General features: G+C 34.8%; 1 pseudogene; it reads left to right on the top strand.

Moving 5' to 3' along the window:
- The first annotated feature begins 134,449 nt into the window (after window positions 1-134,449).
- LOC116589349 lies at window positions 134,450-137,069 on the top strand (annotated as a pseudogene).
- The last annotated feature ends 7,110 nt before the right edge of the window (window positions 137,070-144,179 follow it).

The following is a 144,179-nucleotide window of genomic DNA, read 5'->3' as shown; positions in this document are numbered from 1 at the left end:
TTGAGCTGCTTCCATATCTTGGCTATTGTAAATAATGTTGCTATAAACACAGAGGATCATGTATCCCATTGATTTCGCTTATGATTTTAGTTTTTATATTCTTTGGGTAAACAACCAGTAGTGTGATTACTGGATCATATTGTAGTTCTTTTTTTAACTTCTTGGGAAATCTATTTTCCAGAGTGGAGGCACCAGTTTGCATTCCCACCAACAGTACAGGAGGGTTTCTCTTTCTCACATCATTGCCAACACCTGTTTTTCCTAGTGTTATTGATTTTAGCCATTCTGACAGGTGTGAGGAGATATCTCATTGTAGTTTGATTGGCACTTCCCTGATGATGAGTGATATTGAACATCTTTTCATGTGCTTGTTAGCCATCAGTATGTCTTCTTTGGAAAAAGGTCTATTTATGTCTTCTGCCCATTTTTAAATTAGATTGTTTTTTGGGTGTTGAGTTGTGTAATTTCTCTATATATTTTGGATACTAATAACCCTTTATGAGAAATGCCATTTGCAAGTATGTTCTCCTATACCATAGATTGTCTTTTAGTTTTATTGTTTTTTTTTTTTCTTTCCCTGTACAGAAGCTTTGAATTTTGATAAAGTCCCCCAAATTTCTTTTTTTCTTTTTTTTTCCCCTTGCTTCAGGAGACATATCTAGTAAGAAGCCGCTACATCTATGCCAAAGAAGTTACTATTTGTATTCTCCTCTATGGTTTTAATGGTTTCTTATTTAGATCTTTAAACCATTTTGAGTTTATTTTTGTGTATGTTGTAAGAAAGTGGTCCAGTTTTATTCTTTTTCATGTTGCTATACAGGTTTCCCATTACCATTTGTTGAAGAGGCTGTCTTTTTCCCATTTGATATTCTTTTCTGCTTTGTTGAAGATAATTGACCATATAGCTGTGGGTTCATTTCTGGGTTTTCTGTTCTGTTCTATTGATCTATGTGTCTGTTTTTGTGCCAGTACCATACTGTCTTGATCACTATAGTTTTGTAATATAACTTGAAGTCCAGAATTGTGAATGCCTCTAGCTTCGCTTTTTTTTTTTTCAAAGTTGCTTTGGCTATCCAGGATCTTTGTGGTTCCATAAACATTTTAGGATTATTTGTTTTGGCTCTGTGAAAAATGGTGTTAACATGTTAATAATGATTGTATTAAATGTGTAGATTGCTTTGAGTAATATAGACATTTTAACAATATTTGTTTTTCCAATCCATGAGCATGGAATATCTTTCCATCTTTCCATTTCTTTTTGTCATCTTCAATTTCTTTCATCAGCATTTTGTAGTTTCAGAGTACAGATTGTTCACTACTTTGGTTACATTTATTCCAAGGTATCTTATTATCTTTGGTCTAATTGTAGATGGAATTGATTCCTTAATTTCTCTTTCTGCTGCTTCATTACTGTTGTATAGAAACACAATAGGTTTCTGTATGTTGATTTTATATCCTGTAACTTTACTGAATTTATGTAACAGTTCCAGCAGGTTTTTGGTGGAACATTTCAGGTTTTCTATACACAGAATCATGTCATCTGCAAATACTGAAAGTTTTCTTCTTCCTTGCTGCTTTGGATGCCTTTTATTTCTCTTTGTTGTCTGATCGCTGTGGCTAAGATGTCCAGAACAATGTTAAATAACAATGATGAGAGTGGATATTCCTGTCTTGTTCTTGACCATAGATGAAAATTTCTCAGTTTTCCCCAGTGAGGATATTAGCTATAGGTTTTACATAGGTGACCCTCATTACGTTGAGGTATGTTCTTTCTAAATCTACTTTGTTGAGGGTTTTTATCATGAATGAGTGTTGTACATTGTCAAATGCTTTTTCTGCACCTATTGAAATGATCATATAGTTCTTATCCTTCTTTTACTAAAGTGATATATCATATTTATTGATTTGTGAATACTGAAACAGACTTGCAACACAGGGATAAATCCCACTTGGTCACAGTGAATGATTTTTTTTGAAGTTTTCCTTCCTTTTCTATTTTTTGAAATAGTTTGAGAAGAGAGGAAACACCCAAGTAAATAATATGACAAATGAAAGAGGAAAAATAATAACCAACACCACAGAAATACAGACAATTGTAAGAGAATATCAGGAAAAACCATTTGCCAACAAATTGGACAAACTGAAAGAAATGAATTAATTCCTACAAACATATAAACTACCAAAACTGAAACAAGAAGAAATAGAAAACTTGAACAGACTGATAACCAGCAAAGAAATTGAATCAGTAATCAAAAAGCTCCCCAAAAATAAAAGTCGAGGGACAAATGGCTTCACAGGTAAATTCTACCAGGTACTTAAAAGGAGTTAATATCAGGTGTCGCCCTCGGCCTGCAAGGACGACAATGAGCCTGGTATGGTGTTAATGCTTCATTTCCGTTTATTTAATCAACTTCCTTAGCTTATATACAGCAGGGTGACCAATAAGGGGTCAAGCAATGGGGAGAGCCAATGAGAGTCCTGTTACTATGCTGATTAAATTTGATACAGCCAATAACTATGTCCTCCTTTAGGCGGGCTTCACCAGAAAGTTCATTGTATACTTGCAGTGTACTTTGCTAGCAGTGAGCCAAGCACCTTCTTGTAATGGTGGGGACTTTCCAGGCCGGAGGCAGTCCCCGACATCTCCCCCTTTTTTGTTTTATGGCAGAGATCGTGCCTGTCTTAGGTCGTCAGTAGCAGAAAACATCCTTACCCGTCATCAGACACAAGATATCGATGATCTCTGTCCTGTCTTAGGTTGGTATGTTTCTCTACTGATCTTACCCGTCTTTGACTACCGATCTAGCATGCTTAGCCATATCTGGGGAGATGTCCCAGCCTCTATTGACATAGGGGCTTGTGCTATAGCTCGGCTCTGCTCTCGCTGCTGTGTTCTCCACTGGTGAACGTTTCTGAATAGAAGCAGAATGCCAATAAGGGGGAGGACAAGATGACCAACTGTACCAGCCCATTGTTTGGTGAACTGGAACATATTGCTGAATGTTTGAAATAGCTCTGGAAGGGAAGCTGGTTGCACACGCATACTATTTACTCAAGTTATCTCAGCCAGAAGGATTCATGTGAAATTTTGAAAATTGTCAGACCAAGTACCCTGCAAATACTAAGAGAGCTGTTGGGAGGAATTGCTGGCCTTATTAAATTGAGAGAATTTTACAGGGGTAACACAAAGCGCAGAAAAAGGAACAATAGAACCAACACTCAGTACATCAGCTAGTGAAGAATGGCGGGAAGATAAAGGAAGAATTAGCTAAAGGTAAAGGATAGGGCCAAGCCTTCAGAATAGCCCATAATTCACGTGTCGCCGTCGGGGGAATTAGGAATATCAGAGTCCCCCACGACAGTAGGAGGATCACGGCTTCCTCTGTCCTCATCGTCATTCTCAGGGGCCTTCCGGACCAATCTCTCTGGAATCCAAATCGGCACTTCTTTGTCCTGTGGGAAAACACAAACGGAGCCTCTGCTCCAGATTAATACAGGATCCGGGCCTTTCCATTGTCCTGTAAGGATATCCTTCCAAAGAACTAAGGGCTTGGGGGAAGAATCCATACGGGCTGAATGTCTTTCAGCTGCTGCTTGACCATTTTTATCGAGCGTCAAAAAATTTAAAATAAATAGAATTGTATTTAGTTTGTCTTTAGGGGACCGGAACGTGTCCCCTCTCCCCCCTTTTTGTTTTAAAAGAGTTTGTTTGATGGTTAAGTGGGCACGTTCCACGATGGTCTGTCCTTGAGGATTGTAGGGAATACCATGATTTAGGGTAATGTTTAGTTGAGTAAGGAAACCGTGAAATACTTGTGAGGTGTATGCAGGTCCATTGTCTGTTTTTATTTGTCGAGGTTTACCCCAAGCGGCAAAGGCTTGAAGGCAGTGGGAAATAACATCTTTGGATTTTTCCCCAGCATGGATAGAGGCGAATATGACACCAGAACATGTGTCCACGGAAACATGCACATATTTTAGTTTGCCAAATTCAGGGATGTGAGTAACATCCATTTGCCATATATGGTTGGGTAACAGGCCTCGTGGGTTAACTCCTAAGGAGGGGGATGGCAAGAGGGTAACACAGTTTTTACAAGAGACTACAATGTCCCTGGCTTGAGCTTTTGTTATGTTGAATTTAAGTCTGAGAGTAAGAGCATTAACATGAAATAGCTTGTGAAATTGTTTTGCTTGTTGAATATTTTCCATTAAAGTGAAGATAAATTGCTCTTTGGTTAACATATCTGCAGTGCGATTGCCTTCCGTCAAGGGGCCGGGGAGAGCTGTCATTTACCTGATTTTTTCTTAATGACAAAGATAGGAGTATTCCATGGTGAAGTGGAAGGCTTTATATGTCCTGCAACAAGTTGTTCATACACTAATGTGTGGGCTGCTTCGTATTTTTCTTTGGGCAGGGGCCACTGAGAAACCCACACAGGCTTGTCATTGTGCCATTGAATTTTCAAAGGCTCAGTGGCCCCTATGAAAAACCCAACCCCGGTCCACCAATCCCAGGGGTATAATTACTTAGGGGTACTGAATTTGTAATACCCTGATTTTTCCTCCCTAATCCTCCAATACCTGAATATCCAGCTTTAGTCATGAGGTTTCGAGCTTTCTCACTGTAAAAGGCTTCAGTAGTCAATTTTAGGTCCATTTGAGTAAGAATGTCTCTTCCCCAGAGAGATATAGGGATCTTAAGTACATATGGCTGAACCAGGCCACTATGACCTTCATCATCCTTCCATGGTAATGTAGCAGCACTACACATAGGACTTTGGGCAACCCCTAGGCCTCTAAGGGTTTGATCAGCCCTTTGTAGGGGCCAATCTTTTGGCCAATCAACTTCATTAATGATACTACGATCAGCCCCAGTATCCAGAAGGCCCATAAATTTTTTATTTCTGATCCACAGAGAATAAAGAGGTCTAGCCTCCATTCCAAGTGTTAGACATGCGAGGGGCGGGCCAGTGGAGCTAAAACCCCTCTGTCCACGGGATTTTTCTGTGTTGGGGAATAGTTTATGACAGCTTGGTAACACTATAATTTGTGCTATTTTATCACCTGGACTGATAACTGTAATGCCACGAGGGGAAGACACTAATATTTTGACTATTCCTGTATAATCAGCATCAATTACTCCGGGGTGTACTATTAATCCAGCAAGGGCTGTGGAGCTATGCCCTAATAATAGGCCTACAGTGTTCACAGGCAGTGGGCTCTTAAAATCCGATTCCACCACCTGGGTTCCCATCTCGGGGGTTAGTACAAGTCTGGTGGTGGTGTGGATGTCCAATCCGGCGCTTCCTTTTGTAGCCCGCCTTGGCTCGTTGGCGGGTAATGCGTGCGGGCTACCTGTTGAAGCACCCCATACATTTGAGGGCCCTGGGGTGATGGGCCCCATTTCCCATTTTTTGAATTCCTTGGGGGTAGTGGATTACCTTGAATATCTTTTACTGAGCGACATTCATTCGCCCAGTGTGTACCCTTGCCACACCTAGGACATATGCCAGGTTGCTTTACTGTTGGGGGACCCTTGCTGTCAGGACATTCTCGCTTAAAGTGCCCCTGAGCTCCACATTTGTAGCATTCCCCAGAATTTCCTTTAGCGCCCTTACGTTGGGATAGCTGAATGCCCTGAAGGCCTTGAGTAATGGCTGAAGCAAGTACTTGTCCTTGAATAACACTGTCATTAATATCCCTGCATACCTTAATGTATGTGCTTAAATCTTTAGCCTTCCATGGCCTAAGGGCCTCTTTACACCATTTATTGGCTTGCTCATAGGCCAGTTGTTTAATTAGAGGCATGGCTGTGTCAACATCCCCAAATACTCTCCCAGCTGTTTGCATCAATCTTGCAACAAAATCAGCATATGCTTCATTTGGTCCTTGTATCACCTTAGATAGTTGACCCTGCAAGTCCCCACTGCCCTGGAGGGTTTTCCATGCTTTGGTAGCGGCAGCCGCAATCTGCATGTATACGGCAGGGTTGTATTGCAGTTGGTCATGTTTACCAGTGTATGGCCCCATGCCCATAAGGATATCCAGATTCCATTGTGGATTGCCTGCCGCGGCATTACGCCGTGCAACATCCTGGGAATGCTCTTGCCATGCTGTCTTCCAGACCAAATATTGCCCTCCAGAGAGGGCTGCCCTTGCTAAATTCCCCCAGTCTTCGGGGATTAAATTCATGCCTGCTATGGACTCCACTAGAGAAATAGTAAATGCTGCCTGAGGGCCATACTGCATGACCGCTTCCTTTAATTGTTTAACTAATTTAAATTCCAAGGGCTGGTGATACCGTTGATGATTTTGGTCCTCTAGAATTGGGAAAATCGAGCTGCTATTGGCCCCCCTCCATGCGGTCTTCCAATCCTCATTAGCAGAGGGATGACATTTACATGTTATCTCCCCCGCCAGGGGATTGTAAGGAGGCGGAGCACTAGGGGTCACTGCTGAACAGGGAGGGTCTGGTTTTAATTTGAACTTCCACTCTAGCTCCTCCCCCGACATTTCTTCTTCCCCTTCACTAGAACTACTCCTTTCCGAAGCACGAGATGAGCGTTCTTCTTTAACTTCCTCGAGTGCCTCAGCGCCCTCCTGAATAACTGAATCACATTTCGGCTTATATCCTCCCAGGCACCCTCTGACTAGAGTCCATATAGCTAACGTTCCCAGCGGCAATGGTTTATTTTTATCCCTCTTCTTAAAATCCTCACCTAACTGGTCCCATTGGGGGATATTTAGCAAGCCCTCGTCCAGAAACCAAGGCGCCACTGTCTCAACTGTATTCAAGAATGTCCTAGCAGTTTTCGTTTTTAATGGCGTGCCATTGGCCTTTAGAAGGTCCTTTAGGGAACCCTCTAACCTCGACTTTGACAGTCCAGATCCCATAATTAGAATCCCAACCTAATGGCTGTTCCGTGTATACTCGCTGCTTAATCCTGGCTCTAAGGCCGCCCCGCTTCTTATTGCGGACTTATTAAATCCCGGCTCTAAGGCCGCCCCGCTTCTTATTGTGGTCTTGTACAAGATTCCCACCACTTTGATCGTGGTCCCTTCCCCGCTTACCTGTGGACTTCTCCCTTGCAAGGTTTTTCTGTTTTTCTTAATATTTCCCGGGTCTCAGCACCATTTGTCGCCCTCGGCCTGCAAGGACGACAACGAGCCTGGTATGGTGTTAATGCTTCATTTCCGTTTATTTAATCAACTTCCTTAGCTTATATACAGCAGGGTGACCAATAAGGGGTCAAGCAATGGGGAGAGCCAATGAGAGTCCTGTTACTATGCTGATTAAATTTGATACAGCCAATAACTATGTCCTCCTTTAGGCGGGCTTCACCAGAAAGTTCATTGTATACTTGCAGTGTACTTTGCTAGCAGTGAGCCAAGCACCTTCTTGTAATGGCGGGGACTTTCCAGGCCAGAGGCAGTCCCCGACAATCAGGTGCCTGCATGACTCAGTCGGTTAAGCATCTGCCTTCAGCTCAGGTCATGATCCTGGGGCCCTGGGACAGAATCCCACATTAGGTTCCCTGCTTAGCAGGAAGTTTGCATTCCCCTCTGCCCCTCTCCTCTGCTTGTGCTTTCTCTCTCTCTCTCTCTCAAAAATAAATGAATAAAATCATTTTTAAAATAAATAAAAAATAAAAAAGACTTACTATATTTTCTTCTCACACTATTCCAAAAAATAGAAAAGGAGGTAAAACTTCCAAATTCATTTTTTAAGGCCAGCATTATCCTGATACCAGAACCGATAAAGACTCCACTAAAAATATCCCTCATGAACATGAATGTAAAAATTCTCAATAAAATACTAATAAACTGAATCCAATGATACATTAAAATAATCTTGAGATCCTGGAAGTGATCAACCTTTAGACCAATTATTTTCAAGGGATAATTTCTTCACTATCTTTCTAATTAGGGATCAAAGAAAAGGTCTTATATTTGTGTGTTTTAGTGATATTTAGCATAAGCCACATACATCATCTGAACATTCAATAAATATTTAACTGAGTATAACTTTACTTATTGTTACTGAAAGTACTATTACTGAATGTTTATATGTGGTTCAAAGTTCTGTCCTCATGCATAATATTAGAAAAGTTTACTTCATTTATAAGTACTTGATCACTGTTCTAATTATTTACTTAGGATAGTTTTTAAAAGGATAATTGAATTATTTTAATATTCTCGACATGTAGTATTAAGTTGTTTTCTACAAACTTGCATTATTTTGTAAGTAGATGCTCTACCCTAAATAACATATATGAACTGCAATACCAAAAAACTATTTTGAAGAAGTAATATTCATAAATATCTCAATTTAGTAAGAAACACAAATCTACAGATTTAAATAATATAACTGAACCTCAAGCACAATAGACTCAAGGAAATCCATACCTAGACACATCATAATCAAACTCGTGAGAAATTTCCAAGAGGTAATCTTGAAAGCAGCCCAAGAAAAATAATGGTACAATGATTGGAATGATAATAGATTTCACATCAGAAACTGTGGAAGATAGAACTAAGTGACACAATTATTTTAAAGTGTTTAAAGACATAAATTGACAGTATAGAAATAAATAGACATGTCAGAACAAGAAAACAAAACAAAACAACCATGACTTTCTACTAGAATCTAACAATGAGTGTATTAATATAGATAGCTTACAAGAAACTTCTCAAATGACTATCTAAGCTTTTCTCTGATGCCACAATCATATATATTATTTTAAAAAAAGAACATTCTCTTATACTGTACACAAAGATAAACTCAAAATGGATAAAAGACCTCAAAGTGAGACAGGAATCCATCAGAATCCTAGAGGAGAACATAGGCAGTAATCTCTTCGATATCAGCCACAGCAACTGCTTTTAAGATATGTCTCCAAAGGCAAAGGAAACAAAAGCGAAAATAAACTTTTGGGACTTCATCAAAATCAAAAGCTTCTGCACAGCAAAGGAAACAGTCAAAAAAACAAAGAGGCAACCCACGGAATGGAAGAAGATATTTGCAAATGACAGTACAGACAAGAGGTTGATATCCAGGATCTATAATGAACTCCTCAAACTCAACACACACAAAACAGACAATCATATCAAAAAATGGGCAGAAGATATGAACAGACACTTCTCCAATGAAGACATATAAATGGCTATCAGACACATGAAAAAATGTTCATCATCACTAGCCATCAGGGAGATTCACATTAAAACCACATTGAGATATCACCTTACACCAGTTAGAATGGCCAAAATTAGCAAGACAGGAAACAACATGTGTTGGAGGGGATGTGGAGAAAGGGGAATTCTCTTCCACTGTTGGTGGGAATGCAAGTTGGTGCAGCATCTTTGGAGAACAGTGTGGAGATTCCTCAAGAAATTAAAAATAGAACTTCCCTATGACCCTGGAATTGCACTCCTGGGTACTTACCCCAAAGATACAGATGTTGTGAAAAGAAGGGCCATCTGTACCCCAAAGTTTATAGCAGCAATGGCCATGGTCACCAAACTGTGGAAAGAATCAAGATGCCCTTCAACGGATGAACGGATAAGGAAGATGTGGTCCATATACACTATGGAGTATTATGCCTCCATCAGAAAGGATTAATACCCAACTTTTGTAGCAACATGGACGGGACTGGAAGAGATTATGCTGAGTGAAATAAGTCAAGCAGAGAGAGTCAATTATTAAATGGTTTCACTTATTTGTGGAGCATAACAAATAGCATGGAGGACATGGGGAGTTAGAGAGGAGAAGGGAGTTGAGGGAAATTGGAAGGGGAGGTGAACCATGAGAGACTATGGACTCTGAAAAACAATCTGAGGGGTTTGAAGTGGCAGAGGGATGGGAGGTCGGGGTACCAGATGGTGGGTATTATAGAGGGCACGGATTGCATGGAGCACTGGGTGTGGCGAAAAAATAGTGAATACTGTTATACTGAAAATAAATAAAAAATAAATTTAAAAAAAGGAACACTAGAGACAAATAGCCCTCATAATCACAGATGCAAAATCTTTAACAATATATTACCAAATCAAATCCAACAGTATATAAAAAGAATAGTATATCAGGATCAGCTCTGATTCATGTAGGAGTGCAATTTAGGTTCAATCATTGAAAATCAATGCTTGGGGTGCCTGGGTTGCTCAGTGGGCTAAGCCTCTGCCGTCGGCTCAGGTCATGATCTCATGGTCCCAGGATTGGGCCCCGCATCGAGCCCTCTCCTCAGTGGGGAGCATGCTTCCCCCCACCTATCTGCCTTCCTTTCTGCCTACTTCTGATTTCTCTCTGTCAAATAAAATAAATAAAATCTTAAAAAAAAAAAGTAAAATCAATGTTTGTCATTCACCAATTAACCAATACAATTTTTTTAAATTATGTAGTCTTCTCAATAGACACTGAAAAATCACTTGAAAATATTCGACCTCATTCCTGATTTTTAAAATTCATAATAAATTAAGAAATAAGGGAACATCTTCGGGGCACCTGGGTGGCTCGTGGGTTAAGCCGCTGCCTTCGGTTCAGGTCTTGATCTCAGGGTCCTGGGATCGAGTCCTGCATTGGGCTCTGCTCAGCGAGGAGCCTGCTTCCTCCTTTCTCTCTGCCTGCCTCTGCCTACTTGTGATCTCTGTCTGTCAAATAAATAAATAAAATCTTTAAAAAAAAAAAAAAGAAAGAAGGGAACTTCTTCAATGTGATAGAAATTGTATTTTTCCTGATTGTCATGGTGGTGACTTGTTTCATTTTTTTCCACCTTGTTTCATTTTTCCCTCCCTTCCCCCTGTAACCCCCTGCCCTGCCTCTCAAGAGATCATATAAAAATTGTCTTTCTCGGGGCTCCTGGGTGGCTCAGTGGGTTAGAGCCCCTGCCTTTGGCTCTGGTCATGATCCTAGGGTCCTGGGATTGAGCCCCACATCTGGCTCTCTGCTCAGCAGGGAGCCTGCTTCCTCCTCTCTCTCTCTACCTGCCTCTCTGCCTACTTGTGATCTCTATCTGTCAAATAAGTAAATAAAATCTTTAAAAAAAAAATTGTCTTTCTCGGGGCACCGGGGTGGCTCAGTGGGTTAAGGCCTCTGCCTTTGGCTCTGATCATAATCTCAGGGTCCTGGAATTGAGCCCTTCATTGGGCTCTCTGCTCAGTGGGGAGCCTGCTTCCTCCTCTCTCTCTTCCTGCCTCTCTGCCTACTTGTGATCTCTATCTGTCAAATAAGTAAATAAAATCTTAAAAAAAATTGTCTTTCTCGGGGCACCTGGGTGGCTCAGTGGGTTAAGGCCTCTGCCTTTGGCTCTGGTCATGATCTCAGGGTCCTGGAATTGAGCCCTTCATTGGGCTCTCTGCTCAGTGGGGAGCCTGCTTCCTCCTCTCTCTCTCTCTTCCTGCCTCTCTGCCTACTTGTGATCTGTCAAATGAATAAATAAAGAAATCTTAAAAAAATTGTTTTTCTCAATTGACTTATTTCACTTAGCATAATACCCTCTAGTTCCATCCACATCTTTGCAAATGGCAAGATTTTGGGGGTTTTGATGGCTGCATAGTATTCCATTGTATACATATACCACATCTTCTTTATCCATTCATCTGTTGATGGACATCAAGGCTCTTCCCATGGTTTGGCTGTTGTAATCTCCTGCTATAAACATTCGGGTGTACATGCCCCTTTGGACAAGTACATTTGTATTCTTAGGGTAAATACCCAGTAGTGCAATTGCTGGGACATAGGGTAGCTCTATTTTCAACTTTTTGAGATAGTGACAAAATAGCAGAGGAGTGGGAGACCTAAATTTCATTGGGTCTGATGACTACATTTGTTTTTCAAAATTCTAGAACTGTATCACTGTGGGGGGGTGAAATTTACTGAATATAAATTATAACTCCGTTAAAAATTAAGGCAATAAAAATAAAGATGTAGACCAATTTATCAAGACATACACACATAAAAGTTTATGTTTTAATCTTAAAGTTTTAAACAAAACGTTCTTATAATTAATATTGAATATTTCAAAAGTGCTATTTGAACTTAAATTTAAAGTAATTAGAAAATTTGTATTCATCTTGCTGAGGAAATTGTTTTGTTATGTTACTGACCTTTTGGTAATATCAGATCTCATCCATATGTCCAAATTGACACAAATCCTGGCCTGCATGCTTACAGTATTTCAGTTATTTGTAAAATTGACAAGTGCCAGGGATTTTGAAAGAGAAAAATTCTGAGATAGCTAGAATAGTTGCCTTAAGGCACAATGTAGTATGAAGAATAAGACAGTTCATGTATTTTTGGTGTATGGCATGCTAGTCAAATATTCCATCTTTAGTCATTCCTCCAAGAACAATACTACTCCAAGTACTGATAGTCTGAAGTTTAGAACTGAGCTCATTAGAAGTGCATTTACTGATGCACTTATTGATTTGACCCCTACCAGTCTGGCAGTTAAAGAGAACAAATTGTCTTCAAGACAGACAGACTAAAATGCAATAGCAGATCCATCTTATGGAGATGATGAATTCATTGTACAAGCAGAGCAATATCTCTAAAGTGCCATTATTTGTTTTGGAACATAAGGTTTTGTGCTTCATAATGTATTAGATACTTAAAAACAGGATTTTAAAATATATTAGCTTTCCCCCTTTTCCCCTTTTAATCTTTTCTTTTCTTTTTTTAATTAAGACTTTATGTTTTTAAAGAAGTTTTATAGCAAAACTGCGGGAAGGTATAGGGATTTCTCATATACCTCCTGCTCTCACAAATGCATAGCCTCCCTTATCATTAACATCACCCTCCAGAATGATATATTTGTTACAACTGATGAATCTACAGTAACAAGCACATTAATCTCCAAAGTCCATAGATAACTTAAAGTTTCACTCCTAATGGTCTACATTTTGTGGATTTGAACCAATGTAGAATGAGATGTATCCAGCACGTAGTATTATACAGAATAGTTTCAGTGATTTAAAAGTCATATATGCTCTGCCTATGCATTCTTCCTCACCCCAACACTCGGCAAACACTGACTCTTTTGCTGTCTTAATAGTTTTGCCTTTTGCAGAATGTTATATAGTTGGAATCATGCAATATAGCCTTTACTGGATTGGCTTTTTTCACTTAACCATTTACATTTAAGTCCTCTTTGTCTTTTCTTGGCTGGGTAGCTCCTTTCTTTTCGGTGCTGAATAATATTCCATAGTTAGGATGTATCACAGTATATTTGTTTGTTTTCATATTTTAAAGAGCATGAGTGAGGTAATGGGGAGGAGCGGAGGGAGAGGAAATGAGAGAATCCCAGGAAGGTTCAACATTCAGCATGGAGCAGGACTCAGGGCTCCATCTCAAGACCCTGAGGTCATGACCTGAGTTGAAATCCAGAGTCTGACACTTAACCGACTGAGCCATCCAGGTGTCCCCCACAGTTTATTTATCTATTCAATTACCAAAGGACACCTTGGTTTCTTTCTAGTTTTGAAAATAATGAATAAGTTTGCTATAAACATCTCTGTACAGGTTTTTGCTTGAATGTAAGATTTCAACTCCTTTGAGCAAACACTAAGGAACATGACTGATGGACCTTAGGTAAGAGTATGTTTAGACTGCCAGACTGCCAGACTGCCTTCCATAGTGGCTGTACACATCAGGTATTCCCATCAGCAGTGAATGAGAATTCCTATTGCTCTACATCCTTGTCAGCATTTGTTATTGTCAGTGTTCCAGATTTTGGCCATTTTAATAGGTGTGTAGTGGCATCTCATTGTTTTAATTTGCATTTCTCTGATGACATATGATGTAGAGCACCTTTTTATAAACTTATTTGCCATCTGTATATCTTCTATGTTGAAGTGTCTGTTAAAGTCATTAGCCCACTTTTCAATTAGGTTGTTTGTTTTCATATTGTTGAGTTTTAAATATTCTTTATATATTTTTGATAAACACTCATTATCAGGCATATCTTTTGCAAATATTCTCCCCCAGTCTGTGTCTTGTCTTCTCATTCCTTGACATTGTCCTTTTTTATAGGTAGTGAAATTAGAGGAGACTTTATTGTTTATAGTATTATTCCATTAATCTATTTTATATCATGCTAATTATAAAAAATTGCACCATTTTTCAAGTATGTGAACATTAATGTTCATCACATATACATTTCATTGTACCCTGAATTCAGAATTAGTAAACTAGAAAAGAGAGCTAGTTTAAGCTGAAGCTTAAACATCCTATTATATGGAGGAAAAAAAGCTAAGGAAGAGAATTATCATTTATGAATGCTGGTTTTCTGTGGGCTAGATATTGTTCTTGTTCATGAAATACATCATCTTATTTCATCTCCATCACTCCGTGAGAATGTATTAGTCCCCCCCCCCCTTTTTTTAAACAGTAACTTTAGATTTACAACAGAATTTAGGGGGAGGTACCGAGATTTCCCAAATATGCTCTGCCCCCTACACATGCAACACCTCACACTTTATCAACATCACGCTCCAGAATAGTATATTTCTTATTAAGAATGAGCCTACATTGACACATCATAATCGACAAAAGTCCATTGTTCACTTTAGGGTTCACTCTTGGTGTTGTATACTCTGTGTTTGGACAAATGTATAATGATGCCTATCCATCATTAGAGTATCATATACAATATTTCGCTGTCCTAAAAAGACATTTCTTTTGCAGAGCAGAAGATATGAACTTTAATGAAATCCAACTTATCAATTATTTTTTTCCATGGATTGTGCCTTTGATGTTGTATCTAAAAAGTCATCACCCTACCCAAGGTCTTCTATGTTTTTTCCTTATGTTATCTTCCAGGAGTTTTATCATTTTGCATCTTGTTTTTAGGTCTTTGCTCCATTTTTGAGTTATGCTTTAGCCTTCTGAGGTCTTTCTTGGTTTATCATACTCTTTATTATTTAATTCTTGGCCTCCTTTCTCTATATTCCTCCCATTCTTTCCCCTGTGATTTTCTTGAACTACTCTTGGCTATATACAATGCACCATTTTCCTTGGGACATTTAATATGATGACTATTAGTCAGAAATCTGACTGGGACAGATGAGGCATTTTGAAGAGAGTTTTGACAAATAGAATTTATAGCAATGGAAGCAACAAAAGTGTAAAGATGGGATCCAGCAACAGTGGGGAATGATCGCCACCTTCAGGCTTGAAAGGGCAAGGGATGGGACACTCACTGCAACCCAGTGACAGCTTTTTATTTTTGAGAATGAGGCCTAGACAGAGCTGCAGCTTAGGGAGAATTCAGCAACTGTCAGACTGCAGACTGAATGGTAAGAAACAGAGGGAAAAAACACGCACCCTCTCTTTCCTGAAAGAAACCATTATTAACTGAGTTCAAATGAAAACCATGGAAGTTCAAACATCTTGTACACAGAGAAAGGCAGAGAAGGATGGAGAGTAGATCTAGAGGTATAAACAGAATATCTATACAGTACACAAACTGTACCCCCTTAGTATCTGCTCTAGCTTTTGTTTGGTTAAAGAAAAATGATCTCTTAGTTTGGGAAACACAAGGCCATAGTAGTCATGTTTTCACTGACTTTGCACAGTGTTCCAATGACAGTGTCATCAGGCATGAGAATACTAAGTGGAAATCCAGTCAGTATTCTAATCCTAGACATCATTCCTCCCGGCCCCAATTTTGTGCCATGACTGGTAGATAGGATCACTTACTCATTCTTTGGTTCAGTGATGTGAGGATGTGAAAGATTGCAAGGTGGCACTGTCAATTTTCAATTCATTAGAATCAACTCTGCTCTGCTAGAAGCATTTATCTCTTAGGAACACTAGGATTATAAAAAAAAAATTACATTTATTATTATCATTAATTATGTTTGTGAGAGGGTCATTCCTACTTCTATCTTTTGGTCTCTGGATCTAGGTAACCTGGACATGTGGGGAAAGGCATCTATATTGACCTTTGTTTTAAGACATAAAATGTATCCTATAGCACAACACTCCAGGATTGTAAGATGTGTTTTCCTAGCGTAATCTGTAATTGAGTCTTTACCACTCTGCCTTATTGTTCTGTCAAGCTGCATGCTTTAAAGAGAACACGGTAAGACAATTTAATACGTTGACTTTGAGCCTATATATGTACTTTCTTCACATAAAATATGTCCTTTAGTCAGTAACAGTATTGTGTAGTGAAGACTCAGGCATTCTATAGATCCACAAATGGTGATGTCAGCATATGCTCTGAGGCAGAAAAAGCAAATTTATGTCCTTATTATGTATTTCATTGATTGCAACCTCTGCCTCCTCCAAGATGAAGACCATTTTGTAAAATCAGCCTGCCAACATCCACTCTCACCAAAAGATGTGTTGATCCCCTTGCCCCAATGAAGAGTGTCATACAGGCTCAGTGTTGATGCCTTATATGGACACAGTTTGTCATTACACTCTGAGCCCATTCTGGATGATCAGCCTCATTACCTCTTTCCTAAGCTACCTTGTCAGCAATCTCATTTTGTTTTATTAAACATCTGGATCAGTGTAAAATATTGTCTCAACGATTTCTCCTACTTAAAGGACACAACAAGTCACAAGACAAGATGAAGCATACTCTAATCTTTTTCTTTCCTTCTCTTCCTCCATCCTTATGGTCTTATGCATGTGTCCTCTCTGGTTCCTAGAGGAATTTGACTTTAGGGAAGTGATAAAATATCTCTTTTTTGTATCTAACACTGTTCTCATATGAATAGCAAAATTATCTTCTCACTTTAGTTTACAGGATGAAGATATGGTTGACTCATTGTAAGAAAATGTTAGTCACATTTTCAGAAGTTATTTTATCTAGATTCTGCTGACATTAATTGTAATGTTTCTTTGTCATGCAGCTACATCTGCTATATTTGATCTATCATAGCAGTGGATGAAGTGTAGCAAAATTTGTATGTGTATAGCTGATTAAAATTTGCTATAAAGTTTCAGGCAATATGAGATGTACACATTGATTTATGAATTTATCTGCACATGGAAAATGTGACATTTGCTGTGTAAATCCCTAAGGGACAGGAATCAGAATTTCTCTGGGATGAACATAATGCATAACTGTTGCCTGAGGAAAGTTGCTAAGAAAAAACTTTACCAAATTACAGTCACAGAGATGATAAAGTTCTGCTTTCCTTTTCAGCCAATTATCATCTTTCAGTGATGAATTTAGAAATTATTTGAAATGAACTTTACCTGTTACATAAAATAATCAGTAATACTGGATGAGGATTAGGAATATAATTTTAATATTCAGTTCTTTACATTTGCTTATCTTTAAAGTAAATTGATGACCATTATATAAATTTTTACTAAGGAAGTTAAATCGTCATGTTAGATTTTCTTTGCTATTAAATACATAGTTATATTAATGGAAGGTCAAAACTTTCATTAAACATTTGAAATCCGGCATTTAATTTTGTCAGCAGGTAAAGAAGATGTACTTCCTCCTTTCATTTATAGGTATAGATTAGGCATCTTGAAATTTAAACAGCTTGGAATGTAAAGTTTGGGCAAGATTACCTAATTTTTTACGAGGTTTCACCTCTGGTTAACAGCAATAAAATGTTAATTTAGTCTTTGCTGGGAATATTAACACTATAACTCAGAACAGTTTAATATGCTAATTCTGAAATTAAAATGGCTTTGATTGATGCATCAATCAATATAAAAACTATTAATTGTCTAAAATGACGAAGCTGATCAAAGCTGCCAGAGTGGTATGACAGTGCTCGGCCAGGGTTATATGCTAAGTGATTCAGGGAACTATTAACGAAACCTCTATTTTATAACATCTGAAAGCATGAACATTATGTGCTGTTTCCCATGCTATACGGGCTGTACACATTTTTAAACTAGAAAATGAATATTATGAAATTTACCTTTCTACATTACAATTTTGCAGGTGATAAGCAACAAAGCCTGATGAAAAACATAAACTGTTTTCTTCTGTGTTTGCTGGTTAAGATCATACAAACTGTTTTCAAAATAGGCTGTTAATAATAAAACACGATGATAACAGGAAAATATTTTCTCCTGCTTCTAGTTAGCTGCTTCTAGTTAGGCTAAGAAGGATTTATTCAATTTATTTTTTATTGACATCAAATTGTGTTATAAAATAGACAGCCATGGGAAGAATCCAATAGCCATCATGTGTTTTTTTCTTCTGTACTTTTTCCTGTCTCACTCTCACATTTATTGCACTTTTCCCTACTCAATGCCATACCTTTGGAATTGTGCCATAATTCATATTCATGGTCATTTCTTTGTCACTCAGAATATTCTTCAACCCTAGCCTATTTCCTGAAACATTACAATCCTTGATGGTTGCTATCCTTATTTACTTTAAACTCTACTGATATGTCTTAACTCTATATTTTAAAAATTTTCACTTTGGATACTTTGTATGAGGCAAAATGTTTATACACAATTTAGTGTTTTTGGTATATTCTTTATCACAACTGTGTGTTGTGTTTACAAGTTTATTTTAAAGAATTATTTCCACTTCATCCAGTCCATTGAATTCTACGATGTTGTACTTAATCTTCACAGTACTCTTGGTGAGGGTATTCTAGTCACTTAAATCTTAAAAGTCACACACACACACACAAAATCACATTATTCAGTCTGTTTGGCAATTGGATTCACTGTCAGAGACAGTTAGGATCTCATTTCTCTTGTCAACATCCTTACTAATAAAGAATTTATCTGAAGACTATGTGTGCTCAGATGATGAGGGGGCCTAAAAGATGAATGGGATAGCTAACAAACAAGAGTTAAACAAATTAATGTATTACAAACTGGACTTAAAGATTTGTGTGTACATACTTCTTTTCTGGTGCTGGGGCTTATAATATTAATAAAATGGTACTTTTGATTTACTTTGGATATTTTTCTGAATAGCTCACGAAATTTTAAATTTATGCTTTTAATTATCTGACTTTTTTATTAGTTTCCACCCTCTCAGAACACAACCTAAATTCCACTCTTCTCATATCTTCTACAGAATCATAAATTCTATGGACTATTTTTATATTCTAAACATATTTATTTTCTATATAGTTTGTTTTATCCATGATAATCTTTTTTAATTTTAAATATCATGACTGAAGACTAGAAGAATAAGACTATATGACCATACTTTTTTTTTTTTTTTTGCTTTATTATTTTCAGTTTTTCTACAGAATACCCTAAACTCTGGTGAAGATTATCTTCTTCCCATTGCACAAATAGCTGTGATTTCCCAATCTTTATGAAGATATTATATCCAAAATTTTAGCTTTGATAGCTATACCACAATGTAACATTTGCTACATTCCTATCTCTTAATCTTCAGTAGGAAAGCTGACAGTAAAAGATGTGTCTCAATGCAACAGCAACATTTGCATCAAAATGGTCTAGACAGTTTCTGATATTGCAGAGGATGCACAAAGAAATTCTCTCTGAATACTGACTGTTCTCTGAATATTGACCAGACTTTTAATTTTAATCGGCCATTAAAAACATCTACCATATATTGTGGAAACAACCCTGCTAAAGTCTTAGATACGTTGGGGTGCCCAGGTGGCTCAGTGGGTTAAAGCCTCTGCCTTCGGCTCATGTCATGATCCCAGGGTCCTGGGATCGAGCCCCGCATTAGGCTCTCTGCTCAGCAGGGAGTCTGCTTCCCTTCCTCTCTCTCTGTCTGCCTCTCTGCCTACTTGTGATCTCTGTCTGTCAAATAAATAAAATCTTTTAAAAAAAGTCTTAGATACGTATATTTGGAACAGAGAATATACTGAACACAAGGTAGTATCTTTCACATCATTGCATGAGTAGTGCCAGCCTGGATATGCCTTACAGATATTTCTTAACAATTTGAGGTCAGCTAGTTCTTTATATTTGTTGAAATATACCGCAAGCAGTTGCCTATGGTTGTGAAAAATCACTTAGCACTGAATGCCAATCTCATGAGCATATTTAATGTACATGATAACCTTGAGTTAAATAGCTGCACATCTATGTATCACTTCATTTGTTCCATTATTGGTAAGAAACATATGGGCTGAGAAGTAGCCAAGGAGTTGCATTATATTTAGTGTACATACTTTTCAAAACCCTCTATGAAGCAATTTCAAACTAAGTCTCAGTGTCATGCAATTTAAGGATATGAAAATATCAAAGACCATCTGAATGTATCTAGACATTCTATGGTAAGTTATAGTCTACTTAGTTTAAAGCTCAAGATTCAAGAACTTTGATAGACTTTACATATGTCTTTTAAGATTTAAAAACTACAATGGAATAAAAATTTAAAACAGACAAAAATTAAGATTTAAATCACAAGCCAGAAGTCAGAATATCATTTTCTTGTCTCTCAGAGTAATATTATGTGTTATAAGGGAGAACTGAAAAAAATAGAGTCATCTATGATTATGCCCTTTCCACTGTTATTCATCTGAAGTTATTATAGTGTGGTAAAATATATTCTGGATTCTATCAATGTGTTTATCTATTGCTTTAATAATGTATAACCAATATATAAAGAACTGTACATATTTAATGTGTACAATTTGATGAGTTTGAACAAATATACCCATGATACCATTACCACAATCAATGTAATAGACATATACATCACTACCCAATTATATAAAATCACATCTTCCTTGCTTACTCATATGAAGATGACGCTTAGATCATCTCCATATCTTGTCTATTGTGAAAAATAACCATCCTAACAAATGTAAGTTGTTATCTCATTATAGTTTTCATTTGCATTCTCTCATAATTAGTGATATATCTTTTCAATACTTGTTGGTCATTTCTACATCTTCTTAGGAAAAATGTCCTTTGTCCAGTTTCAAATGGCTTTTTCTCCACATTGTTGCATGGGTTTCTTACATGTACTGGCTGTTAACCTCTTATCAGAGATCTGATTTACAAGTATTTTCTCCCATTTTGTAGGTTGCCTTTTCATACTGTTGATCATTTCCTTTCATGTATAGAAGCTTTTTAGTCTGATGTTGTCCTACATCTCCATTTTTGTTTTTGTTGCCTGCGCTTTTGCCATATCCAAAAAACCATCAATAAGACCAATCTCGAGAAACTTTTCCCCTATATTTTCTTCTAGAACTTTTACAATTTCCGATCTTAAGTTTGTCTCTAATCCATTTTGGATGTAAAGTGGGGGTTCAAGTTCTTTTTTCTTTCTTTATTTTCTTTATTTATTTACTTATTTTAGTGTATGTGGATATCATTTTCTCAGTACCATTTATAAAGTTTGTCTTTTCTCATTGTGTGTTCTTGGCGCACTTGTCAAGGATCAGTTGACTGTACGTGCATGGGTGTTCTGGATTTAAACCAGCCTACCTGTTGATGTGTGTGGGTAAATTCAATTTCTGCCCTAACTTTTGACACAATGAAGCCTTAAGTACTAAAAGAAATCAGACAAAAGGAGGTGGTTCAGGGACCTACAAACAGATTCATGCCCTAAGGCAATGAAGGCAGTGAGAAGGTAAACCCAGCTGCAGTGCTAGAGGGAAATCAGGTGCCAACAGAATACAGTGTCTGAATGTTGTCAGGGTGGAAACTGGCAGCAGGTATTGATAAATCTGTTAATTGTTGAGAGTGGAATATTGATAAGCAACAAGCTGACAGATTCCTGCAATGTAAAATCATGAGGGATGAAACACTAGACTATCAAAGCAGAAGAACATGCTTTTTAAAGGTAGTCTTAGTAGATAGCAAGGTCTCATTCTGGGTTGGAATTCAGAGGAAATATTTCATGTATTTTGGGGAGACTAGAAAACCAGAGACCACGTTCAAGGATTTTGTGCCTTTTGTCCAAGACAGATTGGAGAGGCCAAAATTCATACACAGGGAAATACAGCAAACTAGGAATGCAAAGCTACAGCTGGATTAATTACCTGACAAGATGGCTTTACGCTCATGACAGAGATATATTCCTTATGTTGATCAAGTCTAATTTCCCCTAGAAATTGAGACAGTGCTCTGTGAAGAGACGGTAGAAAAAAACTGGAAAAATTTTATAAAGGCCTCAAAATTTCCTCAAGTGCAAAATGTATATGATAATACCACCCCCAAAGAGTTCTGCGAACTTTGAAATGTTAATATGATCCAGGGGTGTGATTCCTCATTCACAGTCACAGTCACAGTCTTCTGATGAAGACTGCTGAATGATCATCAAAGTTGATTTCCCCTTCTTTTTGAGATTATAACCACACTGAGTTTCTTTTACCCTCTCTGGAATTATTATGATGACAGTGGATCTCATGGAGAAGTGATATGTGCCATTTGAGGGCTATACGTACAAGAAAGAGGTATTACTTCTCCAAGATCTCTTTCCTTTTTGTTCGGTGTATATGGATGGTGTCTGACTCTAAAGGATGATGTATCAACAGAGCCTACATCCCTGACTCAGCACATGCAAGGGAGCTTCCCACGGACTTTTTCATCCAAGCTAGACTGTGTGTATGTGAGCAAGAAATAAACTTCTATTTCGTTTGATGCAGGACACATTTGGATTTGCTTGTTGAAGTGTTTTCAGTGCAACTACTTAGATTGAGCCCTGGATTTCTCATACTCAAACTTTAAAAAATTTTTCTATAATTGCCTTTCTATTCTATTTTTCTTAAATGCTATTATCTGCTATCAATACCACACCAGTTTTCTTGTTACTAAATTACAGCCCTTTATTACTCAACTTCATAAAAACTTTAACCAGATGCCACTGTTGTTATATTTTACACACATATACATATTTATATATTATATATACACACAAATATATAGTTTATATATAATATAAAGTAATATATATATTATATTTGTTATTTTGTTTTAAAGATAAAAAAAAACACCTTTAACTTCTCAAGTCATATATTCACTGATTATAAATTTTTGATTCATGGAAGATATAGAAAGATACAAATATCTCAAGGAAGATAGATGTTAACATTAATAAGGGTATTAGAATTGCATTTTCAAATATAACTGGAATTTACTCTGTGTGGTTGGCACTTCCCTAATAATAATTTAATACATAGTAGGCCTCTCCTCCTATCATTAAACCAGAAAGATACATGAATAAAAATAGCTCTTTTAAATCAATTCTTCTTTGGGATCCTGATTGATAGTATTAATGGCATTTATTTAAAATATTGATTGAGTTTTTTGTGGTGTGTTTTAAAATTTGCCTTCCCTACATATTAAAAATCCCTTAAAATCAGTGTTCTGTAAGAAACATTAAGGTTCAATAATGATTTCAGAAGCAGGGTGCTAATTAGTACTGACAAATATTTTACATCATAGACATCTCTTTCAGCTTCTCTGTATGACATTGGGAAATCTTCCATTTAGAAAACAGTTCAGCTTGGACAAAACGTTGTAACCTGAGGATAAGTAATAAGGAACATATATTTTAGCACTCAAAACAATAAATATCTTACAGTATTGAGTAGAGACAAGAGTTGTCAGGTTCCTGCTCCACCTCTAATTAAATATCCATTTAAAGTGATATCTGAGACAGTTGTCCAACACCACCACAATGATCAATCTCTCTAGATCTCTATAATCTCTGCCTCTCTCCAGTATATATCATGAAACCTGTGTAATGTGACTATATCTTTCCACTCCAAGGAAATATGATTTCACAGAAATATATGTCCACAAATGTTCATGACAAGGAATACAAAAAATGGCCACATAAGATCAATTTTTATTTTTATGTAATTGCTCCTGAGGATATTGCAAAACATCCTTTACAGAGAAATCAGTGCCACATATTATCTTAATATTTGGAGAAAATAAGCATTTCCCCATTAATTATTGGCAAACTCATATTTCTAGTTTTCCTTGGCATCAATATCTTCAGGATTATTATTTCAAGATTACAAAAACATGACACATATCTAGAATTTTGATTCACTCTTTTCCTTTGTATTGCTATTATTATTTTAAATATTCTATTGGGATTTTTTCACTTCATGTTATTTTGTTTCTGTTTATTTTACATATGGTAAATTTTACAGCATAAAGTTTCAAATGATAGGTGTGATAGTAATTATTAATTTGTTAATATTTTACAAAATATTAACTAAAGATTATAATATGAATGAATGAATGAGTATACTGACACATAATATTTATCTCTCTATGTAGATATAATTGAAAACAATTATACATAATCATTTCAGCAAAAGAAGATTATAATATAGCCTTATTTTATTAAAATAATTGTATTAAGCTATTATTCACATATTATCACAAAATAATTTTAAATATTTTAAATTCATTTCTACTGATTTAATTACATTACATCATGTAAATGAAATAATTTTTATTGCAATTTCCAGACTATCAAATATTTAGCCTTTTTCAATTTTGTGTTATATGAAATGTAGCAATGGAACCCTCGTTCTTTTTTGGTGGTAGACTTTTTTCTTTAGATATAGTATTAGAAGTGAAATTACTGGGCAAAATCTTTCAAACCCTTTTGAAGTTCTTGAAACATAATGGCAAATTATTTATATTAAAAAATCAATTTTTATTCCAAATAATATTTGGGAATTGGTGTCTTACCACAATTTCAACAACTTGATTATTATACTTAAAAAATATCTAATTTGATAGTTTAAGAATATTTTACTGATCTGTTCAAAATACTATTAATTACTACTAACATTGTGAATGTTTTCAAGTGTTATTAGCAATCTTATACCTATTTCTGTGAATCCTTATTGCATTTTTTATCATTTTCATTTGAGTGTTGTTCTTATATTTCTGTATTTACAAACATATTTATGTATTAGGAAAATTTTTTATATTTATTATTAATATTTTCCAGGTCTTTTATTTGTCTCCAAATATTTATATTACTTTCAGAGCAACTATGTTTGCACATTTAAATATATTAATTTCATTTACATTATTTTCTGCTCCAGGTTCTTGTGTCTTCAAGGCCTTCCTGGATACCTTAGTTTACAATGACCTCTAACCATTTGATTAAACTCATTATAAATATTATACTTCATTTTTAACTACTTTTAAAAAACTCTGTGTTTTATGTGTATTATTTACCTATTTTATTAAATGTATTTGTACCTTGATCTCTAAATATGTAATTTTCTTTAGAATTAGGTTATTCATCACTATTCTGTTTTATTACTATATTTTAGCCCTTCCACAGTGACTAGCACATGACCTTGCATGTGAAATTATTTGGTAAGTGTTCTGACTTGAGCATCTTTTTCATTATTTCATATATAGTAGGTAAAAATAGACATTTATACACAAACTTTCTTTTAAAAACTCTAGGTTATTTTAATATAATTCTATTTAACATTTCTAGTTCAATGTCTTTTTTCTGTATGAATATATCAACAATTGCATTTTATTTTTAATCAGAGATATGCTTTTAAGAATGCTTTAATATTACCTTTAAATTTATGTTACAATTACCTGGACAGTTATTGGAACACTAAAGAATAGTAACCTTTGCCAAAACAGAAAAGATCTTAAGCTTTATCCCAAGTAAGATGAAATAAGTATCAATAATATAACTAGAGCTTAAAATATAAATATCTTAGGGTATTGATGAATCCATTCAATTTAGAAAGCTGTGTTGCTTTATACTGAATAAAAATCTGAAACCTTCATGATTCAGTAACTACCCTTGAGGGTAGCAGCATATGCAGTCTATGCTTACTGTGCAATAGTATTACTGTTTTTTGTTGGTTTTATTTGTTTGTTTTCTTTTTTTGAGATTTCTCTCTCTCTCCAGTACATTTTTTGACTGAGATATTGCTTTCCATGGAAGGAAAAATACTTACTGCTAAAGAAAATGTAGCTCTTCACAACTTACCAAGTAAAGAAATAAGCTATTAAAATTAAATAACATATTTGAAAGAAAAATTAAGAGACTGTCAACAGAAGTATATTCCTTTTATAAAGCTACTTCAGTCCTGAAAAATATTATTAGATAAGACCTTAATGACTATGACTGGTGTTCCTGATTAAATTTGAGTGAACCCACTTAATCTTAATGTTTAATGATCCTTTACTTGTTCCTTTCATTCTTAATTCTCCTTAATATTCATTCTTCATTCTTAATTCTTTTTTTTTAATTAATTTTTTATTTTTTATAAACATATATTTTTATCCCCAGGGGTACAGGTCTGTGAATCACCAGGTTTACACACTTCACAGCACTCACCAAAGCACATACCCTCCCCAATGTCCATAATCCCACCCCTTTCTCCCAAACCCCCTCCCCCCAGCAACCCTCAGTTTGTTTTGTAAGATTAAGAGTCACTTATGGTTTGTCTCCCTCCCAATCCCATCTTGTTTCATTTATTCTTCTCCTACCCACTTAAGCCCCCATGTTGCATCACCACTTCCTCATATCAGGGAGATCATATGATAGTTGTCTTTCTCTGCTTGACTTATTTCGCTAAGCATGATACGCTCTAGTTCCATCCATGTTGTCGCAAATGGCAAGATTTCATTTCTTTTGATGGCTGCATAGTATTCCATTGTGTATATATACCACATCTTCTTGATCCATTCATCTGTTGATGGACATCTAGGTTCTTTCCATAGTTTGGCTATAGTGGACATTGCTGCTATAAACATTCGGGTGCATGTGCCCCTTTGGATCACTACGTTTGTATCCTTAGGGTAAATACCCAATAGTGCAATTGCTGGGTCATAGGGCAGTTCTATTTTCAACATTTTGAGGAACCTCCATGCTGTTTTCCAGAGTGGCTGCACCAGCTTGCATTCCCACCAACAGTGTAGGAGGGTTCCCCTTTCTCTGCATCCTCACCAGCATCTGTCATTTCCTGACCTGATGATTTTAGCCATTATGACTGGTGTGAGGTGATATCTCATTGTGGTTTTGATTTGTATTTCCCTGATGCCGAGTGATATGGAGCACTTTTTCATGTGTCTGTTGGCCATCTGGATGTCTTCGTTGCAGAAATGTCTGTTCATGTCCTCTGTCCATTTCTTGATTGGATTATTTGTTCTTTGGGTGTTGAGTTTGCTAAGTTCTTTATAGATTCTGGACACTAGTCCTTTATCTGATATGTTGTTTGCAAATATCTTCTCCCATTCTGTCAGTTGTCTTTTGATTTTGTTAACTGTTTCCTTTGCTGTGCAAAAGCTTTTGATCTTGATGAAATCCCAATAGTTCATTTTTGCCCTTGCTTCCCTTGCCTTTGGCGTTGTTCCTAGGAAGATGTTGCTGCGGCAGAGGTCAAAGAGGTTGTTGCCTGTGTTCTCCTCAAGGATTTTTATGGATTCCTTTCGCACATTGAGGTACTTCATCCATTTTGAGTCTATTTTTGTGTGTGGTGTAAGGAAATGGTCCAATTTCATTTTTCTGCATGTGGCTGTCCAATTTTCCCAGCACCATTTATTGAAGAGGCTGTCTTTTTGCCATTGGATATTCTTTCCTGCTTTGTCGAAGATTAGTTGACCATAGAGTTGAGGGTCTATTTCTGGGCTCTCTATTCTGTTCCATTGATTTATGTGTCTGTTTTTGTGCCAGTACCATGCTGTCTTGATGACGACAGCTTTGTAATAGAGCTTGAAGTCCGGAATTGTGATGCCACCAACGTTGGCTTTCTTTTTCAATATCCCTTTGGCTATTCGAGGTCTTTTCTGGTTCCATATAAATTTTAGCATTATTTGTTCCATTTCTTTGAAAAAGATGGATGGTACTTTGATAGGAATTGCATTAAATGTGTAGATTGCTTTAGGTAACATAGACATTTTCACAATATTTATTCTTCCAATCCAGGAGCATGGAACATTTTTCCATTTCTTTGTGTCTTCCTCAATTTCTTTCATGAGTACTTTATAGTTTTCTGAGTATAGATTCTGTGTCTCTTTGGTTAGGTTTATTCCTAGGTATCTTATGGTTTTGGGTGCAATTGTAAATGGGATTGACTCCTTAATTTCTCTTTCTTCTGTCTTGCTGTTGGTGTAGAGAAATGCAACTGATTTCTGTGCATTGATTTTATATCCTGACACTTTACTGAATTCCTGTATAAGTTCTAGCAGTTTTGGAGTGGAGTCTTTTGGGTTTTCCACATATAGTATCATATCATCTGCGAAGAGTGATAATTTGACTTCTTCTTTGCCTATTTGGATGCCTTTAATTTCCTTTTGTTGTCTGATTGCTGAGGCTAGGACCTCTAGTACTATGTTGAATAGCAGTGGTGATAATGGACATCCCTGCCGTGTTCCTGACCTTAGCGGAAAAGCTTTCAGTTTTTCTCCATTGAGAATGATATTTGCGGTGGGTTTTTCATAGATGGCTTTGATGATATTGAGGTATGTGCCCTCTATCCCTACACTTTGAAGAGTTTTGATCAGGAAGGGATGCTGTACTTTGTCAAATGCTTTTTCAGCATCTATTGAGAGTATCATATGGTTCTTGTTCTTTTATTGATGTGTTGTATCACATTGACTGACTTGCGAATGTTGAACCAACCTTGCAGCCCTGGAATAAATCCCACTTGGTCGTGGTGAATAATCTTTTTAATGTACTGTTGAATCCTATTTGCTAGTATTTTGTTGAGTATTTTCGCATCTGTGTTCATCAAGGATATCGGTCTATAGCTCTCTTTTTTGGTGGGATCCTTGTCTGGTTTTGGGATCAAGGTGATGCTGGCCTCATAAAATGAGTTTGGAAGTTTTCCTTCCATTTCTATTTTTTGGAACAGTTTCAGGAGAATAGGAATTAGTTCTTCTTTAAATGTTTGGTAGAATTCCCCCGGGAAGCCATCTGGCCCTGGCCTTTTGTTTGTTTGGAGATTTTTAATGACTGTTTCAATCTCCTTACTGGTTATGGGTCTGTTCAGGCTTTCTATTTCTTCCTGGTTCAGTTGTGGTAGTTTATATGTTTCTAGGAATGCATCCATTTCTTCCAGATTGTCAAATTTATTGGTGTAGAGTTGCTCATAGTATGTTCTTATAATAGTTTTTATTTCTTTGGTGTTAGTTGTGATCTCTCCTCTTTCATTCATGATTTTATTTATTTGGGTCCTTTCTCTTTTCTTTTTGATAAGTCGGGCCAGGGGTTTATCAATTTTATTAATTCTTTCAAAGAACCAGCTCCTAGTTTCGTTGATTTGTTCTATTGTTTTTTTGGTTTCTATTTCATTGATTTCTGCTCTGATCTTTATGATTTCTCTTCTCCTGCTGGGCTTAGGGTTTCTTTCTTGTTCTTTCTCCAGCTCCTTTAGGTGTAGGGTTAGGTTGTGTACCTGAGACCTTTCTTGTTTCTTGAGAAAGGCTTGTACCGCTATATATTTTCCTCTCAGGACTGCCTTTGTTGTGTCCCACAGATTTTGAACCGTTGTATTTTCATTATCATTTGTTTCCATGATTTTTTTCAATTCTTCTTTAATTTCCCAGTTGACCCATTCATTCTTTAGAAGGATGGTGTTTAGTCTCCATGTATTTGGGTTCTTTCCAAACTTCCTTTTGTGGTTGAGTTCTGGCTTTAGAGCATTGTGGTCTGAAAATATGCAGGGAATGATCCCAATCTTTTGATACCGGTTGAGTCCTGATTTAGGACCGAGGATGTGATCTATTCTGGAGAATGTTCCATGTGCACTAGAGAAGAATGTGTATTCTGTTGCTTTGGGATGAAATGTTCTGAATATATCTGTGATGTCCATCTGGTCCAGTGTGTCGTTTAAGGCCTTTATTTCCTTGCTGATCTTTTGCTTGGATGATCTGTCCATTTCAGTGAGGGGAGTGTTAAAGTCCCCTACTATTATTGTATTATTTTTGATGTATTTCTTTGATTTTGTTATTAATTGGTTTATATAGTTGGCTGCTCCCACGTTGGGGGCATAGATATTTAAAATTGTTAAATCTTCTTGTTGGACAGACCCTTTGAGTATGATATAGTGTCCTTCCTCATCTCTTATTATATTCTTTGGCTTAAAATCTAATTGATCTGATATAAGGATTGCCACTCCTGCTTTCTTCTGATGTCCATTAGCATGGTAAATTCTTTTCCACCCCCTCACTTTAAATCTGGAGGTGTCTTCGGGCTTAAAATGAGTTTCTTGGAGGCAACATATAGATGGGTTTTGTTTTTTTATCCATTCTGATACCCTGTGTCTTTTGACAGGGGCATTTAGCCCATTAACATTCAGGGTAACTATTGAGAGATATGAATTTAGTGCCATTGTATTGCCTGTAAGGTGACTGTTACTGTATATGGTCTCTGTTCCTTTCTGATCTACCACTTGTAGGCCTCTCTTTGCTTAGAGGACCCCTTTCAAGATTTCCTGTAGAGCTGGTTTGGTGTTTGCAAATTCTTTCAGTTTTTGTTTGTCCTGGAAGCTTTTAATCTCTCCTTCTATTTTCAGTGATAGCCTAGCTGGATATAGTATTCTTGGCTGCATGTTTTTCTCGTTTAGTGCTCTGAAAATATCATGCCAGCTCTTTCTGGCCTGCCAGGTCTCTGTGGATAAGTCAGCTGCCAATCTAATATTTTTACCATTGTATGTTACAGACTTCTTTTCCCGGGCTGCTTTCAGAATTTTCTCTTTGTCACTGAGACTTGTAAATTTTACTATTAGGTGATGGGGTGTGGGCCTATTCTTATTGATTTTGAGGGGTGTTCTCTGAACCTCCTGAATTCTGATGCTCGTTCCCTTTGCCATATTGGGGAAATTCTCCCCAATTATTCTCTCCAGTATACCTTCTGCTCCCCTCTCTCTTTCTTCTTCTTCTGGAATCCCAATTATTCTAATGTTGTTTCGTCTTATGGTGTCACTTATCTCTCGAATTCTCCCCTCGTGGTCCAGTAGCTGTTTGTCCCTCTTTTGTTCAGCTTCTTTATTCTCTGTCATTTGGTCTTCTATATCACTAATTCTTTCTTCTGCCTCATTTATCCTAGCAGTGAGAGCCTCCATTTTTGATTGCACCTCATTAATAGCTTTTTTGATTTCAACTTGGTTAGATTTTAGTTCTTTTATTTCTCCAGAAAGGGCTTTTATATCTCTCGAGAGGGTTTCTCTAATATCTTCCATGCCTTTTTCAAGCCTGGCTAGAACCTTGAGAATTGTCATTCTGAACTCTAGATCTGACATATTACCAATGTCTGTATTGATTAGGTCCCTAGCCTTCGGTACTGCCTCTTGTTCTTTTTTTGTGTTGAATTTTTCCATCTTGTCATTTTGTCCAGATAAGAGTATATGAAGGGGCAAGTAAAGTACTAAAAGGGTGGCAACAACCCCTGGAAAAAATGCTTTAACCAAATTAGAAGAGATCCAAAATCGTGAGGGGGGAGAAAGGGGATAAAAAGAGGTTCAAAAAGGAAGAAAGAAAAAAAAAGAAAAAAGAAAAGAAAAGAATTTAAAAAAAAGAAAACACCTAAGAAAAATGTAAAAAAGAAAAAATATATATATTAGATAAACTAGTAAAAAATCGTTAAAAAAGAAAAAGGTAACAGTTTTAAAAAAAAAATTTTTACCCGAAGGCGAGGGAAAAAAAAAAAATGAAAAAGAAAAAAAATTAAATTAACTGCAAGACTAAAAAAAAATCACAGGGAAAAAGCCATGAGTTCCGTGCTTGGCTTTCTCCTCTTCTGGAATTCTGCTGCTCTCCTTGGTATTGAAACCGCACTCCTTGGTAGGTGAACTTGGTCTCGGCTGGATTTCTTGTTGATCTTCTGGGGGAGGGGCCTGTTGTAGTGATTCTCAAGTGTCTTTGCCCCAGGCAGAATTACACCGCCTTTACCCGGGGCCGGGGTGAGTAATCCGCTCGGGTTTGCTTTCAGGAGCTTTTGTTCCCTGAGCGCTTTCCGTAGAGTTCCAGAGGATGGGAATACAAATGGCGGCCTCCTTTTCTCCGGCCCGGAGTGCGCCCTCAGAGAACAGCGCCAGTTACTCCCGTCTGCCTGACCTCCGGCCGCGCTCCGAGCTCACCGAGCCTGCGACCGGTTCAAGGTAACGCCAAGCTGTGAGCTTACTGTCGGCTCTGTCTCTGTAGCCGGCTTTCCCGTACCAATACCCGCAAGGTCTGCGACACTCAGACACCCCCGATCCTTCTGTGACCCTGCGGGACCTGAGGCCACGCTGAACCCGCTTGGGCTTCGCCCCGGTTTGCCTCTGGAGCAATGTCCCTCAGCGGAACAGACTTTTAAAAGTCCTGATTTTGTGCACGGTTGCTCCGCCGCTTGCCGGGAGCCGGCCCCTCCCCCCGGGGTCTATCTTCCCGTCGCTTTGGATTCACTTCTCCGCCGGTCCTACCTTTCAGAAAGTGGTTGTTTTTCTGTTTCCAGAATTGCTGTTCTTCTTCTCTTCAATCTGCCGATGGATTTTCAGGTGTTTGCAATCTTTAGATAAGCTATCTAGCTGATCTCCGGCTAGCTGAAGCAGTCTCAGCCTGCTACTTCTCCGCCATCTTGACTCCTCCTCCTTCATTCTTAATTCTTAATTCTCCTTAGTATTTGAGATTTACTCTAGGATATAAATCATGTTTTCAATTACCAAAAGTAAACCACTCTACTGCTATGAGATTGAGAAGACAGTCTTCCAAAGTTGTTGTTATTGTTTTCCTGCAGCACTTGGGTAAGAATTATTTTTAACATTGGAACATACAGTTAATGGGACTGGAAAATTCTGAATATGCTACGCAGATCAATTGGAGATCCAGGGATAAATTGATAGTGTGGTCTTGAAGGCAGTGTGGAAGCAGAAGTCTTACTCTCTTGGGGGACTTCAGTCTCTTCTTTTAAAGGTCTCAACTGATTAGATGAGGCACATGCACATTATTGAAAGTAATCTGCTTTATTCAAAGTATACCTATTTGAATGTTAACCACATTTTTAAAAATAGCTTTGCTGCAACATCTAGATTGGTGTTTGATTAACTGGGTACTGTAGCCCAGCCAAGATGACACATAAAATTAACCATTACAATGACTGTTCTTATTTTAAGCCAATTTGGTTTGGACTTCTAATGCTTTCAAAAGCATGTTAACAAGAGAAACTGAAGGAAAAAGCAAGAATAAAAATGGATGAGCAAATATGAAACAAAAAAAAATGAGCTTACTAGTGATATGCACTCTGTCACAATATCCCCTGTATTATGTTCCTGTGAATTTCATAAGACTGTAGCTTTCTTCTTCAACTTAATGTGCAACTGTAGAAATTCCATATACCCAAACACTAGAACAACAAAACTCTTTGTCTCATATTTATAAGTGTAGGTCTATGAATTTAAGAAAGGAACTGGTTCAACTCATCCTGAGTTTTAGCTCTCATATTAAAACATCTAACAAATTTTATATGACCAAGGTAGAAGATAGACATAGGCAAGAATGATCATGTGGGGATTTTAATCCACTAGATCCTTGTTCTGTACACTTCTTTTTTCAGATTTAATTTTTGAAATATTAAATACTACTGATTCAGTTTCTGGGAAATTCCCTACATCAGACCTTGATGCTACAAGATGAATAAAATCTATTGTATAATGAAATATCTAAACCATGGTTCCTTTTGAAACTATGACCTCAGGATAATGCAGGAGAATAAGGTTTTATCTTTCAAGTATGAATATTCATTATTACCAACAGTATCTTTTCTATACATACAGTCATATTTTTCTTAGAAAGCTGAATTTTGTAGATAATATGTATGATTCAAGAAATAGTTTCTGAATATATTAACATGAATATTTGTCTCTGATTTTCTGATTACTAAATTGATTTCTTTTTATTTATTCCTGCTATAAATGTCTCCCTTTTCCAACAAAAACTCATAGAACATATGTTAAGGTCACTTAAAATGGCATGACATTTTTTCTTCAAATTCCATAAAGCTATAAATCTAAGGATCTAAATGGAATGTTAATGTTAAAAGAATATCATATACAGTCTAATTTCAAGTATTTCTCTTATGTGTCCTTGTTCTAGAACATAGCTATTTCTGGACAAAAACAAAGAACATTTCTGCAAACAAGCAGCAAGAGTTTGGATTTCCTGTGAGGATTCCCTATTCTATTTATGAAAACCTATGAATTATACTTCTAAATTATATTGTTAAAAGAATATTATTAGAAGTTACTTCATCCTACATTTGCCCTGTGTTCAAAAAATAGTCACAAATTAAACTCCTTATTTGAATGGCAACTCAAGTGTTCTTTCATCAACCAGAATCTTCTGAAGGCAGAGGGATAAAGGCTTCCTATGATGCATTATACACATAAAAGACCTTATGCAAGTTTGACATAACAGGTCAAAGTAAAAATATGCCATTTTCTTTCTATAGGTAGATTTTACATTAAGGCAACTTTATTGTTCCTGGAAAAAATATTTTATTTTTTTAAGAATTTTTATTTATTTATTTGAGAGAGAGAGAGAGAGAGAGCACAAGCAGGCAGAGTAGCAGGCAGAAGGAGAAGGAGAAGCAGGCTTCCCCTTGAGCAAGAAGCCAGATGTGGGGTTTGATCCCAGGATCAAGACCTGAGCCAAAGCCACTTGCCTAACCAACTGAACCACCCAGGTGCCCCGTTCCTGGAAATATTTTAATTAAGAAATCTTAATAACCTTCTTAACTCCTTTTGAAAGTAATATGATATTGGTATAGCAGAGAAAATCATAGCCCAATTATCATCACTTAACATTTCTTGAGCTAAATGTTTCACAGAGAAGGAAGGTTCTTGTTTGTAAGGGAGGTCCTTACCCAATATGCAAATTCTATGCTGTAAATTTCCCGCAAGTGCTGACTACTTGGTCTTTTAATGTATAGCTACTCACCATCTATCACAATTATTCTTAGTTATATAATATAACCAATCCTCTTTTTGCAGCTGAAGTAACTTGAAGTTAAATAACTTGTTCTGGATGAAACATCAATTTGACAAAGGTCTAAAATTAGATTTGGCGTGCCTAAGGTTTCATTAGGTTGTACTTTATTTTCAAAGGCTTTCTTATATTTACTCAAGTGTGAAACACGCTATAAAATTTCAGACTTTCAATTCAGTCTAAGCCAGACACTCATATCCTTGGCCTTTGGGCTTCTATTAATATTGAGATAAAACAGTTTGTAATGTCACTGATTACAAAACATCAGTTTCCACTTTGAATTTTTAGGTAGTATGATTCCTTCGTTATATGAGGGAATAAACAACTGCATTCAGCACACGTGCTTGAGTCAAGTCAGTTGCATAACTGGCAGGCTGAAAAAGAGATTCTAAGTTCACGTGTATGTCCTGTGTGCATTAAAAATCTGGCACCAGCACTACGGAGAGTAAACGAAAAACCATGACCTGAGACCAACTTTACCCTTATATAAAATCAGATGGGAAGTATATCTCAGAGGCTAGTAGACTCTCCCCATGAAACTAGAATAGCTGCTCAATGGGAGGGAACTGGAAAACAGAGATGGACCAAACAGATTTATTCCACTATCCCTTTACTCTCAGCAGCAATCTCCATTCTGTGCTACAGAAACATCTTAAAAACTTAACAGCAACAACCATGGCATCTATTACCATATTCATTATTATTACTTTTGTATCTTTTAAATATCTTATAATCAGACCTTGAGAGAAATCAACATACATTAAAATTTTAATAGAAATGTCCTGAGAAATAAAATTGGTTGCCCACATGTATGGACACAGAGCCAAAGACCAGAGTAAAATAATTTAAGCCTCTCTTCATCTCCATTCTTTGTCACTTAAAATTTACTAAGATAATTAAAACCAACAGTAGGTAGTAAAATTCCAGAACTGGCAATGAACAAAGGTAAACCGCTGATATGGAGAACAAATCAGAAACATTTATCCAGGATTTCAGAGGAACAAGACTATGGATTTGAAAGTATGAAACAGAAGATAATAACTTAGATGCATTTAAAACTGAACTGAGAAAGGGGAGCATAATTATCCATAGAATGAATTAAAGGAAACCTACAGCTCTATACATGTTGACACAATTTGAAATTAAAATTCTACAGAAATTACCCTACAAGAATTCATGCTGAAAAAAATATTCAAGATAACCAACTTTCAGATTTTTTAATCTATAGAATAAATATCAGAAGAAAATGATGCAACTTGTACATAGAGGATAAGTTTATGACACAAAGAATTTATTTCCACATAAATTTCCACTTATAAAAGCAGGAGAAAGATGTCCTCATATATTTTAGTGGTCAGAAACTAGAAAGAAGAAGTGCCTTTCACAACAATATTAATCAAAGTTGTTCCTCAGATAACAATAAGATAAATCAAAATAGAAATCCAAGGGGAAAATTTTTACTATCCAGGAACTGCGAGTGAGAACTAAAATTTGTTAAATAAAAATTATGTAAATAACTGTAATATAGGACTAGAAATTTTTGTAAGAAGAGATACTTATTTTATTTTATTTTTTTAAAGATTTTATTTATTTATTTGACAGAGCGAGATCATAAGTAGGCAGAGAGGCAGGTAGAGAGAGAAGAGGAGGAAGCAGGCTCCCTGCTGAGCAGAGAGCCCTATGTGGGACTCAATCCCAGGACCCTGAAATCATGACCTGAGCCGAAGGCAGAGGCTTAACCCACTGAGCCACCCAGGCACCCAGAGATACTTATTTTAAAATAATAATTTCATAAACAGAACTTCTAAATTATTTAGTTTCTCCTTTAAACTTTGCCTACAATTAAATGCACACATTAATTAATGAATTCTAATAAATATATAAACCTGTTGAATCTCTACTTCAAGTGTTATATTTTTTTTTAAGGTGTATTTTTTTATTTGAGAGAGAGCAAGCAGGGAGAAGGGTAGAGGGAAAGAGAGAATCTCAGGCAGATTCTTGGACCTGTTAAGTGTAATTGAGCGCAGAGCCTGATATGGGGCTGGATCCCAGGACCTTAGACCGTGACCTGAGCAATGACCTGAGCCAAGATCAAGAGTCGGATGCTTGACCAATGAGCCACCCAGGTACGCCTCACTCCAAGCATTATATAGAAGTTTTTTTCACAGTAGAAATTACTCTTGTGTATTTCCAGGATATCCTCATCCATTAACAATCAAATTTCCAATTTTTACCATAATGGATTACTGTTGCCTGATTTTGAAATCTATATAGATAGAATCATATACTAGGTACTCTTTTTGTTTCTGTGAAATTCATGCACACCATTGCATGTTTTCTCTTTATTGCTTACTGTAACGAAATACTTTGCCCAATTCTCTTGCTGATAAGCAATTTTTCTTTTTTGTTGGTTGTGAATATTGTTCCATACCCTCACCAAATTTTGATTATGCAGCTTTTGTTTTGTTTTTAAAATTTTAGCCATTCTAGTGAAAATGAATTTATACCTAATTGAGGTTTTAATTTACGTCTAAAAACTATTAATTTTGAGTAACTTTTTATGTGCTTACTGGGCATTATATATCTTCTTGGTCTATATATCTTAAATATTTTTTTATTAAGTTGCTGATGTTTTGTATTGATTTTTATAAAATAAGTCTTTTTCCAGATATGTATATTGCAACTATGTTTTTGTACTCCTTAGTTTACATTTCATTTTCTTGATAGTGTCTTTTGTGAAAGCAGTTTTTAATTTGATGAAGTACAATTAACCATTTTCATTATCTTTTGTGATTTTCTGTTTTTGTCCTAACCAGGAAATCTTTGCTTATCACATGGTCATGAAAATATTGTCAAATGTTTTCTTTTACTTTATAGTTTTAACTTTTATATTCAAGTCTTAAATTAGCTATCAAGGTTATTAATTTTTTCATGTATTTATTCATTTGTTAATAACAGTGTTACTGAAAAGACTGTACTTTCCACCTTTGCATTGCCCTGGTATATTTGTTGAAAATCAATAGACCGTGCATGTATAGTCTATTTAAGACTATCTATTTGGTTCTATTCACTCTTAATGCTTGTATTAACTTACGTCAATGCACTGTTTTGATTACTATAGTTTTATAGAAGGTCTTGAAATCAAGCAAGGTCATATCAGTGTTATAACTATATTTGTTATATTTCTACCAAAAGCACTCTGGGAAATTTGATTGTTATTATCTTGAATCTGTACACCAGTTTCTGTAGAACTGATACATTAACAGCATTGTTCTCCTAATTCATGAAATGCTCTATATAGTACATCTGTTTTGTCTTTCTTTAATTTCCTTTGGCAATATTTTATAGTTTATTTGTACAGAGATAGACATACAGCAGAGTAAACATATTTCATGGTTTTCGCTAAACTTCTTCCTATATGTTTTTAAAGTTTACATGAATAATATTTTAACATTTTATTTCATTATTTGATTTTTTTAGAATGTAGAAATGCAATTGGCCCTCAATAAAATCACTTTTGATATATACTTTTTTTTAGTTTCATCAAGATCTTCTGAGGATACAATCACAGAATACCTTAAAGCAGAATACTTATAACTTCTTTTTCTTGCCTTTTTGAGCTGGCTAAAACCTCCAATACAATGTTGAATATAAGCAGTGAGAATGAATATTCCAGTCTTGTTCCCAATTTTAAGGAGAATACATTCATCATTAGTTTTGATATTAGCTGCAGTTTTGTCAAATCCCTTTTCAGATTGATGGACTTCCTTTTTATTATGCTTTATTTTTATTATTGCTGAAATTAATTTTTTATCGTAAATATTTGCTGGATGTTGTTAAAAGCTTTCTTCTGTATTTGGTGGTATCATCTTTTTCTCTTCTACCTTGTTAATGTGACTTACTGATTGATTAATTTTTGAATGTTAAACTAAATGGCCATCCCTTGAATAAAACCCATTTGATTATTATATACTATGAATGGAATCCAGTTCCTGGTAGTATCTCTGTACTTTGGCCACTTCTCCCAAGGTACAAAATATAACTCTATCTAATGACTTTGGAATGGAAAATATTAAGTGTTGCTCAGCTACATTTTCCCAAATTTTTATCAATATACAGATGACATTTTGGCCCATAAGTACTTACTCTTTCTCAATTCATTTAGCTCTTAGAAGAAAAAGGAATATGGTATTCAGTGAACCCCTTAGATATTCCCATGAAATACTCTTTTTATCAGAATTCAGTGGGACCAAAAAAAGGAATCTCTAACCAAATTAGACAGGTAGAATTGGGCTTGATGGTACCAATTCTGATGAATTGGATTATCAATACAGATTGAATCTGGCAGTGAAAGAAAATAGAATCTTCTAAGAGGTCTTGTATTTAATTTGTACAGTAGCAGAAATTTCATCTGATTATTCACTGGTTTTCACTTAAAAGATGGAAAATGAAATAAGTGTGTCTCTGGCTTATAAAATGAACACAATTTTGTAATTATTATCATGTTATTTGTCTAAAATTAAGCAAAGAATACTCATTGCAGTTATTTTGAAAATTTGCATACCTGAAACATAAACAATGGGCCTTTACTTTTTTGTCTCATATCTATTTTTAAAGGCACATATGCACAACTGTTTTATCCATTTAAATTTCATTTTTAATTATAGTGCAATAAGGCTAACTACATTTTTAAAATGAAGACATGGGTGGGTATAGATTGAATACAAAAGAGGAGTGGAATTGAGTTCCTTACTCTGCTTTTTTTTACTTAGGCCTCATGAATGTAGGATAATTAGATACTAATTTTATTTTAATTCTACATTATGTTTCCCTGACTTCATTATGTTCTACAATCATAAAAGAATACTTAAAATTTAAAACAAAACAAAAGAAAAGATAAACTTTGTGCCTGCTTGACAAATGTGGTTTTTTTCCTTAGAAAATTAGAAGTATGTATATGTGCAGTTTGGTTTGTTTTTTTGTTCATTTGTTTTGGTAACTGTGTGTTTAAGAAGAGCATATCTCCCTTTTTATAGTCTGAATGATATATCATAAGCAGTCTTAACTACTTTGTAATTGCCTGAATGGACTTTGCCTTTGCTAGTGTCCTCACGATCACCTACTTTTTCATCATCATGATGATCCTTACTATCCTTAAGTTAGGAAGTGAGTCTTCTTCAATGTGTCCCTTCCTTTAGAATAATTCCTCACATGAGATAGTTGTTTAATGAATTATTAAATGACTAAGTGAATTATTTTTGTTCTTGATGGACTTTTACCATGGTAAATTGTCAGAAAGATTAGGAAAGGGGGTCATTGGGGTGCCTGGGTGGCTCAGTGGGTTAAGCCTCTGCCTTGGGCTCATGTCATGATTCCAGGGTCCTGGTATCGAGCCCCGCATTGGGCTCTCTGCTCAGCGGGGAGCCTGTTTCCTCCTCTCTCTCTGCCTGCCTCTCTGCCTACTTGTGATCTCTCTCTGTCAAATAAATAAAAAAAATCTTAAAAAAAAAGGAAAGGGGTCATTGTATCATTTATAAATATTTTAAAAATCATATAATTATATTGATCTGTATGATGACGATATTTGATTATCTCCCTTTAGAAGAAGTTTGAGATCAAGGGACCACAACTTCTTTAGTTGTCTATCTTCTTTTATTTCAGGAGGAAATTTTCCTTGAGAGCTTCCAGGATGCTCATGTGTTTGTTTTGTTGTTTCAAGATTTTGTATCACAGAAAAAGAGCACCAGCAGAGGGAAAGGGTAGAAGGAGAGGGAGAGACTCCCTGCTGAGAAGGAAACCCACCCCAGGACTTGATCCCAGGACCTGATCCCAGGACCTCAGGATCATGACCTCAGCCAAAGGCAGACCCTTAACCAACTGAGCCCCTAGGTGTCCCATAATGCTCATGTCTTCCATCCCACTGACCACTGCTTGCTTCATGTCTGTTGATGATTACAAGGAAGGCTCAGAAAATGAGCTCCAAGAAGAAGAAAATGGAATTATCATGGCTGAGTAAATATATGGCCCTCTTTCTGAGACTGTTGCTTTCCTCTCTTAGGTCTGCACCACAAAGAATGCTTTTTCTGGATTCTTAATGGTCTTTTCTCTGAGTGCATGTTGAGGCCCAGAAGAGTCTATAGAGAAGTCAAATGGCTTCAAACTCTAAATCCATAGCTCTCAAGCCCTCTATAACTCTGGCTATTGCATACTTAGTGAATTATTTCAAAACTCTAGCTCAATTCTTCTAACTAATGTCTGTCTGTATCTGCTCAAGTCGAGCGAATGCTCAGTTCTCCTCTCTCCTTGCAGGTCTGTCTCTATAGATTTTGGACTAATTCATTGCTCTATAACCTTTACTTTCTCATAAGTTCAATAAAATTCCTATGACCTTAGTGTCCTTGGAGGTTCAAGAAAATCTAGGAGCTAGCAATGTACATGGCTATTTTGTTGTAAGACTAGAAATAATAACTTTCTAGTTTTACATTCCAAGCAGAAACTGGAAGTCTATGTCTTTAAATTTTTCTTTTATATTGAACACCATGATTGTATGTTGTAGGGATGCCAGATTCTGTTACCTTTCTCAATAGCATGTGTGTGTGTGTGTGTGTGTGTGTGTGTGTGTATGTTTCTGATTATTACTTCTATAGCTGTGAAGGCTTACTTCATGTGTAGGCTTACATTTTTTATTAGGGACAGATCTGTGAAAAATCCAAGGTATGTTCTAAGCCTCCATAACTTGTTGAAATTCAACTTCCCATTTCTGCCTTCCTTGTGAATTTTGTTTGAGCTTGCTTATGAGCTCTTTTATGGCAGATCTTGAGTATTTTACCAGCTGCTATTTATAATTGAGGACTACATGATCCTTAATTATAAATAGCATCTGGTGTCTCATTTCGTGTCCAGGGTACTAACTGGGTTTCTTGAGTGATTGATCTTTGTTTTCTCTACACAATTTCTTAAAAACCATATTCTAGAAAACTTCGTGTAGATTTGTGTGTGGAGCCATCCCTTAGTCAAGAAGTCTTAGAGGACCCCCATATAGACTTCTGAGGCTATTTTCTGCATAGCTCTCTCTTCACTGCACTGCTACATGCATTCTAGCTGCTTTGGCTGACTCAAATATTGATATATATTGTCCTTAGCTCAGCTCCACCACTTTGTTCTGCTTGAAGAGCATCTTGCTATAAGTCAGGAAGGTGTCTCCAGACAAACACCTAAGGTGATGATGAAGCTCTTTTAACATTTTTCCTTCTCTCAGGGATCATAATCCTCCACAGCCTATTATTCAACTTACCCATAATAATACCTCTAGCAAACATTATTATATTAATGGATCTTGGAAAATATTCTCTTTGGGATATGAAACAAGATCAAGTTTTTCTTGATCACTAATGTCGTTTTGCTAAATGTCACAGCCAGTATATAAAGCCAGAAAAATAAATATATTGTATATGTACCAGAAAGAAAGGAATATAATCATTCATTATTTTCAAAATTAATAAGAACTTATAGTTCAATATAGAATTTATTTATAATTCTATAGATCTAGGTGGCAAAAACTTCAAACTTTGCTAATATAAAAGCTACCATGTAACTAAAGATAAATCTAAAGCTAAATTTACAGGTTCTTTTATTTAAAAATATATACATAAATCATATTTATTTATACATACATATTGGTATATTGTAGACTCTGTATCACAAGTATATCATCTCTACTAAAATTGATGTACAGATTCAGGGCAACCATAATAAAAATCCAGTGGTTTTTTGTGAAAATTGTCAAGCTGATTCTAAAATTTGTATATAAATTCAAGCATCAAAAATAATCAGGCCAATTTTAGGAAGGAGCAAGAAAAATGAGCCACCCTGTGATCTAGCAATTCTACTCCTCAATGTGCATGTGTAAGTTCTCCTAGATTCCTGGACAAAAATGTATTTAAGTACATTCCGTGTAAAAGCTCTAAATTAGAAGACCACAAAGTTCCATCAATATTAAATGGATACATTGTGGGACAAGTACATAACAGGATTTTATACAGTAGGAAAATGAATGAACTACAGTTATATTTATTAACATCTCTGCATTTTACAAACATAATGTGGAGTTAAAGAAACATGTCACAAAAGAATATATACTGAAAAATTCCATTTACGTGAAGATTAAAAGCTGGTGAAACTTACCTATATTGTTTAGGAATGTAGTTATCACGATAAAACTGTCTTAAAATTTTAGTAATTTTTACCACATAATGCAAGAAAGTGGTTACTTATACAGAAAGGATGGAAGAGGTTGTAAACAGGAAGAGACATGTTGGGAGTTTTGGAGAGTAGCTTCCAGTGTTCTATTTTTGACCAGGTGATGGTCACACAGAAGATCACTTTATTATAACTATTAATCTATACCTAGATATTTTATGCATGTGTGTTTTCTGTGTATGTTGCTTTTCATAATAAAGTTGTTAAAAATAAAGCAGAAAAATAAAAGAAGTTTGTAAAATTAGCTGACTTGTAATCAAGCTATAATAATATGAAAGTGTTCATAATTCCTGAAGAGAAAGCAGAACATGTAAGTAATAGTAATTGATTCAGGGGATTTGAAGGATAACAAGAGATATTTTCTATGCAATCAGTTCTGTTTCTATTTTCTAACTTGGCAGCTGCTCCTTGATTCTGTATCATCTCTTGTGGTCTTTTCTCAGTTCGCAATTTTTATCCAGAAATCCTGGCTTGCCCCACCTCACTCATTGTTTGGCCTCCCATTCTTCACCTGTGGAATAGCTATTTCAAACTTTGTCACTTTCCTCTTTCTAATCAACCTTTGCCTTTTTATTTCTGCTTTCATACATTTCAGTGATCTTTGAATTCTTTCATTTGACTTATTTACCCTTTCCACTTATTGTTCTCATATTATTTTCCTTTCAATTTGGAATGCTTAGAGTGTATATTCTTTTCCTGCTATTTTCCTTAGTTTTCCCCTGAGCTCTCTCTAAATTGTTTTGTTTCGAAACCATACATGTAATAGGTCCAGTGACCTCTTCAAAACTGTCTTAATACCCACTTCTAGGCTGACTTAATGTTTGTGCTGCAAACAGCATGTTGAGTCATTTTCCCCAACTTTCAGTCTTCCAGCCTAGGATCAATAGTTATGCACTGTCCTTTCTGACATATTTTTTACTTGCTTTAATAACTCTTCCTCTTTACTTTCTAATTAAAATAAGAAGCTCACCGATGCTCTTTTTTTTTTTTTTTAAAGATATTATTTATTTATTTGACGGAGAGAGACATAGCAAGAGAGGGAACACAAGCAGGGGAGAGGGAGTGGGAGAGGGAGAAGCAGGCTTCCCAAGGAGCAGGGAGCCCGATTCCGGGCTCCATCCCAGGACCCAGGGATCATGACCTGAGCCGAAGGCAGACATTTAACAACTGAGCCACCCAGGGGCCCTGGATGCTCTATCTTAAAATCTTAGTTCTTCTTAGCACAACTTCCCCCTTATTTTGTTAATGAACCTTTAGATTTTATGAACTGCATAGAGTTGAGCTACTTATTTCCCTTCCATTAAATCTGTAGAAAACACCCTTGTGAAAATATGGAAAGATATTTTGCATTTAGATTTATACTTGCTTCTTTTATATGCCATACACAAACTAGATATTTTACTTCTTATTTTACCCTAGTACTCCTTGATATAGCCAGATTAAGCCATGAAATGGCTGTGTGGGTCTGTACTGATTGAGGCTCAGGCTAAGCTTCTCAAATTAGTCAGGACAGGGTATAATATGCTACAGCACCAGACAACCTCTAAATCTCAGTGGCTTATCATAAAGATTTATTTCTTGCTTACACACTAAGTATCCATAATGGGTTGGCATAGGCATTGCTTCATGTTGCCCAGAACCCAAAATCTAGTTCAACCGAGAAATCTCTACATGAAATATCGATGTTCTCATGACACAGAAAAAGTAACAAAATGGACAATAAACTGGCTTTTTTTTTTAAGAGTTTATTTATTTATTTGACAGACAGAGATCACAAGTAAGCAGAGAGGCAGACAGAGAGAGAGGAAGGGAAGCAGACTCCCCGCTGAGCAGAGAGCCCAATGCGGGGCTCGATCCCAGGACCCTGGGATCATGACCTGAGCCAAAGGCAGAGGCTTTAACCCACTGGGCGCCACCCAGGCGCCCCAATCAACTGGCTTTTAAAGCATCCTTCCTGCAAGTGTTTCACCACCACACACATTTCATTGGTTGAAGTGAGTCACAAAGACTTCAGTGAACCAAGGAATTACAATCCAAACCAATGTAACACAGTAACCAAAACCAGAAATAACTCAAGGAAATAATATTTTCTTACATAAGAGTTCCAAGTTAAGCGATCAATGTATTAGGGATAGCTTTGTAAACCATGGTTAACTGGGGTCTTAAGTTGAATCTCTCTTGGCTTTCTAAGAGTATTGTCATAATTTACATAACTGAAATGGAATCACTGTGTACAGATCCAGACGGTAGGAAGAGGAAAGTAAATTTAAGAAGACTTCACTCTTAAGACCCAATCCAGGAAATGGTTTAAATTATCTTGCTCACATTTCAATAGTATGAAGTTTGTCACAAAAATTTCATAAAAAATTATTGGAATTTTAATTAAGATTGCATAAAGTCTGTACATAACTTGTGAAGCTGATATATTTAAGACACTGAATCATTAAGCCATAAATATGGCATATACCTCCAATCATGTATGTTTGTCTTCCTTATCACTCAAGAAAGCTAAGCCACAGCTAACTTCCCAAGGACAATGGGAAGTGCCATTCTGCTGACTTGGAAGGAAGGAAGGAATTTATAGAACATTAATATCTCCACCTTAGTGATTCAATGATAAAATTAGGCAAATTTAAAAGCAAGCTCTGTTTCACTGGAATGTACAATTTGGGAACCCACAGTTTCTTATATTAAGTTTTCAACATTATATAACAAGGAACTTGAATGTTTTAAAGTATATAAAACATTAAGGCATTATTTCCAACTCATCACTTTAATTTATATTTCCAAATGTCCTTCTCATTAACTATAATAAATTCTTTAGGATATACACCTTCACTAACTAAAAAAACGTGCTTATTTTCCTTAGGAAAAAGATAAAACATTTAAAGTATATGTTTAATTATATTCATTCTTTCCAGACTTTGTACTTTAATATTTGGACAGTAAAAATAAACTTATAATAAATAAAAGATGAATGTCACTAAACAGTACTGAATGTCACTACATCATTCCATTTCCCCTCAAGAACAAACAACTTCAAAGTTCTGTGCATCTATGATGAGTTCAAATTCTAGTTTTCCTGTTTCTATTACTGTTAATTCCCTCATTGTTTTCAAAAAATTTAACTTGCAATTTATATTTTATATACTGACTTGTTCATTAGAAATAGCTTCTCCTTTTAGGGTCCCAATGCTCTTTGCCGCCAGGACTTTGAATCTAATCTCTCATGTTATTTTATTAGTCTTTAAGACATTTCAATATTTATATTAGAAAATGTTTATTATTTTCTCCATTGATCCTTTTAAAACAATGACTTTGACATATTACTTAAATACATTCAACTGCACCTACACACCTACAAATCTGGGAATTATGAGGTTTGCTTCTAAATTGCCACATAAATTCACAATAGAAACTACTAGTTTTTTAACTGAATGCTATCACTAAGAAGGAAAAGTATAAAAAAAGAATTAATAAAAGGAAACCACTTATTCTTCCAGCACATAATTTTGCATATTAGTGACAAATGTACCATAACATCAATATTTTGTTTCTCCCATTAGTGTATTTATAGCCATTGCAATAGTTTCCAGAAAATGCAGTGTTGCCTATATAATATAATTGTAAGCTAGAGCACAAATCAGCATAAACACTTTTAGATTTTATCATAAAAGTACTTAGTAATACATTAATTCCAAAAGCTACTCCTTTAACTGAGCTCTATGAAAGATGGCAGAGAATAATATCTCAAGCCTTTTGTCCCTGTCCTATTCATTTACACTGAAAACAAACAGCAAAGTGATAACATTAAGGTAACTTTTCTGTATTTAACAAGAAATAGAAGGTTCATTGACAGTAATAACACTCTTTTTCTGCTATAATTGCCATCGATGTGTGGAGTTATTCTGAAAGGGAAGATGATTTTATAAAGATTTACATTAGCTGAGAAGAAACATTAAGAGTTTTCAAGAAATATTGAAACAGTTCTCATGGTCAGTATTTTTGGGAGTACCCTCCTCATGTAATATATACAAATATAAAAAAGTCATTGTTCTCTAGAAACAGCTAAATTCTAGAGAGATGAGAATCATAGATTCTGCCTTTCCCACAAAAAGCAGTTAAGTTCAGGAATAATTAATAAGCATCCACTCTTTGCTGACCTCTAGAGAAAGACTAAGAAAAGGATAGAATGGCGATAATAAAGAGAAAACAAAGACACACTATTTTCTTCTACCTTCCATTCTTTGTCAAATATATAAGAAAGCTTAAATTCAAAGAAATACACTGAACATATAAGCAGTATGCAAATAGTCAATAATCAGTTTTTTCCTCCTTGATTCTCTTTAGAAAGTGCATATTTCTTGAGATGGAGGATCTTAACTGGATCACGCTAATTCTAAAAACGAGCTAATAACAAGGCATATTATTGTGTTCCTCTTTTGCCATGTGTCATCTTACCTATTTTCTTTGTCTTGTTATTAATATAATTTTATTCATTAATATAATTTGACTCTTTTCCTATTATTTTCCTAATCCAGTCTTCTAGGTAAATTTGGGGATCTTTCATTCCTATTTTTAGTTTTGCCCTTCTCAGTTTATGTCTTTGACATTTTCAGTATTACAGGCAAAAAAAGCATCATGTGAAAAGTCAGGAAAATTACTTATCACAGAACACTTGACTGACAAAACAGTTCTCTAAGGATGGAATATGACAGAGATTAGGTGGAAATTAGTGAAGTGGGAAGCCGAAGAGACTGTCAGAGGGCAGTTTGTGAAGGCTCTTAGGTGTCATACTAAGGGCCATATAATTTAACAATGGGAAATAAAATAATTTAGTCGAGGAAAGTCAATGAAGATTCTAAACAGTCATGATCTTGTTTTCATTTAGAAATATCAGTACAGCAGATGGTATCAAGAATTGGAGAAAATGGATGGAAGCCAAAAGACCATTTAGGAAACTTTATAGCAATCAAGAAGGGAAATTATGGAACAGTAATGGCAGTAGGGGTAGAGGAAAAACAAATTTGACAGGATATGTGAGGTATAGAACTGGAAATCTTAATGGAGTTGGCTAAACATAAATGGTGTATGAAAAAGAAAATCAAAGATTAGTTTAAGCGAGGGGTCTGAAATCTCTTTCTGTGAAAGGCCATAGTTTGCGATGCCTGGTTTAAGCAACTGAGTGAATTATAGTGAGATCGCCTGTTTTCTTCTAAAGGTCTTACAGCTTCACTTCTTATGTTAAAAATAATGAATACTGTTATGCTGGAAAAAAATAAATAAATAAATATATTAAAAAAAAAAAAAAAAAAGCCAATTCAACACTATCAGAGAATGCATGGCAATTCAACCAATCACATGAAGAATTTTTTGACAAGTGACAGAAAAGCAACTGAAAAGGCCATACATAAATTGAGAATACTACTTCATGTTTTTAAGAGCCTAATTTTAATTACAACAATTAAAGTCATACTTAGAGTATTTAAAACAATGTCATTCAGAAAAGAGTCAAATAAAAATGAATACTATAACTTTTTAAAATCTTTGAAATCCCTGTAAGTTTTATATATTACAAAATTACTATTAACCAAAAGGTCATTTCCTTATTTCTATTCCGCTTCTCATACTATGGTTAGGGTGTCAAGAGTATTAACTTTTACATATTGGTTCCTTTTTGTGTGTTTTCTAGTGCCTGATAGATGCGTCCAGTCTTCCAAGCAATTTAGTTTGTGATTTCTAAAATAGTTGGTGGTTTTCCATGTCAGTCATACTGAATACTCATGATAGGTTTATTCTGTTTTGGTCTAGTTATTTTTAATTACTGTAATTTTTATATAGGTAAAATATTTGCAGAGTTCAAAACCTAAATATATATTCTGTACCAATTGTATGGTAGATTTTCTAATTTATCTTCCCACTGGAAAACAACTAAATCTTGAAAAACTATATACTCTTTATCAGAGGGATAGAGAGGCAAATCAATTACCAAAAGAAGTAGATTCCTATGTGTATCCTATGTATATCCTACTCCTACGTGTATCCTCTGAATTCCCAAAGAACAACTTTTTTAAATGAAAAAATTAAATTAATACCAGAGTGAAAAAGGGATGTTTGGGGTTTTTTAAATGCTACTAAGATTTCTGAGAGAAAACTATGTAGTGGATTATATATCCTATTTATAGGCAATCCTTATCCAAGACATTTCTTCATTTCTAATTTTTAAAGTTTGTTCTTTCTGTTCCAAAAGTGAAATATAGGAAGAGAACATTTTCTTTTGAGTGAATAAAACAATTTCAACTATCATCTTCTTTTTACTGCCAGTTCAAAATTGCAAAATACTTAATAACTGTAATGTTGAGTACCATTAAATCCCTGATCTTTTGGGGAGTTTCAGTTGCTTTTCATTTAACATGTCAAAATGGGAACAAATAAATTCTTTGGTTCATTCTGCCACACTATCAACGTAGTTCTACCCAACAAAGTGAAATGATTGTACTGAAAATACACAATTTGTAGACATTAACCATTTGGTCACCTTGAATTTCATAACTGAAAGTATTAAAACATTTATTATTATCCATGAAGGAACAGTTTGGCAATTCTCCTTACTTTGATAGGATTTTTGTTTTAAATATAAACTGAATTATATAGGATTTTTAAAATTTAAATATAAATTAACAAAGTGTAGTTTAAAATGTTCTGGGACTTTTGTGTGTGTAAAATTATAATAATGTCATGTTATAACATTCACACTTTGAACTTCTTAGCTAATTATTTTTTCTAAAATCCTAGCCCGTGTCTGTTCAATTTGATCAGTCATCCTTCCATATGAATACTATGTAAATACATATTTCTAGCCATCAATTTTAAATTTTCTTTCCTAACTTGTCATATTTTTATAAACTAGATTTTAAAATTACCATGCAATAATGTCACTAGATTCCTTAGATGATATAAAATTCATGTTGACCTTTTTATGGCAAAATTCATCTCATATTCATATCTATACCTCTTGCACCTGTTTTACAATAGACAATCAATAGACAATGAATAAATGAATAAATAGATAAATGATTCAGTGGAAGGCCTTAGAAATTGAATTAACCTTATCAGCATGTGCTCATTTAAATCTATCATCTTGCCCTTGATACTAAGTAGAAAGATAGTAAATACAGACCTCAGTGGTGGACAGAAGTTAAGTTCATGTCCAAGAATTAGGCCTTGCTCTTCCTGGCCTGCCATACAGATTTCGTATTTGCCTAGCTAGCCCCCACAATTGCATAAAACCAAATGCTTGCAATAAATTCCTTACACATCATCTATTGGTTCTATTTCCCTTGTTAAACTTGAAATGATACAGGGTCTATAGATTCAGAATGCCTGATTCAACTACAAAATCTACCACGTATTACCTAATTTTGAACAAGGTAATTAAACTCCCCAAATCTATTTCCTGGTGTGTTGAACTGCAACAGTAACATATCTACTTCTAAGTTTTATTGTCAAGGCTCAAAGCTTATTAGTTAATACAGTGCTTAGTGCAACATTATGTGTGGTAGCTTTTATTTATTTTTTTTTTTTTGGTAGCTTTTATTTTATTAAGCCACTCCTATTTAAAATGAGATCTACAAAAAATAGCTGGACAAATGATTCAAGCTCAGAAAAGACATCCAAGATATTATTGAATTTAGGGGTCCTGATCACATAAATGGGTGTTAATCCCACAATTTTTATGAGATCATCCAAGGATGACTTATTCAATTTTACCTGCTACTTGAGTATATCTATCCTAAGTGGAGCTCTAAACTGTCTTACAATCTTTACTGATAAACATTTTTATTTTCTCAGTAGAAATTGTGGAAAATATGATTATCAAATTGTAAACAATACAAAACCTATAGTTATGAATGTAATGTAGTTAGCAGGAATGCCACAGTGTGGTAGTGTCCACTCCCATTCTTTGGACTTAACCATATACTCCATCCAACTTCCAACTGCCACTGTCTGCTTCTTTAAGTTTTAGTGCTTGTGTCTCAAACTATGGAAGGTCACTCGGCTCATGTTCTATTGAAAATCCAGAAGTGCTATTAACATCTACTTGCTTACCCCAGTAGCATCACCCAATGACTCTCCAGAGTTACTATATTAATCTCCAGCTTCCTTACTCTCCGGTGGTGATAATTCTAAGTTGTGTGGTTTGAAGTGTGTCCCAGAGTTTCACCAACAAGTTAAGCTCTATTCGTGACTATGGTAGCTGGCTTGATAGTGTGTACTTTATTAGCTGAACTTCCTTGTCTGTTTTACATCTCTCTCCCCTGCCAGTGTCCCTTGCACATTTAAATGATCTATTTGCCCTTGAATACACTTGTCCCAGCAACATTTTCTGTAGGAACAAATGCTAAAACAGGGCACTCAAAATTTAGCTGAACTGAGAGGTCAAAAGCCTTTGTTGCTCTAATTTTGGGTACTTTAGAAAACACTTTATGAATTGGACATGGCCTCTTGCCATTTAATAAATAAGCAATAGCCTTAAAAGTCACTTTGTGTAACCAAAGAGTAAGTTAAAATATTTGATTCTGGTATGCTTATATATAATTTATAGGAGTGGCTGATGTCCTCCATTTATATACCCTTGGATTCTTATCCTTTGAGTATATTTCTGTTACCTAAACTTCCACAGTTATTCACTGGGGAGGGCATTTTCACTTTCATCTGAGAAAGAAAAGAAGATTCTACAAAGAACTGCAGGAAATCTGAGAGTTGGAGAAAGAAAGAAAAATCAGAGAGTTAAATATATTATGAAGAAACCCAAGCACTTATTACTATGATTGATAAACTGTCACCTTGGAAATTGAGTTGACGGTAATTGTCTCCATTATTTTTCATGATAGGAACCAAATTTAAATAAGTCAAATTTAAGACATTTTGAGTTACAAAAAAAAAAAAAAGCTAAAAAATCTGTATGGGATATTTCCCCAGGAAAAGGCTTAGACTTTAATGACTGTGCACTGGGCGATGGAAAGCATTTAAGAAAAATGCTTTTTAATGATTTCATTTATTTTTTTTAATAACTCTGTGAAATTGCCATGTAAAAAGCTCAGAGATCCTCCCGAGTGTGATGTTAAAAGGCATTTTCAACACCTATTATGGAACTTCACAATGCAATATAACCTGTTGTACCTCACTGCTTAATCACGTAATGGCATTTAGAAATTGTTCAGATTGCCTAGCAAAAATGTCTTGCCACACACTATTATGGCAATACATATTTTTATTGTGATTTTTATTTCGTAAGAAAACATATCAAAGTGCTCAGGAAATATCTTAAGTGAGAAGCCAAACCAGGATCACCAAGGAGAGCAAGAAATTTATGAACAAAAAATTTACTTAATAAGAATTACTTTTCATAAGACATTGCTATTATAAAACATGCATATTTTTAAGCTCTCTAAAACCTTTATTACAGAAACAATCACTGAAGCAAGGCCAGTAAGGCCAGATAGTGTCACATTATCATGTATTTTCAAACAGAGGAATAAACTAATTTTGGGGGGATCCCAATAATAAAAGAAAATTATTTATTATATCAATTACAGAAACCATAAAATATAACAGAATATCTTTTAAATTCCTATCTTTATACCTTATATTCTTAATTAACTATAAAATGAAGTTATAAACAAATTCCTAAAATGTTTAAACAGTAAAACAAAAGCTTGCTATATGAAAATATAAAATGTTTCATAATTTCATTCACAGGAATAACATGAATCTGGAGGAGTCCATACACCAAAAATATGTTGAATTAACTGCCAAACATTTGTGTTTTAGATAAAAAAAAAGAGAGAGAGGAGAAGTTCATTTTGGGAAAAATACTTCAGGAAAAATATTTTAAATGAAAAATAGTTAAAGCAGTGTTATGAGGATGTCTTGCTTTAAGATGGATTGCATTCAACTTAGTTTATTTCATTATTTCACTCTTCTGTTAACCTCTGTTTCTTTTATCCCAGTTACTGAGGTTTATTTTTTTTTAAAGATTTTATTAATTTATTTGACAGACAGAGACCACAAGTAGGCAGAGAGGCAAGAAGAGAGAGGGGAGGAAGCAGGCTCCCTGCTGAGCAGAGAGCCTGATGCGGGACTGGATCCCAGGACTCTGGGATCATGACCTGAGCCGAAGGCAGTGGCCTTAGCCCACTGAGCCACCCAGGCGCCCTTTTTTTTTTTTTTTTTTTTTTAAGTAGACTCCACACCCAGCATGGAGCCCAGTGTGGGGTTTGAACTCATGAGTCTGGGATCAAGACCTGAGCTGAAATCAAGGGTCAGCTGTTTAACCAAATGAGCCAGGAGCACTCCCCTGAGTACAAACAACATATCTGTGGGTACATATTGAATAGTACAAAGGGAAAAAAATAATAAAAAGCAAAGATTCCTATCCTGTATTTTCCCAAGTCTGTTCAGTTCCAAATGCAAATACTTTTTAAAATTTGTTTAGAATTTTCTAGTGTTACCTCTAAAAAAAATGTGTATGCTGCTATATCTTGATTTCCCAAACTTCATCTATTGACTTTATATTGTGATAAGTAAAAATTTAGTTTACACTTACTACTCTTTCTATACCTTCTCTAAGTATTATTTGCATTCATATTTTGTCTTTCTATTGCTTATGTGGGCAAATACAAGTAATACACAACTTTTTGTTTTTGTTTTATATACTATGTATCTCTTTACTGTTAACAATATAAGAGATAATATTAATGTCTTATCCTGGAGTTTCTCATTGCCTTTCTTTTTTTCCTTGTTGAGAGAAGAAAGGTTAAGTCTTCTTCACAATATTCTCAATACATTTTTTTATAACTAGAAATTAATTTGTCATTTTCCTTGAATATATAAATTTCCATTCTGACTTTATTTTTTTTTAATTTTTTATTTTTTATAAACATATATCCATTCTGACTTTAAAAGTTTCTTCATATGTGGATCATGTTCCCTTTTATAACTTTTTTCTAAACAATTGAATTTCTTTTATTTTTTAAATTGCGCTTCTTTATCAAATTTATACTTTTTTCAGTATCTTCCTTATATCCAGTATTTTACAGAAAATAATTTCTTTTCCAAAAATAATCTTTCTTGCTGGATCTTTCTTAACTTGTTCTCCAAACTAGAACAAATATAAGTTTTTGGTTTTTTATTTATTTTTTCCCCTTTTTACACAGCTACTACACCAAGACTTCCCTTTTACATTCTCCTAAGACTGATTCACTGATTATTTGATTCCAAATCTAAATGTGGATACATCTTTCCTATGAATCCTTAGTAAAAAAACCAAATATTTACATTCCTGAAAAATACATTTATCCTACCTTAACCAGTTATGAAAAATTTACCTGGATATGGAATTTTTGTTAAAAGTTATGTTCCTTAGAAACTCTGAAGGAGGGTGCCTGGGTGGCTCAGCTGATTAAGCAACTGCCTTCATCTCAGGTCATGATCTCAGAGTCCCTGGGTACAGAGTCCTGCATTGGGCTCCCAGCTCCATGGAAGTCTGCTTCTCCCTCTGATCTTCTCCCCTCTCATGCTTTCTCTCATTCCCTCTCTCTCTCAAATGGATAAATAAAATCTTAAAACAAAACAAAACAAAACACCCAAAACTCGGAAGGGGAAAAAGATCAGAGAAACTAAACCAATTTCTGCAATTGCTTTTATTCTTCAGGGAATTTGACAATTACAATAATAAGCAAGTTACAAAACATTCAGTTCATGCCCATGCAGGAAGCAAGTATCAAGATACAGAGAAAAGAGCAGAAGTTTGACAGTGTTGTCGGGGAGAGAGACTGACATAAAAACTTTAGGGGTTGGTATTCCGATGTGAAGAAAGTAGCAGAGAAATCAGTGTATCAACTTGTTGATTCTGCCCTCAAGACATTTGCCAAATTCTCAAGGATTAGGCATGCTCATTTTTGATTGCTACTGGCAATCAAAAATGTATTTTTAGTAGCAAATGTATTTTTAGTACTTTTATCTGGATTTTCCACTTGTTTTGGCAGCACTGATTTTTTGCAAGCTACTCTGTCATATTTGGAAGCTGAACCTTGAAATCATGGATTTGTGTGTCAATTTTACAGCCTACAATGTTCTCATGTTGTTTGTAGAAACTTTTTTTTTCACATTGATGCTTTGAAATTATCCAAATATATAATAACTCATAATCAAACATCTTTTTCCAACTATTATGCATCTAACCTTTTCTGTTGTCTAATTGTGTTGGCTAAAACTCCTAGTCTTATATAAAATAACAGTGGTAACAACTATCATCCTATTTTTCTCCCCCAAAATAACAGGAAAGCCTCTAAACCTCTCCATTAAGTAAGGTATAAATTTAGAGAAAGAGAGGAATACATACATATACACATATGTATAAATGAAAATACCATGTTAAAGACTTATAAAATTCTAATTCATTGAGGGCTATTAATATAAATAGGTTTTGCATTTCATAGCATGAATCTTCTGCATCTATGGTCTTATGATTTTTCTATAGAGATTAATTAAGATAGCATTATAAGTTGAATTATGTCCCCCTAAAATTTATATATTGAAGTCCTCATCCCCATTACCCTAGAATATGATCTTGTTGGGAGATCCCTATCAGAAAGTATCAACTTAAAATGAGGTCACTAGGATAAGCTCTAAGCCAATATGACTGGTGTACCTATAAAAAGGAGAAATTTGGAGGCAGATACACTTGTAGGAAGAATGCCATGTAACATGAAGATGGCTATCTATAAGCTAAGGATAAAGTGCTGGTATACATTACCTTTACAGTCCATGGAAGGAACTGATCGTGCTTACATCTTGATTCTGGACTTCTAGTTTCCAGAACTATGAGACAATAAATTTTTATTCTTTAAGCCACCCAATTGGTAGTACTTTATTATGGCTGCCTAGAAATTAATACAGATGGTAAGGACCTTAGCAAAAATGAAGGAGAAAGGACTTTCAAGAATTCTCTTGTCCACAGAAGCAATGAAAAACTGACAAAAGTTGACAGAATCAATTTTTTAGAACTCCAGAATTTAACCAAGAGTGTAATGATCTAAAGAGCATTCTTTCAAGAAAACTGACTAAATCTCAGTGAAAACAATAAACTTCTGATTTCACTGCCCTTTTCCCATCCCCCATTCCAGCTCTCCAGTAGACTTGAAAATCAATGTCCTGCAAACATGGTGAAAAACAGCAGTCTAGTAGCCAATAGACAGGCCAAAAGGAGGTTGAACCTCCTTTAAATTCTCATTTCCAAAGAAACAACATTGTTTGTACTGTCTGGTGGCTTCCTTGCAAGGCTTCTTTAGGAAGGTCACCTGGAATGAAAAGTCTTTATTCCTGGGGGGTTTTGTGGCTCAGTGGGTTAAGCCGCTGCCTTCGGCTCAGGTCATGATCTCAGGGTCCTGGGATCGAGTCCCGCATCGGGCTCTCTGCTCAGCAGGGAGCCTGCTTCCTCCTCTCTCTCTGCCTGCCTCTCTGCCTACTTGTGTTCTCTGTCAAATAAATAAATAAAATCTTAAAAAAAAAAAAAAACAATTAGAGTCAATTAATTAACTCTATGGTTGCCTGAGGTGTTGGATAATACTTCGGCAATGAAAAGCTAAACAAAAGCTTAAAAGAAAAAGCTAGAGAATATGTCTGCAGGTGCTTTGAAAAACTCTGACCTACTACTAGGAGTCTAGAAAGACACACATCGGTAGGACTGTGTGGATATACAACGCTATGCACATGCACTGAAAAGATGTGAGAAACCCCTAAACTCTTACTTCTGGCTAGTCCTTGAGGCTATGTTCAAGTGGAAAGTGAAACCTAAAGCAGAGCTGTAAGCTAAGCAAGAAGAAACTTCAGAATTCATTGATAACAAAGAACGCTGACTTCACAGAACTAGTTAGGAAAAGTCACTGAAACAAATAACAACAATAAAGAACAGCATGAACAAAAAGCCTTGGGGAGGGGGAAGAATCTGATATCCAGAGTTACCAGAGCATATTATTTAAAATTCCTGTTTTTTCAACAAAGAAAGCATGAAATATTAAAGAAACAATGAAGTATTTTCCTTACACAGGAAAAAAAAAATTGCTAGAAATTGTGCCTGACAAAGATCAAACATTGGACTTACTAGAAAAAGATTTTAAATCAGCTATTTTAAATGTATACAAATGCTAAATAAAACTATGTCTAAAGAGCTAAATAAAATAATGAACTAAATAAAAATATGTCTCATCAAATGGAAATATCAATAAATAGATTTTTTTTTAAAGAACCATACAACAATTCTATAGTTGAAAAGTACAATACTTAAAATGAAAATTTACTTGACGGTCTCAACAACAAATTTAAGCAGTCTATAAAACTTGAAGAGACACCAACTGATATCTAGTTGAATGAACAGAAAAAAAAAAAAGAATGAAGAAAAATGAGCAGAACGTCAGGGTCCTCTGGGATACCATTAAGCATACCAACATATGGATCATATTGGTTCCATAAAGGAAGAGAGAAATAGATAAAAAGAATATTTGAAGAAATAATGGCTTGAAACTTCACAACTTAAAAAAAAAATTGTCTATCCATCCCAGAAGCTGAATGAAGCCCAAGTAGTATAAATTCACTGAGATCCATTCCTAGACATACTATCATAAAACTGTCTAAAGACAAAGATAAAGAAAATCATGAAATCTTTGAGAGAAGTAAATCACTGCATACAAGGTATTCTGAAAAATACTAATGGCTGATTTTTCATCAGACTACAGAGGACAGAGGCAGTAAGAAAAAGACTATTAACCAAAAATTCTAAATCCAGCAAAACTATGTTTGAAAAGTGAAGGAGAAATTAAGCATTCTAAAATAAAAACTGTAAGAATTAACTGCTGACAAGAAATTAATCAAGAAATACTAAAGTGAGCTCTAAAAGCAGAATTTAAAAGACACTACACAGTAATCTGAACGCATAGAAAGAAATAAAAAGAACCAAGATAGGTAACAAAAAATATAAAAGTATGTGTAAATGTATATTTTGTTTGCAAGTCTCTTTTTTTCCTCCTATTTGATTAAAGACAACTGCAAAAACAGAAATTATAAATCTGTGCACACAATGTATAAAAGTGCAATTTGTGTGATAGTACAAAGGAGTGGAGAAGGAAAGGAGCTAGATTGCTGTATAAAATTTAAATTCAGTTGTCATTAATCTGAATTAGATTATTATAAATTGAAATTTTAATTTTAATCCAAAGAACAAAAACTAAAATTAATTTTTAAACAAAACATAGTAAAATAAACAGCAAGAAAATTAAAAGTTTTCTATAAAATATCTAATGTTAGGTTGATTAATAGATTTCCTAATTGGTGCATTTCTGGAGTAAATTGCACTTGGTCATGTTGTTGGATTCTATGGCTACAATTTTACCTCAGGATCTTACATCAATATTCACAAATGACATTAGTCTGAGTTGTCATGACTGAAATACAAAATAATGTAAAAGTTGTTTTTCTTATTTTCTGAAACATTTTGGCTAGCACCGGACTTACTTGCTCTTTGTCAGTTTTTTGGAAATGCCCTCTGCAACCATACTGTTTTCATACTTTTCCTTTGGTAATTACTTCAAGTTCTTTCCTAATTTCCTATTTATAATGTGGTCTATTTAAATTTTCTGTCTCTCCGGGGATCAATTTTAATTTTAATAAACTTTTATTTTTTTAGAAAATTACATATTTTGGGGTGCCTGGGTGATCAGTCAGGTGTGTCTACCTTTGCCTCAGGTCATCATCTCCAGTTCCGGAGACCAAGCCCTGCATCAGGCTCCCTGCTCAGCAGGGAGCCTGCTTCTCTTTCCTTTTGCCTGCCCGGTCTTTCTCTCTCTCTCTCTCTTCCTGTCAAATAAATAAATAAAATCTTAAAAAAAGAAAAGAAAAGAAAATTATGTATTTTAAATATTTAAATTTACTTGCATAACCTTTAATGACTTCCTCTGGGAATGGAATTACCTTTAAAAAGTAGTGAAAACTGTGGGGCACCTGAATGGCACAGCTAGGTAAGTGTCTAGGTTTTGATTACAGCTCAGGTTGTGATTTCAGGGTCATGATCTCAGACTTGTGAGGTCAATCTCTGAACTGGACTCTACATTCAGAAAAGAGTCTGCTTATGTTTCTCTCTCCCTCTTCTCCTCCCCACCATGCTCTTCTCTCTAATTAATAAATAAATCTTTAAGAGGAAAAAAAGGTAGCACAGCTGCTTTGAGAAATAATTTGGCATTAATCCCTAAAATTTAACATATATATATAATATGAGCCTGCAGTTCCATCCTACCTGTATATCCAACAGAATGCACAACTATATGCACCAAAAAACTGTGCATATCTATTATTTAACCTGTGTGCTATAAAACATGAGGTAATGATAAAAATGTAATACTTTGAGAGGCATAAACACCCAAATGCAAGAGTGAGGAAAAAAGGAAAATAAAACAGAGTAAATATAATGATTTAATGATTTACCATGATTTACCATGGTAAATGGTAATGATTTGCCATGCCAGCTACTTCTCACGATCATTTGGGAAAAAATTTCCTGGTTCAATGTTTCCACTTTGCAGGTAGGAATATTGTGATGAAACTTCAAAGAAAAACTGTCTCAGGGCAGGGGCGCCTGGGTGGCTCAGTGGGTTAAACCGCTGCCTTCGGCTCAGGTCATGATCTCAGGGTCCTGGGATTGAGTCCCGCATTGGGCTCTCTGCTCAGCAGGGAGCCTGCTTCCCTCTCTCTCTCTGCCTACCTCTTGATCTACTTGTGATTTCTCTCTGTCAAATAAATACATAAAATCTTAAAAAAAAAAAAAAACCAAAAACAAAAACACAAAACTGTCTCAGGGCAGTCCGTGGAAGAAAGAAAGCCTGTTTCTATGATCAGTTTCCTCTAAGCTCCTGTTTGTTCTTCCACTGGGCAGTTCCTCACCTGTAGGGATTAAATTCATTCTGGGTCTCATGTTTTGTCTTCTGACTCATGTGATGAATGACATTCAGGATGTCAGATCCCAAATCTGTTGTGTGCTATTTTATTTAAGCACAGAGTACCTGGAGAAGTAAAAAAGCCCAGGACTCTTAACTACTGGGTAGAGGGATGATAACATTGCAGGAGTACTCCACAAGGCTGAGGAAACTGGAGTAGGTACCTATTTTGTATTCATAAAAAAATATTTATTGTTGGGGTGTCCAGGTGGTTCAGTTGGTTAGGAGTCCTACTCTTGATTTTGGCTCAGGTTATGATCTCAAGGTCAGATCAGGCCCGATCTTCAGTTGGGTTCCATGCTGGCTGTGAAGCTGCCTTAAGATTCTCTCTTTCTCCTTCTACACCTTTCTACGTTAAAAAAAAAAAAAAAAAATGTTTTAACTGCATTATATACAATAGACTTCAAATGATCCATATGACCATCAATAGTATGATGCATAAATAGTGGTATTTAAATAATGAAATGAATTAAACTATGGTTATATGTAATTAAATGAATCATTTCATAATTTTGAATAAAATAATTCATGCACACAAAAAAGTATAATTTCATTTACATAAAATCAAAATAGGCAAATTGAGCTATAATGTTAGAAGTCAGAATGGTGCTTCCTCTTAGGAAAGGAGGGTGGTATTGAAAATAAGTGATAAAAAGGACTATTGCAGTGGTGCCAATTGTCCATTTCTTGACGTAAGTGATGATTAAATGCTATGTTCACTTCATCAAATAGTGTATCAATCATTTGTGCATTTTAGGATACATAAGTCAAAAGTTTATTTAAAATTGTATTTATACAGAGTTTGGAAAATAGCAGAAGTATACACACACACATATATACACATTCTCTCCAGTTTTACAGTTATTTCCTTTTTTTCCAGTTGTGATTTGTGTTTTTGTTACTTCCTTTTCTGATTGCTTTTGTCTTTATTATATTTCATGATAGTTTATTTTGTTGTTGTTTTTCTTAAATCCAGCTTTTAGAGTTTTAATTTTTGTATTATCTGTTTAATTTTTATTAATTCCTAGCCTTGCTTTTGTTTTTTGGTATATTTTTTTCTGTTTGTAATGCATTAATTTTTATTTTTTTATTTTTTGAAGATTTTATTTATTTATTTGACAGAGATATCACAAGTAGACAGAGAAGTGGGGGGAAGTATGCTTCCTGCTGAGCAGAGAGCCCAATATGGGGCTCGATCAGGACCTGAGCTGAAGGCAGAGGTTTAATCCTCTGAGCCACCCAGGCACCCCTAATTTTTATTTTTTATCCATTAATTTCTTCACATGTATTTTTAAATTCTTTTTAATTTGTGCTTTCAATTAAAAAGTAATGACAACATTACAACATTTAGTGTTGTAATCTATTCTGTGATAATGGCTTTACCTGTATCCCACAGATTCATAGATACTGATGTGTTTTCAGCATCATTCCATTCCAAAAATTTGGGAATTGACATGAATATTTCCTCTTTGACCAAAGATTTAAATGGCATGTTTTAAACTTCAAATCAAAATGTCTTTTAAAAAATTATTAATTCTAAAAATTAATTCTAAAAAATTATTAATTCTAAAAAAATTATTAATTCTAGGGGCATCTGGGTGGCTCAGCAGGTTAAGCGACTACCTTTGGCTCAGGTCATGATGTCAGGGTCCTGGGATTGAGCCCCGCATCAGGCTCTCTGCTCAGCACAGAGTACGCTTCTCCCTCTCCCTCTGTGCTCTCTTTCAAATAAATAAATAAATAAAAATCTTTAAAAAATTATTAATTCTAGTGACGTTATATTATACTCTATTGGTATGATATGATTTTTCTTTTTTAAGCTTTTGATGATGGATTACTCTAAATATTCCAATTAATGTTGAACCAGTTTTGCCTACCTGGGATAAACCCCAGTTGTTTGTGCTGTACAAGTATTTTTAGATATTGTTGAATTCAGTATGCTAATATTTTGTTGAAGATTTTTGCAACTATGTTCGTGAAAGATACCGGTTTTTAGTTTTCTAGTAATCTGTTTATCTGCTTTTGACTTGGTTTTTCGTTTTGCAAATAATTTATTTGATGAACAGCTTTTCTTTTTATTTGATTGAAGTCAAATACAGAAATTTTTTTTTTAAGTTCACCGTAAGAAAATATTTTTCCATGTCTTCTGGATTTTTTTAAAGTTTCACTCTTTATATAGAGTTCTACAATACATCTATATTAACTCTATCTGGCTTGAGTTAGGTATCAAACTTTTTTAAATGTTCTAATGCCCATTTGGTTATTCTGCATCATTTGATGAAAATGTTTTCTTTTCTCCCCTGAATTACCTTGGAACATTTATCAAAATGTTATCAAAAGTCAGTGTTTTTTTTCTTGTTGTTGTTGTTTGTTTGTTTTGTTTTGTTTTGTTTTTCCAAGTGATTTTATTTTTTTTATTTATTTTTTTTCAGCATAACAATATTCATTATTTTTTCACCACACCCAGTGCTCCATGTAATCCATGCCCTCTATAATACCTATCACCTGGTACCCCAACTTCCCACCCCCCCACCACTTCAAACCCCTCAGATTGTTTTTCAGAGTCCATAGTCTCTCATGGTTCACCTCCCCTTCCAATTTCCCCCAACTCCCTTCTCCTCTCTAACTTCCCATGTCCTCCATGCTATTTGTTATGCTCCACAAATAAGTGAAAACATATGATAATTGACTCTCTCTGCTTGACTTATTTCACTCAGCATAATCTCTTCCAGTCCCGTCCATGTTGCTACAAAAGTTGGGTATTCATCCTTTCTGATGGAGGCATAATACTCCATAGTGTATATGGACCACATCTTCCTTATCCATTCGTCTGTTGAAGGGCATCTTGGTTCTTTCCACAGTTTGGTGACCGTGGCCATCACTGCTATAAACATTGGGGGTACAGATGGCCCTTCTTTTCACGACATCTGCATCTTTGGGGTAAATACCCAGGAGTGCAATGGCAGGGTCATAGGGAAGTTCTATTTTTAATTTCTTGAGGAATCTCCACACTGTTCTCCAAAGAGGCTGCACCAACTTGCATTACCACCAGCAGTGTAAGAGGGTTCCCCTTTCTCCACATCCCTTCCAACACATGTTGTTTCCTGTCTTGTTAATTTTGGCCATTCTAACTGGTGTAAGGTGATATCTCAATGTGGTTTTAATTTGAATCTCCCTGATGGCTAGTGATGATGAACATTTTTTTCATGTGTCTGATAGCCATTTGTATGACTTCATTGGAGAAGTCTCTGTTCATATCTTCTGCCCATTTTTTGATATGATTGTCTGTTTTGTGTGTGTTGAGCTTGAGGAGTTCATTATAGATCCTGGATATCAACCTTTTGTGTGTACTGTCATTTGCAAATATCTTCTCCCATTCCATGGGTTGCCTCTTTGTTTTTTTGACTGTTTCCTTTGTTGTGCAGAAGCTTTTGATTTTGATGAAGTCCCAAAAGTTTATTTTTGCTTTTGTTTCCTTTGCCTTTGGAGACATATCTTGAAAGAAGTTGCTGTGGCTGATATCGAAGAGATTACTGCCTATGTTCTCCTCTAGGATTCTGATGGATTCCTGACTCACGTTGAGGTCTTTTATCCATTTTGAGTTTATCTTTGTGTATGGTGTAAGAGAATGGTCGAGTTTCATTCTTCTAAATATAGCTGTCCAGTTTTCCCAGAACCATTTATTGAAGAGACTTTTTTCCACTGTATATTTTTTCCTGCTTTGTCGAAGATTATTTGCCCATAGAGTTGAGGGTCCACATCTGGGCTCTCTACTCTGTTCCACTGGTCTATGTGTCTGTTTTTATGCCAGTACCATGCTGTCTTGGTGATCACAGCTTTGTAATAAAGCTTGAAATCAGGTAATGTGATGCCCCCAGTTTTATTTTTTTTTTTTTTCAACATTTCCTTAGCGATTCGGGGTTTCTTCTGGTTCCAATCAAATTTTTGGATTATTTGCTCCAGCTCTTTGAAGAATACCGGTGGAATTTTTATCGGAATGGCATTAAAAGTATAGATTGCTCTAGGCAGTATAGACATTTTAACAATGTTTATGCTTCCGATCCAAGAGCATGGAATGGTTTTCCATCTTTTTGTGTCTTCTTCAATTTCTTTAATGAGTGTTCTGTAGTTCCTCGAATACAGATCCTTTACCTCTTTGGTTAGGTTTATTCCCAGGTATCTTATGGTTGTTGGTGCTATAGTAAATGGAATCAATTCTCTAATTTCCCTTTCTGTATTTTCATTGTTAGTGTATATGAAAGCCACTGATTTCTGTACATTGACTTTGTATCCTACCACGTTGCTGAATTGCTGTATGAGTTCTAGTAGTTTGGGGGTAGAGTCTTTTGGGTTTTCCATATAAAGAATCATGTCATCTGTGAAGAGAGAGAGTTTGACTTATTCACTGCTAATTTGGATACATTTTATTTCTCTTTGTTGTCTGATTGCTGTTGCTGGGACTTCTAATACAATTTGAAGAAGAGTGGTGAGAGTGGGCATCCTTGTCGTGTTCCTGATCTCAATGAGACTGCAAGCTTTTTCCCATTGAGGATTATATTTGCTGTGGGTCTTTCATAGATAGATTTTATAAAAGTCAGTGTTTTGCATGTTTTATGTCTATTTACCTACTCTCACATAAATATCACCCTCTCTGATTAAGGTAATCTTTTTTTTTTAAGATTTATTTGTTTATTTGACAGACAGAAATCACAAAAAGGCAGGGAGACAGGCAGAGAGAGAGGAGGAAGCAGACTCCCCGCCAAGCAGAGAGCCTGATGCAGGGCTCAATCCCAGGACCCTGGGATCATGACCTGAGCCAAAGGCAGAGGCTTTACTCACTGAGCCACCCAAGCGCCCCTCTGATTAAGGTAATCTTATAGTACGTTTTAAGATAAAGTAATGTTAATTCCACAGATCTGTTTTAATCTTTTAAAATTTTTGGCCCATGTATGTCCTTTTTAAAAGTTTTAATTTAAAGCCTTTGGCTGAGGTCATGATCCCAGGGTTCTGGGATTGAGCCTTGCATCAGGCTCTCTGCTCGGCAGGGAGCCTGCTTCCTCCCCTCTCTCTGCCTCTCTGCCTACTTGTGATCTCTGTGTATCAAATAAGTAAATAAAATCTTTAAAAAATATCTTAGTTTCTGGTGTACAATATAGTGATTCAACACCACCATACACTGGTGCTCATCACAAGTGTACTCAATACCCATTGCCTATTTAATATATTCCTCCACCTACCTCCCCACTGGTAACCATGTGTTCTCTACAGGTAAGAGTCTGTTCCTCAGTTTGCCTCTCTTACTTTTTTTACCCCTTTTCCTTTTTGTTTTGTTTCTTAAATTTCACATATGAGTGAAATCATATGGTATTTAACTCAACATCACCAAAATTAATAATCCAGTTAAAAATTGGCAGAAGGCATGAATAGACATTTTTCCAAAGATGACATACAGATGGCCAACAGACACATGAAAAGATGCTCAATATCACTCATCATCAGGGAAATACAAATCAAAACCATAAGAGGTATCACTTCACATCTGTCAGAATGGCTAAAATCAACAACACAAGGAAAAACAGCTGTTGGCAAGGCTGTGGAGAAAGGGGAACCCTCTTGCACTGTTGATGGGAATGCAAACCAGTGCAGCCATTCTGGAAAGCTTTGGCATTTCCTCAAAAAGTTAAAAACAGAACTACCCTATAATCCAGCAACTGAACTACTAAGTGTGTATTCAAAAAATACAAAAACAGTGGGGTGCCCAGGTGGCTCAGTCAGTTAAATGTCTGATTCTTGGTTTCACTCAGATCATGATCTCAAAGTCACAGGACTGAATCCCAAGCTGACTCCACACTCAAGTGTGGAGTCTGCTTCAGATTCTTTTTCCCTCTCCATCCCCCACTGCCCCTCTCTGCTCGCCCTCTCTCTCTAAAATAAATAAACACAATCTTTAAAAGAATACTAATTCAGAGGCTCCCATGCCTCCTGATGTTTATAGCAGCATTATCTATAATATCCAAATTATGGAAACAGCCCACATATCCATCAACTGATGAATAGATAAAGAAGAGGTAGTACATTTATATGCAATGAATTATTACTCAGCCATAGAAAGAGTGAAATCTTGGCATTTGCAATGACATGGATGGGTTAGAGCATATTATACTGAGCAAAATAAGTCAGAAATCTCTATGTTTTTTGACTGCCATAGAATTGTTGGGCTAAACTGTCAGTTTCTACTCAAAAAGCCAATCCATGGAGGTGGAATATCTATACAGTAAGCTTTTCTAAGTTCTCTTCTCAAAATTTTTATTTTTCATTGTATAGAATTCACATTTTTTTAGTCAAATTATGTTTAAGTATTTTATTTTTTTCATTCCCTTACAATGAATGATATTTTAAAATTAACTTTGTTTAGACATAATTTACATGTAGCAAACTGCATAAACTTTAAGTTTATAGTTCAGTTACTTGTAGCAAAAATATATACCCATATAACCACACTGCACTCAAGATAAAAAAATGTTTCTATCTTCCCTCTGCCCCCATAGCTTTGAGCCTTTTCAGGTTAATTACCATACCTCCTACTCCATGTTAGCTTGGATCTGATTTTTATCGTTATTAACTTGTTTTATCTGATCTAGAATTTCATATATATAGTCATTCAATATATATTAATTTCTATAGATCCACTTTTACTCAGGATAATGATTATGAAAAAGAATCATTTATATTTCTGGCATATTATTACTTCTTCTTCTTCTTTTTTTTTTTTTAATGTATAATGGTATTCCATTGTTGTTGCCTGGGCCATAATGTTACAGATGCCTCCTCTTTGATGCTGACTTACAACAGCTGAACATAATAAGCAAACATTATTTTCAGACATGTTACTTGATTTCCTATGCTGTGGTTTTATTATGGCCTTTTACTGGAACTATTTTTCTGAAGTGCCAGCAGATTTCACTTGCTAATTGCCAGGAAGAAAAAAAAATGGATGTACAATTCTTCTGACTTTTCAGAATCCACCCTTATACAGAGCCCACTTTTTCTCCTTGGAATTAGTGTGATTGACTGCATGTTGGTTTACTTCTATATATTTCTTTCAAGGCTATATGTATCTGTCAAGTTTTGAGCTAAGCTTTGGTAACCTTCTTAATGTGGTTAATTTTGCCACAAAATATAAAAGTTTCTTAATTCTGGAATCATAAGTACATGCTCTTTTTTTCTCCTTTGTCCTGATGTATGTAATATTTTCTATATATTTGTATTTTCTACATAGTTTTAATTCTAATTAAAAGACAGACACATTGGGGTCCTGGGTGGCTCAGTGGGTTAAGCCGCTGCCTTCCGCTTAGGTCATGATGCCAGGGTCCTGGAATGGAGCCCTGCATCGGGCTCTCTGCTCAGTGGGGAGCCCGCTTCCCCCCCACTCTCTCTCTGCCTCTCTGCCTGTTTGTGATCTCTCTGTCAAATAAATAAAATCTTTAAAAAAAAGACACATTTACACACATCTGTTTATTCACATCTACTGTATACATTGTTTTCAAAATATATTATTTATCTGATTAGTCCTGACTGATATCAATTACCTAAAAATAAGCAAGCTTCATATACAAAAGGGAATATTACATAGGCATATATTACAAAGGAGTAACAGTCCTAGGTCTCAAAAATCGTGTTCTCTAAGAGGAGAAACAGATATATGAATAAATGACCACAATATAGCATACTAAGTATTATGAGTGATATATGGCCGGGGGGGCTGTGGAGAGACGTTGTTGATAAATTGATGTGGGGGTTGGGAGAAAAACAGGCAAAATTCTCTAGGAGTGCTAATTGAATTCTCTAAGCTAAAGAGGAAGTAAGAAAATTTTAGTGAGAATTAGCATAGTGAGAGTGAAAAGGTGTATTTCATATTTCATAGCAAAAAGCTATGAAGAATGAAAGAGATTGATTCAGGAGAATCTCAAAGTTAATTAATCACTTAAAGATGAAATATAGTTAATATGGAAATTCTGTAGAGAGTAGCATCTAGAAGCTGTACATTTTAAATCTGACTCCATGGGAAAATCCTTTCTGAAATGTATAATAGCATGCTATTGAGCTGTATATAGTCAAGCAAACATTACATAGGTATGTATGTATGCTGCATATCAACAACTACATGTGAGTTCACTTTGTCTTAAAGTCACATTGATAGTATTTAGTAACAAATCAATTATAACTGTTAATTGTAATACTTTTCAATTGTTTTATATTCATCTGCAATAATGATGCTTCAATTTTTTCAGTCATGTTTAATATTTAAAATGATACATAATGAATAACCTCACTGTGCTGTTTTTAAAGGGATATTTTTCAAAATATGAAAGTTGATCTTACAGTATACCACCTTCAAATGCATATTGTTATCTATCCATCTTTCAAGCTGTATTTTTAAAGTAGCAGTACAAATATTGAATTGCTATTGAGAATTGATAAGATCTTAGGGTTTTGTTTTTGTTTTTTTGTCTTGTTTTATTTTTGCTAAATATAATAGTCTGAATAATTTTCTAGAAAAGTAACTTTTAAATAACTTGAGAGCCTATTTTGGAGAGTTCATATGTTTATTTAAAGTAGCAAGGAAGTGTAGAATGAAATATATGCTCATCAATTAGCCCAGTTTCTTTTTTTCTTTTTTTCTTGAAGCATGAAATTAAGCATAAACAGAAAGAGGAGTATTCAGACAAAAGTCAGGGATGATGTCAAAGACAAGTTTCCCATATGACATTTACCTTGCATGTCGTCCTGAACTGAAAAAAGACCACGGAAAACTAATGTGAGTAAATCCTTTTAAAACCCTGTGCTTTTTCAGAGTTGATGCAGCATCAGAAGTGTGAGGTCTACTTCATATGAGGGTATTTTATTTCTGTAAGACAGTAATGTTAGAACCCTGTTTACTCTTTCTGAATAATTTTGAAATTGTCCCTGACAGGCATTTGTCACTGTGATGTCAGCCGCACCCTATTCTCTACATTAAGTAGCAGAAGAGTCCTGTTATTTAGCCACTCATTTTGTTTAATTGAGTGTAATAACTACAAAACTTATAAGACTGTCTAGTAGAATTGCAATTTGCTTTCATTTAGAAATTGGCTCCAGATAGCAATTTACTACCTTTGTGCATTTTTAAAATTGTATATATGCGAGAACTAGATTTTGTTTATTATTCAATCTATTCAATCTTTACCATATTCCACTGTCTTAAATATTTAAGTTCAGTTCAGTTTTCCTTTTTTTTTTTTTTTTATTTTTTTTTTTATTTTTTTTTTTATTTCCAGCATAACAGTATTCATTAATTTTTGCACCACACCCCGTGCTCCATGCAATCCGTGCCCTCTATAATACCCACCACCTGGTACCCCAACCTCCCACCCCCCGTCCCTTCAAAACCCTCAGATTGTTTTTCAGAGTCCATAGTCTCTCATGGTTCACCTCCCCTTCCAATTTCCCCCAACTCCCTTCTCCACTCTAAGTCCCCATGTCCTCCATGCTATTTGTTATGCTCCACAAATAAGTGAAACCATATGATAATTGACTCTCTCTGCTTGACTTATTTCACTCAGCATAATCTCTTCCAGTCCCGTCCATGTTGCTACAAAAGTTGGGTATTCATCCTTTCTGATGGAGGCATAATACTCTATCCCCAGGGGTACAGGTCTGTGAATCACCAGGTTTACACACTTCATAGCACTCACCAAAGCACATACCCTCCCCAATGTCCATAATATTGGTCCACTACTAGGTTGGTTTTCTTTATTCTATTTTTTCTGCCTTTCATAATTCTGAATTTAAACATTCTCTTATGTCTTTTTTTTTTTAAGATTTTATTTATTTATTTGACAGAGAGAGAGAGAAAGAGGAACACAAGTAGGAGGAGTGGGAAAGGGAGAAGCAGGCTAGTGCTCTATCCCAGGACCCAAAGATCATGACAGCTGAAGATAGACACTTAATGACTGACCCACCAAGGCACCCCAAACATTCTCTTATGTCTTAAAAATATTATGACTCTTTATGGATATTTTCCATGAACAAAGATCTAGCAGCTTGGTATCATACTGTTCTCAAATGATTGCTTTATCAATGAGCAGTCCTGACATAAACAACAGAACAGTATCAAGGTGTCTTTCTGCTACTAAAAGTGACACTAAATCATCTAATATCCATCTTTGAAAGACAGAAACTTATATCTCAAGTTCTTAAAGATCTTTTCTGTTTAAATATAAAGAGAAGCTTTCTTTAAAAATAATTTTCAGTCCATTAATCCTTAAATTATACTACCTCTAAAAAAGAAATTTAGATATGAAATTACTTGAGATGGATATATTTATTCAATTTTCCTGTCTTCAATGATTCAAATGGTAAATTAAAGGAGACTGAAGAATCTCTAAGCATGACAATTTATGACTGAATGTGGTACATTGTAAGGAATGAAACCATCAAATATACAATACAATCAAATATACAATTTTAGCTTCTGGGCAAGGTGGATTAACAAAGACTGGATTTACCCCTACAACTGAAACAAAAACAACAGGAAACAAACAAACAAAAAATATATATGTGAAATATGGTTTTTATGTCACTGAATATTAGGCAACAAAATTTCTGATCTTTGAGAAACCAGATAATGTTCTACAATTGCCAAGATTATTTTCCGGAATGAGTTTCCAGGCTATAGAATAGGGAGAAAGAATCCAGGTAGATCTGTCAGAGAAGGTTTAGGAGACAGAGCTAAAAAATCTGAGGAGAATTATGCCGAGTGAAATAAGTCAAGCAGAGAGAGTCAATTATCATATGGCTTCACTTATTTGTGGAGCATAACAAATAGCATGGAGGACATGGGGAGTTAGAGAGGAGAAGGGAGTTGGGGGAAATTGGAAGGCGAGGTGAACCATGAGAGACTATGGACTCTGAAAAACAATCTGAGGGGTTTGAAGGGGCGAGGGGTGGGAGGTCGGGGTACCAGGTGATGGGCACCGATTGCATGGAGCACTGGGTGTGGTGCAAAAATAATGAATACTGTTATGCTGAAAAAAAAAAAAAAAAAGTCTGAGGAGACCAGGCAGCTTCAGTTCATAGAACAGAATTTAAGAGAAAATTAAACTGCACAGAGAATTCCAGAGATCTGCTCAAGGTCTCCTCCTTGCATTCTCAGCAGGGTGTTGATTAGAGCATGCGTGTGAGGAAAATGTCCAAGATTGAGATGAAATAACTTCTGATGGTTGAAGAAGAGAGTACCTAAAGATTAGACAGTGTTGGGGTATCTGGATGGTCCGTGGGTTGGGTCTTTGCCTTTGGCTCAGGTCATGATTTCAGAGTCCTGGGATTGAGCCCCACATTGGGCTCTCTGCTCAGCAGGGGAGCCTGCTCCCCCACACCCCGCCTGCCTCTCTGCCTACTTATAATCTCTCTCTCTGCCAAACAAATAAATAAAATCTTAAACAAGAAAAAAAATAATTAGACAGGGTTATTATAATTCCTGTTTCCATAAGACAGATTGGGAGCACTCATAATCTGTTGGACACTAAGGAGAACATTCTGAAGGATTTTGTTTTACCAACAAAACAAAACAGAACAAAACAAAACAAAACGCATAAGGGTTGTTTTGCATTTGTGGTCTCAACTAGCAAATCCCACTTAATTCTTAAAACTAAGACCTAGAAGGATGAAGCCATTTGCAAGTAACTCAAAAGCATACCAGAAAAAAGTTCAATAACTCAATAATACTTATAAGAAAACCAAATACTCAACACCCAATGAAGTAATGTTCAAAACATCTAGCATCCCAGAAAAAAAAAAAAATTCAGGTGTGCAAAGAAAAAGGGAAATATTTCCCATAATGAGAAAACTCAGTTAATCAGGATATATATATATATCCTGATTAATTCTAAAATCTATTTCATATATATATATATATATATATATATATATATATTCTGTTTTTCCTAGTCTTACTGTAAACTAATTGACATACATCACTGTATATGTTTAAGTCATACAACACAGTGGTTTGCTATCTATCTAAATATATAAATAGTTATAGTAAAATGTATACAGTAGGTTTGGCTAATGTCTATCCTCTTATATAGACACAACAAAAATAAAATAAAGAAAAAAGGGGGAAATGTATCTTGTGGTGATATGGTTTTTAAACTTCTGTTAAATTAAAAGAGAAATTGTAGATGTAAAGTGAAGTATTAGTGATAAAATTATTGTACTTGAAAATCCGTGTGCAGAAAGAAAAAAGAAGAATGTAGAAACAGACCTTATATCTTTCACAAAATGTAACTGAAAACGGATCATAGACCTGAATTTAAAAATGCAAAAACTGTAAAACTTCTACAAAAAGATAGCATAAGAAAAAAATCTAGAGGACTCTGGGTTTGGTAATAACTTTTTGGATAAAACACCAGAGACACAATCCATGAAAGAAATAACTGATAAGTTGAAATTAATTAAAATGTAAAGTTTTGGGGGTGCCTGGCTGGCTCAGTCACAAAGCATGTGACTTTTGACCTCAGGGTCATGAATTCAAGCCCTATGTTGGTAGTAGAGTTTACTTTAAAAAAATGAAAAACATTGCTTCTGAGGAAGAAAATGGCAACAAAATGAGAAGACAAGCCACAGACTAGAAGAAAATATTTTCAAATGACAAATTTAATAAAGGATTGTTAATCCAAAACATGTAAAAAACTATTAAATTTAACAATAAGAAAATGAACAACCCAATTAAGAAATAGGCAAAAGACCTAAACACATATTTCACCAAGATGACATATAGGTGGTATGATATATAAATGATATATCACAGAAATTGTGATAATCATATTAATGATATATCCTAAATAGGCATAAGAAAGATATTAATGATATATCATAAATAAGCATATGAAAATATTTCATTAATTTCAAATCAACAAGATCTTACTTTGCCCCTATTAGAGTGGCTAAAATCCCAAACAATGACAACTCGAAATGCTGCTGAAGAGATACAGCAATAGAACTCTCAATTATTGTTGTGAATGCACGATGGTACAGCCACTTTAAAATACATTTTGGCAGTTTCTTATAAAACTAAACATAATCTTACTTTGTAATCCCACAATTGCTTTCTTTGGTATTTATCTAAATGAGTTGAAAATATATGTCCACACAAACACCTGCATATAATGTTTATAGCATCTGTATTCATAAAAGCCCAAACTTAAATCAACCAAAATTTCCTTCACTAGGGAAGAGGATAAATACATTGTGGCACACCCATACAATGGAAAAAAAAAACCCTTCAGTGCTAAAAAGAAATGAGCTATTAAGCTATGAAAAGACAGAGGGATCTCAAATGCATATTGCTAAGTGAAAGAAATCAGTCTGAAAGGCTACATACTGTTGATGCCAACTATATTACATTCTCAGGAAGGCAAAACTAAGAAAAAAATAAAAAGATCAGTGTTTGTCAGGGGTGAAGGGGAAAAGAGGGAAGAACAGGTGAAGCACAGAGGATTTTTAGGGCAATGAAACTATCTTGTATGTTACCACAATGGTAGATACATGTCATTCTACATTTGTCCAAAACCACAGAATGTAAAATACCAAGAGTAAACTGTAATGTAAACTATGGACTTTGCTTGATAATGAAATGTTAGTGTTGATTCACAGATTGTAACAGCTGTACCACACTGATGTGAGATGTTAATGGTGAAGGAGGCTATGTATGTGTAAGGGGGAAAGCCACATAAGGACTCTGTGTGCTTTCAATTTTTCTTTGCTCTTAAAACTATTCTAAAATTAAAATTAATAATTGAAAGTAAAATCTAAACTCTGAAGATGAAAATTTTAGGATTTGAGATAAAAAATATTGTGGATAGGATTAGAGGAGGATTATAAGGCAAAATGAAAAATTTTGAGTTTGAGCACACAGCAAATGAAACTACCCAAAGTGAAATACACATACAGAAAAAAGGAGATAAACTAAACACAGCATTAGTTAGTTGTGGGACAAACTGGTCATAGAGGTGGAGAAGGATATCTGAAGAAACAATGACCAAAATTTTTCAAATTTGATAAATACTACATGACCATAAATCTCAGTTCAACAGTAAGAAATATGAAAAAGCTTCATGAAGGCACATCACAATATAACTGGTTAAAGCCAGTGATTTTTAAAAGTGCACTACAAAGAAGAATGGATAAAACCGTATTTATATGCAGAGGAACAAAAATAAGAAAGATAGTTTTTTTTTTTTTTTTAGTTTTAAAGGATGATTTTATTTATTATAATGATAGATTTCTTATATTAAACATTCAGGGCAACAGTGAAGTCAACATCATTCAAGTATTTGAAAAAAAAAATCAACCTAGATTTCTACACACAGAGAAAATATCTTTTAAAAATGAAGGTAACATGGGGCACCTGGGTGGCTCAGTGGGTTAAAGCCTCTGCCTTCAGCTCTGGTCATGATCTCAGGGTCCTAGGATCCAGCCCCACATTGGGCTCTCTGCTCAGCAGGGAGCCTGCTTCCCTTCCTCTCTCTCTTCTGCCTCTCTGCCTACTTGTGATCTCTGTCAAATGAATAAAATCTTTAAAAAAAAAATGAAGGTAAAACAAATATATTTAGAAAACTTAAAGAATTCATCACAAGCGCATTAATAATGCAAGATGTCTTAAAAGGAGGGAAATAAAATGGACAAATGGAAAGATAAGGAACAAACAGCAAGTTGGAAGATTTAAACCTAATCATATCAATATTCATTTTAAACATAAATGACCTAAATATTTCCATAGAAAGATAAAGAATATTGGATTGTATAAAAAGGTAAGATCCAGTTATATGCTGTCTATATTAAACATACTTTAAATCTAAAGGCAGCAATAGGTTATAAGTGAAAGGATAGAAAAGAAAATGTGTGATAAAATTAATTTTTAGAAGACCACAGTGTGTATGTTAATAACCAAAAAAGTGTAGTTCCAAGCAAATGGTATTTTTAGGTTTTGAAATGATCACTTCATGATGATCAAGTGCTCGGTTTCCAAAGATAATAAAACAATCCTAAATGTTTATGCCCCTAATAATAGTTTCAAAATACATGAAGCAAAGTTGACAGAATAGCAAGGAGAAGTAAAATAACCCGCAAATAAAGCAAGAGGTTTCAATGCCTACTCTAAAAACCGACAGAATAAGTATTGAAAAAAATTAGGGTATTGAAGACTTAAAAACCAACATCAACTAACTTAACCTAATGGATCATTTTATAAGAATTTCCCAGTAGCTGAATATACATTCTTTTCAAGTTTGCATGAATGTTTTATGTAGATAAATAATATTCTGAGCCAAGGAATAAGTTTTAGTAGTTTTAAAATGATTTAAGTAATACAAAGTGTTTTCTCTAATCATAAAGAAATTGTTAAAAATAACAAAATATATTATAAATTTTCACATTTTTGGAAACTACCACATTTCTAAATACCCATAGATCAAGTAAGTTATAAAAAAGAGAAATCAGGAGATATTTTTAGCTGAATGAAATTGAACTGCAAAATGTTTAAAAGGAAGAAAGTTTTCAAATCATTGATGTTAGGTTCAATCAGAAAACACACACTCACAAACAAAAAACTAGAAAAAGAGAGCTAACTGAATCCAACATAAACAAAAGCATAAAAATGATAAAGACCAGAGTAGAAACTGGTGAAACAGAAAACAGGGGAAAAAAAAATCAATAAAACCAAAAGCTCATCTTTGGATTAGTAAAATTGATAATCTTTAGTTAGACTGATCAGGAAAAAAAGAGAAAAGATGAACATTTCCAATATCAGGAACAAGAACTCTGGCATCAATACATATCTACATATATTAAAATAACAGTAATGAATTAAAAAAACTTTATGCCAGTAAATTTAATAACAAATTAAATAGACAAATTTATTGAAAGTGATGAACAACCAAAGCTTACTAAGAAAATAAAATAGATAGCTTCACTAGTTCTATGACTTTTTAAATTAAATTTATAATTTAAAATCTTCTCCAAAAGAAGGCTTCAGATCCATATGGCTTCACTGGTGAATTCTAGCACATATTTAGAGGAGAAATAATAATATTAGTTTACAAGAGCTCTTCCAGAAAATTAAAAAGGAAGGATTACTTTACAACTCATTCTATGAAGTTGGCATTATCCTGATAGCAAAACCAGATAGACATCACAGAAAAGTAAAGTAGAGATGAATATCTGTCATGTGTGTAAAACACAAAGTTTCTGAACAAAAATTTAACAAATAAAATTCAATATTACATAAAATGATAGCACATCATTACTAAGTGAAGTTTGTGTCAGGAATGTAAATATTTAAAGATTAATCAATTTAATTCACTATATTAATGAACTAAAAAATAAGTCATATAATCATCTCCATAGATACAGAACATATCATTTGACAATTCAACATTCATTCCTGATTTTTAAAGAACTGTCTCTGCATATAATAAATAAAAATAACTCATTCCACTTACTAAGGTTTATCTATATCTAAAACTCACATCATGCTGAATGTGGACAGACTGAATGAGTCTTCTGAAATTCAGGAATAGGGCAAGAATACCCACTTTTAACACAATTATTTGACAATTTATTAGAGATAAAAGCCAACACAATAAAGAAAATGAACTAAAACCTTGATTGGAAGAGATAAAGCGTAACTATACCTTTGTAAATATATGACATAATTCTCTTCACAGAAAATACTGAAAAAATAATTACCAGAATTAATAAGTGCCTAGGAATTTTTCAGGATTCAAGATTAACATACACTCAATATATAAAAATCAATGTAATAAAGCATATCAGTAGAATAAAGCCAACCCATGGGATCATCTCAAAGATGCAGAAAAATCATTTGAGAAAGTTCAACACACTTTCATGATAACATACTAGGGGTAGAAGACAACTTCCTCAATCTGATAAAGAACATCTACAAAACCCCACAACTGACAATATACTGAAGAGCAGAAGAATAAAATCTGCCCTCAAAGCCAAGATTAAGTTATAGGGCACCTGGTTGGCATAGTCAGTTAAGTGTTCAACAAGGTCCACATCAGCTCTGCACTAGGCATGGAGCCTGCTTAAGAGTCTCTCTCTCCCCTCTATCTGCCTCTCCCCATGTGCTGTCTCTCTCTCTCTCTCTCTCTCTCCCTCTCTCTAGAATACATAAATAAATCTAAAAAAAAAAAAAGAATTAGAAGTCAAAGATAGCTTCTCACCACTTCTATATAACACTTTGTACTGAATATCTTAGCCATTGCAATTGAGTTATAATATAAAAAGAAATAAAAGGAATCTAGATAGGAAAGGAATAAGTAAAACTCTATTTGAGATGACATGCTCCTATCAATATAACAGCTTAGGGAACACACACAACTAAACTATTAGAACTAATAAACAAGTTCAACAAGATTGCAGGGTAGAAAAATCGATGTACAAAAATCAACTTCATACACTGGCAACAATCTAAAAATGAAATAAATTCCAAATTTGGTAACACCAAAAAATATTTAAGAATACACTTACAAGAGATATTCAAGATTTGTACAACTGAAAACTACCAAATACCTATGAAAGTAATTATAGAAGACCTAAAAAGTGGAAAGAAATTTCGTGTTCATGAATGGGAATACTTAACTATTGGTAAATGGGGTAAACACTTCAAATTGTGCTACAAATTTCATCTAATTTCTATCAAAATCCCACTTAACTTTTTTTGTACAAGGAACCCAGAATAGCTGAAACAGTCCAAATAAATAAATAAATAAATTTAGAAGACTCATACTTCTAGAGTTCAAAACTTACTAGAAAGCTGCACTAATCAAGATAGAGTGGTCATGACTTAATGATGAATATGTACACAAATGGAATCATATGTAAACTCCAGGAATAAATTAATATATTTATTGTCAACTGATTTTTTATAAGGATGCCAAGACCATTTCAATTGGGAGAGAATATTATTTTCAAGAAATGGAGCTTGACATCTATGTGCAAAAGAATGAAGTTGAAACTTTATTTCATACCTTATGCAAAAATTAACTGAAAATGGCCTTTGGGTCTTTAGACCTAAATGTAAGATCTGAAAGTATAAAACTCTTTGAAGAAAATATGCTGTAAATCTTTGTGACCTTAGATTAAGCAAAGATTTCTTAGATATGACACTTAAAGCAAATGCAACTAAAGAAAAAATAGATAAATTGGACTTCATCAAAATGAAAATGTGCCTCAAAGGATACTATCAAGAAAATGAAAAGATGATTGAGAGAATTGGAGGAAATACTTTCAAAACATATATCTCATAAAGGCTTATTATTCAAATGTGTAAAGAATTCATAAGCCAACAAGAAAAGAGAAATAATACAAATAATAAATCAATGAAGGATTTGAATAGATATTTCTCCATAAAAAATATACAAATGGACAATAAGCACATGAAAAATTGTTAGTCATGAGGGAAATATAAATAAAAACCACAATAATATACAACTTCACATCCCCCAAGATGGCTATAATTAAAAACAAAAAAGATAACAAATATTAGTGAGGTTGTGGAGAAAATGTAACCCTTTTATATTACGGGTCAGAATGGAAAATGATGCAGCCATTTCAGCAGTTACTCAAAAAGTCAAAAATAGTGATCATATGACCTAACAATTCCCTTGTTAATATACAGCCAAGAGACTTGAAAACATCTTCACATAAAAATATGTACATGAATATTCATAACAACATTTTTTTTTGTAACAGCCAGTACTTGTAAACAACTAAAATACTCATTAATGGATGAACTTATAAACAAAATGTGGTATGTCCAAGTAATAGAATATCATTCAGTTATAAAAAGAAATGAAGGGGTACCTGGGTGGCTCAGTGGGTTAAATCCTCTGCCTTCAGCTCAGGTCATGATCCCAGGTTCCTGAGATGGAACCCCAAGTCGGCCTCTCTGCTCAGCGGGGAGCCTGCTTCTTTTCCTCTCTCTCTGCCAGCCTCCCTGCCTACTTGTGATCTCTGTCTGTCAAATAAATAAATAAAATCTTTAAAAAAAAAAAAAAAGGAAAGAAAGAAATGAAGTACTGACGTATGTTACCACCTGGAGGAGCCTTGAAAAACATTATGCTAAGTGAAATAAGCCATATACAAAAGGCCGTAGGTCAGAATACTCAACTTTTATGAATGTTCAGAAAAGCCAAATGATAGAAACAAGAGAGTAGATTAGTGGGGAAGTAAGGGTCATCACTGATAGATGCAAAGTTTATCAACTGTATTTCTAAGTAGTAAGAATAAAAACTGAAAATTGAAATTATTTAAAATGCCATTTACAGTATTATCAAATATGAAATCATTAGGATAAACCTCACAAAAGATCTGTGCACTGAAAACTAAAAATGATGCTTAGAATTTAAAATAGATCTAAGCAAAAGGAGAGAGATAATTTGTTAGTGGGCTGGAACACAAAGTATTGTCAATTCTCTCCAAATTGATGTATAGATTCAATGCAATCCAAATGAATATGGCAGCAGATTTCTTATGTAAAAATTCTGAATGTGATTCTAAAATTCATATGGAAATGCATGGGACTTACATTAGATAATACAATGAAAAAAATAAGAACAATGTGGCAAGAACATAATGTTATAGTAAACAAGATAGTGTGGTATTGTAAATAATTGTCAGAAACTAAACAATTAATAACTGAATTTTTTTCAGAAGGTACCAGAAATATAGCAGGTAGGAAATATTACAGGTAACAAGAGGTTACTTTCCCAGTGCATTTAAGAATTTAACATACTGGGGCGCCTGGATGGCTCAGTGGGTTAAAGCCTCTGCCTTCAGCTCAGGTCATGATCCCGGGGTCCTGGGATCAAGCCCCTCATTGGGCTCTCTGCTCAGCGGGGAGCCTGCTTCCTCCTCTCTCTCTCTTTGCCTACTGGTAATTTCTGTCTGTCAAATAAATACAAAAATAAAAATCTTAAAAAAAAAAAAAAGAATTTAATGTACAGAACTTTAAAATGAGTGTGTAAGGGCTTTTCTTTTCACTGAAGTTGTCACTGTAGAAATTGTCACTGTAGAAATTGAATTGATAAGTAATATAATAAGGTGTCAGCTCAGTTTTGAATTGAATACAAATATTTTCAAAATAAATTCCAAAATTATTTTGTATTTTATTACTGTTGGTCAGATTGGCATTCAATTGTGCTTTAGAAAATATTTCTGGTAAGTAAATAAAAAATGCCTCTTCTCCTTTCTCCTTCTTTTCCTTCAACATCTCCTCCTCTTTCTCCTTCTTCTTCAATTCAAACTTTGTATTTTAATGTACCTTTTTACTTACTAATTATGTCATAATAACATAAATAAAATACCATTCACTTTACTATAATAGACTTTAGGAGAAGGCAAATCAGTTAAAAACAGTGTGAGTTGGTCAAATTTTATAGATTCTTGCAAGGTCAATGTCTTTTGGCAAATCAGACCTCCTGCACAAAATGTAGATGAATCACTATCTAATAAATACTTAAGGGACTGCTGCAGTACACTGTCTTCATTAAATTGCTATTTGTGACTGACAGTTAAGGTCTGTGATTATAAGAATGTCTATTAATTCAGAAACATTAAAAGCTCTAATGTCAGCAAAAAATATCTAAACCATTTTTGCTGAGTAGTACTACATATTGAAATAAGTATTCAAATGATATGATTTTTCAAATAGCTGCCATAAATGTAGTTGCAGATACTTTTTAAATATCTGCAAGGCATTTTGCTAGAAACTACCAGTAAACACTTGATCACAAAGATAATACCTTCTAAAACGATGATCCAAGTGATTTCATATGCTAACTTATTTAATCTTCTTTACAACCATTAGTAACCATTATCTCCATTACAGATGGGGAAAGCTATGAAATAGAAAGATCTAGTAACTTCCTTAAGTTTATACAACCCATGTACTAAAATTACATTAAAAAAATGGAAACAGTCTTATTCTCAGGAACATTACTTCCATAGTAACTCATTCTTTCAATGTGACTGGAAAGGAATGGCATAAATATTCACCATTTCAAAATCCATATATCTGCAGCAAGGATATCCAGTTTTGTTCAGCAACTGAGTTAGTGATAGATAAGGGAGGGGGTACAGATAGCAGCATTGGCCTCTGGCTCATTTTTTCCCTCTGAACTTTTTTACTTAAAATAATTATAGAGTCAAAAAAGTTACAAAAATAGTATTAAAAAGTCCCAAGTACCCTTCACCCAACTTCCCCCAATGATGACAACTGAACACAGATGAACACAGAAACTGACACTAGTATATTTCCATTAACTAGGCTATATACTGTATTCAGTTTTCAACATTTTAAAATCTGTATTTGGGGGTGTATGTGTCTGTGTGTATGTGTGTTTATAGTTCAATGCAATTTTATTTTTTGTATAGATTAACTTATTTCACATATAGTTTCATGTCCCATGTATAGACTTACAATTCTTACCAATGATCTGATAGTATTAGAACCAATCCTTTCTTCTCATCCTTAGTCATCCCAGTGGTTCCATAACTTCCAATATACATGAACAAAAATTCTGCAAGAATCTCATCATCCAGCTCTGCTCTTGAACTCATCAGTCCTGGTTTACTAACTTGGAACACAAAGAAGAGGCAGAGTTTCCGATTCTTTTTTATTAGGAAAACCTTCCTGTCTTGTGCAAATACAACTAGAAATTCCTAAATAGTAGGAAGGAAAGCTTTGTCCAGCTCAATCACATAGCATGTGCCCACCAATTTCCCTGGATATATCAGGGAACTTTTTTCAACCCCATTTGAGTCTGAGCTCAGTCAAAATGCCCAACATACTCAACCTCATGAAGTATTTCTGTTTAGATGCTCCAAGACACTTCCAGCTCATCATTTATAAAACAATACACAATTCTGTGGTTATGTTTCCTTTTTTTTTTCCAGAATTCTCCCTTTCAGTGAAGCACACCATTTTGACAAATACTAGACCCCTTTTTCATTGGCCTCTGCCTCTTCCAAATTTAATTCATTGCCAAATTATGGCAACTTTGTATCTTTGTTCTCTCCTTGTTACCCTTGTGTACTCTCTTGGCTACATTCTCTTAGCTACTGCTATATTTTAAGCCTTTAATATTTTTGTCTGAGTGATATCATTTGACTTTTAACTGTTCTGTTTTCACAAAGACATAATATATCCCTTATATTCCATTCTTCTATCAGACTGAGTTTAAATAACATGTAGCATTTGGACACACTCTCACGTTAGATACTACTCATTAAGTTCACCAAAGCTATAGGATACAAATCAAATTCCTTAGAATTATAGTTATGATTCTTATAATTTTATCATTTCTATCTCTTCACTCTCATATCCTATGAATTCCCCTCTCAGAACTGAGGCTTCTATGAAGGTCAAACTACTAGAGTTCATAGAAAGGCATATATTCTCTTATATCTCCATGCTTTTGCAAATACACATTCAATTCTTCCCTTAAAAACATATCCTTACCTTCTTAAATCACAGACTTCCATTCATCCTTCATAACTCAGAAAAACTCTTTTCTAAGAAGCATTTCATTGTCTCTACTCCACCCAGCTATTCACAATGTTTCCAATATACATTATAATTTCATACTACATACTACTTTCCATCTTACCCATTGAAGTGGAAAACATTGAGTGTCAGGACTGTTACTTATTTCTATATTTTTAGTATTCGAGATGTATTATAATTTTCATGAATATCTGTTGAATAAAGATGTCATTAACAGCAATTAAAATCAAAGGATATAATTGCTTCAAGTGACCTGAGAAATTATTTTCTTTATATCCTTCATTTTGTGGGTGATAAAGTTGAGTCCCAGAGAGCTATCCATGAGGACAAGTTATGGTTCAATTGAGTCCCCCAAGAAGATATGTTGACATCTTAACCCCCAGTATGTCAGGATATGGCTTTATTTGGAAATAAGATCATTGCAGACATAATTAATTTAAGAGGAAGATACACTGGAATAGGATGGCCTCTTAATCTGATATGCCTGGTATTTTTATAAGAAATGAGAGGACCCAGACACATAAGGGGAGGATGCTATATGGTAAAAGAAACAGCAACTGAAGTGTTATGTCTGCAAACTAAGGAATGTCAAGGATTGCTGGCAAACCACCAAAAGCCAGAAAGAATTCTCCCCCATAGGCTTCAAATGGAGCATGTCCCTACCAACAACTTATTTCTGACTTCGAAGCCTCCATAATTGTGTCTAGGATCCATGTTCCTGACAACCTATTTCTAATATTTTTTATTCCACCCCAGTATCAAAATGTGTATGCTGTTCTAAAGATAAATAAATTTACTTTTGTAAACAGACTTTATTGATAAAACATATATTACCTTTGTTTTTTGCAGATACCGCTTTCATTTTATTACAGAGGTCCTTTGAATAGAGTTATTCTATCTCTGACACGTTGCTTTCTTTGGGAAGACACACATTTGGGGCTGGCTATTAAAGGATAACCTGGAATAAATTATATATTCAGCTTCATGTTTGTGGTGAGTCCTATGATGGTTATTTTTATATGTCAACTTTTCTATAGTGCCCAGTTTGGTCAAATACCAGTCTAGATGTTGCTGTGAAACATTTAAATATATCTGGTTAACATTTACAATCAACAGACTTTGAGTAAAGCAGATTACGATCTACCAATCGGTGGACCTCAACCAAGCAGTTGAAGATTGAAAAATGAAGATTGAGATTTCCTAGAAGAAGCAATTCTGTCTCAAGACTGTAGTATCACTCTTGTCGTGAATTTCCAGCCTGCTGAACTTCCCTTCCTTACAGATCTCCAATTTTCCAGCCTCAACAATCCCATAGCCATAAGCCAATTCCTTAAAATTCTGACCTCTCCCTCCCTATATAGACTCTAGACAGATGATACAGATCTCTGAATAGATAGACAGAGATATAGATATACAGATATAGATACAGTGTTTTCTCTGGAGAAGCATGAATAATACAGATCCCAACTAATGAGGTGATACCATTTAAATGCAAAGTGTAAAAGAGGAGATAGCTGGAACCTGGGAGGAGTGATGACTAAATAACCATGAGACAAAGCCGTATGGGACAAAAAAAGCAAGGTCTCCTCAAAGAGCTGTATCTGAGCTAAACAGCTTATGCTGTGATTTTCCTAGTTCCACAATACAAATTGTAACACAAAGACTATATGGAATGCATGGATATGTGAAGGTTCTAAAATGTGATCAAGTGAGATCACAGACTATTGGAATGGAATAGAGAGCCCAGAACTGGACCCTCAACTCTATGGTCAACAAATCTTCGAGAAAGCAGGAAAGAATGCCCAATGGAAAAAAGACAGCCTCTTCAATAAATGGTATTGGGAAAATTGGACAGCCACATGCAGAAAAATGAAACTGTACCATTTCCTTATACCACACATGAAAATAGACTCAAAATGGATGAAGGACCTCAATGTGAGAAAGAAATCCATCAAAATCCTTGAGGAGAACACAGGCAGCAAACTCTTCGACCTCAGCCACAGCAACATCTTCCTAGGAACATCGCCAAAAGCAAGGGAAGCAAGGGCAAAAATGAACTATTGGGATTTTATCAAGATCAAAAGCTTTTGCACAACAAAGGAAACAGTTAACAAAACCAAAAGACAACTGACAGAATGGGAGAAGATATTTTCAAACAATATATCAGATAAAGGGCTAGTGTCCAAAATCTATAAAGAACTTAGCAAACTCAACACCCAAAGAACAAATAATCCAATCAAGAAATGGGCAGAGGACATGAACAGACATTTCTGCAAAGAAGACATCCAGATGGCCAACAGACACATGAAAATTGCTCCGTATCACTTGGCATCAGGGAAGTACAAATCAAAACCACAATGAGATATCACCTCACACCAGTCAGAATGGCTAAAATCAACAAGTCAGGAAATGACAGATGCTGGCGAGGATGCGGAGAAAGGGGAACCCTCCTACACTGTTGGTGGGAATGCAAGCTGGTGCAACCACTCTGGAAAACAGCATGGAGGTTCCTCAAAATGTTGAAAATAGAATTACCCTATGACCCAGCAATTGCACTACTGGGTATTTACCCTAAAGATACAAACGTAGTGATCCAAAGGGGCATGTGCACCCGAATGTTTATAGCAGCAATGTCCACAATAGCCAAACTATGGAAAGAACCTAGATGTCCTTCAACAGAAGAATGGACAAAGAAGATGTGGTATATATACACAATGGAATACTATGCAGCCATCTAAAGAAATGAAATCTTACCATTTGCAACAACATGGATGGAACTAGAGGGTATTATGCTTAGTGAAATAAGTCAAGCGGAGAAAGACAACTATCATATGATCTCCCTGATATGAGGAAGTGGAGATGTAACATGGCGGGTAAAGTGGGTAGGAGAAGAATAAATGAAACAAGATGGGATTGGGAGGGAGACAAACCATAAGTGACTCTTAATCTCACAAAACAAACTGAGGGTTGCTGGGGAGGGGGGTTGGGTGAAGGGGAGTGGGGTCATGGATGTTGGGGAGGGTATGTGCTTTGGTGAGTGCTGTGAAGTGTGTAAACCTGGCAATTTACATACCTGTACCCTGGGGGTTAAAAATATATTACATGTTTATAAAAAATAAAAAATTTAAAAAAAATCCTATACTAAAGAACCTTAGAATATACTAGGAAAGGTAAAGACCTTTAGAAATGTCTAATGAATTCCAGATGGGATAAATGCCATACTCCCTTAATAAGACTTCTCCATTTCCCTCAGTCACTACTCACTATGCTCCTGCAGCTCTCAACCCATGCCTCTCCAATACAGAGCATATCATGTTGTTTATATATATTGGTTTATATATATTGGTTTTGGTATTGGTATATATATTTGGTTTTGGTATTGGTTATATATTGTTTATATATATTGGTTTTTATCCTGGTTCCCTATTGACTTGACCTCCCACTTGACTATGAACTCCTTAGAGCAGCATTGCTATACATCGTTCTTACTCATCCTTGTGTTGTCTCTCATCCTAGCTCCCAAGACAATGTCTCCCATGGTTTGGGTAATTAAAATGCTCTACTGCTCAGCAGGGAGTCTGCTTCTCCCTATCCCTCTCTACTCCTTCTCCCATCAGCCACTCCTGCTCATGGGCTCTCTCTCTCTCAAATAAATAAATAAAACCTTTAAAAAAAAAAAAGAGCAGAGCACCTGGGTGCCTAATGGGTTAAGCCTCCACCTTCAGCTCAGGTCATGATCTCAGGGTCCTGGAATTGAGTCCTGCATCAGGCTCTCTGCTCAGCAGGGAGCCTGCTTCCCTCTCTCTCTTTTTGCCTTCCTCTCTACCTACTTGTGATCTCTCTCTGTCAAATAAATAAATAAAATCTTTTTTTTTAATTTAAAAAAAATAAGTAAAAATTAAAAAAAAAGAGTAAATGAATTTCAGAACAAAAACATTTATTGTGGTCAAAGAAAAAGGTAAAAGAACATCTCTCAATTAAAAATATGAGAGACAATCATAAGACACAAGTGCTGGCCTTAAAAGCATGTAGCCAAATTCCATTAGGTCATGTTGTAGAATGGCTTACAACACTGTCTCACTTTGGAGTCTGCAATGACTAAGTGAGTAATTGAGCACTTAGCAAAAATATTTTCCTGACTCTGTCCTTTCCCATCTCTCTGAATATGAGTATCATGGACACTATATACAGAGGCATTTCTAAGGTCGTGATCTTTATTCTTCCAGGGTCCCAGCCTCTTAAACAATATCAAAGACTTGTGAAGAAACAGGATATATATATATATTTTTAATTTTTCACTTGCAGTGTCAGTTCATCATTACTGAGTCATATACTAAGCCATTACTATACTTGTTTAGGTGTGTATTTGATTTTAATCCTTTAAGCTTATTTACATGATAGAAAATAGAAATTGTGGTGTCTGAAGAAATATGGACTGGTAACGCTTGTTAATCTAAACCAAACAGAATTTTTGGAAATTTATCTCTTAGCTTAACTACTCGAATCTCCAGAATACAAGAAATAATTACAAAAACCCTATAATTTATTTAAAGTCTCAACATGCACAATTCTTACCAAAGAAATTAGAAAAGTAGAGTAACTAATGCATTTACCTTCAACTTCTCCCTCCACTATGACAGAAAATCTATTTTAGCGTGATTATACCAAAAATACACAACATAATAAAGTAAGTAATTCAATCTTCAAGGAAAGAAAAATCTAATGAGACTATATGTAGATAATTTTCAAGGGATAAAATTTATTTAATGATATGCCAATTTCTCATTCCCTAAGGCACAAATATAATACCACTAACTGAAAACTGAGCCCAAAATGCCAACCATTAAGATTCTCAGAAAATAATACATAGATACCTAGATATGTAGTTAGACAACACAAAAAATAGCTCTGATTTGTAATCTGTATTGGATTATTTTATCCATTTGATTTTTATAACTTTTGCCTTTTTTATCTATCTAAGGAACTAGATGGGGGAAAACAAACAAACAAAGCAAAACAAAACAAAAACCAAAAACACCTGAACTGAGAGCTAACCTGGAGTAATGGAAAAAAGGGTGGTTTTTGGTTAAAGAGGCACTCAGCCTCTCTCAAATTTATTTCTGTTATTTTACAACTGTGTGATGATAGGAAAACATTTTCAAACACACACTTTCAGTTTAATTCTGAGAATATTAAATAAAGGAAACAGAAATACATAAAAATACTTATCATGAAGAATTCCATAAAGGAGACTCATAATGAATATCAAGTCCCCTCTCCTCTTTTCTAGTCTTGGGGTTTTCTTTTTTTAATCAATAATATGTGTGGGCCAAAGTTCTCATTCTCCCGTCCTACCCAACAAAATAATCAAAACATGGTAAGATGATTAAAGAGATAATAAAAGAGTTGTAAAAGAGTCTACTTTTGATATTTAATTGCTAAAAAACTTAAGTTTCACTTTCCTCTCCATTCTGTCTACACGTGGACAAAGTAGTGAGAAAGCCCAGTTGTACCTTCCTTCGACACCATAAAGAAGTTAATATCACATAAACCCTATAAGGAATTCTTACCCCAGCCTCACTCCCTAACTACCGTAAGACTCCAAGTAAGTTGTTCCTTCTTATTCTCTCAAGACATTTTTACACCAGACTTGGAACATACTATCATTTACCCAAAAAAGCATCATATGAGTAACAATTTTTTTTTTTATATCCTCTAGGTGCACAAGTGGCTTCATCAGTCCCCATATCCAAACCTAATTTTGATTGAGAGACCCATCCCATCTCTATGAAAGGTCAGAACAATGGAACACCACGAGCAGAGTGTGTAGTAATGACCACCACCACTAGCAGCCTTTCTTCTTTTTCTTTGGCTTGAAACACAACTCTGCCGTTTGTGGTCTAGCCATGTGCTCAGCATTTGCTGAGTCTTACGAAATTCCTGGTTAGAGATTTAACCAACTGAAGACAAAATTTTCAAGTATTTAGGGGAAAGGATGTCAGATTAAAGTCCTCTTTAAAATGACATTTACTTGTATATCTCAGTTCAGACTCATCTATAAATTTTAGACTAAATTGTGAATCTCCAATTCAACATAATCTGTGAATTACACTAGGCCAATGGAACAACTCTTACACTGTAACTGCTGGTTCTGTGTGTCAAGCAGGCATTGACCTTAATCTCTAGAGTTCTCAGGGCTAAAGACTACTACCCTGTGCATTATGTGGTACCATTGGGTGTCACTTGAAGAAGAGCAGCCAACCTATGGCAGGCTGAGGTCATATTTCGAAAGATAAAAGGCTCACTAGGACCCTCTATTGGCCTTTGCTGATGCTGCTACCCACACCTTTGTTGTAAAAAAAGATCCAGATCCTCAGGGATCTGGGAGGAAACCCATGTCCCTTTCCCAACCTATGGGATAGCCAAGGGTTTTTTTTTCAAACTCGACATTTAAGTTCCAAGTCCTTATATCCAATAAAGCAATCACTGCTATGGGAAAAGATTTCTTACCCTGATGATACCAATTTATAACTTTCTTAAGGAAGAAACTTATAAATATGAGAAACGTAGTGACAAACCACAACTAAAATACACTCAGTTACTACAGAAAGAGAGAGAGAAAGAAAGAAACTAGACAGGGAGAGCAAACAAACAAAAACTAAAAAAATAGGTCACAATTTGACCCAGATGAATACCATATACTCACTAAAATAATTTTTATAACAAACGATAAAAGGTGATGGATTCTGCACTTCTACAACACAGGTTCTGAATCTATTTTAACATCTACTGAGATGCACTGATTTGCAAACTTCCCATGGTCTTAACCAATACTGGGACTCGAATTACAGTTATGCTTTGAAATCCACTAAATATAAATATTACCCTTTATACTCTTGAGTTACCATATATAAAGTAGAAAATAAATATTTATACTTTACCTTATTCTTCCAGTTTAGGCTAGTGCTTTGCCTAAGTTCCCCATGGTTATATTCTAAAATATCCATAGCAGGTATGGAGGCTGTTAACTCAACAAGTGTCAAATAAAAATTAAGTCCCTGACATTTACAACTGGCTTGACAAAACAGGCCCTATACCCTAACCTTACCCACCAGTTAAAATAGTTAACATTTTAGAGAAGGGTTATTATCCCCATTGCTCCATTAAACAGCTCAATTTGGTCTATTCTTAGAAAGAATGGATGGTACCTCAGGGTGGATTACTACCACCTCACTGTGATTGGTCCCACTCATTAAGGCCCCCAGACCTATTGTAACTGAAATTACTGGCTCCATACAATCGGTATTTGATAAATATTTTGCCATTACTGACTTGAATAAGTTCTATTAAGTATCTATTTCAACAGCCTCGTAGATGCAGTTTGTTTTCATGAAGACACAATATTTCTTTCCTTGGCTACCAATGGAGTACTTCAACAGTTGTGCCTTGCATAAGATTTTAACCACACCCAACTTTCTCCAGAAGTACAGTTATAATTTTATATCAAGAACATTTTTCTCTGAGGAACTTCATTTGACACACATAATCAGAACATACAAATAGTCACAAAGGACGCACAAAAAGGGGATGGCCCCAGCGTCTCAGTTGAATTACTGAAAATTATTTGGTCAACTGAGGACAGGAAACAGTTAATGACCCCATCGGCATCTACAATGTTAAAAGAAGCTCAAGATTTTTTTTTTTTTTTTTTTACTTATTTGACAGAGAGAGAGAGAGAGAGCACAAGCAGGTAAAATGGAGGCAAAAGCAGGCAATAGCAGCCTGAGCAACAGACATGAAAATATTCCAATAAGACCACACTCCTTGAAAGCCCCCTGAAAAGAGAGTAAAGAAGAGGAGAGAAAGTACTTACCAAGTTTACACCGAAGCTCAGAGTCCAAATGTAAAGACTCAAAGGCCCATGTTCGTCACCAAATGATGAAATTTTAGAATATAAATGAGGTGTGGAGCCAACCAAGAAAGAATGCTTGAGATATTTCTGGTGCAAAAAGCTGATTCTATAAAGCAGGAAGACAGGAACCATGTTCAAAAAGAGCTGCTGCCCTCGGGTTGTGTGGGGTTGCTGATTATATACTATGGGACGGGGGAGGTAAGGAACAGGGAGGTTTCAAAAGAACTTTCATATGCTAAAGAAGACCTACAGGATACTGGATACCAGAGGCCTTGCCAATGTCAAGCAAAGGTTTTTTTGTTTTTGTTTTTGTTTTTTTTCCCTCCTGCAAGGCCTTAAGATTAAGATAGTTGGGAAATTCCTGGAAGAGTATCATAGAGGTTCCACCCAGGAGTGGGGAGTGGGGGGAGGTTGCAGGGTGTCAGCTTCTGCTTTGTCCTCAGCTGGTGTTCTGTTCCATCATCAATAGTGCCAAAGGCATCTCTTCCAGAGTTCTTGGCTTCTTGTGCAGCTTCTTGAGCCAAATGAGTGAACCACTAAGGAAATTCATATACTTTATGTATGGAGGGATCCTGTCCTGTGTGATGGAGCTCTCTGGAGAGACTCTAATTTTATCCTTTACTCAGAAAACTCCTGGTAAAGGACAGTTCCCAAAGGTCAGCACATCTGGCAAAATTTAGTTAATCATTTTAGCATGGATGCAATGGCCAACAATTAGCTCCCTCTATATATTCTTGCACATTCTTATCACCATTGCCAACAGTCTGGCTACCTGCTTTTGTCCATGACCGCAACATTTCTGTATCCACAGTCATTTTCTTTGGGGTAAGGAATGCTGGAAGTCTCTTGCCTCATAAATACCAAAAATATAAATCAATGTCACACAGTTCTCTGCATATACTAAAGTCATAGTACAAGGACTCACTAAAACACTCTTTATCTCCTTTGGGAAGATCCAGACATTCTTGCCAGTGGCCAAGGCACTCATTTCACTAGTTAAAATGTACAGTGTGTCAGACTGTTAAAAAAAGGAATTAATTAGCTTCAGGCTACAGGCCTTAGCGAGTGCCATAATGACTTACCTAAACACACGCAAATTCAATTAAATGAAACATGTTATATTTCAGTTATCAGTAAATCTTCAGGCATGAATTGTAGTAAAAAAAAAAACTGACTCCATTTTTGATGTTTAAACATTGATAGGTTTTAAGCCCACTGCTCCCTGTGCTTTCAGCAGCACATCTGAGAAAGTTGAAAAGAAAGCCTGAATATTCCCTCTTTTGGCATCATTAGAAAGTTCAAAACATACAAACACAACTTTACACGGGTGGAGGCCTTCATGCCAGGCCACCCCCTTACCACCATAAAACGGTAAGCCAGTGTCCTTCTTTAATCTTTTCTCAACCCATTTTTGGATCAGCTTGGAAGCCAGCTTTGATCTTTCTCATTATGTGATCTCCTTATGTAACCAATAAATCTTTTCATGCCCTCTGGGTATATGTGTGGTGTCATCAGTCTCAATATGCAAATGACATTTTGAGTGGGGACTCTATCTTCGGTCCTAGGGCTAATCTCAAGGAGATAAATACATCATTTCCATAAAGTGTGCTTTGTTGGAAATGGAGTCTTACTGCTTTTCACACATTTACTCACTTTGTATTTCTCTTTTCTTTTTCATTCCTCTGATTCTTTCTTGATTGGACTTGTCTCCTCTGCGATCTTCTCCATCCCACTTCAAACTTCTTCAACGGAAGGCATTGCAAAGTGGTTTTCCAAGTGTGGTCCAGCAGTATCAGCACCACTTGGAAGCTTGTTAAAAATTCAATTTTAATGTGCCTACTGGATCAGAGATTTAGAGGGTGGGGTATTCAGCATTCTGTTTTAATAAATATCCAAGTGATCTTGCTATACATAATGTTTGAGAACTACCGGTCTACAAAATAGGGTCTGATGAAAGGAGAAAGAAATAAATGATTCAGACTGGTGGTGCTCCAGGATTCTCTTTGTTATTTTATTTCTGTGTCTGTTTTTGAGATGTCAAATGTAAAGTTTAGAGGGTTCATGTTGATATCCCAAGGTATTAAAAAATAATACTAAAAATACATTTTGATATGATCAACCCAAATTTTGGTTTGAGTGTCAAAACTGATGATCCAGAATAAGAGAGAAGATTGAGCCAAAACCTTCACTTAAAATAAAAAGTTTATTGGCCTGAATTGCTCTATGTGTATCATGTCTGTGTGTGGGTAGAGACAAATGCACATATATACAATACATATCCTGGGAAATCAGATTGGAGGAAGTAGGCTGGTTGTTGATTTGTTGTTCTGCCAACTCTCTTTCAGTCAGGGAGACAATTAACAAGCAAGGTGGAATAAATAATCTCTAATAGTCTCTCCAGGTTCAACATTTAAAAGCCTATTAATAGCATTGAAGTTTTCATCTTACGGTCAGAGAGACTAGATCTCACTATTTTTTGCTTTTCCACTTTTCTGGGGGTCAGATTTTCTGCTGCAAATATTTCTTTAAAGAAAACTTTTCCCAAAAAAAAAAAAAAAAAACCTTTTCCCATATCTGTATATATTTTCCCACTTGCAAAATCTTCACAGTAGGGTACAAATGGAATTTTTTTCCTACTACTTTCTAATTGCGTTTGGTAATTGAGTTTTTCTTATGGGAAAAACTATATTATAATGGAAAGATTAATACAGTGGTTATCAAAAGATATTATTTAGTATGAACAAAAAAAGTTAACATTTTCTTCATTTATAACTTTATATTTTCAAGGTCTTCTTATATTGTTTCCGCCAAGACTTTATGAAGATAAGGATTTTTCTAGTTTTTGTTCTCTTCTTTAAATTTTTATTTTTATAGAGGTCTACAGTGTTACAATAATTTTAATATATAAAAAATGAACTTAAATGTAAAAAAAATAAACTAAAATAACCTAAGCCTTTGAAAAATTTTGTGTATGCAGATGCTTTCAGTTTAAAATTATTATGTTTCAAAGGTAATTATAGGATGAGTTCAGTTTCTCAAGGACTGACATATCTGACAGTCTCTAATTTTAATATGTTTTTTAAGGTTCATTGACATGATTGTCTTTCTAATGGTTTTTTAGTTTGTTTTTTTTTTTCTTGCTTGTGTATATTTTTCCTTTTCATTCATTGATTTCTTAATGAAAACTGCAATAAATTTAAGAAAGCATTTCTTTTCTCTATAATATCTCATTTATCTATTTCTGGAAACTCAAATACTGCAAACATTTACAGAGATGACCCCTCATTTACGAATGAATTATTTTAAACTATCTTGCCACTCTGATGGGATGGGGAACTATTACCTTAGGATATGGAATAATGTCTCCACTCCACTTCATTCCATTTTTCCATGAATAGATTCTTTGTTAATAGTTATCCTTTAAATCCCTGGAAAGGATTAAGACATTCTTAGTTTTTATCTGATTCTGTGTGAAAATGAAGTCACACAACAGAATCTCTTTACTCACATATTACATGATCTAAGAATAGTGAAGAATTTGCACCAAATTCTTGTTGATGCTCATTAGAGCAGTCCTAACCATGGGAATAGAGTCAAGTTAACTAGTCATCTTGGGAACCGAATAGTATCAAAGCAAGCCCCATCCTCCAGACTAAAGTGCAGGGGGCCAAGAAGCTTACTTAGATTGAGCCAACAGGGCATTAATTAGTTTTTAGCTTTTCTGGGCCGGATGATTTCTAAAATCACATTAAATTATAAGATCTCATATTGAATTAGCTATATTTTACTTGTCATTAATAATATTTAAAACTATCCTAATACTTTTAAAACATTATTTATAAATAACATCTTAATTCAGGTTATTTCTAAAGATAGCTAATCTTTTGGATTTTGTTCTGATGCTTGGCTTCATTTGTAATTAATGACATGAAAAAAGAGTGCTTTGTGCTATCAATTATCTTACATGTTAGGAATAGGAATAAGTATTACCAATGCAAAATTAAAAAATTACAGCTCTTATTGACAATACCACTTTGAAGAAAAAGCTAGGCAGGCATTGTTTATACTTAATACTAGTAGTTAGTATTAATAAAAAGATCCTTCTTTTCCCTACTTTATCTTTACCTTTATAAGCCTTCAGTCACATACCTTCAAATTAAGGTTCTGAGCTTTCTTCATCTCTTGCTCTTTAATCTTACCTACAAGTCATATGTAACTTAATAAACTGTGCTTTGTGAAATTAAATTAATTGTTTTGAGAAAGCTAGAGAAGATATAACAACGCTTTAATTTAGTTTCTACTTGGTATTTCTAGCTGTAATAGAAAAGCTAACAAACTCAAATCTCAATATTTCACTACCATATGGTGGACACATTTCTGAAATTTAATACAAGGTTAGAAATACAAAGAAGTCAGATGTTGAGCCTAGATTTAGAAAAGGGAATTTAAAGCTTTCTAAAATCATGACTCACTGAATCGAGGTTTCTCTTATCTCTGTTTTTTATATGGTCTCAACAAAGCAGCTATTTTGATACATAATACAACACTGCAAACTACCCAATATATAAAACAAAACAAAAATACAAAATTGTAATAATTTTTATGTATAGCAGAAATAATTGAGAGGTACTTTAAAAAATTTTCAAGTTATCTTGAAAGTCATCATCATCTTAGCATCATTTTTTTAATGTATGTCTCACTTTGGGGAATGATCCATAAATTATAATATTAAATGCTTTCACTAATATTTTTTTTTAAGATTTTTTTTTACTCATTTATTTGACAGAGAGATCACAAGTAGGCAGAGAGGCAGGCAGAGAGAGAGAGAGAGAGGGGGAAGCAGGCTCCCTGCTGAGCAGAGAGCCCGATGCGGGGCTCGATCCCAGGACCCTGAGATCATGACCTGAGCTGAAGGCAGCGGCTTAACCCACTGAGCCACCCAGGCACCCCTTCACTAATATTCGTAGCAAATTTTTTTTTTTTTTAATTTTAGATTGATTAGATTGAGATGAACTCTCTGGGATGGATTTATATTTACATTTATGCATTTTCTCCACATATATTTCACTTTTAGACCGTACAATAAAGTAGGAGCAAGTATTTCCAGCATAGAGCATATTGAGCCAAAAGTTAAAATGACACTGTTATTTTGAAATATGTTATTTCACATCTAATTTACTACCACCTTAAACAATTGAGAGATCAGATATAATGGAATTAGTTATTGCAGTTTCTGAAAAAAAAGATGTAAACATTCTTTTTTTTGTCATTATAAACAATTCTGTTACATGGAGCACTTTCAGTTTGTGGTTATTGTTAAGCAATGTGTGTCACATCAACTCTGTTAATTCCATGAGAATGCATATTATCACTTCATTGTCTTTGTAAAGAATGTCATTCATTATTTCACTTAATATTCATTCTCTCAGAATACTAAAGACTATGATTAATACTGCCATGAAGGTGAGGTCGGTGGACAAATAATGAGAACAGTTTAAGAAAGTTTTTTTCTAGAAGGTATTTAGAAAGTAGCAATCGAAAAAAAAAGATTTTTTTTAAACCTAAGTTACTTTGTTTATTGAAATGTTTAATTGTGATTGTTATATCAACTTATATTAGACCTTTCCCCATGTGTTTGATTCTCAGAGACATTATTTATCCTTTAGTAAAATCTTTACATCTCTAAAATTATTTTGAAGACTACTGTTTCTTTTTAATGTTTTACCCATAGTCTTCCCACCTTCCATTTTAAAGTCCTATATGCATTTACTCCTTCTTGAAATTAAATCCACCAGTTTCTAAGCCATATGCTTTGTATAATTCATTTTAGTGGGTGCTAAAAATTGGAAATGTTAACTACAGTAGAAAAAGAAATTTTAACATGTGCTAGCAAATGTCTTCGAACCTCAGCAGTAGAAAAAATCCCAAGTAAAAATCCCTACCAAAGATGATTTGATCATAAACCTCTCAAGCAGAAAATTGGCAATCACTGCAGAAACAATTCCTCAGAAAGGTATTCAACTTTCAAATAACCCTGAAACAAAGCGACCAAATGACATTTGCTTTCCAAAGAGGAAACCACACTAGTCCTTCCATATCAGGGTCCTCTAGAAAGCAAGCCTGGAGCAAAACTGAAAACTGAAGAAAAGAATCACTGGAAAATACGATCTTTCCTTCACAAGAGGTGAAAATATGTGTTCTTTCTTTCCTGAACACTAGAAGAACAATTCATTCCAAAATCTTTGAGAAAAGGTACAGGCTTGAATGCCCTAGATTATATAAATACCAAAAAATGGACAGATCATTATCCTCTTGGTAAGCTGAAATATGTCCATAGCCTTCTGTATAATTCAATACAATCATACCTTGTCTGCAATCATTCAGAACACAAATAAAGAACACTTGTATTTCTTTCAGCTTTCTTTCAAAGAAATATCTTTAAAACTTAAGACATTGAGTAGGTGTGATATGTCCTTGGATATTTTGTATATATAAATACAGACACACACACACATATGTCTCTCTCTCTCTCTCTCTCTCTTTATATATATATATATATGTATATTTTAAACTCCAATATTAACACAACTTCAGGTGATTACATTTTGACTACATGTATACATATGTATTTTCAGCTACTAATAATTTCCTGAATAAATTTGAATTTGGATTTAGAGAAGGCATGAGGAATTATAGGAAATCTATTCTAACATTTTACTTAAACCATCTTGGTAAAACTTCACAAGTCACTGAAATGGCCATGTTAGAATTGAGAAATTAAACATAATCTGAAATTTGAATCTGTTAATATTATGTAACTTGAAGAAAACACATTTTATTGTACTCATTCAAGTTCTATTTTCTTACACTCAGGTTATACTCATTATAAAACGATTGCTTAACTGGTTTGTCATTCCTAACATATTATTAGCATCAAAAGGAGGCTATAAAGCTACAATATTTTAAATGTAATCAAACATAGGAAATGATACTAAATCAAAATACAACCATAAGGCCATAATATAAGAAAGAACTCAACACTACAGTATAGAGAGGGACAAAAGATTCTGTTCCCCTTCACAAATGTAGAGTTCAGAAAGGAATCAGGCATATAGAGGTGGTTAGAAGGAGTCCTGCTGTCTAGGTTAGAGCCCTAGGTTTTCCAGTACTTTCTGAAAGTGATTCTCTTATTGAGTTCATTCTTTTACAAAATAAAGGAATTGAGCTAGACTACATTTCTTTCATCTCTAAAGATCTTTAATTAAATGACTGTAAACTGAATTCCTTAGGACACATTTCAGATATGGTTACTATTTGTTTAAAGAGACAATATCATGTGGAAGGGATTCTAAAGAAAACTCCATTAAAAATGGATACAACTAAATAAACATTATTGATTTTAGTGGGTTAGCTCCAATTATTTGAAAACTTCTATGTCTGTATAATAATTTATTTTTAAAAACAGTGAGCAAATTAGAGAGTCACTGCATTTGAATGAAAATTTAACAGATATTACTAATTTAAGAGAAGTATGTATTATTGATACTAATCTACACACTTAATATAAAATAATATTTTATGTTCCTAAAAATTAGGTTATTGAACCTAATTAGCTATGTACTCTAGCAATCCCAATTCACTCATAAATATAAACAAAATAATATTAAACTGAAAATGCTAACTCAGAATACATCTGCAGCAATAGAATGTGTAAGCTGATAATAAATTCTCAAGAAAGCTAAGTGGGTTATAAAAAGACAGTTTTATTGAGTGATTAATCCAAACTTAGGTATGTTAGGTATGCAATTTTCATGACACAACAGTAGTGTGTAATCTAGGAACAGAAGTGGTTGACAATTTGAAATGTGTTTCTTTTTGAAAAATGATTTGAACAGATGTTTGATCATCAATAAATCTTATCATTTATATCATAAATACAGATATAAATGAGCAGCATATATATTAACAAAATGTTTTGTTCAGAAACATATGTAATGTATACATTTTTTGACTACATAATGACACTTAGGCTGTGAGCATCACAAACTGAATGATTTAATTAATGTTCTCAAGTGGGTGAGACTATTGTTTCAGTTACAGATATGACAAAGTTGATCACTTAAAGATTGTGATAGTATGTAGTACATGTATTTGCATGTGTTCATTTGGCTAAAACTGACAGGTTAGTCATGTCAATTAACTCATATTCTAGAAACTATCACTACCTTTAATGGGTTTTACATTTAAAAAAAGGCACCTTTTGCAATTTTAAGATATTCATTTATCTGATCTTCATTAAAACCCTAGTACTTGGTTAGGCTTTTGGGGGGATTCTGACATTGTATTAAGATAACACAATACTACTATTACTCTTCCTACTACTGATACTAATATATACTAATGTAGCAAATAAATGTCCTTATGGTAAAGAGATTAAGTCAATTTACTTTATATAGTTTTTTTGAAGATAGTCATCATTTCTAAAAGATGGAGTGAGCTTTGATGAATGTAGCATAATTTGAAGTGTACTGAGAGTATCACCTTTCAAAAATATTTCTATGCCATGCAATTCCTGGGTATTATTAAGAATCGCTCCTATATTCAAGGAGACAAACAACCATGGGAGGGAAGTCCACCATCTTTTCAGTTATTAGTATTAAATTGAGTTTAAGTTTTCAAATGTGAAAAAGAGTTCAGAACTACAATTTATAGTATGGGGATAGAAAAGAAGAAATATTTGAAAAGGAGTTAAGTATCAGGGAAAGTCAGAGGGAGGCTGGCCAACCTATATGGGTACATAGAGTTGGATTTTGCAAATCAAGAGAAGAGTGTGAGAAGAGAAGGGAATTTAAAAGAGAATTGAAAAAGCACATAGATGGGAGGTGTGAGGGCAGTGTTCCTGACTTTAGAGCATTGATAATTAAAACTTCATAGCAATTTTCATTAAAAAGTTGTAGATCTTAGGGTGCCTAGATGGCTTACTCAGTTAAGCATCAGACTCTTGATTTCTGCTCAGATCATGATCTCAGGATTGTGAGATCATGCTCTCCATTAGGCTCCAACTCAGTGTGGAATCTGCTTGAGATGCTCTTTCTCCCTCTCCTTCTACCCCTCCCCACAATTCACACACATACTCTCTCTCTAAAAAAAGATAAATAAGCAAAATCTTTTTAAAAAATTGTATATCTAAATTTTCCCTCTTAAGTGTTGTACAATAAATTTTAATATATAACAGTCAGCTGATAATTCATATTACTTTGATTGGGATGGGAGACTTGAAGAACATTTCTACCTTTTTTTCAGTGAATTATGTGCACAAGTGAAGAAGTTATACATTCTTTTTAGAAAACTTGGTAAACTTTTTAATAATCATAATGGGGCTATAATTCTGACAGATTCATTCTAGGTTTCAGAGCATTTGAATTACCATTTATTTTATAGTGATCCTATACTTTCTAGTTTCTATTTAAGAGAGCAAATGACAACTATCTACTTTTTAGATCCTGGAAAAGCTGAAGTGATAACTGGAGGGAAAAAATTGTGTTTCTATACTTTGTGCTACTCAAATATATCTTTGGATCAAAAGATACCATATGAGGTATAACTTGCTTTAAACATTTTAATACAACATAAAACTATTTTGAATGAATTCAATTTGGAAATCCACTATATGAAACAATGCTACACTAAGTAATAAACAACTCCCTAATCTGAGAGACTTTAAAATGCATAGGTTTTCTTTCTTTTTTTTTAATTTATTTTTTATTTTCAGCATAACAGTATTCATTATTTTTGTACCACACCCAGTGCTCCATGCAATCTGTGCCCTCTATAATACCCACCACTGGTACCCCAACCTCTCACCCCCCACCCTTCAAAACCCTCAGATTGTTTTTCAGAGTCCATAGTCTCTCATGGTTCACCTCCCCTTCCAATTTCCCCCAACTCCCTTCTCCTCTCTAACTCCCCATGTCCTCCATGCTATTTGTTATGCTCCACAAATAAGTGAAACCATATGAGAGTCATATGATAATTGACTCTCTCTGCTTGACTTATTTCACTCAGCATAATCTCTTCCAGTCCCATCCATGTTGCTACAAAAGTTGGGTATTCGTCCTTTCTGATGGAGGCATAATACTCCATAGGTTTTATTTCTTATTCATGTTTTATGTGCATTTTGTGTCTAGAGGTCCTGCTCTGGCACACAGGCCAAAGAACACCTACCATCTTGAACATCATCATTGTACCATGGCAGAAAGAAAAGATTGCTGTGGAAAACCTATAAGGATAATACCTATGCTTAACAACCATTATCTAAGCTGTTCACATAGCCAGACAATCACAGTATGCAAAGGAGTGCACCTGTGTCTAGAAAAATGAGAACTGGAAATATCTAAGAAGTAGAATATATAGCCTCCACACCTAAAAATACCTTAAAGCAAATATTTTCTTTTTTTTTTTTAAAGATTTTATTTATTTATTTGACACAGAGAGATCACAAGTAGGCAGAGAGGCAGGCAGAGAGAGAGGAGGAAGCAGGCTCCCTGCTGAGCAGAAAGCCCGATGCGGGACTCGATCCCAGGACTCTGAGATCATGACCTGAGCCGAAGGCAGCGGCTTAACCCACTGAGCCACCCAGGCGCCCCCTTAAAGCAAATATTTAAAAATATATATCAAATGTTCTTTTCTACCACACTTATTATACATATATTACTAAGATTATTTTTATAAAAGTTAAGAGTCTTCTATATAAAACACACATGAAGATTTATTTCAGATTATACTATCAAAAAAAGTTTCATTTTTGTTACTTTTTACCATGAGGTTTGCTTCCTATCTGATATGCTTTGATGTACAATTGACAGGATTTTCCTTTTTGTCATGGCTGTCAGGAAACTTAAGGTAGATTTGAAATTTAATCAACAGCATTTTGTTGAACTTTAGAATTATAAGGGTGTGTGTGTGTGTGTGTGTGTGTGTGTGTGTGTGTGTGTTTTGTTTTGTAACAAATCCATTAGTATGGATTTTCTATTTGTATTTATAATTTAATATTTTCTGTCTGTATCATTTGTTGTCAAAAGACTGGTGTTTTCTATAGAATAATAAAGGATGTGCAAAAGTAAATCAATTGGAATAAAAATGTATAACAATCCATCTAAATAATTCAAGTCAATGAAGAAGTCAAACCTAAATTCAGCAACTATAAGAAGAGAATGATAATCAGAAGACTATATACTACATACCAAAATGTATAGAAAAAAATCATATATGCAGAAGGAAATGTTATGACATTAAAATCATGTTAGAAATTTTCTTAAGAAATGGATAATAAATAAAATAAAAATATGTAAATATATGAAATACATTTTTATGAAAAAAAGTAAATAAATATAAAACTGACAAGTCTCATGAAGAATAATTGATGGATGAAGAAACAAAGAAAATTTACTATGAGAATTGGCAACAGGTACTTATATAACAGGAAATTAGATAATTAATAGGGGATATTACAGACAAATTTTAGGGTGAACATTTAAGAGATTGGATAAAATGGATCTATGTTAGAAAAATAAGTCATTGTGATTTGACCCTGCAGTGAAACTTAAATTTTTTTTAAATTTTTGCAAATATTTTTCTCTCATTCAATGGGTTGCCCTTTTACTCTGACAATTGTTTCTTTTGCTGTGCAGAAAATTTTTAATTTGATGTAGTCCTACTTGTCTAATTTTGCTTTTGATACCTATGCTTTTGGTGTCATATCTACAAAATCATTGCCAAAACCAATGCTATGAAGATTTTCCCCTATGTTTCCTTCTAAGAGTTTTATAGTTTCAAGTCTTACATTTAAGTCTTCATTCCATTTTGAGTTGGTTTTTGATGTATACTGTAAGATAAACGTCCAATTTCTTTCTTTTGCATGTGGATATCCAGATTTCCCAACACTATTTATTAAAGACTATCCTTTCCACATGTGTATTTTGCCACTCCTGTTAAAGATCAGTTGGCAGTATATGCATTTCCATAATCTATAGTTGACATATTAAGACAATCTACATATGCATATACCTTGATTGGAGTGTTTTAGAGCATATTTCTGAAGCAAACAAACCCAAAGTGTCTAACACCATTTTGCCACCTTTTGAGGCACCATCTACATCATAGAGAAAGTCAATTTGTATATATATGGTGACCATTTTCTAACAGAAAACAGTAAAATATCTTTTTTTTAACAGCAGCATATTCTGACAAATTTCTAAATATCAGACTAAAGTATTTTGAGGAATAATCTTTTCTTGATAATTTGTGTAAAAGTACCACAGAGGCTAGTAGTGGCCCTGTTGGCAGACATATCTCATTATATTTTATTTCATCAAATGAAGTGAAATGTTGATTTGATGTATTTGATGGAGGATCTTAAGGTCAGATCTGACAGTGATATAAATATTATCTAGTTAGCTTTTTTAATGTGATACATGAGTATGCTCAAACTACATAAACATATATGAACATATATAATATATAAATAAAAGTATTTTCTTAAGTTAGTAATATATTACATTAAGATGATGCTTCATAATGTTTTTTATAATAAATCTAGCTTGAAGCCATTTGTCTCCTGGATATATTGCATAATCATATCAGCTTATTTTTCACTTTAAGTCTTTGCATTAGATAATAACAAATTTGTGTGGTTTTCTTGAGACAGTTACTTAGTGCTTGAGATTTCTGCAAGAACATCTTTCACATTAAGTGGTCAGTATGAATGCATATATTTTATATTTTCTCAATCAGTCTATCTCCATAGAGTTCATAATTAACATTCAGAAGCCAGATTTAATTAAGAGGATGCCAACAAAATATTTGTTGGATTTGAGTAATTTGGGAATAGGATTGTTTTCCATGTGCATTTCAAGTTTGTAATTAAACAAAATAGCTTCAGATGGAAAGATGATTTAGCATCTTTAACCAAACACCCACGTTTTTAAACAAACTTGTGATTTGCATATTCTAGGTGATTTGCATTTGTAGAGACTGTGCTTTGAGTTCTATACCAGGCTATTTAAATTCAGGTAAATGGTCTAGCAAATAGCACAATGCATCAATGTTTGTGCCAAAAAAAAAAATTAAAACAAAAACAAAACAAACCAGCAACAGAGAGAGAGAGAGAGAGCAGCTGAATACTTTATAAAGTGCCCATGAGCTTTTATAGTGATCTAGCAATGGTCACACCAGCTGCTACGGCTATAATTGGTATGCTCAAAAGAAAAGCTATTATGTCAGTGATGAGGAGGTAATAGGTGAAGAGTGGCGGAACCAAAAGAAATAATTGTATTTTTGGACTTGAAGATTTATTTGATTAAAATATATATTAGTAAGTCCTCTTGAACATGTTGGACTTATTATTATATGTGATCAAACTTTGGTTATATGTACTTATCACTAAGAAATAATACAATGCAGTGGGGTTTTTCTGGTTTTAACTAAATGTGATCTTCATATAGAATCAACAACCAGAGCATGAAGTCACACTTCAGAACATGATCAAAAAACTACGTGCATAATCAATTAGGTGTTAAACAGTCAATGAAATTATTTCAGACCAAAAATAAAGCCGCTATAACAAAATTTTAATACAAATTTAAAGTAATTACCTATATTCATAAAAATACTTTAAAAAACAATGTTTTCTTAAGTTAATCATTAAGATCTTTTTAACTGTGGCTAACAACTCTTCTGCCTTTAGAAGATTGAATACTTTCATCATTAAAAAATGTTCAACAATAATCTAATCAACATGATTCTGTCAATGCTAAATTATTTTTATTACAGGTCTCAAATGAGACATTAGGTTGGCAGGTTTTTCTTTGTTCTTTTCTCCCCATCAGCCCTCTGGATAGCCTGTTCCTCATTTCTGTTTAAGTCTTGCCCTCACTGAAACTAGTTTCATCTATATTGCTATAAACTAAAAGTATATTTTAAAGTACCAATATACCTTTCTTTCAGCCTTTTCCACAATAAAATGTCCATCTTAAAAAGACTTAAATAAAGGAAATTTGGACGTAATTGATCATATTGTCCCTTTAGCTTTCATTTAAAATTAAAAGAATATTTCCAAAATATTGTGAAAATCAAGTTAGAATCATCTTTAGTAGCAATAAGCTGTTTTGAGAGAAAACTGATAAGATGTCTTGATCAATGTATATAATGACATTCAAATTGAAAATTCTATGGCAGATATCAAACATTCAACTGACTGTATCCCTTGAGAATTCTTAAGAGACACAAATAGTTCTTTCTCATGTGTTCATCATTCATTTACTATCTTTATAGTAGGGACAGAAGTTAATTATTACCCAATTAAATATAAAATTATAACCTGAAATAATAGAGATAAAATTAAGGTTTCTTCTTGAACAGATAGACTGTCAGATACTTTTGCATTCATACCAAAGTAAATAAATATTCTTTTTTAATTCTCCACCATTTTAGATATGCTTATAAACTGAATTTATCCTATGGGCAACATGGTTGCTTTTCTTTAACAATCTTAGAAGAAATATTTTCATAAGTATATGTACTATATTCTTTAAGATTAGAATAGACTTAACTTTCATGCAAACATTTTAAACATTGATATGATAAATGTTCTCAGTATAATTCAGGATACTGGTACGTTCATTACATTTGTAGATTTTATGTTTGTTTATTTTTTATTTTTTTAAAAGATTTTATTTATTTCTTTGACAGACAGAGATCACAAGTAGGCAGAGAGGCATGCAGAAAGAGAGGGAGAAGGAGGCTCCCCGCTGAGCAGAGAGCCTTATGTGGGATGTGGGGCTGGATCCCAGGACCCTGGGATCGTGACCTGAGCCGAAATCAGAGGCTTTAACCCACTGAGCCACCCAGGTGCTCCTAGTTTTTGACAAATTGATTCATTCCATTTTGAATTATTTTTTCTGACTGTGAAACATCTTAAGGAAATTCCTTGTAAGTATATACACAAATACATAAATGGTACAGAATTTAACTCCTGGACGTTTGTTTTTTCATTTAATTTTGTAAGAAAACAAAATTGAAGTTATGGCACTTTCACTTTGTACTATCAATGTTAAAATTTGGATTTTGCAATCCAATGTGATAATTACAAATAGTTCATTTAAGATAGCAATGCTATTGTCAACATGTGTTAACCCTTAGAGAATGCAAACGCTATTCATTCACGTACCATAACCATCATTTTCTCTAGATTTAATGAAATATTTAATTAAGGATTTATTGGGAAAATGCATAAACAAAATCATTAAATAATATTTTAATATTGTATTAGTAATTAACATATAAATAAATAATTCATATGTCATTTTCATACTTTTTCATAGCATCCTTGCAGTTATTTCTATTTCCTCTCCTTCCCGTATCTTTTTTCCAGCTAAGATTTGGAGTCCATTCAGAAAGACGAACAGTTATAATGACCTCGAATGCATTTATAGAAGCAGGTGAATATGTTTATTGGGGAGAAAAATGGAATTGTGAATTTAACCAGAATTACAACTGTGAATATAATTGCGAGGTAGATAAGCTTTGTTTTTATTTAGCAATAGCTCACAATACTTTTTTTTTTCTTTTAAGTAAGAATTTTTGGCTCAGCAAATGTTATTGAATAAATAAGTCTTACTTTGAACAAAAGGGATTGGTAACTTCAGGTATAATTGTCATTTATCTCCTTGTGCTTATTTTCTACTTTTTCCCTCCTCCCCACATTAATATCTCTCCTTTTATACAGAAATGTAATTTAATCTGAATACTTTTTCAATAGCTCAAAAATACATAAATTTGGCATACCAATAAATTAACTTTGAAATAGAGGTTACTAGAGGTACAAGTAATCAACTATGGAAGTGATATGGACTTTAGAATAAATTTCATGGCAGTTTTAGTAAAAAAGAAAAAATATAAGAGACTGCTGTATGTGTTATAACACCTATATCCTGGCCTGAGGAATTAAACATTTTTATCACAAACTTGGTGATTTCTCTGACCACTAGCTTCATATATTCAACTCCTTGTCCTATATCTCCCTACATTTGAACTGGCATCACAAAATTAATATATCCAAAACAGAACTAATTATAAACCCAACCTTCTTCACAAACAAACAAACAAACAAACTTGTTTCTTCCACGTAGCTTCTATCTCAGTAGATGACAGTTTTGTTCTTCCAGGTTCTCAGGTTCTTTCTCTCACATTTTGCATCTAATTTATCAAAATAGGCCAAGAATGCTGTCTTCTAAACATAAATATATATAAAAATTTCTCACTGCCACACCATTGAGTACTCTGTTCCAGGTTATTCTCTCTCAGTTCTGTAGGATCTTCCTAACCTGACTTCCCAATTGACTCCTTGCCCCTATGGAAACTAGAGGGATCCTTGAAAGACAGACAGATTATGTAATTCCTCTTCATAAAACTACCAGTGGGCTTCACTTCATTTAGTGTGAGAAAACACCTTGTAATAGGCAAAAAGGTCCTACATGGTTATTCTTCACTCATTGTTTTCACATTCTCTTAATCCACTCCATTCCCACCACATTGACTTCTGAGTTGTTATCTCAACATTTTCTTGCTTAAGTATTTACAGAGGCTCTTACCTCTGCTTAAAGCTTCTTCCTCATGAAACTGTATGACTTTCTCCTCTACTTTAAGTCAGTTCAAATCTCAGCCTCTCAATAGAACTTTTCTCACTTTATTTAACATCCCACACATATTACCTCTTGCTTCCACTTCTTAATTTTTTTTTCTAAATTCCTCTCCCAATATGAAAATTCCAGAAGAAAGGAATTTTTTTCTATTATTTTTTACTGCTATATATATATATATATATATATATATATATATACTGTTCTTAGAAAATTCCTACAACACAACAAGTACTAAATAAATGTATGCTGAATAAATTAACACATTTACATTTTAACTGGCATAAGAGTAGGGGTGCCTGGGTGGCTTAATTGGTTAAGGGAATGATTCTTCATTTCTGCGCAGGTCCTGACCTCAGGGTCATGAGATTGAGCCCCACAGGGCTCATGCTGGATGTGGAGTGTGCTTAAGATTCTTTCTCTCTGTTTGCTTCTGCCCCTCCCCTCATCTGCTTGCAATCTCTCAAAAAACAAATAGATAAATAAATACATGGGATAAAGATAGCTTTAAAGAGAATAATCCAAGAAAGCTAACAGTTTTCATTAACCTAATTTGCTTTTCTCCTACTCTCATAGTAATTAACTAATCTTCATGATTTTTCCATTGGTTTTCTGGAAAATCTCAAATATTATTTTAGATGTAAAGATCATATATATATATATATATATATATATATATATATATATAATGTATTATATACATACATACCATAATGATGGATACATGTCATCATACATTGGTTCAAATCCATAGAATGTATAGACCAAGAGGAAATCATCATAATATAAACTGTGGATTTGAGATAATTAAGATGTGTCAGGGTAGGTTCATCAGCTGCAACAAATATCCCACTCTGGTTAGAAAGATGTTGATAATGAGGGAGACGGTGCATGTGCATGTGTGAGGATGGCGGTATTTGGGAATTCTCTGTTCCTTCTCCTCAGTTCTGCTCAGAACCTAAAACTATTCTAAAAGATGGTCTTAAACACACACAAACATAGGGTTTCATTTACTGGGATAGTCTCAACACTCATAGTAATTGTAACTTTTATCAAAAGTAACGGATTTCTATCTCACAGGGAAAACCAAGACATGGATAATTGAGGACTGTCTGCAATATAAGCATTTTAGCAAACCATCTAAGCTCTTGAACACATACAGTTTCATTCACCAGATTTACCTTAGTTATGTAATTTGTTACTTAAAATGTTTTTGAGAGATTGAACTTGCTGCAAGTTTTTTAATCCACAATATTTAAAATATTAGAAAGTCAATATCCTTACTTTTTGGTAATTTTAGGAAAATTGTATTGAAATAAATTGTTAATTATTTTTATAAACCAATCAGAATAGATTCTCTTTTAATTTAAGAGATTCAATCCAATTTGTTAATGCTCTTTGGAGATGGGAAATATTTTTCCATCACAGGAGAGGTAAAGACCCCTCTGAATTACAAATACAGACACATAAACACATAGATTGTTTAAAGCTTCAATTTTATAATTTCAGCAACAGGTGAAGAGTATAAACAGAAACACAAATATTCATCTCAGAGTCCATGGAACCTTTCTCCTTCTCAGTTAGACATAAAATCTTTCACTGATTTGAGATTAGAACAGACAGACAAAATAATACCAAGGACCAACAAACTAATTCTCTATCATCTCTCATCCAACAGGTAATACATTTCTCTCATCCATCTATAGAGCTCATCAAATACTTGGACTATAAAACCAAAATCCTAATCACTGTTGCCCTGAATGGGATTAATTTGTCACCCATGCCATGCACCAGAAAACAAAACACATCACAACATAAAATCAGCAAAGAAAATTTTCCAAAGAAGTGATTATAAAAATTAAACTTCTATTGATGTTTGGTATACACATACATATATAGATTTATCTATCTGAATTTTGTATAGAGAGATATATCAGTTTAAGTTATCATGAGTAACGCTTCAATGGTTTACCTCTCTCTGTCAAGTGAATCTTTCTGACATCTCAGTGGATGAACTCCAAAACTGCTGAAATAAGTTTTTAAGGTAACTATCATAGAAATATAAACTGGACATGTGTAACAGATTTTATTTTTCCCATTATGAGGGAACTTGTAAGATGTAAAATACCAGTTCAAAAAGAATTCAAAGAATATACACAGGTAGAGGTAATCAGAAATGCTGAAATTAATTTGCAATGACATGCAAAACTAACTTCTTCATTAACTACATCCTCACTGGGAAATATACATTTGCATTATTTCTGACAAAATTATTTGCACTGTCATCAGCCTTCTAAAACTGTTTTCTTTCTCTACAAAGTCGCAAAATATTCAGACACATGAAAGATTCAAATGTCTATAATATCCAATAAACCTGGGAGGTGCCTGTAAATCTAGATAATGCCTAGCAAAGCATACCCGTTTATCTTCTTACCCTTTTCAAAATATTTTATATTTGGTTTTCCTGATATAAAGCCTTTCAAAAAAGAGTCTCTGAGTGTTAACTGGCTTACATCTGGGAACTGGGCACACAAATATGAATTTCTTTTATAAAATTTCAAGTTTTATGCCCAGTAGACCTTGAATTCTTCTATGTGATTCATGTAGCTCTTAATAAATGTCCATCTGTTCAATTTCCTGATATGCTGAGATGAATTTTCCACCTTCACAGAACTCTGTAGCTTATTATGTCAGTCATCCCCACCTTGTACCCAGAGTTTAACACTCACAGTCACCTCTGTCTGGGATTCTGTTGTTTCCATTGAAAACAGAAATCTGATGGCTTTAAAGTGTCTTTTACTACCATTTCCAGCTTGCAGTGAAGACACCACAAAATTTTACAAGGATGCTGTTGGACTCTTCTCACATGAACTATATAGATAGATTTTGCTTTTCTACTTTTTTTCTTATTACATGTTTCAGATACACGAGCTGATTTACATAGGAAATCTAACATCTGTTATTTTTGATCATGAATTTTTCTCCCTTTAAGTCATCTTGGTTTTTCCTCTTCTGTGATTATTTATGTCACTATTTTAAATCTTTATTATAACTTTTAATGACTTTCTGTATTAGTTATTTTCTTATTCTAATTCTTATAGCTGTATTTCCCTCCTAAAGATTTTATTTCAGTGTTGTTATTGTCTTATTTTATTTAATCATTGATCTTCTGTTTCATGATATATCGAATGTATGTGCAAACTTATAAGCATTCAAAATTATATTATTTTGACTGTATTTAAATTTCTTCCAAAATGATTAGTATAATTTTAAATATCCAACCCCAGATTATTACTTCTAATTCTTTTTTTATTTAAATAAAGAATATTACCTAAAACTTTTGTGTTATTCAGATTTATATTCCCAATACTTAGAAAAGTACTTGGACCAAAATTAGTCAGTGCAAATGACACCAATAATGCAAAACACTATGATTCAATGAAATATAAGTTAAATTTAAAATTATATTTTTTCTAAAGAATCATTGAGTCTTAAAAAAATAAAAAATACTTAACATAATAGCAGAAATATACCATGCTTAAAAAGACCTATTATTTGTGTATTTGAATAAATTATAGTTTTAAAATGAAAGATCTGCCCACTTATGATATCTGAGTTCAAGCATACAAAATCATACATTGCCATTGGTTCTGTATCCAAGGATATCTTTGAATGCTTTTCACCACTTCTTACTTCTTTTCATTCAATATTGTTGCAGTAATTTTTTTGCAGAAAATCAAGAGACTTTATGATCTTAGTCTGTGATTTCCACTAGTACTGTTATTATTAGAGAATTTAAACTACTTCATCACCGATGCAATTAGTTAGAAATAATACATGTTGGTTGTGACACAGCAACACTGGCTGTCAGCAACTTACATCTGAAGTCAAGGTTATAACAGCTATATGGGATTTTTAACATCATGTACTCTAATCTTAATTATATAAAGAAAGAACATGAAACTCAGAGATAAAAGTGATTTATCTTAGTCACACAGTAAAGGTCAGAGCTGATACACAGAACTGGTAGAAATCATATTCTTTTAACTCTCAAATACATACAGAAGGAAAAAAATAAGTCAAGGTTTAAATTTTTCCAGGAAAACACACTAAAGAGTATATATATATTTCTTTTTATATTTTCTTGTGCTTTTATATTCTTTATCATAAATATAGCATAGATGAAATGTACATATGATGTGTACTCTAAAAATGATAATAACATAATCTCACTATACCCAAAAAGTAGAATTTTTCCAATACCTTGGAAGCCTTGTTATTTCCTCTCCCCAGTTATGAACCTCCTCACTTCCTTTTTTAATTTATGATTTCATCACTAAAGAGAGATGCAACAGAGCAGTGTTGTAAGAGAATGGATTGTAGGTAAAAATGAAGGACTCATTTTTTCAAGTTCTCATGAAAAGTAAAAATAATTCATTTTGCCCAGGAAATTGATAAATAACAATCAACATCAAGACTCATATTGTAGCCATGACTGAAATTCAAGGCTAGAGAAGAAATCCTACTACAAGATTATAGGTAGAAGATATATGAAAAAAATCAGCCTGGAAAGGATTCCATTCAGCAACATGAGTTTGCTGACAACTAAGTAATGTTTATAAAGCTCAGAAGGGAAAAATTGCATGATATGAGTAGTTTTTATCTTATCTATTATTAAGAAAAAAATTTGGACATGTTAATAAAACAGGAAATTCAGAAATGTGGGTGAAATCTGTAGTCCTGCCATGTGAGAAAATATTTACTGTTTTTGACAAAATAGGCTTAATCTGAAGTTTTCCTGATGTACATAGGTAAGTTTTACCCAATTTGTAATAACTTATATTAATTTTATTTGTAACTCAATTCCCTTTATTACTTCTACTATAGCACAGAATAATCTCTAGAGTTCAGAGAATAATTAGTTATGTATGGGCAACAGTTTTTCTTTTGTTCAAATTCATAAACCTGTGCTATTCAGACAGAATTTAAAACTTGTATTTCAAATAAAATATTTTTAAACGAATCCAAATTATTGTTGTGTAATTTATTATCAACAATATAGTTATTGTATCATTATATTTATTATCAATTTTGTTTGTGGAGGGAAATTTGGAAATAAGATTTTAGTTTTAATTATTTTGTTCATTGAAGATACAATAAGAATGCAATTCACCTTAACCAGAAAGATGTTACACATTATTGGAATAAATTGAAAATACTAGGCTTGCAAAGCTCCAGTTGAGAAAATTTGTCCAGAATTTTCCCAGAGTGCTTGTTAATAATGCTAATAGTGCAGGAAGAACAATGTACCCTTCACACTCTCCTTAAATAAGATAAATGGAGTTGTTATTGGTTATCACCATTAGTATTATGTTTATTTATTTCTTATTTTTTTTAAAAGATTGTATTTATTTATTTTACAGAGAAAGAGAGATCACAAGCAGGGAGAGAGACAGAAAGAGGGGGGGAAACAGGCTCCCTCCTGAACAGAAAGCCCAATGAAGGGCTAGATCCTAGGACCCTGAGATCATGACTTGAGCCAAAGGTAGAGGCTTAACCCACTGAGCCACCCAGGCACTCCTATATTTATTTTTTAAAAAAAGATTATAAAAGGACCCCCCCCTTCAAGTTCTTTTCCCTTAAAACCAAAATGTTTGTATCCAACTCTAAAATGTGGGAAACCCAGATCTACACAGGTGAAAAACTATTCATCCCATAAGCAAATGTTAACAACTGTGATAATACTGGGATATTTTAAATGTTTCATTTTGTCATTATTTTAGTTTAAAATTAGTGGATAGTGAGACAGCAGAATAATAAACTTCTACGTACTCAACAGCTTTCTAGTATCCTGGATTTTCCAGCTCTTTGATTAATTAAATATTACTTCAAGCCTTGAAAAGGGAGATAGTCATTCCTGTATTTCACAAGTATTTATTGCAACTTATATTTACAATTAAAAAGGAAATTTGACACATTTGTGCCTGAGGAATCATGATATTTAAAGAACACATCACTTTTTTCCCTTTTCAATTCATCACATTAATTCAATTAGGGCATTGAATTTAGATATCTGATTGATGTCAATGTGTGTTAAGATATTAGAATAAAATTTGAAAGCTTGATGATCCTTTGGGGTTTATTTGAATAATGAATGTACATGTTCCATACATAATAGCATAGCAATTTAACTTTGCTCTGTGATCACATGCTTTATTTGAAGGTGATTATAAACTTGTTAGGCATGAAGAAACTTTTTTCCTTGTATTGGTTTTCAACTTCATCATCTATCTTTTGAAGGGTCCTAAAGACTTTTATAAGCACACAACTAATCCAATATAATAAATTCTGAGTCCAAAGGGAATATAATTATGTTAACAACCATCTTTGTCTTTTACCCTAGATTCCATTCAGATTCCTGCCACTAAAATCTGGCAAATTCTGTTCCCAGATAAATTCTTACACAAGAGTACACAGGGATTTAGCTCTCCTTATGACTCTGGAGGCAATGAGAGATGAAGAATTATCCCAAGGAATATAAGCATCCCCTGTGAAACAATGACCCACCTCGTGCCTTAAAACATTTTGTGTCTGAAAAAATGGTTCCTTCAGATACTTGAGTTGGGTATAGCAAGAAGATCCTACTCTTAATAAAGTTTCCGAGATATTAGAACTTTCAACATTATCAAATTTGTCTGTGTCTCTTCAAAAATTCCATTTTTCTTCCATTTAGTTTCTAAATCCTTCCTTATGATGATTCTTTCTTTAACAAAAGATACCTGGCAGAGTTGTGTATTTATTTGGTGCTTCTTTTCTACAAGAATTGCATTCATGTTCTAGGCTTAATTTTAGCCATGTCTGGCCTTTACCTACATCAGATAAGGGATTACTTTATAATTGTTAAACAAACTTTTTAATTTTTCTTGTTTTTAATCAGGTTTATTGAATTTCTTAATTTAAAGGATTATACTTGTACTTTACTGAATATACTCTCTAGGGCAACAGAAGCTTCCAGACTACCCAATACGTTGTAATCAACATTGATGCCATATGTCAAAGTGCTACAACCACTTTTTCTACCAATGCTCAGCCCTCAAACTCTGTTTTACCCTATGCCACTATTGTTAATAATTTAAGCAACCATAATATCACTGCCTACCATGGATTATAACTGTTCTATTTTTTTTTTCTGAAGCAAGGAGGCTGTCTACAAATTAATCAAATATATGACTTATCAAGTTCTAGAATCCTATTTTGGGAGCTCTTTTCCTAGACCCACTGATAGTACTAATTACTTTAGCAGTCTAGGTCCTAGAAGGATGGCTTATTCAAGGTTGAAATTAAAGATAATTTAATAAAGAGATCATATACAAAGATGTGGATGGGATTAAGGAAACTAACAAAGGAAATTCATACACCCAGTAACTAGCAACAGTGTGAATTATTTATTATTCCTAGTCTTAAAGGGGAAGGAAGGTGGTAAATGGAACCTAGATAGAATTTAAATTTGAAAGAGAATGGCCACAAAGTAGCCATAGCTACAGGTAGAAAATATATACCATTATGCCATCACAGACTGGTAGAAAATAACCAAGAAAATAATTCCCCAGTTACTTGTCAGTAATTTGCAATGTCTGAACCTAAATAGAAGCCAAGGAGAAAGGAATCCCAAGTAATGTAAAGACAAAAATAACCAACCAACAAACCAAACAAACAAACAAAAAAACAAATCAGCTTCATAAATCACAGAGAAGGACAAAGAAGAGTGGTGTTTCAGAAGTGATAGACAAATAGAGAATAAACTGCCCACTTTTCTATTCACCCCACAAGCCTAAGAATAATAGTTGTATTTCCACTGTTTTCCTCTTAGTTTATAGGATTGGGAACTGTTATATCCATTGACATAATTTGGGGCATTTCTGTCATTCCAAATAGTAGTATCTCTACACCTTGATCATGCTTTTCTATAACTTTATTTTGGTTATGTTTGTAAGCCTGGACTTCTGCTTCTGTTTCTACCCATTGTAGAACCCATTATAACCATGAACCTCATAACCACTTCCCACTTGCCTCAACTATAAAATGGAATTCACCACTTCTCTCATTTGTTATTGATTCTCAAGGCAGAGACTTTTTTGTTTGAGTCTAGATAACTTACTTAAAGTCAGCTGGAAATATTCACTTCTCTGTAACTCAAGCTCCGAGAGATAGATAGAAAGAGAGAGAGAAAGGAAGGAAGGAAAGGAAAGGAAGGGAAATAAAAAGAAAGGAAAAAGAAAAGAAAAAGTCCACACATCTAAATTTGGATTTATTTAAATCTCACAACTCAAATCTATTTATCCATGCATTTTCCAACCTGATGAAAATCACTCCTTTTCTCTTAGTTACCAGCATCAGATATCTTTAAGTTAGCATTAATTTGTGTTTTGCTTTTTAACCTACTTCCAATTAGCCTCAATATCCTGTTGATTTGACTAAATATGTCTCAATCTTTCTTTTGGTCCTGATTCACCATTATAAGCTAAATTTCTGCCTTTTTCAAATCGCAACTGAGTGATTCTAATAGCTCCCTAACTCATCACTATGCCCATAGATCCGTCCTTTCTTTCAGAATGCTATCTAAGTGATCTGTATTGAAACACAAATCTTGACATAACAATGCCCATTTAAAAATCATTCAGTTATTCTCCATGACTGTTCTCATGCTGGCATACAACATTCATGATCTGCTGGTCCCTGCCTCTGTATAAAGCTGCTTCCCATGACTTTCCTTCCATTAGGTAACTAATGGTACAGAAATAGTCATGGTTCATTGGATACCTCTGTTTCTTCAGTATGGAAGACTATTTCAAATTCTCCTGTATTTTACTCTCTCCACACTCAAAGTTTCCATTCCCTTCAGGAATTTTCTCTTACCTTTTTATGATTTGTTACTTGGTGCCCTCATAAGTACTTTGCTTACTTCTATCATACTGTATTGACATTATCTGCCTTTTCCACTAGTCTATTAGTTGTTGGAGTATAAGACAAGTTTATCTCAGCTATGTTTTGAGGTTTGCATCTCCAGAATTCTGCCAAGTGTCTCGAACTTGGTACACATAATGAGAATATTTAGTGAATAGTGAGTGAATGGCTGAATATCTATAACTATAAGATATATTCCTGGATAAGGATTATTCTTGGCCTTAAGTTTCCCCCAACATGGTGGCCTGCTGATGGGATTGGACCCTATGGAGGCAAACAGTAACATATCCTAGTTTTTCCTACTATAATGATGGCCCCTGACTGAGGTGGCAATACTACCTAGCTAGTTTCTTGTAATCAGATTAATGACACTTTATTCTTCTCATATCCTGATGCACTGTAGTTGAAGCACTTTATATTTTCTCTGACTCCTTTGTGTTGCTGAATTGATCAATATTGACATCTCCAAGTCATGAAATTTATAATTTCCCTAGCATGTTATTATATATGGAAATTCTCAGAAAGACAAAAAACAAACAAACAAATACCTTTTTTACATATTCTCCATGATTGCAAGTATTTCTTTTAAAACACAAATTGTATTTTCTTTGAAATTACTAAAAATCATTCAAAATCAAATCTACTAAATAAAGCGAATTATAAAATTGTATAAAATAACTTTGACTAGATAAGCAATTTTTCTTTAAAATAATTTATTCATGATATCTGAAGAGTATAAGACAAAAATGAATAAATATAAGAGGTAATATAAAAAGATACACAAAATCATAAAAAAGCAATCACTTTTAAAATAAAAGTATGTTTTTAGCAGAGTTTTAAATTTGATTTAAAATATGAGAGAAAACTTGGTGAGAAAATATTGAAAAAGAGCATCTGCACATCCTAAACTGAGACATACTTGACCCCAGTCATCTGGTCACCATGTCTTCTTCTGTGTTAATCTGCTTGGACTGCCATAATAAAATACCACAGGCTGGGTAGCTTAAACAACAAATTCATTTTCTCGCAGCTCTGAAGGCTAGAAGTCCCAGATCAAGGTGCCAGAAGTTTCCTTTTCCAGTGAAGGCTTTCTTTCTGACTTGCAGAATTATCTCCTTTCTATACCCTTATATGGCTTCTTTGCGAGCACACCTGAAAGAGAGATTGCTGGTGTTTCTTCTTCTCTATTAAGGACACCAGTCCTATCAGATTAGGTCCTCACCTTCATGACCTCATTTAACTGTAATTATCTTTTTAATGATCCTATTTCCAAATGCAGTCACATTGGGGCTTAGAGTTTCAAAATATGAATTTTGCAGGGGAAACAATTCATTCTGTAACATCTTCTCAGCAAATACTGTTCTCTAAAGCCAGATCCGATAGAGGTGGTATCAGAAATAGAGGCCAGTATACTTATAATAAGGAAAATTTTACTCACATGGGCTTTAGGGGAAAAGATAAGAAGGCTTTGATTCTATACTGGGCCATAGGAAGCATTAATTTCTATCTTCAAAATGTTACTTCCACAATCTGAACTTGAAAATACAGTGCAGCAGAAAATAACAGGTTCTGAAAGAACGAAGTATCTTTTTTTGGTTGTTTTTTAAACATTTATTTGAGAGGGAGAGCCTGCCTGAGGGAGAAAGCTTGGGGTGGGGGGTGGATCAGAGGGAGAGAGAGATTCCTGAAGCAGACTCCCTGCTGAGTGCAGAGCCCAAGGCAGGGCTTAGTCCCAGGATCCTGAGATCATGACCTGAGCTGAAATCAAGAGTCAGCTACTCAACTGACTGAGCCACACAGGCACCCCTAAAGTATCTTTAAAATCAATCACAGATCATAATGCAAAACCAAAGCCCAGCAAGTGTGTTTTCTCTGATAATAATACTTCTCAGCATTATAAAAAGTAAATTCCGTTGTATATTTTTACTCATAAAATCTGTCATAATTGACCTGTGATTAACGTGCTTTGCAAGTTTATTGCCTAACTGATAGGGTTTATGTAAACATAACCTAAACCAAGTGACATTCAAAGAAGGGTGACAAAAGAAAGATCAATTTTTATTATTTTGAAAATTCCTTAGTGTAAGCAAAAGAGATCTGTAGTACTTGAATATGCATGAACATTTTGAATATGCATGACTATTATAATGAAAGAACATTGCTGACCCCTAGATATAGAGTCACAAGAAAGTCAAAAGCAAGAACATTTATTAAGAAAAACTTTTTTGGATAAAATAATATTCTGGAGAATAATAACTGATAACCAACTTTATATAAAATGATCATGAGTCACATTTTCTACAAATAAAATTATTCTCCAGCTTCAAATAGATTTTCAATTTTATAAATCCTTATAGTGTTATTTACTACTTTTATAAATGAATAATATTAAATTTCTATCTTTCTGTTATTTTATACCAAATTTGCTAGATGGACTTTGAAAATCTATTTGATGTGGTCTGACCTAAACCATCCTACTAATTCTCTTTTTTTTTCTTCTTTTTATTTGACAGACAGAGATCAGAAGTAGGCAGAGAGGCAGGCAGAGAGAGAGGAAGAAGCAGGCTTCCTGCTGAGCAGAGACTGATGTGGGGCTCGATCCCAGGACCCTGGGATCATGACCTGAGCTGAAGGCAGAGGCTTTAACCCACAAGCCACCCAGGTGACCCCTACCAATTCTCTTTTTGCATTTTATTCTTTATTGCCTGATTCTCTTTTCTGCTACATGTTGTCATGCTAAGTCTGGGTGGTAGAAAATCTATATATTCTCCCCTTCATTTTTTAATACCCCATAAACCTCTAATAATATGGGGTGCTCTTTTTAGTGTGCCCTACTGTTGAAAGTAAAAATAATTTATTTAATGCTGAAAAATTCTCCCTGGCATACAGTGGGAACATGTACTTTAATAACATACTATAGGGATCAAAAAAATCTCTAAGTAATTATTCAGACACATGTAATGTATATGTGTTACACTGACCAGTTACAAGGATTTGATTGGGGGTTAGTTTGATCTGGCATGCTGAACATAAGCTGCACTTACATAATTGTTTAGGAAAATACAAGTAGCCTGTGCTGTGGTCTGAGACTTAGAAAAGTGAAACTGAGATATTGCAGTAAGAATTCTGGCTTTAGAATAAATACGTCTGTGTTTTTTATTAGTCTCCAATTTGTTTCAGATTAGGTTTATGACTTCTATTTCAACAAGTGATAAACTGATATTGTTTGCCTATACTTTAGAATGTGGGAAAAAATTCAGTTCTCTTACATAGAAAGGAAAATTAAAGTGTGCATTTAACCAGAAAAATTTTATGTAAGAAAATTATGCTCGCTATAGTTTTGATATGAAGAAAAAGTTTATCTTCTTACATTACTCAAATATTAGCAGAGAATCTATTTAGTTACCAGAAATTAAATATCTAAATGTAAATAATCTTAATAAATTACAAATGAATTAGTTGACATTTGGGAAAAGAATATCTCTGCCTCGTTTTCAATCTTAGGTTAAAAAGGTCAATGTTTCATTATTAAATGAGATGTTATCTGTAAGTTTTTTATAGGTGCCAATTTTCAGATTGTGGGATTTCATTTTTATTCATTATTTACTGAAATTATAAGAGTTCTCCCCATATCCTTTTAATCTGCAACTATCTAGATAATCATACAATTTTCTCCATTGTTCAGTTAACATGTTGAGTTATACACACTGATTCTTGAAAAGTCAATTGACATTAAATTCAGTTTGGTATAAAAATGTTATCCCTTTTACTTATAAGACTCAATTTGTTAATATTTTGTAAAATATTTTTTCATTTATGTTTATGACAGATATTAATCTTTCATTTTTTTCTCATAATGTTTCATCAATTTTAGTATTAGGCCTATGGCAGTCTCATAAAACAAGTATTCTTATGGGGTTTTTGCACACTGTGATTTCAGTCCTGGTTTTGAGTGTCTCTGCCTGCTGCCATGTCTCCAACATTTGAAGGACTTCTGAAGTACACTCAGTGACTATTCAGAGAATTTCTAAGTGATTTGCTTCGGGTATCCTCTTGTGCACCCAGCCTTCGAAAGCCAACAGCCAGCAACCACTGGCTTGCCCTTAGTAAAGTAGAGAAATATGTGGGAGAAATTTCTTTCAACTCTATCACCGTGCTCCAATCTTAGTTCTCTTTGAACCCAGACTTTGGTATACTCTTCCCAAGCAGTCAGAGGTAATCTTTGGGAAAAAGCAGATGGTAGGAAAACTCTCCGTTACTGGAGCTCTTGGTAATTTTCACCTGTTATACCAGCTCACGCATGGAGGTTAAAGTTTATTACTAATGTGACATTTTTTCTTATCAATATTGACTAGAGAGTTCTCATGACTCTTTTTCAGGGATGAAAGCAGCTTTGGTTATCTTCTTTCCCTAGGAATGTCCTTGGCATTCTCTATATTTTAATTAATTCAAGTTTATTGTAATATTTAGCTCTCTAATGAGGAAATAATATAATATTTAAGTCTAGTTTGTTTTTGTAGTTAAACCTGGGAATGAAAGGGGGTGCCTAGGTGGCTCAGTCAGTTGAGTCTACTCTTAGATTTCTCCTTAGGTCATGATCCCAGGGTCCTGGGATGGAGCACACCCCCTACCCCATGTTGGGCTCCCTGGTTTGCACGGAGCCTGCTTCTCCCTCTCCCCTGATGGTGCTCTCTACATCTCTCTCTCTCTCTCTCAAATAAATAAATAAAATCTAAAAAAATCATGAGACTATGTCCTATTAAGAAGCAAAATCAAGTTTTGTTTTTATTTTTGTTTACTGAAAACATAAACACAGGTCAGACATTAGTTTTAAAATGCAAATTGGTTTATTTTGAATATTACCTGGATAATGAAGCATTAAGGTGTTCTTTAAATTCCTTCCATTTTAAACAAATTTCCTTTCATCAAAAAACTATTGGGCATCCACTTTTTGTTTTATGATAATTATTAATATTTAATGTAAAATGAACCACATCAAACATATATTAGTTTAAAAAAATGAAATCTAGAAAGTTAGGAAGACTTGAAAGGTTTCCCTTATACACTAAACCAAAACAATATAGAGGTGCCTGGGTGGTTCGGTTGGTTAAGTGTCTGCCTTTGGCTCAGGTCATGATCCCAGGTCCTTCGGACTTTCTGCCCAGTGGAGAGCCTGCTTCTCCCTCTCCCTCTGCCTGCTGTTCTGCCTACTTGTGCTATCTCTCTCTCTGTGTCAAATAAATAAATAAAATATTTTAAAAAATAAGAAATAAGTAAAAATTATAAATCATGCAAGACGTTCCCCATAGAAATAAGACCCAGTTGTACTCTTACAAATGTGCAATGATAATGCTGTAATTATTATTTTGAACAAATTTTTCAAACACTATGGCATTATTATACTTTGATTTATATTTCCATTCTACCTACAGATTCCCCAAAATACTGTGGTTATATATAGACTACATATATTATCTCTTTCTTCAACCATAATTTCTTGAAATTGTTGTCTAGTTATAACTGACACTTTTAAATTTTTTCCTCTAAGTCTTTTGTTTATGATTAAAATAACCTTTTTTTCCCAAAAATATGGAAGCAGGGAAAAGGGCAGTGATTAAATATCATGCAGAATACAAATAAAGAAGAAATTATTGTCCATCACACTTATTGCTTAATAATAAGGAAACAGCCAGAGAGACAGAGAGAGATGAGAGAATGTATAAAACTATTATTTTCGAATACTGAGTTGAAAAATGATGTAATGGCTATGCAGAAAAAGTAAATTTCATTCAATTCCTAGTGATATGTTGTTTTCCATTAAAGATATGACTCTGAATGAGATTCAATATTGGTGTCTGAAAATTAATAGATAAGACTTTCTTTAGACCCTCTTTTCCTATTCTGATACATGATGACAGTTACTACCACAGTGGAAATCTGTCAACACCAATCTGAATCTTGGACATTCGAGTACCATGTTTATTTATGGATACCTGATTTATTTTATTTTTTAAAATGATTTTTTTTCCTTTATTTGAGAAAGAGAGAGAGAGAGTGCATGAGTGTGGAGAGGGAAAGAGGGAGAGGGTGAAGGAGACTCCCTGCTGAGTGGAGAGCAGATCATGCTGAAGGCAGACACTTAACAGATTGAGCCACCCATGTGCCCCACATACGTGATTTTATTTTATTTTTTTCACATACATGATTTTACAACATGGTGAGATTTAAGGACAGCTGGGTGGCTCAGTCCCTTAAGCATCTGCATTTGACTTGGGTCATGATCCAGTCCAGCATGGGTTTTCCTTGCTTGGAGGGAAGACGGATTCTTCCTCTGGCTTCAGCTACCCCTGCTTGTGTGTTCATACTCTCTCTATCTCCCTCTGACAAATAAATAAATAAAATCTTAAAAAAAAAAAAAAGAACAAAGGATGTGAAATGATTTTAAAAAATAAAATAAAATAATAAAATAAAATAATAAAACATGGTAAAACTTAACATGTATTTGCAATGCTTGGTGGTCGCAATTACATGATAGTAGAATGAATAAAATGAGCTGGCAAACCACAAGAATAAAGAACAGTAATTAGTTGTGGTTGCATCATTATAACTGAAAAACTATTTCCGTTTTTTCCATCTACAATTTATGAAACTCGATATTTCATCGAAAATACAAAAATTAATATCTATGTTTGTATCAAGTACAAATAAATGTATAGTGAAAAAACAAATCAATACCATACATATTTTTTCTAGTATGTTCTTCCCCTGAGCAAATCTATCTCCCCTCCTCTTTTTCTTGAAATAATTTTTTAAATGATGATTTCATATGAGAATGCTGGTCCTATATTTCCTGATTTTACTTAGTTTTAAAAATAAACAAACACAAAACAGTTAGGCAAGGAAATATGTCACAGCTTTCTTGGTTAGAAAAAGGAATTAATTAAAACCTTAATAGATTCCTCATTTGTTATTTGTACTTTTCAGACAAGAAAGGGTGAATGCAAAGGTAAACTTTAAGATGTTCCTCATTCCCTAATCATTTCACATGTGCCTCTTAGCAATCTGTTACTTAAAATTCAAGGGTCTTAATGCTTAATGAGAATGTTTTTCTGATTAGGAAACAAAAGCATATAATCTATGACTTTTGGAATAGACTTTAATAGTCTAGAAAGGGATAAACTCACTAGTACTTAGAAGAATTAGCACATAAAAATGATTTTTGTTATTTCTATTGTTTGCATTTTTAAGTAACTAATTTCAATATGTTATTATTATAAAAATATTAGTGAGACATTTAACCTTTTTTGTAAGTCATAGAAATTCTGACTAGGCACCTTTCAAGTATCAGTAACCACATGCGACTAGTCAATGCCAGGTTGGACAGTGAACCTCTAGACTCAATTCAAAAACATTTAATGAGGGGCATCTGGATGGCTTAGTGGGTTAGGCCTCTGCCTTTGGCTCAGGTCATGCTCTCAGGGTCCTGGGATAGAGCCCCACATCAAGATTTCTGCAGGGAGCATGCTTCCCCTCCTCTCTCTGCCTGCTGTTCTGCCTACTTGTGATTTCTCTCTCTGTCTGTCAAATAAATAAATAAAATCCTGAAAAAAAATTAATGAGCACACTATGAGCAATATACTACACTAACTCCTAATTAAATAACCTTTCTGAATTCTAGAATCTGGTGATGAAGGAAGGTTTCCAAATTAGGACAAACATTTTCATAGAGATTAAGTGTACTGTGGAGATACAGAGCATAAAGAAGCTTTCCTTTACAGTGGCAAGATACATAGATCTAGATTTTGAAAGTATTTCTCAAATACAGAAAAAGGTTAAAAAGAGGGGTTAAAAATATTTGTAGGGTGCCTGGATAGCTCAGGGGGTTAAGCATCTGACTCTTGGTTTTGGCACAGGTCATGATCTCACAGGTCCTGGGATCAGGCCCCTCTTTGCATTAAACTCCACACTCAGCAAGAAGTCCACTGGAAGATCCTCTCCCTCTGCATGCCCTCTCCCAACTCATTCTCTTTTTCTCAAATAAATAAATAAATAAATATTTTTTAAAAATTAAAAAAAAATACTTGAAAGTTATTTAAGATTTTTGAGCCTTTTAAATGGTTTTAAGATAGTAGTCACTGTAGCAACTTTAAGATTGCCTAGGAAGCCTTATTAAATGCATCTGTCTCAACATTAGTTATAGAAATTCTGATTTAGTAGGTGTTTTCTGGGCCTGGGAAATTCTACTCAGTTACTAAACACCTCCATTGTTTCTGATACAAATAGCCCACTGACCACATTTTGAGAAACATTGTTTTGGTTTCTAGAGAGATTTAATTTTTCTTTTAGTCAATTGTCTCTTAGGGCTTTTGGTCTGTATTAGCATTTTGAAGAAACAAAAATTAAGAGATGTTGCTCTGTGTTATTTGTTTTCTTATTTTTACATTTCACACACAAAGGAATTATCAACATTAGCTTTATTTTCCATATATTTCAATGGCTACTTTTTCTCCCAAAATGATTTTTTTTTTTTAGATTTTGTTTATTTATTTGTCAGAGAGAGAGAGAGAGAGAGAGAGAGAACACAAGCAGGCGGAGTGGAAGGCAGAGGCAGAAGGAAAGCAGGCTCCCAGCTGAGCAAGGAGCCTGATGCAGGACTTGATCCCAGAACCCTGGAATCATGGCCTGAGCCTAAGACAGATGCTTTATCAATTGAGCCACCCACACATCCCTCCCTGAATGGTTTTTATTCATATCATGCAGTCTGTGTTTTATATGGACAATTAAGTTTCTCTATGTATATTAATTAGAGCTTTTTAAAAACTATTTTGTTATCTCTGAGTTCAGCTAATGAGATTATTTACCTTTCTCTTTTCATTCTGATGATTATTATGCATATGTGTAATCCATTACATGTACTTTACTGAACTACCACACATCAACATCGTTTGGTTTCATTGACTAACAAGTCTTTCCTCCCCCTCCTCCCCCTCCTCCCCCTCCTCCCCCTCCTCCCCCTCCTCCCCCTCCTCCCCCACCTCCCCCTCCTCCTCCTCCTCCTCCCCCTCCTCCCCCTCCTCCTCCTCCTCCTCCTTTTCTTCTTCTTTTTTTAAAAGATTTCATTTATTTATTTGACAGGCAGAGATCACAAGCAGGCAGAGAGAGAAGGGGGGAAGCAGGCTCACCGCCAAGCAGAAGCCTCAATGCGGAGCTCAATCCCAGGACCCTGAGATCATGACCTGAGCCGAAGGCAGAGGCTTTAACTCACTGAGCCACCCAGGCGCCCCAACAACTCTTCTTTTGAGAATGGCAGAACATTGCCTTTTCTCTTTGGCATTTATCTGCCTGCTGACATTTTTGCAAAATTTTGAGGGTTTTGAGTTGTTGATTCTGCAATAGCTCATCCTTTGTTTTAGAGCACTAAAATCATTTATACTTTTTTGTTTTCTAATTTTTACTTGGCTAAAGGCAAATTTCTTCACAATCAATTTATTATTACTCAAGATTTAAGTGGGAATGTGGAAGTGATTTTAAACAGAGCACAATGAGTGTTTCGTTCACAAGGGCCTTCACTAAACTCACAGCTTTAAAATCTGTCCAAAAATTACATTATTTTTCTTTGCCTTAGAGATATTTCAAAGTCTTCAAAAGGTAACTACGTTCTAGTTGCTGTTTTGAAATCATGAATTTATGTCTTGGAAAGTACGTTTCATCCATGTTTTCTTCTTCTGTACCTGTAAAATAAAATTAATGCACCTGGAAGATTTTGAAATGATGTGATTTGTAACTTTTAAAAATAGCTATTTTATAAAGGATTTTTTTTTTTTTCATTTTAGCTTCAGTTACTACACAGGCAAACTGGTATAGCATTAGTTTTAGACTACATTATTAGAGGTGTGAAATTAATAAGCTATGGCCTTGAAATAATTATGTAAGTGTATGCAACCAGCACTAAGGTACAGGCTACAAAGTATTCACCTCTTAGAGCATGTGTATGAGTAAGACCTGCCAGCACTGTTACCTCAGACTGGACAACTGCAGAAAAAGGAAGCTGTTGTCTGAGGAAATGCATCTGCTTTCTCTAAGTGTCCCAGAATCAGCTAAAGAGAGCAAACTCTTCCACTAAGGAGTAAATACATGTTTATATGTACTCCTCTCACAGCACGTTTTCTTGGCACATGCCTGCCCTTAAGACAATTTTTGTAATCAAATTATGCATCAAATTAGAAATAAAGCTTTAGAATTTGGGGCAAGATGAGTAAATGGACATTTCTGAGCTTCATGAAAGAGGCTGATTTCTTTCTTCATGAAAGAAATGTGTAGAGGATTCATATATATTTCTTTTTAAAAAGAATTTCTTTTAATAAACATATAATGTATTTTTATTCTCAGGGGTACAGGTCTGTGAATCGCCAGGTTTACACATTTCACAGCACTCATCATAGTACATACCCTCCCCAATGTCCATATCCCCACCACCCTCTCCCATGCCACCTCCCCCCAGTAACCCTCAGTCTGTTTTTTGAAATTGAGTCTTTTATGGTTTGTCTCCCTCCCAATCCCACCTTCTTTCATTTTTTCTTTTCCTACCCACAAAACCCCTGCATTACATCTCCACTTCCTCTATCAGGGAGATCATATGATAGTTGTCTTTCTCCGACTGACTTAGTTCCCTAAGCATAATACCCTCTAGTTCCATCCACGTTGTCACAAATGGCAAGATTTCATTTCTTTTGATGGCTACATAGTATTCCATTGCGTATATATACCACATCTTCTTTGTCCATTCATCTGTTGATGGACATCTAGATTCTTTCCATAGTTTGGCTATTGTGGACATTGCTGCTATAAACATTCGGGTGCATGTGCCCCTTCGGAGCACCGTGTTTGTATCTTTAGGATATATACCCAGTAGTGCAATTGTGGGGTCATAGAGTAGCTCTATTTTCAGCTTTTTGAGGAACCTCCACACTGTTTTCCAGAGTGGTTGCACCAGCTTGCATTCCCACCAACACTGTAGGAGGGTTCCCCTCTCTCCACATCTTTGCCAGCATCTGTCATTTCTTGACTTGTTAATTTTAGCCATTCTGACTGGTGTGAGGTGATATCTCATTGTGATTTTGATTTGTATTTCCCTGACACCGAGTGATGTGGAGCATTTTTTCATGTGTCTGTTGGCCATCTGGATGTCTTCTTTGCAGAAATGTCTGTTCATGTCCTCTGCCCATTTCTTGATTGGATTATTTGTTCTTTGGGTGTTGAGTTTGCTGAGCTCTTTATAGATTTTGGATACTAGCCCTTTATCTGATATGTCATTTTCTCCCATTCTGTCAGTTGTGTTTTGGTTTTGTTAACTGTTTCCTTTTCTGTGCAAAAGCTTTTGATCTTGATTAAATTCTAATAGTTCATTTTTGCCCTTGCTTCTTTGTCTTTGGCGATGTTTCTAGGAAGAAGTTGCTGCGGTTGAGGTCAAAGAGGTGGCTACCTGTGTTTTCCTCAAGGATTTTGATGGATTCCTTTCTCACATTGAGGTCCTTCATCCATTTTGAGTCTATTTTCGTGTGTGGTATAAGGAAATGGTCCAATTTCATTTTTCTGCATGTGGATGCCCAATTTCCCCAGCACCATTTGTTGAAGAGGCTGTCTTTTTTCCATTGAACGTTCTTTCCTGCTTTGTCAAAGATTAGTTGACCATAGAGTTGAGGGTCTATTTCTGGGCTCTCTATTCTGTTCCATTGATCTATGTGTCTGTTTTTGTGCCAGGACCATACTGTCTTGATGATGACAGCTTTGTAATAGAGCTTGAAGTCTGGAATTGTGATGTCACCAACTTTGGCTTTCTTTTTCAATATTCCTTTGGCTATTTGAGGTCTTTTCTGGTTCCATATAAATTTTAGGATTGTTTGTTCTACTTCTTTGAAAAAAATGGATGGGATTTTGATAGGGATTGCATTAAATATGTAGATTGCTTTAGGTAGCATAGACATTTTCACAATATTTGTTCTTCCAATCCAGGAGCATGGAACATTTTTCCATTTCTTTGTGTCTTCCTCAATTTCTTTCATGAGTACTTTGTAGTTTTCTGAGTATAGGTTCTTTGCCTCTTTGGTTAGATTTATTCCTAGGCATCTTATGGTTTTGGGTGCAATTGGAAATAGGACTGACTCCTTAATTTCTCTTTCTTCTGTCTTGTTGTTAGTGTAAGGAAATGGAACTGATTTCTGTGCATTGACTTTATATCCTGACACTTTACTGAATTCCTGTACAAGTTCTAGCAGTTTTGGAGTGGAGCCTTTTGGGTTTTCTACATATAGCATCGTATCACCTGCAAAGAGTGATAGTTTGACTTCTTCTTTGCCAATTTGGATGCCTTTAATTTCTTTTTGTTGTCTGATTGCTGAGGCTAGGACTTCTAGTACTATGTTGAAGAGCAGTGTCGTGATAACAGACATCCTTGCCATGTTCCTGACCTTAGCAGAAAAGCTTTCAGTTTTTCTCCATTGAGAATGATATTTACAGTGGATTTTTCATAGATAGCTTTGATAATATTGAGGTATGTGCCCTCTATCCCTACATTTGAAGAATTTTAATCAGGAAGGGATGCTGTACTTTGTCAAATTCTTTTTCAGCATCTATTGAGAGTATCATATTGTTCTTATTCTTTCTTTTATTAATGTATTGTATCACATTGATTGATTTGAGGATGTTGAACCAACCTTGCAGCTCTGGAATAAATCCCACTTGGTCGTGGTGAATAATCCTTTTAATCTACTGTTGGATCCTATTGGCCAGTATTTTGGTGAGAATTTTCGCATCTGTGTTCATCAAGGATATTGGTCTGTAATTCTCTTTTTTGATGAGATCCTTGCCTGGTTTTGGGGTCAAGGTGATACTGGCCTCATAAAATGAGTTTGGAAGTTTTCCTTCCATTTCTAATTTTTGGAACAGTTTCAGAAGAATAGGAATTAATTCTTTAAATGTTTGGTAGAATTCCCCTGGGAAGCCATCTGGCCCTGGACATTTGTTTGTTTATAGATTTTTGATGACTGTTTCAATCTCCTTACTGGTTATGGGTCTGTTCAGGTTTTCTATTTATTCATATATCAGTTGTGGTAGTTTATATGTCTCTAGAAATGTATCCATTTCTTCCAGATTGTCAAATTTGTTGGTGTAGAGTTGCTCATAATATGTTCTTATAATTGTTTGTATTTCTTTGGTGTTGGTTGGATCTCTCCTCTTTCATTCATGATTTTATTTATTTGGGTCCTTTCTCTTTTCTTTTTGATAAGTCTGGCCAGGGGTTTGTCAATATTTTTCTCTCAAAGAACCAGCTCCTAGTTTCATTGATTTGTTCTATTTTTTTTTTTTTTTTTTAGTTTCTATTTCATTGATTTCTACTCTTATCTTTAAGATTTCTCTTCTCCTGCTGGGTTTTGGCTTTGTTGTTCTTTCTCCAGCTCCTTTAGGTGTAGGGTTAGGTTGTACATTTGAGACCTTTCTTGTTTCTTGAGAAAGGTTTATACTGCTATATATTTTCCTCTCAGTACTGCCTTTGCTGTGCCCCACAGATTTTGAAACATTCTGTTTTCATTATCATTTGTTTCCATGAATTTTTTCAATTCTTCTTTAATTTCCTGGTTGACCCATTTATTTTTTAGAAGGATGCTGTTTAGTCTCCATGTATTTGGGTTCTTTCTAAATTTCCTCTTGTAATTGAGTTCTAGCTTCAGAGCACTGTGGTCTGAAAATATGCAGGGAATGGTCCCAATCTTTTGATACCAGTTGAGACCTGATTTAGGACCCAGGATGGGATCTATTCTGGAGAATGTTCCATGTGCACTAGAGAAGAATGTATATTCTGTTGCTTTGGGATGAAATGTTCTGAATATATCTGTGATATCCATCTGATCCAGTGTGTCATTTAAGGCCTTTATTTCCTTGTTTATCTTTTGCTTAGATGATCTGTCCATTTCAATGAGGGGAGTGTTAAAGTCCCCTACTATTATTGTATTATTGTTGATGTGTTTCTTTGATTTTGTTACTAATTGGTTTATATAGTTGGCTGCTCCCATGTTAGGGGCATAGATATTTAAAATTGTTAGATATCCTTGTTGGACAGACACTTTGAGTATGATATGGTGTTCTTCCTCATCTCTTATTATAGTCTTTGGCTTAAAATCTAATTGATCTGATGTAAGGATTGCCACCCCAGCTTTCTTCTGATGGTACATTGTTTTCTACCCCCTCACTTTAAATCTGGAGGTGTTTTCGGGTCTAAAATGAGTTTCTTGTAGGCAGCATATTGATGGGTTTTGTATTTTTATCCATTCTGATACCTTGTGTCTTTTGATTGGGGCATTTAGCCCATTAACATTCAGAGTAACTATTGAGAGATATGAATTTAGTGCCATTGTATTTCCTGTAAGGTGACTGTTACTGTATATTGTCTCTGTTTCTTTCTGATCTACTACTTTTAGGCTCTCTCTTTGCTTAGAGGACCCCTTTCAATATTTCCTGTAGAGCTGGTTTGGTGTTTGCAAATTCTTTCAGGTTTTGTTTGTCCTGGAAGCTTTTTATCTCTCCTTCTATTTTCAAATATAGCCTAGCTGGATATAGTATCCTTGGCTGCATATTTTTCTCTTAGTGCTCTGAATATATCATGCCAGTTCTTTCTGGCCTGCCAGGTCTCTGTGGATATGTCTGCTGCCAATCTAATGTTTTTACCCTTGTATGTTACAGACTTCTTTTCCTGGGCTGCTTTCAGGATTTTCTCTTTGTCGCTAAGACTTGTAAATTTTACTATTAGGTGACGGGGTGTGGACCTATTCTTATTGATTTTGAGGGGCATTCTTAGCATTTCCTAGATTTTGATGTTTGTTCCCTTTGCCATATTAGGGATTTCTCTTCAATATACCTTCTGCTCCCCTCTCTCTTTCTTCTTCTTCTGGAATCCCAATTATTCTAATGTTGTGTCATCTTATGGTGTCACTTATCTCTCAAATTCTCTCCTCGTGGTCCAGTAGTTGTTTGTCTCTCTTTTGCTCAGCTTCTTTATTCTCTGTCATTTGGTCTTCTATATCACTAATTCTTTCTACCTTATTTATTCTAGCAGTAAGTGCTTCCATTTTTTTTATTGCACCTCATTAATAGCTTTTTTCATTTCAACTTGGTTAGATTTTAGTTCTTTTATTTCTCCAGAAAGGGTTTTTCTCTCTCCAGAGAGCATTTCTTTAATATCTTCCATGCCTTTTTCGAGCCCAGCTAGACTTGGAGAATCATCATTCTGAATTCTAGATCTGTCATATTACCAATGTCTGTATTGATTAGGTCCCCAGCCTTTGGTACTGCCTCTTGTTCTTTTTTTGTGGTGAGGTTTTCCGCCTTGTCATTTTGTCCAGATAAGATTTGCTTTCTCCTCCTCTGGAATTCCGCTGTTCTCCTTGGTGAGTGAAGTTGGTCTTAGCTGGGTTTCTTGTTGATATTCTGGGGGAGGGGCCTGTTGTAGTGATTCTCAAGTGTCTTTGCCCCAGGCAGGATTGCACCACCCTTACCAGGGGCCAGGCTAAGTAATCCGCTCGGAGAGCTTTAGTTCCCTGAATGCTTTCCGTAGAGTTCCGGAAGACAGGAATGAAGATGGCGGCCTCCCAATCTCTGGCCCGGAGGAGCCGAGAGCTCGGGGTCCCGCTCCTCAGTGGGCCCTCAGAGAGAAGAGCCCAACTCTCCCCGTCTCCTTGGCTTCTGGTCAAGCTTGGAGGAAAGTGCTCAACTGGTCACACTTGGAGAAAAGCGCCTGGTCGCTTCCGTCTCTGAGGCTCCAGTCATGCTCCGAGCTCACCGAGCCTGTGACTGGTTCAAGGTAACCCCGAGCTGAGAGCTCACTCCTCGGCTTTGTCGCTGTAGCGGCTTCCCCACTCTAATACCTGCGAGCTCTGCGACACTCAGACACCCCCAGTCCTTCTGTGACCTTGCGGGACTTAAGGTTATGCTGACCCCACATGGGCTTCCCCCCGGTTTAGCCTCTGGAGTGATGTCCCTCTATGGAGCAGACTTTTAAAAGTCCTGATTTTGTGCTCTGTTGCTCCACCACTTGCCGGGAGCCAGCCCCTCCCCCGACCCGTGGTCTATCTTCCCATCACTTTGGATTCACTTCTCCGCTGGTCCTACCTTTCAGAAAGTGATCTATTTTCTGTTTCTAGAATTGTTGCTCTTCTCTTCGATTTCCCATTGGATTTGTAAGTGTTTGCAAAGGTTAGATAAGCTATCTAGCTGATCTCCTGCTACCTGATGTCCTCTCAGCCTGCTACTTCTCCGCCATCTTGACTCCTCCCCTCCTTGTATATATTTCTTGATGCAGCAAAGATATGAGAAAATTACCACATGATTTCATCACACAATATCACCGAATTTTTAATTTAGAGGGAAAACTGAATAATGGTCAATTAGATGATCTGTAAGCCAGGGCCATAAATGAGAGGTTTTCATAGAGAAAAGAATGTTACTACTTAATAATGACATACATGATATACATGATATGCTTAATAGAGAGCCTGACAAGAAAATTGAAACAATCTTTGGATAATTCACATTATTAAAGAGTTCTGTTTGCAAATATGTTTATGCATGGTCTTCAGAAAGAAAATCTTTATCAAAATTCTATTAATTTGTAGAATGTATGGGAAACTAATCACAAATTGAATAAGAAGATGCTATACAACATTTGACTTTCGATTTACTAGTCTAGTCACAACTCATAAAACACAGCGCCTGACTTTCCAGCCATTACAATGACACAAGTAAAGGAAGTAAAATACACATATATTAGAAAGGAAGAAACAAAACTCTCCTTATTTGTAGATGATGTGATTGTCTATCTAAAAATCCCAACAAATTTACAAAAATAAAAATGAAAATGCACAGAACTAACAAATGAGTTCAACAAGCTTATAAAATATAAGATAAACATACAGAAATAAATTGCATTTCTATACTAACAGTGAACACCTGATCACAAAATTAAAAATACAATACCACATATACTGGCTCAAAAATAATGAAATACATAGGTATAAATCTAACCAAACATGTGAAATATCTGCTTACTAAAATCTATGAAATGATTATAAAGGAAGTTTTTAAAGATCTAAGTAAATGGGGAAATATTTTCTGATTATGAACGGGAAGACTTCACAGAGTAAAGATGTCAAGTCTCAACAAACTGATGGGCACAGATTTAATCAATTCCTGTCACACTCTCAGCAAGATTTTTTGTAAATATATAAAAGATTATTCCAAAATTCATATGACAATGTATAGATCTCAGAATAGCTAAGACAACATTGACAGAAAAAAGAATAATGTGGGAGGAATTGGTCTGATTTCAAGTTTTTTCATATAGCTTCAGTATTCAAGACTGTGCAAATTGCAGAGAGTTAGACATATATAGATCGCTGGAACAGAATACGGAGTTTGGTAATGGATCCATTCAAACCTGCCTGATTTTGGCAAAAATGCAAAAACAATTCAATGTCGCCTTTTCCACAAGAGTTGCTGGCTGTTTTACCTTACACAAAAATTAACTAAACAGGAAACAACAGATGTTGGCGAGGACACAGAGAATGAGGAACCCTCTTACACTGTTGGTGGGAATACAGACAAGTACAGCCACTCTGGAAAACAGTATGGATGTCCCTCAAAATGTTAAAAATAGAGCTACCCTATGACCCAGCAACTGTGCTACTAGGTATTTACACAAAGCACACAAAACACTTATATGAATATGTGTTAACTTGTAAGAAACCATTTGCCATGTAGTTGTTTTCAGGAACCATGTGTGAAAATTCTCCCAGAACCCATAACCCACAAGCACAAAAATCACCTATCCAGGTGAAAGGAAACCAGTATTCTAACAGCCAAAAAAGCCTTTGAACTTGCTTTCATGTTTATATATATACAAGGGGAGAAACCTGAGGGAAATGAGAAAACAGGATTGTGTAAATTACTAAAGACAATACCTGCTTCTCCTTTTACCTCTGGTAACCAAAACACAAAAGAGATCAGATTAAAAGGAGAGAAAATGCCCACAGGGTAATGGCTATAAAGCATGAAGATGGCATAAACACCCTTGCCTTTCTCCTCATATTGTTACCTAAGGTAGGGACACTTTGCTATGCTGTGATTCTCTGAAGGGACAAGGAGGAGACAAGGAAAATATTCTGCAAACATAAACCAGAGAGGCAATAACTGAAAATAAAGTGCATGCAGCTGAAAATGAAGCATCAGTCTCTAGTAGTATCAATAAGATTCATGTAACTTCCTTCATATTACTGTTGCCAACCAAAGCAATAGTATCCCACGGACCATGTAAGACCAGCTCTAAATGACTATATTGTACAAGAGAAGGAATAATCATGCCAAAGCTAATGAACAGAAGATCGGGCTTCTTCTTCATTTTTCTTTTCAGCCAAGTAAGTTCTGAAGTGTCTGTTATAATTTAAAGAGAGGAGAGGCTTTTCAAAGTTAATAATTAGAAACTAATTAACAGCACTGAATGGTGTGTGTGCATTTGTATATGGGTTTGTGCAATTAAAATGTGAGAGATTTCTTAATTTCACAAATTGTAGAAAATGTTATACTTCTCATGATTATTGATATTTTTCTTCCCTTTCAAAGTTTGAAGTAGACGGATGTGAAAAACAACAGAGAATAAGAAGACCCTTTGGGAAATGAGTTAACATATTATCATCTTTGCCAATTAGCATTTATTGAGCAACTGGGCACTTGGTACTTCAAGAATCTCTACAGAGATTCTGTACTGAGATAGGCTTCTATATTCTGTAACTGCATGGTCATCTATTAGAGGACAAGATTAATCTGCTAATTCATTACATCATGCGGAATTATGCTTAGATTTGTTTTTCTAAGGGAAATTCTATTTTTATGTATTTTTTATTTATTTTTAAGACTTTATTTGTCAGAGAGAGAGAGAGAGCGAGCGAGAGCGAGCGCACAAGCAGGGGGAGTGGCAGACAGAGAGAGAAGCAGGCTCCCCATTCAGCAGGGAGCAGGATGCCAGACTTGATTCCAAGACCCCAGGATCATGACCTGAGCTGAAGGCAGATGCTTAAATGACTGAGCCACCCAAGCATCCCGGAAATTATATTTTTAAACAAGTTAATCTGTGTATCTTATTCAAATGTTCATAATTGGAAATTTATTTGTTTCAATAAATATGGTTTTAAATTTCAGCTGGAAGGAAATTTACCTTGTAAATTGTTGCTATGAGCACTGGGAGAGCTATGAACCAATTCTTGCCCATGGTGGTATGTATCTACAAGTTGGATTATTTTTTTCAATCTGATATCAGTGAGAGTAAACAGCTGGTTCACTCCAGGGGATAATTTTCCATGTTAAATGTCATTTAACATAAAATTCATTCTGATGCTATCAAATCTTCCTTTTTGTGGTGGGTCTAATTTGGTATCACTTTTTTACAACTGTTGTGATAGAATTAAACAATAGTTAATGGTGAGTATGGTCTGTGCTTGTCTGGGTGCAAAAAACTAATGTTCTTAATCCTTTCTGGAGTCTAAAACACTTAACCCCAAAAAATAGCTCTCATAGATGCAAACACAAACAGGGCCATTTTGAAGTTTTAGAGAAGTAAACAACAATTATAAATGTATTGGGAGTCACAAATTTATTCTCTCAGCAAGTCATATGTGGAGAAAAAACATAATTTCTTCGTATAATCTACATATCTTCAGCAAGAGAACCTACCCACTGGGAGGAAGAAAAAAAAAAAAATTAGTCCCAGATGCGTATTCCCACAGCCCGTTTACATAATGATTTTTCTTTGAGCTAATTGTTCAGCGTTGCTCTTATTGTTGCCTCAACATTTGCTCCTCTCTGATGTTGTGGTTTGATGTTTATGCGGAGAGAGACTCACGTGATGCCTTGGTAGACGAGTTAAGAAGGCAGAGAGCTTTGCATCATGTTGAGCTCCAAAGAGCAAGGGGGCAAGTGAGCGAGGCCAGCCCTCACCGATTCTTGGGCTTTGCTGGGTAAAGTAAGTAAGCTAGGGCAAAGGACAGCCTAAGAAGCCCAGAGACAAAATGTCATCATATGCATTCTTTGCCCAAACTTCTCAGAGGAGCACAAGACTAAGCACCGAGAGTCTTCCGTCAGCTTCTCAGAGTCAGCCCAGAAGTGATCAGAGAGATGCAAGACCACGTCTGCTAAAGAGAAATGAAAACACAGCCCTCTTAAGGGGAAACAGAAGAGAGTTCAAGGGTCTCAGTGCACCCATTTCGCCATTTTCTCAGTTTATTCTAAGCATCGCCCCCAGATCAAAGGAGACCATCCCGGCTTCTCTGCTGATGTGCTGCGAAGAAACGGGGAGAGACGTGCGGTGGGAACACGGCCACAGACCGCCGGCAGCCTCTGGCGAGGAAGGCTGCTAGGCTGGAGGCGAAATATGAAGAGGAGATTGCTGCATACCGAGCTAAAGGGAAGCCTGACGCATGCGGCAGAAAAGGTAGTCGTCAAGGCTGAAAAAAGCATGAAAAAGAAGGCAGAGGAGGAAGACGAGGAAGATAAAGAGGATGAGGAGGAGGAAGGTGAAGAAGCTGATGAGGGTAAAATTGGATCTAGCGCAGTTTTGTTTTGTTTTGTTTTGTTTTTTTCCTGTCTCTAAGTCATTTTACAACCCCACCCTGCCCCCTGTACCCAACTCCTTAAAAAAAAAAAAAAAGAAAAAGAAAAAAAAAAGAAATGCAAGTCTGTGTAAGATTTGTTTTTAAACCTTACAGTATCTTTTTTTGTTTTTTGGGTTTTTTTGTATGTTAACACACTACAGAATGAATCTTTAGATAGCCCTGTCCTGGTGATATTTTCAGTGGCCACTAACCGTGCCTGGGACAGTGTGGGGATGATAAATCAGTATGGAAAGTTACAGCATAACTTTCAACCTGTTGTTGTAACCAACAACAGGTTCTTGTTGATGCCCAGTACGGATTCGTTATGTATGGGGATGGCAGTGTTTTTATCTTTAGTTGTCTCTGATGCAGCTTGCACGAAGTTCTGTTAACTGAATACCACTCTGTAATTGCAAAGGAAAAAAAAAGTTGCAGATGTTTTGTTGATATTCTGAATGCTTCTAAGTAAATACAATTTTTTTAATTAAAAAAAAAAAAGCAGAGAAATGTAGTCAGGCAGGAATATGTTGCCCTCTAGTCACTTCCCTGTACAACACTGATATTAATTTAGGAGCTAGTTGGCTTGCCATAAAGTCTGTCCAGGCGGGGTAAGATGACTTTATAATAGGTACTAAGGGCATAACATAAGTGTGGAGTTGCATGTTGGCTAAGGCCAAGGAAGCTAAATGAGCAGGTTTTAGTTTCCTGATCCCTCTGAGAAAGACAGTAATTCTGCCCACAAAAGCCAGCAGTAAACCCCGTGAGGACTCCCCGGATGGGACCAGGCCAGCCACCCCCACTTACCAGACTGGCCATTTTGCAACTTGGTCAGAAAGGATTCAGAGAATACATCAAGGTAATGATGATTCATTTATTTTTCCAGTATGAGATCAGGTGATCACACCTCTCCCTGACCAGAGCTAGAAAAAGAATAAAATATGAACTGAGTGGAGCAATTATCTTCCAAAAGATTGAGCATTATCTAAAATGACTTTTTATATTCTCAAATTGGACTTAGTTATGAAATGAAAAGGACAAGCTGTTCTACTCCCCCCCCCCCTCAACTCCACAGGTTCCTCTCCTGATCAGATTTGGTGCCCATGCTACATACACTATAAATGCAGCCTCAAGTAAACAACAACTCTCTGCATAAGGTTCCTAACAGAACTAAATGCAGAGCATAATGACAGGCAAAGTCATATTTCACTTACAAGTGGGCTTTAATTCTGAATCTCAGTAACTCAAGAACTGAAGTGAGCTGGGATAAACATTGCAAAGTCTTCAACTTAAGCCAAATCTGAGAAATGATCTGTAAGTATAATGCCCGCTCTAACTACTTAACCTATATGAAAAGGATTATTTGTTAACATGACTCTTATTCTTATAGCAAAAGGAAGAACAATAAAATTATAAATTGAAAAGAAAAAAAAAAAAAAAAAGGAGGCACCCCAGTGACTGGTGACTCGGTTAAGGGGCTGCCTTTGGCTCAGGTCCTGATCCCACGGTCCTGGGATGGAGCCCTGCATCTGGCTCCCTGCACAACGGGAAGCTGGCTTCTGTCCCTTCTCCCTACTCATGCACATGCTCTCTCTCTTTTTTCTCTCTGTCTTAAAAAAATAAATAAAATCTTTAAAATAATAATAATAATACAAATGGGGAAAACCCCCACCCTGGAACATTAGTACAAATGGAAATAAAGGTCAGGAAACAAGACAAGAAGGGAAAGCAATGGCCCTTTGTTTAGAGTGAAATTGGCCTAAACTGATCAGTCCATGCCTTTTAGGACAACTACATAGTCCTGAAGTTAGTTACTCTTTAGAAGAGAAAGTGTACTATGGGAGCCAAGGGCAGGCTACCCTCAAATGTGCCACTTTGGAATGTTGCTTATTTAAAATAGAAACTACTTGAGAAATAGCCAATTCAAGGAAGCTCAGACCCTTTTCTGAGGAAATAAATACCTCATTTGAAATGTACTCTCCCTGTACTGAGATGTAAAAAGGCATCCGTATCACCAGAGATAGAAACTTTAAAGCTGAGAAAGCTGCAGAAACAAACCTTGATACTTTTTTCTAATTGCTACCTCTGGTCAAATTCCATTAAATCTCTCAAACATCTGTTTTCTTTATCCTGTCAATTTCTTACAAATTCTTACAAATTTATTGTCTTTTTGTCTAAAAGGTATAAAAACAGCCTGCCTTTGTCACTTCTTTAGATCTCATTTTCATTATTGGGCTTCCATGTGCATATTAATAATTTTTTTCTCTTCTGTGTCTGTCTCATGTAAATTTCTTGGTGCAGCTGGAAGCCCTTAAAGGATAGAGGAAGAATTTTTCCTGCTGTATAATATAAAGAAAGAAATTATACTTCAACTTTTCTATTTTTCAACTACAAGGTAAGAGAGAAGATGCTGGAACTACACATATTTATTTTTTTATTTTATTTTTTAAAAGATCTGTTTGTTTGCTTATTTATTTTTTTATTTATTTTATTACTTTAGAAAGAGAGAAAGACAGTGCAGGGGGTAAGGACAGAGGGTGAGGGAGAGAGAAAATCTCAAGGAGACACTCCCCCCTGAGCACAGAGCCAGACTTGCCAGTTAATCTCACAGTCCTGAGATCATGACCTGAGCTGCAATCAGGAGTCAGACACTTAACCGAGTGAGCCACACAGGCAACCCTGGAAGTACACATTTTTAATTCCTTGGAAAAATCCCATATTCCTGGGTGTAGGAGGGGCCCTCTAATCTTTGTAAATCCAAAAGATGAAGTGAAATGATCCTCTTTTTAGGGTGTGAAAATAGGAGTGTAGTACAATAGAAAAGGATTTCCAATCCCTACTGCCCAAAATACACAAAGCAGATAATTTATGATACAATAACCTTGAAAATAAATCAGAAAGTGAACAAGTTATGAGTACCTCCTGCTTCTTTCTCATCAGCTTGCCATCAGGTGAAAGCAGGCACAACAGGAATATCCATTTCTTATTTTCATATTCTATAATCCAATTTTTGTCATTTGATGAATTAATAGAAGCAAAATATGTGTAATTATACCTCAACCTGCAATGATAACACCTATAGCCATTCATTTTTTTCAAGTGAGCTTTGTAGTAAAGGCTTTGAGCATAGGAATGGTAATTATGCCCAGCATATTTCAAATTTATAAATTTGAAACCCCTACTCTAAACTTCTTAACAATTCTGGGGCTCCTGAGTGGCTTAGTCGGTTAAGTGTCAGACTCTTGGTTTTGGCTCAGGTCATGATCTCAGAGTCATGAGATCAAGCCTGCTTGAGATTTTCTCTCCTCTCTCTCTCCTTCCTCCAACCTCTCTCTCTCTTTCTCCCTCTCTCTTAATAATAAAATAAAATAAAATGAAAATAAACCTCATAGTTCTGCTTAGACCATCTTACTTTATTGTTTTTTTTTCTACAGTGATAGGATGAGTAATTTAGTTCATGCTCTTGCCTTCACCTAGACTCACACACACCCCCTTTACCAGGGGATAGGTCTTTTGTTAACAAATTTCAAGAAAGAAATTTTATAAAAAAAACTTTTGATAATTTCTTCTCATTTAGCTTAAACATTTCAGGAAATGTTATTTTAAGTATATTTGTAATTATCATTCTGAAGTGTTAGCATTTTTCTCATAAGGAGAAATAATTGGCTGTTGGGCAGATCATGAAGAATTTCCTATAGTCTCTTTTTCTAAAGATTAAAAATATATTGGGGGCGTGGGTGATTCAGTTGGTTAAGAACTTACTCTTCATTTCAGCTCAGGTCATGATCTTGGGTCCTGAGATTGAGCCTCACATTGAGGGCTCTGCACTCAGAACGTAGTCTGCTTCCTCCTTTTCCCTCCGCCCTACACCCCCTCCAAATACATGAATGAATCTTTTAAAAATATGTATATATATAAATGTAAATATATATATATTTTTTTTTCTGGAGTGTCTGGGTGGCACACTTGGTTAAAATCTGCCTCTTGGTTTCTGCTCAGGTGATGATATCAAGGCCGTGAGATCCAGCCCTGTGTCAGGCTCCATGCTTAGCACAGAGTCTGCTTAAGATTTTTTGCCCCCCCCCAAAAAAGACTTTTTTTGCCCCTCTCTCAAATAAATAAATAAATCTTTAAAATATATATATATATATATATATTTCTTTTCCTCAACCCCCAATATATTCAGAATTTTTGTATTCTCATCTGATATGTCTAACTCTCAAAAGGTACAACTACTTTGAACTTCCACTCCCACTCATTTTCTAATTCGCTGTCAATAAGGAAAAGCAATTCAAGGCAAAATCTATGCAGCATCTTGCCTTTCTATTCCCGTAGCTGTGTGTAGCTGAATTGCTTAGACCTATGTGGTCATGCAAAATTTTTAGATTGTTAGAATTAGGTCTTCTTTCATAGGTCTCACCAAGTCTCCAGTAGGCAAAGAGAAGAAACAGCTTTCCTCCCACATCCTCTCTAGCATATTGTAATTAAACAATAATAAAAGTTTTGGATAAAATTCTGATCCTCTGTAATATTTATAGATATAAAGTTGGTGAAGTCATAACTGGTTGTTCCTTTTAATGACCTGAAAATACCCAAATTGTATCAGAGGCAGAAAGACCATAGCCCACTATCAAAGCCACATTCAAAAGACCCACCAGGGAAACAAAGGGATATTAAGTGATTAAGACTAGCTTACATTCTCTAAGGAAAAATAATAACAGAAAGAATTTTTGTTTAATGACAGAAAGTACATCACTCTACTGAATAGATAAGCAATGAGAGAAACATTTAAACTTTTTCTATACAGAATTTAGAATTCTTATAACATGTAAATTGATCAAAGCTCTAAAAGTATTTTATTTTATTTTTTGTTTCAAGTTTTTATTTATAAGGTAATATTGATTTTAGGAGTAGAATTTAGTGATTCATCACTCACATATAACATCCAGTGATCATCACAAGTACCTTCCTTTAAAGTATTTTAATAGTACTTTTCTTTTTTCTAATAGTACTTTTCTAATTCTAACTTTAAGACTCTTAATTTACTATAATATTAAAGCTGTATGAGTAAAAAGTAATTATTTCCATAAAATAAATTTAATGTTAACTGGATAAAAATAGAGTTAGCTACATTGTTTCTTTTTCAGTAGAAATACCTTTACTTAGATAGTATAGGCCCTGCTGTTACAGAATCTGAAATAAAATGATAACATATTAATGTTTGTACCAATATTGTGATGGTGATCTGGACATATCTTGGACAAACAAAAATATCCCCATAGCAAGAAAACAAAGAAAAATCTTAGAATGGAAATACATTTTTATTTAAACTTGGCTCCCCAAGAAAATTTATTAGCAGAGTTCTTAGTTCTTTAAGACAACTATACATTCACAAGACTAATTCAAATACTAAATTCAAAATCAAACAGATACATGCACCTCAATGTTTATAGCAACATTATCTATAATAACCAAATTATGGAAACAGTTCAATTGCCCACTGACTGATGAATAGATAAAGAACAGGTGGTGTGTATATACAAATTGGAATATTACTCAGCTGTAGTGAAGAATGAAATCTTGCCATTTGCAATGACTTGGATGAAACTAGAGTGTATTATATTAAGCAAAATAAGTCAGTCAGTGAAAGACAAATATTATATGATCTCATTCATAAGTAGAATTTAAGAAATAAAATAAATGAGCATGGAGAGAAGAGAGGTAAAACAAGAAACAGACTATTAACTATAGAGAAAAAAAAACTGACGGTTGTCAGAAAGGAGGTGACGGAGGGGGAATGGGTTAAATGGATGGTGTATGTGAAGGAGTACACTTCTTAAAATGAACACTAAGAGTTGTATGGAAGTATTGAGTCACTACTGTGCACCTGAAACTAATTAATTAAACTAATTAATATTAATGAACAAATTTATTTATTTAGAAGATTTTATTTATTTATTTGACAGACAGAGGTCACAAGTAGACAGAGAGAGGAGGAAGCAGGCTCCCTGCTAAGCAGAGAACCCAATGTGGGGCTCAATCCCAGGACCCTGGGATCATGACCTGAGCTGAAGGCAGAGGCTTAACCCACTGAGCCACCCAGGCGCCCCTAACTAACAAATTTAAATACAAACTTTAAAAATATTTGGGATGGTTGATATGATTATTTAAATTTTTAAATTTATTTTATTTAACTTTTATTTAAATAAAATTTAAAATTTATTTCTAAATTATCATTGCTCTCAATATTTTTTTTGTCTAATTATTATATTCTAGTTCACCTGAGCTTGGATTTTTTTTCTCTATGTAGAACTATATGGTTTTTTGTTTGTTTGTTTTAAAAATTTTATTTATTTATTTGTCAGAGAGAGAGAGAGCATGCATGCATAAGCAGCAGGAGCAGCAGACAGAAGGAGAAGCAGGCTCCCCCCTGAGCAAGGAGACCAATGTGGGACTTTATCCCTGGACCCTGGGATCATGACCTGAGCCAAAGGCAGATTCCTGACTGACTGAACCACCCGGCTCCGGCATCCCAAAACTGTATGTTTTATGTCTAAAATTGAATTTTGATTTTCCCTAGTAAGCAATTTATGGGTTGCGTTTTGAAGAAGTTGATTTCTCCAAAGGACTGAAAATGAAGTCTGGTCACATTAATAGACAATGAAATACAGGGTTGCAGCAGTAAATGTAGCAATTTAGTAAACAATAGCTTTCCTAGTGTTCAAGAGTTGAAAAAAATCTAATTTATAGGCTGAGTTCAAAGGCACTTTAACAATTTCATTCTTTTATCACAAAACTCAGATGAGAGACAAAAAATTATCAATCCAAAATAATAAAATGAGCAGAAAAATACAGCGGGGGAAAATATAGTAAGCTGCATGGTAATTAAACTAGTGTTTTTCAGACTGTTATTGGAATCACAAAATAAGGTCTCAAAATAAGGCATTTCAAAATACATTATTTATAAAATAGTAATAAATTTTAGTTGTACTTTTTACCTTTTCAAAGTTCATAGAGTTAGCAGTTCATTTTTCCAAGGTAGAACAGTGAGACTAGCGATCAAATCTTGAGAGTTGCCCATGCCTGAGTACAGCTTCAAAAGCTATAAGCATAGTCCAAAACCAGAC

Source organism: Mustela erminea, chromosome 4 (assembly GCF_009829155.1).
Source record: "Mustela erminea isolate mMusErm1 chromosome 4, mMusErm1.Pri, whole genome shotgun sequence".
Classification (NCBI taxonomy): Eukaryota; Metazoa; Chordata; class Mammalia; order Carnivora; family Mustelidae; genus Mustela; species Mustela erminea.
This window is presented reverse-complemented; position numbering and strand designations above follow the sequence as displayed.